Source organism: Phalangium opilio, unplaced genomic scaffold, assembly GCF_054372755.1.
Source record: "Phalangium opilio isolate 3A_F unplaced genomic scaffold, DU_Popi_V2 ptg000052l_1, whole genome shotgun sequence".
Classification (NCBI taxonomy): domain Eukaryota; kingdom Metazoa; phylum Arthropoda; class Arachnida; order Opiliones; family Phalangiidae; genus Phalangium; species Phalangium opilio.
Window position 1 is genome coordinate 1,151,748 of NW_028324171.1, and position 144,179 is coordinate 1,295,926.

Here is a 144,179-nt window from a genome sequence, read left to right on the forward strand (position 1 = left end):
TCATACTTCCCTAGCTCAGTATGTTCCGGTGGTCAATCCTTCACAAACGCCACCCCGAGTGACTCGAGTGATTGGAATCAATACTTCTCCACCGGGGAACCCAAACACCCCGGTACAGGTAGTCGCAACTCCAGCCAGCGGCACAAATTATAACCCCGTCCTGGAAAGGCCTTAATGTTACCCAGCTTTTCGGGTCGGGAGGATCCCAAATTATATTAACGCCAAATGGGAATGTTTATCCGGTATCATAGATATGAGGTCCAGGACCTAGAATTATTTATACCTTTGTCAATAAAAGATGATGCCCTCAGCTGGTGATAAAATCTTAGTCGCTATGCTAATCGTCCCGGGGATTGGGGATATTTCCTTCTACAATTGAAACAAAAATATTTGTCCTCCCGAAGGGACAGAGAAATTAAGGCCGCCTTTTATAGTATAAGACAGGGTGTAGCTGAAGACCTACAGTCATATCGAATACGAGTCGTACAGTTAAATGATGCCTTGGTCGAACCTGTTGCAGAACATGAGTTAGTCGAGATTGTAATCAGCAATGTTTTACCGGAAATCACCTTGCTGTTGCCGGAGGGTCTATGTCGTACAATGGACCAAGTTGAAAGAGAGTTTCCACGTATCCAGAGAGTTTTCGACCGAAAGTATTTTAATTTTTTGGAATAATACGAAAGTCGTAAAAAAAGAGTACGGCTTTTAGCGGTAAATTTTTGTTACCACTTTCGTATGACGTTAATTTAATTTAACAATCTGTATTCCTTTAAAAAGTGCGTACGATGTTGCTATACAGAGTCAATAAACATTGAATTGAATTGAATAAACTATTTAACAACATTTTTATTATTTTTTAATATTAGAAAAAAAAACCATTTAAAGTAGGAAATAAAAGAAAAATATTTTTCGAATTACCGGGGTGATATTAAATAAAAAATAAAACTTTAAAGGATTCCACGATTGAAAAAGTTGTTGTGATAAGTTTATTCTAAATGCCAAAAAAATATAAAATTCTCAAAATAAGTCAAGTTTCTTTCGTTACGTTGAAATATTTATGGTTATTATAATAATACGGTATATTTTTGGAAAAGGAAGAATATAATCCAATCGGTGGGGTATTTTTATATTATTTTTGAATGTTAGAAAAAACCATTAAAAGTGGGACAAAAATATTTTTCGAATCGCCGGGGTGATATTAAATAATAAAACTAAGGATATTCGTTTCGCGAAGTCGGTCGCTTGTAGTGTTCGGGGTGGGGTTATTAGTTTCCTTTAATATTACTTCGTGCGACGTTATATCTGCGGTTTTTTTTGAATTTTCTTATTTATTTTAAAGTTTTTCCAACAGGATGATGGAAGCGTTACCTTGCGAAAATTTTAAAATGGTTGCCTTAATCGACGTCGTAATATTAATCAGTTTATCGTTCTCCATTATGAACCTCTTTAAAAATGTCGAGACTTTCCGTAAATATGATTTTCAAAAATTAAAAACGTCCAAGTTTTTGAAAGGATGCCGTTTCATAAGCGACGTAACAAACGTCTGGAGCCTTAAGTTCTTCGAAGCGGCCGACTTTAATTGCTATCTGTGCTTTTACGGAGAGCCGCTGGAAGAGTTTATTATTTTTAATAGCCTGAGACAAATAGTGCGTGAAACGATGGAATCGACGTTCGAAGATAATATCGATTCAGCCACGTTCTTTCGCAAAAATCAAAGCAAGTATTCCGATCGATACGGTAGAGGAGCCCAGATCGTGATATCGCTTTGCGATTTCGACCGTTTCGGCGATGCTTTCTCTCGAAATTTATCAATAAGAATAGCCCGCGACGATTTAACTCCCCGTAACGTTTCTTTTTTATTCGCCTCGATAACCGCCGGGCAGTAGCAAAACGTAAGTTACTTCTTGGAAAACAAACTGCACATCAAGGAAGCAAGTGCGTGGAATGCATATTTCATTTCGCGTTTGTCTTTTCCAAAATCAACGAAACTTTAGTATGGAGTTACAAAGGTCTCTTAGAGTCAATGGGCGGCTCGCCTACGTCGTCTTATGCTACCGGCGCGTTAAAGGGATTCGGAAATTATTATTATTACAATTTCGTCGTGACTCTGGCGGAAACCCCGATGGCCGTTACGATGGCTAGAATGTACATGAACTTCGCCAAATTTGCGCATTTAAACGATCCGAAAATTTTCGACCAGCCTAGTATCGCCACTTTCCTCATAAACTTTACCAGCGAATTCGTCGGTATCGGAAATTTGAGAGACTCGACCCGTTTTAGGCAAATGTTGGACGATATATTCGATGCAAATAACGTTTTGTGGAATATTTTGGTAAATTTGGTAGAGAACTTTAATGGCATCGCTCGATCGGAGTTAGTAATTTCCAGTTCATCCAAAGTCTCCGTCGCTGATAGCTACGCTTTCGCGGTACAATACTTTTTAGAGAAGCCCATCGCGCGAAAGGCCTTTTCAAAATCCGTAGTCATCTCTTCAGAACTCACGCGCAGAACAACTTGTTAAACGTACACGCACTCATAAATAAACATCGGGATAATTGCCTTCGGAGAATAATTTTAAACGAATCGGACGTTATCGAAACGGAACACTCAATTTTTACCTTTTCCATAAGTGAGTGTTAACTGTTTTTGACTCGATAATTTTTAAAATAAGTAATTGAAATTTTTTTTACGTTTTAGGGGATTTTTGCAACGTTTAAGCCGGCGAAGCCATCGCTTGCTTCTTCATCTCCGGTTATTGTATAAATTATCCGCGATGGTTGATTAACGAACTAGGGCTCAAGTACAACAATTTCCGCCATTACCTGGAACAAGTCTATATTTACTCAAATATCGCCTTTAGACCCGAGTGACACCACGTTTTTCGATCTCGATTTCGAACAAAGTCTATCGAGTTATTTGCCTAGAAACTTTAGCGATAATTACGTAGATTTAGAATCGTTGATAAATTGTTGCGCGAACATCGAGGATGTACCAAACGACTCCAAGTATGTTTGCGACTTCTTATATAAACACCTCAATGACTCCGTTAAATATTTTACGAAGCAACGGGACGAACACGGCGCTCGCGAAACGGCTTTAAATCTCCATACTAGTCGCGTTTTGTTAACGGCCCACGAATTCGCTTCGCGATTGTTAGAATGGCATCCGCGCAACTTCAACGGTATGCGGCAGCTTTCTTGGGCCATTCGCTTAGTTAAAAGTTATTTAGAGAACGGTTACGATAATTCTAAAATCAGTTTCGGGGATTACTTGGACGAAAAATATCACGAAAACAACTATTTTTTCGCGTTTCCCAATAACAAGCGCAAAAAAACTTTCATAGTCGTGCCTTTGATTAGCGCGTCGCGAAGCCTAGTTTCTCCGCCTTTTTCAAAATACATTTTTATAGCTCTCGAGCATCGAGATTTGTATTTGAACAACCGCTTCGTTAGCAAAAGCTTAAAAATTTTAAAAAATTACCTTCGAGGGTTTAGTCGGGAAGATTTAAGGAGAATAGTTGATTTTCACTTACTTATTAGGCGAATCGGAGTGTTATCCCAATTGGAGGAACGAGTCTTGACTCTGTACGAAATTGCCAACTTAATTTTAACCCCGTCCCAAAAAAATTATATTTTAATTTTAAGTATTAAACTAATTACTGTTGAACTTTCAATTACTATTGACCATATAATATGGTTAAAGGTCATTTACAAATTTAAAATGACTGGTTTTTGACCATATTCGTGTCATTCTGCCAGTTGGTTCATTGGTCTGAATCTTTTTTTGCATCGCGAGTCCGGCAGAATGTTTCGTTCCTATTTCGGGTTAGTTTGGCAAACTGCTGCCACATTCTGCAAGATTGACGTCGGTCCTCAATTTGGCTCTTTTCTCCCTGGAAAGGATGTATTTGCAAAATAATAACCTCGTCGAAGAATACGGCGTTTATATCGAGAAAACCGAGGAGGCAATTTTTCAAATTCATTTTGACTTGGAAAACGAACTCGAAAAGTTTTTCGAATCTTTAAAAGATTAAAATAGAAAAAAAACTTGCCGTTTCGGGAAATTATGGTTTTAAAATTTTTCATCCGTTTATTTTAATGGGAGAATGAAATTTATCGCCGTTATAATTTTTAAATCGATAAAGGTGTTTTGTTAAAATTTCATTAAAAACTTGTAGAAAACGTACTAAAGTCGGTATTTTATTATTTTGGAATAATACGAAAGTCGTAAAAAAAGAGTACGGCTTTAGCGGAAAATTTATGTTGCCACTTTCGTATAACTCTAGGAAATTAGCGCGTCGATTTACGTAAGTTTTCTTAACACGATTTTAAATTTTGCCAAACCGAGTTTATTATTAATTCGGCTTAAGATGGGAAATAAGAAAAATAACAAAACAGAAATTCAACGCTCGTCGTACGCTCGGAAAATTTCATTATTTCAATTAACACCTGTTAATTTTGTTATAAATATGACAAAAATAATACAATAAAGACAACGAAAGTTGCAGAACTTTCAATACACTCATCAAAACTTAACATCCTTCGTAAAGTTTTTATTTAATTTAATCCTTAATAACTTCTTATCACATTATACAAGCCGTCGATATTTGTATTTAAATACGGAACTTTGTGTAATAAAATGGTAAGCGCAAAATGACTAGAAACGGTAGTACGTAGACGAAAGCATTTTAATTTACTCGTGGCCAACCGTCCGAGTTAAAATTCACCTTCAAGGAAATGGTTAACACCATACAAGTCATGCACAACATGTACTTTAATGAAATGGTATGCAGGGAGGGAAGGGGTGTCGTGGAGGTACATCTCCCATACTTCCCGAATGTAAGGAAACTGAAGGAAAAATTCTGCAATTGCGGTGGGGTGATGGAGGTGAGTAATATAAGAAACTTTGATTTATAAATAAAGATAATGAAAATGTAATAAATAAGTATGTGCGTGCCGTTAGGTGCAGCTATGGGATCCGAGAACCTCCACTGAGAACCGAGAGCGGGGGGAGATGTTTCTAAACATTTTCGTGGAATCGATGGATGTAACAACACCGTCCCCATCCGGAGTTCCTGTTGCATCTCCCCAACCTCAGGAATTCGCAGTCACCGTATCATCAATGGCACCACCACCAACTCAGCCGCCACCCCTAAGACGGTCTAGGAGTCAAAGGAGACCAAGATTCCAACAACCAACCGAGGACTCTAGACCGTCCCTATTTAAAGTTTATTTTGAAGAAAAATGAAATAAAAAAACAATTTAAGATAATAAAATATTTTCCCAATTGGATAAAAAATTACTACTTGTTTATTTGCAAGAGGCGAAGCATACATTTTCTTCTTATAATAGACCATGAAATAAAACCCTTCAAAATTTTCAACGGTCAAAGCTAGTACTACATTGCATGCTGGGAAATAAGGTTTTTCTTCATATGCCCCAAGCGCATGCGCGAGCGGTATATTTTTTTAAGTCAGAAAGACTGAAGTAAAATGGACGGAGTTGTAATGTAAGGATATAGTTTTTATAGTCCCATTTCAAAATAGCGTTAACCTCCAACAACCCATTGAGAGTGTTATACCGTATTAATTCAACATTCATTACGTCGATTTTGGAAGACTCGTGAAATCTTGCGGCTCCGTTAGAGAGCCTGAAAGCTGGAGTTTTTATTTCTAAATCTGAGATTTTTTATAATATTGAAAGTGATTTATCAAACATCTCAATGAGAATGAGTAAATAAAAGGCAATATTTAAAGCCAAGTATTACGTATTAATCACGGGGATGTAAAAGAGGTCTCTAAACACTATTTTTTGGACTCTTCCGATTTCGTAATGAGTAAGAAGTGAAATTTAAAAACTCTTTTCATATTTAAAAAAAGTTTCATATTTAAAAACAAGGTTACATTTAATAAGAAAGGAAATTTAAAACCAGTTTCATATTGGAAAAAAATTCATATTTAGACACACTTTAAATTTATTTTTTTTATTTTAATAAGAAAATAAATTTAAAAAGTGCGTCATATTTAGAAAAAAATGTTTCTTAAAAAAAGGCTTGATATTTCGAAAAAAAGTTTGATATTTTGAAAAAAATGTTTGTTATTTTAAAAATAATGTTTGATATTTTGAAAATGTTTGTTTTTGAAAAAAAGTTTGATATTTTGAAAAAAAAAATGATTGATATATTGAAAAAAAATGCTTCATATATATCGATTTAAAATAAAAGTATTATTAATTTCAATAATGTTAAAGTTATCTCAAAACTATTTTTCACTTTTACATTTGTCTACACCAAGGTGTTGTTGGATGCGACGCCAAACTGAGCCTGCATAGTAATAATGGTGGTGTTACTCATAGCATAGCATAGGCTAGGTTTGGTTAGGTTTTCTCGTTGGGGATCAGTTTGCCGTCTTCTAGCCAACACCTGTCTTTAAGGTTATTCTGTTGCAGCCAGAAACCTGTTGGCAGAATGGAAGCCTCACGCTGCAAGGAGTTTGACCTCGTTCCCTTGATTGATGCCATTGTTATTATTAGTAACAGATGGTCCATTTTATTGCCATCCAAGAATGTGGACATGTACCTGAAATTATCGTTTGAAAAAATGAAAACGTCGAAATTCGTAAAAGGTAGCCGAATGTTAGCTTCGCAAGAAAATGTATGGAGCGCTAGACTGTTTGAGGCGGCGGACTTCAATTTCTACTTTTGCTTTTACGGGCAAGAGGAGGACGATTTTATTAATTTTGAAAGCCTAAGAACTTTAGTTAAAGAGTGTTTACACTCTTCTCTAGAAGAATGTCGTAAAACTCGTAATACAGCAACTTTCGCTCGCAAGAATCAGAGCCGCAATAACGCAGATTACTCTGGAACGAGTCTTCTAGTCATCTCTTTATCGGACTTCCATCGGTTTGGAGATGTATTTTCTCGAATTTTAACCGTCGTTTATCTCAGGTTGGTGTAGTTTCTCGTCGCACGATGTTTTGTTTCGATTTTATGTGTGCGGGACAGTCGCAGAATGTTGAATATTTTATAACTAATAATTTACCGGTTAACGAAGTTTGGTGCACTACGCGTTCGACTGCAGCGCCCCTGGCCAGACCTTACTTTGGAGTTTTCAAGGACTTAGAAAAGCTTTAGGTCGTTATCCCATTCTGTTTTTCGCCACTGGGGCTCTGAAAGGATTTGGTAATTATTATTATTTGTTTGACGAATCGTTTGAAGAAAATCAAGTTTGCGTAACTATGGCAAGAATGTACATGAATTTTGCCAAATTTATACATTTAAACAAGCCCACCCTTTTCGCCAAACCCGAGATTAGTACATTCTTGATCAATTTCGCGGCCGAATTCATAGGCAGCCGAACGCCAGCCAATTTGGCGAAATTTAACGCACGTAAATTACTAACTTGCATCCGGGTCTTATGGAATTTGCTGCTTAGTTTAGGCCGAAGTTACTCTAACATTGCTCGATTGGAACTCGTTGTTTCTTCGAAATCCAAACTCAATCTCGTTAGTTCTTACTCATATACCGGAAAATTCTTGGCTGAGAAAGCAATTGTACGGTTTGCTTTGTACAAATGTTCGATTATGTTGTTCAAGAATCACATTAGAAACAACTTGTTGAACATCCACACCATGTTTCAACTTCATTTGACCAATTGCCTCAACAACATAAAATTAACACCGGAGGAAGCTATAGAAGGACAACATTTAATTCCAACTTTTACTCTGCGTGAGTATTCAAAATTGGGAGTAAATTTTAGTCTTTTAATTTTATTTTTATTTCTAGGTGATTTTTTCAATGTTTATGCGGCTGAAGCCATTGCTTGCTTCTTTTTCACGGGAATGTGTGTCGGTTATAGAAAATATTTAAGGGACGTACTTGGCCTAAGATTTGGCAAATTTCGCAACTGTGATCAGGACGAATCAATCTTCTCCCAAGTTTCGCCAACTGACTCTCAAAACGAAGACGTTTATAGCGTTAACCTCCAACAACCCATTGAGAGTGTTATACCGCATTAATTCAACATTCATTACGTCGATTTTGGAAGACCCGTGAAATCTTGCGGCTCCGTTAGAGAGCCTGAAAGCTGCGAGTTCTTTTGCAAGTTTTATCTACTCTATTTGAAAGAAACTTAAAATTATTTTCGAAGCAGGGCGAACCACTCGCCATCACACGAGCCATTTTGAACCAGCGTGATCAGCGCGTTATTGTCATGGCTCCCGAATTTGCCTCAATGCTTCTAGAATGGGTACCGCGTAATTTCAACGGTCTCAGGCATCTATGCTGGGCGACAAATTTTCTCAAATTATACCTCGGAGATGATTTACCCTTTTTCAAAATCGCATTCGGCGAGTATTTAAACCAAAAAACGCACGATGAAAATAACGTTATTGTTTACCCAAATTTGAATCGAGTTACGGCGTATTTATAGCTGCCAATTATCAACGCGTTTCGCGTTACGGTCACTCCGACCTATTTCTGGCAAGCCCTTAAATTTGCGGAACTTGACTTGAATGTTGAAAAGGTTGAACGTGTACGACAAAGAAAACAAGTAACCGACTCAACTTTAAATTTAACTAAGTAAAACCATTTATTTAAAATTAGTCACTAATCATCGTATGTGAATATAACAATGTCAAACCAAAAAAGAACCCGTTTACAATCAACTTTCAGGTATTATATAGAGGAATAAAAAATAATTTTAGCACACACATGTTTTTTCATAGTCCCAATAGTTAAATAATAAATTAAAACTTCCAAGATATTTTTTATTCGCCTACTATACGGTCGACGAAATTGATCTACTGAACATCCCGCCTCCCTTGAACGACTAGCTTCAACTATGCAACGGAAGATGACATAGATTTACAATCGGTCGTTTGATTTCCTTGTCCATTGTCTTTACTGTTACCACGCGAACGTGACCATCAGTCCCAGGATGCAATACTGTTATGCGGCCCATCCTCCATTTTGTGGGGGGCATGTTCTCGTCCTTTAGTAATACCAAGTCACCGACCTTCAAATTTGGTTTTGGTAGGGCCCACTTTGGGCGTTGTTGTAGTCGGGATAAATATTCATTACTCCATCGCTTCCAGAAGTGTTGAACAAGTTTCTGGCTCAACTCCCAATGGGATACGCGGTTGAGTTTTTGTGAGGTTAAGTCTGGTTCAGGTATGGCAGTTATCGGGCATCCAATTAAGAAATGTCCTGGAGTTAAAGCCGACAAGTCTTTCGGGTCTGAACTCATGGATGTCAGGGGTCTTGAGTTAAGACAGGCTTCAACCTGGCATAATAGCGTCTGCAATTCTTCGCATATCAATGTTGTGTTGCCGATGACTCGCTTCAGATGAAATTTAACAGATTTCACTCCGGCTTCCCATAAACCACCAAAATGTGGCGCTGCAGGCGGATTGAAATGCCAATTGATGCCTTCTTCGGCTGTCCATTGTGTGATTTCAGAGCTATTTGAATTCGATGAGATAAATCTGATAAAGTCTTTGAGTTCTCGGTCGGCTCCCACGAAGTTTGTGCCACAGTCGCTGTAAATATTTGAGCATCTTCCACGTCGTGAGACGAATCGTTTTAACGCCGCCAGAAAAGCTCCCGTTGACAAATCGCTCACCAACTCTAGATGTATGGCACGTGTAGTAAAACAGGCAAACAGCGCTATGTAGGCTTTGAATGTTTTCTGACTACGACCCTTTAGAACTCGAAGTACAAGAGGACCGGCATAATCAACCCCGCAATTTAGAAACGCTCGTGCTGGATTGACTCTGGGCTCTGGTAACTGTCCCATTAACTGCTTTGCAGCGGTAGTTTGTTGTCGGATACACCTTACGCATCTTCTGACGTGGAAACGAATTGCGTCTCGTATGCCCAGGATCCAAAATCGTCATTGAATCACGGCGGTCAAGAGTTGTGCACCTCCATGCAAATGCTTGATATGTTCGTGGTTAATTATCAGGTCCGTTAGTTTATGTCTTCGTGGAAGTAACATCGGGTGGACCTTATCTGGCGATATGCGTGCGTGTTGAAGCTCCCTCCAACACGAATTATACCCATTTCATCTAAGAACGGGTGTAGTGGTAATAGTTTGCTTTTGGGAGGAGGCTGCCTTAGCCGATCGAAGTCTTCGGCGAAGCTTTCAAGTTGCGCTCGTCGGATCCAATGCAGTAGTGCTGTTTCAAGTTCATCTGGAGTGAAAGGACCGATTTTTCTTTGATCCTTAGGTCTTCTTGAGTTAAAAAGTTTTAAAAGACGAGTAGTTGTTTAGCATGGAGTTGCCCAATTGACATGGTGCTGAGACTAGTGTGACTAGTTTTTCTTCGACACGACATTCTTCTGGTTCCGTTACGTGATGTGAACTTTCTTCAGGTTTGAAAGACGGCAACCATGAAGGTCCATGCCACCATAACGGATGTTGACCCATCTCATTTGCCAGAAGTCCTCGTGATGCACAGTCTGCTGGATTTGTTTCACCTGAAACATGGTGCCATTGAACGTTAGGCAGTGCTTCTTGCACTTCGGCGACTCTATTGGCCACGAATGTTTTCCAACGTTGAGGAGGCGACGTGACCCAGGCCAGGACAATTGTAGAATCTGTCCAGCAGTGAATATTTGAAACAGGTTTTTTGATTGAAGTTCGATATAAAGTAGCCGTTTCGCGCCGACTTCTCGGGCGTTCTGAGCGGGAGTTTGGCCGGTGGCCATTGTTCGCCACGCGGTTAGGGTTAGGTAGGTCCTCCACGTTGTATACATGAGTCGCGTTACGCGTAGGAGTACTTTGTGGACGATCCCCTATGCCGTTATATAGATGTTGTTGCATTTGTCTTTGCAACTCCATCATTTGCTTCATGCTCTCAGCCAGTGTTTTAACCTGACCTTCTAACGATTCCTCCTCATATTGGTCGGCCATCGTTGGGATTTAATTATTAATTTATACTAGGGTTTAAAGCTAGTCTTTCCTTTGGGTTTTAGGAGATATGGATTCTGGCCTACTCGATCACAATACTATAAAGTTTTACAGCAGAAATAGTATTTTAAAAATTATCTAGCGCTAACTTAACCTCTGAATATGTAACAAATGCACTTAATATTTATAAATGTAAATTTGGGTACTTAAGTAAATTTCTTCAGATTCCAGTAGTCTTGAGTTATCCGGATTAATAGTTCAAAAGTTCGTTTTAACGAGAAAAGGTTGATCTTCACTTCACTGGATGAACTTCAGGAAGGGCTTGAAGGCTTCTTTTGTCTTTTGTGTATTGTTCGTCGGATAGTTGCCTTGCCTGGTTCGTTTACGGGATGCGGTCCACGAGGATATTAGGTACAAAACGCTGATCTTCTTGGGGTTAATTCGTCAGGATTGCTGGATTTCCAAGGATGGTTTTTGTCCGTTTTTCGTCTCGATGGTGGCTCGTTCGTAGTTTTGAATTCGGTTAAGCGGCGATAATTTTTTTTAACTATGATTAATTGGGTTCATGGGCAAGCTTTCCTACTGAATCATCAAAAAGCTTAGCCCGGCGCCTCCACCAATTTTGTAGCGCGGGATTGCTAGGCCTTTATTGTTAGGGACGTTTTAGGCCTGTTGCGCACAAAATAATTGTTCTCTCCAGATAACATTAAATAAAAATTGGAAGTTTATTTACATAAAGAAAAACTACGAGATACATCTTCGCGACCTCTCGGTTCCGTGGTCAGAAGTGATCTACCTTTCCTCGGCTCTCTCTTTTGGGGGCTCTAGAAAGGCACGTTTACGTTGAAACGTGGAGCCAATCCCCTACTGGGGTTTATTTACAAAACCCAAAAAAATACTCTTCGCTCTCCTTTGGGTTTATTTTATAAACCCAAAAACTGGCGTTACACTTCTTTGAAATCTTTTTCCAAAACATCTGTGGCCTCGTCGCGCCAAGGATAGAACAAGACAATTTGCTCTCTGTAGAAATCCAATGTATCTTTCTCGATACTGTAATTCCTGTATCGGAGAACTTTTGCCTGTGTACGTTTGCGTACAAACCCATGGCCATGTTTCAAAGCGATCCAAACCGAAGCTACATTAGATTCGGGCTCGCTATCATGTCGTTCATCCTCGTTTAGACTTGAAACTTGCCGACCTCAATTCATATCAAGCTGAAAATTCAGCCAAACAGACTGATTCCATATCATCTGGCCTTAATGGGTAACGATCAATTAGGCCTTCCGAAAAAATATCTGTACTATCTTCTGGCAAATCATCAAGCTGACTCTTTAGCTTGAGAATATGAACTCGTTTCTCTGGTATATTTGTGTTGATAAAGATGGTAGCTCTACTAGACTTAGACACGGTTATCCGCAGGCATAAGTACGCCGCTTCTTGGGCGGAAATTTCATGACCAGTGAGAAACTTGTTGACGATAACTTTAAGCCTTTCTTTAACAGTAGAGCCCGCCTGCCTAGCGGCTCTCATAGCTTCCATAAGTAATTGGGAAATACCACGCTGTGATTTTCCAATGTAAGCGATGACGTACATAATGCACGCGTAAGCATCGAGAACAAATTGAATGTCCATATTGGCTCTCCATAATCTAAGAATGTCTTTGTTGTAGGCGTTCACTCTTACTTCCAAAGGAGATCTCTTCAGGAGAATGGTTTTTCTCTTAAGATTGAACGTAACGCAATCAATATAGACCCGTTCCGTCATTTGAAGAGGCCGCAAAAACTCTTCAAATGTTTTAGGAGAATTTTCAGTCGTCAGAAGCGCTATAGCTTTTTCCACTTTCTTATATTCCAATGCGATATATTCACCGTATTCCTCTGTCCAATTTCTTAAAACAGGATCGTGTACATATGTTCTCGGCATTGGAGGCCAAGGAATTCCAAAACGACAAATCGTTTCTTCTCCCCGTTTCACCTTGCACGTTCTTGTGTGTATGTGCGTTCGAAGAGGAATCAGGTTAACCAAATCTTCATTTTCTGATTTGGCGCAAGAAATGAAGCGCTCAACAAAAGTCTCGACTTCTTCAGTGTTTGAACCATCCGGTTTTAATTTTGGAGCGCCGGAAACCCAAATTACACTGTGCACATGAGGCGACCCACGATGTTGAAACTCAACTCGATAATAATAGTCCACCACTAGCCCCAGAGGTCCAACCTTGCTCCTGAGGTACTTTAATAATGCTTGAAATCTGTAATCAAAATATCTCGCGCATGTAATAGGGTCCCTCCTGAATCAACTTGCCTTTATCTTTGAAAGCCATAGCTTCAATGTCTTGGTTATTCGTTATCCTTTTGAAAGCAGTTACCAACCACGCATTTAATAACTCAGGCCATCGGGTTTCGGCCGCGCTTACAGTCAGGAAAAACGTAGGAATTCCGAGTTGTCTCACCATGGCCAAAAGGTCCCTCGATTTTCGTGTGCCAAAATGCGGGGGAGTTGCGAAGGCGCTCCAGTATTCTGAAACCATCGTCATGGTGAAGTAGCGATTCAATTCCACCTTCCAACCTCAGTGTCCCCGCTGTTAGTCCACGCCCGTCAGCAGATTTAGTTTTGCGTAAACAAATTTGAATTGCTTGACTGACTTTCATAGTCTCAATCTTTAACCATTTAAAAAATAGACTGGTGACGTCACTAGCGCAACTTCTGTCTGAAGACAGGAATTCCCATTTTACAATATCTTGATAGCTGCATTTGACCCTAATATCCCTTTTCTGCCCTCCATAAATTCGAGGAAAGGACAGTTCTTCACAATCTTCATCGTATAGCAAAGACACGGGACGGCTATCTTCTCCTGGTGCAAAGGTTATCGTGATATTAGTGTCCAATAAATCATCAGCTGATAATAGCAACGAATCTCCGGCTCCACAATTGACGCTTTCTTCTTCCTTTTCCTCAACCCATTCTTCGTCACTATCAATTTCCTGCACATTGACACTCTTGCCCTCTTGCCCATCACCTTCGATTGAGGGAGTCTCGTTCACTTGTGCGGCTTCACTTTGAGCAATATTTCTGTCGTTTTCGTTTACGACGAAATCAACCGTTTCTTGCACCAACGTGTTCATGAGGTCCTCCGAAAGAGTGATGGAATGTTTCTTATAAAGAGGTGATTGCATCAAAGCCTTAAGCGCGGCTAAAATAAGCTTAGGGCGCACTGTTTCAAACAAAAATGGGTTATTATACTGCATGCGACGCATTAATTTCACTTGTAATGTATGCGTGTTGTCAGGCAACCTTGGTAAAACGGACCAGGACGTGTCCACGTTACAAGGAACATTAACAACGGTGCCCTTTAACCCTTTTTGCGAATCACAGCCAAGAGATCGTATTTGAATGAAGGGAATTCTAGAGCTAACAAGCCGTTGCTCGAGATTAGATAACCCTGTGATAGTCTCATTTACGACAGGAAAAAAAAAGCCATTAACGGGGCTGTATTTCGGAACCAACCCTTCAGATGACAAGGCATGCATTACTCCACTAAGGGAGTAAAAACACTGCCAATTAATCCGACGCGTGCCTGAAAAGTTTCTAAACTAATTGTGGTCGAGCTGTTCTTAAAACAAAGTCTAGAACATAATTCGCACTTGTGCGTAGGTACAGACTGTTAAAAAAGTCTTTGCGCGTTGCGTTTTTCGCACATATTTTACTATATTTCAAAAACTATTCAAGCTAGCGCTCTGGAATAAAGTGCGTTATAAAAGTTTTGCATTTCTCTTTCATATTTTACCCGTTCCAAAGTTGTCCTTTGCATACTTATACCGGAAACCGGAAATGTCAAAATTATCAACTTTGAAACTATTAGATTCTCGAGGATATAAATGCGATTTTCGGAATCCTTGGGGTCGATTCATATTTGAAAAGTGTTCACCAAATTCAATTCGGATGAATAGGTCACGAGTAATCAGCCTTTATTCAAAATCTGGCAAACTTGGTTAGATTGGCGATAATTCATAATCGAGTATCGAATCTTTGTCGTAATAATGCTTGTTAGATGTTATGACACTTTATGCATATATATATGATTGGTCTTTTGGCGCAATACTTTGAAACAAATCAGACGTTCATTAAAGGGATGGTGAAGTTGAAAATAAAGTAATTTTTTATTAATTCTTCTATAAGACCAATCTGCATCGTGAAACATCCAGGAAATAACACCGAACGATTTTTAAACGACAATTAGTTTGAAATTTCATGGATAATTTTAAATAGGGATCTCCGACCAATCGCGTAGCGCCCCGCCTTTTTATCAACAATTTTCTCTTGGCACGCTCCGTGTTGAATAAATTTATCACGAGACTTGAAAAAATTTGCACGATGTGACAATTGTGGCGCGAGACATGGAGTGTGCCACGAAAATTTTGTTAACGAAAAGGCACGGCGTTACGGGATTGGTCGGAGTTCCTTTTTTGAAATTATTCTTAAAATCTTAACCTAATTTGAATATTAAAATCAATGGGAGTTATTTCCTGAATTCAGGGCCGTCACCAGAGGGGGGTCCAGGTGGGCCCGGCCCACTCTGCACTTGGTTTGGCCCTCCCTATGAAATTCATGGGCGAAAAAATATGGAATAGCTGGCCCTAAATATACTTTTGGTATAAGACAGAATATCTAATTTCTGCGATAAAATGTTAAATGTGATGTGACTGGAAATTTTTAAAGTAATTGCAATTTTCATATAGATGCTTAGAAGATTCTTACCAAAATACCATTTTCACTAGGAGAATGAACTATTTACCTGGAGGGAGGAGGGCACAAAGAAATCTGCTTTTTGTATTTCAGGCAGCTTTTCTTCCTTGTGTGAATGGTATGAATCCTCAATGTGTAAGAGGCAGCAATATCAGGCTGAGTAATAAGTAATTTTTTTAAACTAGAGCTTGTGGCCAGAAGAACCAAAGTAGTTTAATTTAAAAGCTGGTCGCTTACCATCTTTAACCTTTAAAATCAGGCTTTTATATTTAATGGTCAAATTACAATTTCTTGACAATATGTGCTTCGCTTGTGCATATGCACTTTGAAAGGTTAAAATATCAAAACAGACAAAATCAGAGGTAATTTTTAAGCAAGTCTAAAACTCAGAATCGTATTATCGTCGTCATCATCCCTTCGAAAAAGAAATATTCCGAATCCAAAATTCGGCGGATGGAGCTGTTAGCGAATCGTGGCAGCGAGTAAATATCGTGCGGCTGGATAGTGCGGTCAAATTGAATAGTTGCATGAATAGCAGTCAATTTTAAACATGATCCTTAATAGTTGTAAACCCCAATTAAAACCGAAACCCGCTTTAAGATCTAAACAGAAAACAGCCTCTTATACCTCACGGGTCTTAGTCTTGAAAAGTATCTTTCCGCCTAAACCTAAACCCGAAAAAGCATTGAACCATGGTCATGATGAGGAATCCCCTATTTCAAGCTCAATATGTAGTGCAAATGATGGTTAACAGGGTTTGAACACGACCTGGAAATCCTGGAAAAGTCAGGGAAATGGGAAATGTCAGGGAAAAATATATTGGAGGGAAATTGAAAGTCTGGAAAAGAGTATAAGGGTGACCAGAAAAAGTATTGTGTGAGATTTAACCAAATTCGTAGAGCTCGCTTCCGCTCGCTCCGGTTACGTATGATTTACTTAGGTTAAGTTAAATTTAAAGAATTCGTTGGCTTATGCTACCGTTGCGAGTCCTTTAATTTGTTAAGTCCCCCTACTTTTATTGCAATATTGAGTGCAGTATGCCTTTAGTCTCTATAGTAGTGATGCCACGAATATTCGGTTACTATTCGGTATTCGGCCTATTCGGCCATTTTTTTCGTATTCGGTATTCGGCCGAATATTTCGTAATATTCGGCCGAATACCGAATCTCCAATCATGAAGGGAAAAAACGGAAAAATGACTCAAAAACTATTTATTTCAATAACAATTTTTACTTTAATATTTATAATCTAATATTTATAATCATAATATTTCCAAACAGGCGATTTTTTGTTTGCCGATGACATTTTGTAAAGCATATAGTGACACGATCTACTCGCAAATGAACCAAAAACCTAAAGACGCTATAGACGGGTCCTATAGAGTAATGTCAGTTCTACTATGCAAACGTCATACCATAGAGTAGTGTCGGTAGAGGGGGGAGTAGACTGTGTATCCCTCCCTCTAGGCGCGCTTTTGTAAGAGGGGATACTGTACGCGCCTGGTAGGGGGATGACACTTAGCTAAGAGATAGAAGGGTATGACGTTTGCATACGTAGAACTGACATCTAGCTCTAGCTCAATGTCATCCCCCTACCAGGCGCGTAAAGTATCCCCTCTTACAAAAGCGCGCCTAGAGGGAGGGATAAACAGTCTACTCCCCTCTCTACCGACACTACTCTATGGTGTTAAAGAGAGCGCGTTGAAAAATCGTAACTTCCCCCTTTTCATTCCCTCCTTCCCGAGTTTATCACCAACGTTGAAAGCTTCCGCGCAGGCGCGCTGTAGCAGAGGCGGTAGAGAGTGGATCTAAATCTAAACAGTGTATCCCTCTCTCTGCTTGCGCGCAAATATTGCGCAGAGCAGTAATCGCGTTACAGCTAGTGCCGAGAGGAGAGGAGAGTTTCCCACGTGACCCTACATTTCGCGTAGCCGTCTGCCTATTCACCTCACCATTCCATACCCTTCTTCTTCCATGATGAGACCTGTCCCATTGCGGTCCGTGCGGGGGATGTACGTATTTTGCGGAACGGGTTACAGCTCATAACCGGTTTCGCGCGAGTTGCACATATCTCACGCCCGAATATTCGGTGCTTCGGCCGAGAGCATGGCCGAATATTCGGTATTTGGCAAAATCAATATTCGCGGCATCACTACTCTATAGTGGTTAGTACATGAAATTTAAAATCTTCTAAAATTTATTAAATATACTTGCGGCACGCTAGGAATTGTTTCAGTATTTTTTTAGGAACTACCCATGGTCAAATTAGTCAGACACCAGTGTTTGTTGAAGCGGTATCTTAAAGTGAAATCCTACCATATGGACTCTGTTGTCCTACTTTCACAGGGGTTTAACAGAGAAATTAGGGCTTAAATCGGTAAATTACCATGGTAATTTACCTGCTTAACTCAATTTTCGATTTTCTCGGTTAATTAAGAAAAGGTAATTACCGTGGTAATTTACCACCGAATTCTCAATTTTTATGGAAAATGGTTTAAAAGCTCTGGCTGCGCATGCAAATAAAGTCCATTTCTTTGGCCCTCCCGTGGCCCAACCTAAAGTTTTAAGCTGGTGACGGCGCTGCCTGAATTTTTCATTATGCATACTGGTAGAAGAATCAATAAAAAAATCACTTTATTTTCCACTTCCCACTCCCTTTAAAAGAAAACTCGCGTCTTTTGAAGAGGAGAAGCGGTTTGAAAATTTTGTTATTTGGGCCATGATATCATGATATTTAGAACTCATTTTAATTACGTCTAGGTCTTCAGCCCGATTCATTGCAGCCTAGAGAAAATCTCATTCGTAATGGCGTATGTGCTTCACGAGATCCCTTCAAATAGACATATTCGACTATTCCAAATAAGAAACAACTTCAGAGGAGAGGGCTTCTATGCTAGGAATGTTCGCTACGCGATTGAGCTTCGCTAAACGGAGCCTGAGGTTGGCTATAGCCTCCCGCGTTTAGCGCAAATGTGAGGCCAGGGATAGATTTAATTTTAGAAGTGGGAATAGAGAGTAATCTAGGAACGCGTCAAATTCCCGGACCCCCTTCCACGGAAAGGAGGGGTATGAAAGAAGAGGCGTGTCAAAGCGACAAAGGTAAAAAGGAATAACGTATTTTTTGCCGATCCCGTCAGTAACGTCATAAAAACCTAGTTTAAGTGAGCTAATCTGAAATTTTAAACTTTTTATTACGGGTTGGAGGAAGGGGCTCTATACTGGGCTATGAGTCGGACTGAATTAAACGCTAACCGTTCTCGAATCCTGCTTCTAAAAATAAATCTATCTCTATTGAGGCTTAATAATAAAGCCAACCACAACCAAAGCATGGGCAAAGGCGAATTTCACAACTGACGTTCAAAGCTACCGATGGAAAAACCTAAAAATTAAATGAAAAAAATTAATGCCGGTAAGAATGATCAGAACTGAAAATAACAGCTAACAGCTTAAAACGAACCCGAACGGTAAACACTTGAAGTTGGCCTCCCTGCGCTGCTGGTCTGCTACTCCTTTCGTTTATTTTCTATGGCAAAAATACTAACTTTGGGAGGTATTGGGATATTAGGCCATTATGTGTTTTAAGACTTTTATTGTGTAGGAAAGATAACTAGCCTTTTTAAAGAAATTTTGGATAACTATTAATATCATTATTGATAACTAGTTAAAAGTTGAAAAATATTTATAAAATTTGGACGAACATTTAAAAATAACAAGACTTCCTTCGAGTTTCAAATTGAAGAATGCTCGTGTGCTTTATTGAACTATTTTATACAAACAAGACAGTCACTTTCAGCTTGAATTGTTGCGTGATATTTTATTGGACATCCCCCAGCCCTTGAAGGGAGGATGAAGAGGACAATAAAGTGATTTTTTTTTATCGATTCTTCTTCTAATTATAAGACCATTTTGCATAGTGAAACATCCAGGAAATACCGTCTGCGTTCTTGAACTATCTATTACAAACAAGACTGTCACTTTCAGTTTCAATTGTAGCTTAATATTTTACTTAACCTCCCGTAGCCCTTAAACACATTTTAATCTTTTATTAAATGACAGACATAAACGCTAAATCGGGTTCAAGTCGGGCCAATCCAAAGCGTTAATTCCTTCGTTCTCCAAAAATATTGCAACGAGATATTTGCAGCCCAAAAGGGCAGGCACGTTTCATATCCCAGGTATTTGCAGCCCCCAAGGGCAGGCACGTTTTATATCCCAGGTATTTGCAGCCCCCAAGGGCAGGCACGTTTCATTTCCCAGGTATTTGCAGCCCCCAAGGGCAGCCACGTTTCATATCCCAGGTATTTGCAGCCCCCAAGAAACGTTTCATATCCCAGATATTTGCAGCCCAAAAGGGCAGGCACGTTTCATATCCCAGGTATTTGCAGCCCCCAAGGGCAGGCACGTTTCATATCCCACGTATTTGCAGCCCCCAAGGGCAGGCACGTTTCATATCCCACGTATTTGCAGCCCCCAAGGGCAGGCACGTTTCATATCCCAGGTATTTGCAGGCCCCAGGGGCAGGCACGTTTTATATCCCAGGTATTTGCAGCCCCCAAGGGCAGGCACGTTTCAAATCCCAGATATTTGCAGCCCCCAAGGGCAGTCACGTTTCATATCCCAGATATTTGCAGCCCCCAAGGGCTGGCACGTTTCATATCCCAGGTATTTGCGGCCCCCAAGGGCAGGCACGTTTCATATCGCAGATATTTGCAGCCCCCAAGAAACGTTTCAAATCCCAGATATTTGCAGCCCCCAAGAAACGTTTCAAATCCTAGATATTTGCAGCCCCCAAGAAACGTTTCAAATCCCAGATATTTGCAGCAACCAAGGCCAGGCACGTTTCATATCCCAGGTATTTGCAGCCCCCAAGAAACGTTTCAAATCCCAGATATTTGCAGCCCCCAAGAAACGTTTCAAATCCCAGATATTTGCAGTAGTGATGCCGCGAATATTGATTTTGCCGAATACCGAATACCGAATATTCGGCCATGCTCTCGGCCGAAGCACCGAATATTCGGCCACCGAATATTCGGGCGTGAGATATGTGCAACTCGCGCGAAACCGGTTATGAGCTGTAACCCGTTCCGCAAAATACGTACATCCCCCGCACGGACCGCAATGGGACAGGTCTCATCATGGAAGAAGAAGGGTATGGAATGGTGAGGTGAATAGGCAGACGGCTACGCGAAATGTAGGGTCACGTGGGAAACTCTCCTCTCCTCTCGGCACTAGCTGTAACGCGATTACTGCTCTGCGCAATATTTGCGCGCAAGCAGAGAGAGGGATACACTGTTTAGATTTAGATCCACTCTCTACCGCCTCTGCTACAGCGCGCCTGCGCGGAAGCTTTCAACGTTGGTGATAAACTCGGGAAGGAGGGAATGAAAAGGGGGAAGTTACGATTTTTCAACGCGCTCTCTTTAACACCATAGAGTAGTGTCGGTAGAGAGGGGAGTAGACTGTTTATCCCTCCCTCTAGGCGCGCTTTTGTAAGAGGGGATACTTTACGCGCCTGGTAGGGGGATGACATTGAGCTAGAGCTAGATGTCAGTTCTACGTATGCAAACGTCATACCCTTCTATCTCTTAGCTAAGTGTCATCCCCCTACCAGGCGCGTACAGTATCCCCTCTTACAAAAGCGCGCCTAGAGGGAGGGATACACAGTCTACTCCCCCCTCTACCGACACTACTCTATGGTATGACGTTTGCATAGTAGAACTGACATTACTCTATAGGACCCGTCTATAGCGTCTTTAGGTTTTTGGTTCATTTGCGAGTAGATCGTGTCACTATATGCTTTACAAAATGTCATCGGCAAACAAAAAATCGCCTGTTTGGAAATATTATGATTATAAATATTAGATTATAAATATTAAAGTAAAAATTGTTATTGAAATAAATAGTTTTTGAGTCATTTTTCCGTTTTTTCCCTTCATGATTGGAGATTCGGTATTCGGCCGAATATTACGAAATATTCGGCCGAATACCGAATACGAAAAAAATGGCCGAATAGGCCGAATACCGAATAGTAACCGAATATTCGTGGCATCACTAATTTGCAGCCCCCAAGAAACGTTTCAAATGCCAGATATTTGCAGCCCCCATGAAACGTTTCAAATCCCAGATATTTGCAGCCCCCAAGAAACGTTTCAAATCCCAGATATTTGCAGCCCCCAAGGGCAGGCACGTTTTATATCCCAGGTATTTGCAGCCCCCAAGAAACGTTTCAAATCCCAGTTATTTGCAGCCCCCAAGGGCAGGCACGTTTCATATCCAGATATTTGCAGCCCCCAAGAAACGTTTCAAATCCCAAATATTTGCAGCCCCCAAGGGCACGTTTCAAATCCCAGATATTTGCAGCCCCCAAGGGCACGTTTCAAATCCCAGATATTTGCAGCCCCCAAGGCCATGTTTCAAATCCCAGATATTTGCAGCCCCCAAGGGCACGTTTCAAATCCCAGATATTTGCAGCCCCCAAGGGCACGTTTCAAATCCCAGATATTTGCAGCCCCCAAGGGCACGTTTCAAATCCCAGATATTTGCAGCCCCACAGAAACGTTTCAAATCCCAGATATTTGCAGCCCCCAAGGGCACGTTTCAAATCCCAGATATTTGCAGCCCCACAGAAACGTTTCAAATCCCAGATATTTTCAGCCCCCAAGAAACGTTTCAAATCCTAGATATTTGCAGCCCCCAAGAAACGTTTCAAATCCCAGATATTTGCAACCCCCAAGAAACGTTTCAAATCCCGGATATTTGCAACCCCCAAGAAACGTTTCAAATCACAGATATTTGCAGCCCCCAAGAAAAGTTTCATATCCCAAATATTTGCAGCCCCCAAGAAACGTTTCAAATCCCAGATATTTGCAGCCCCCAAGAAACGTTTCAAATCCCAGATATTTGCAGCCCCCAAGAAAAGTTTCAAATCCCAGATATTTGCAGCCCCCAAGAAACGTTTCAAATCCCAGATATTTGCAGCCCCCAAGAAACGTTTCAAATCCCAGATATTTGCAGCCCCCAAGGGCAGGCACGTTTTATATCCCAGGTATTTGCAGCCCCCAAGAAACGTTTCAAATCCCAGGTATTCGCAGCCCCCAAGGGCAGGCACGTTTCATATCCCAGATATTTGCAGCCCCCAAGAAACGTTTCAAATCCCAGATATTTGCAGCCCCCAAGGGCACGTTTCAAATCCCAGATATTTGCAGCCCCCAAGGGCACGTTTCAAATCCCAGATATTTGCAGCCCCCAAGGGCACGTTTCAAATCCCAGATATTTGCAGCCCCCAAGGGCACGTTTCAAATCCCAGATATTTGCAGCCCCCAAGGGCACGTTTCAAATCCCAGATATTTGCAGCCCCCAAGGGCACGTTTCAAATCCCAGATATTTGCAGCCCCCAAGGGCACGTTTCAAATCCCAGATATTTGCAGCCCCCAAGGGCACGTTTCAAATCCCAGATATTTGCAGCCCCCAAGGGCACGTTTCAAATCCCAGATATTTGCAGCCCCCAAGAAACGTTTCAAATCCCAGATATTTGCAGCCCCCAAGGGCAGGCACGTTTCAAATCCCAGATATTTGCAGCCCCCAAGGGCAGTCACGTTTCAAATCCCAGATATTTGCAGGCCCCAAGGGCAGTCACGTTTCATATCCCAGATATTTGCAGCCACCAAGGGCAGTCACGTTTCAAATCCCAGATATTTGCAGCCCCCAAGGGCACGTTTCAAATCCCAGATATTTGCAGCCCCCAAGGGCACGTTTCAAATCCCAGATATTTGCAGCCCCCAAGGGCACGTTTCAAATCCCAGATATTTGCAGCCCCCAAGGGCACGTTTCAAATCCCAGATATTTGCAGCCCCCAAGGGCACGTTTCAAATCCCAGATATTTGCAGCCCCCAAGGAACGTTTCAAATCCCAGATATTTGCAGCCCCCAAGGGCACGTTTCAAATCCCAGATATTTGCAGCCCCCAAGGGCCCGTTTCAAATCCCAGATATTTGCAGCCCCCAAGGGCACGTTTCAAATCCCAGATATTTGCAGCCCCCAAGAAACGTTTCAAATCCCAGGTATTCGCAGCCCCCAAGGGCAGGCACGTTTCATATCCCAGATATTTGCAGCCCCCAAGAAACGTTTCAAATCCCAGATATTTGCAGCCCCCAAGGGCACGTTTCAAATCCCAGATATTTGCAGCCCCCAAGGGCACGTTTCAAATCCCAGATATTTGCAGCCCCCAAGGGCACGTTTCAAATCCCAGATATTTGCAGCCCCCAAGGGCACGTTTCAAATCCCAGATATTTGCAGCCCCCAAGGGCACGTTTCAAATCCCAGATATTTGCAGCCCCCAAGGGCACGTTTCAAATCCCAGATATTTGCAGCCCCCAAGGGCACGTTTCAAATCCCAGATATTTGCAGCCCCCAAGGGCACGTTTCAAATCCCAGATATTTGCAGCCCCCAAGGGCACGTTTCAAATCCCAGATATTTGCAGCCCCCAAGGGCACGTTTCAAATCCCAGATATTTGCAGCCCCCAAGGGCACGTTTCAAATCCCAGATATTTGCAGCCCCCAAGAAACGTTTCAAATCCCAGATATTTGCAGCCCCCAAGGGCAGGCACGTTTCAAATCCCAGATATTTGCAGCCCCCAAGGGCAGTCACGTTTCAAATCCCAGATATTTGCAGCCCCCAAGGGCACGTTTCAAATCCCAGATATTTGCAGCCCCCAAGGGCACGTTTCAAATCCCAGATATTTGCAGCCCCCAAGGGCAGGCACGTTTCAAATCCCAGATATTTGCAGGCCCCAAGGGCAGTCACGTTTCATATCCCAGATATTTGCAGCCACCAAGGGCAGTCACGTTTCAAATCCCAGATATTTGCAGCCCCCAAGGGCACGTTTCAAATCCCAGATATTTGCAGCCCCCAAGGGCACGTTTCAAATCCCAGATATTTGCAGCCCCCAAGGAACGTTTCAAATCCCAGATATTTGCAGCCCCCAAGGGCACGTTTCAAATCCCAGATATTTGCAGCCCCCAAGGGCACGTTTCAAATCCCAGATATTTGCAGCCCCCAAGGGCACGTTTCAAATCCCAGATATTTACTTTTTTCAAAACCGATTTTGAATCAAAGATATTTCTATTATTTCCAATTCGAGATATATCTAAACCAGATTAAATTCCTATTTATTTGCAATATCAAAATCTATTCAAATCCTTTTATCCCAAAAATGTCTACTCATAATAAACATTGCCATGAAACAAAGATTTCAAACCGCTATTTATATTTTTCAAACAAATTGGAATGGAGAAGTTACGTCTGGCGTGGCTTACAAGGCCAAGCCTACCGTACCACGATATTGAAATATTTAAAATACATTGAGCATTAATAGTACAAGTTCTTACGAAAATACTTTGCTTATTTCACTGCCTCCTATTCGTTCTACAGTAGTTAGTTTGTTTACACATAATATTGAATTGTTTAAACTTCCATTGACACCAGCGAGAAACAAAGGTTTCTGTGTTCTTACTAAGAAAGCCGTATTTACGTTCCGAGAGCGCATTAAGGCTTCTCAGAGAAGTCCGCACTTCTCTCGGAACTTCATACTTTTAATTTAATTGAATTTAATCAACTTGAAGTCACTTTCATTACAATATAGTCTAATTTCAACCCGTGTTAAGCGGCCCGGTGACAATGGAGTACCACCGTGCCGCGCGGTCTTCATAGAAATGGAAACGAAGAAATTATTGCTGAGTAACGTAGAGAGACTAGAGAGAGAGAGAGAGAGGCGAGAAGGGAAAATCGAGGAATGGCGATTCGTCAGCATAGATGGGCACTATCATATCATTTGATAGTTTTTCCACTTGATACGATAGAAAACTAAATCTGCCCCAATCAAAGTATCAATTTTGATAGTTATTTTCGAAAAAATTTGAATTATAATGATCGATTGAGTTTGATAGCTTAAAAAGTGCACTCGAAGTTGATATGATTCATTGATTCGTTGAAATCTTCTAGAGAAAAATATCGATTCTCAACGTGATCTGACTACTAACCCCATCTTTTAGAAATCATAAAAAATTATAGGCATTATTCCTTGAGAAATATATTGATTTTTTGAGTGATTTTATTTGGCGACATCTGTTTTCTGATTTCATTTTAAAAGAATTATGAGCTAATCTTTGATAGGCAATTTTGATAGTTATGAAAATTTCTGGAAAGATAAGTCGTTTTTTGAATGATATCGAAGTTTTTAATATATTTGAACGTTAGCAAGTGTAGGTTTATTCTATAAGAAGATTCTGTATTTGGTGGTCGTATAATTATAACCCTCTCAAACAAATAAATAAAAATAAAATAAACGATGGTTCAACAGTTCAAACTGTGAAGACGGAGCTTCTTGTAAATAGAAGCTCCGTGCTGTCACTGATGTGAACGACTTCTCGAGGAGGAAGAACGATTCCACGAAATCATCCAAACGTAGAAGTAGATAAATTAAAGTGTAGATTTTCTGATTTTTATTACCCACAGTTATTAATTGCAATTTTTGCCTTTAATTATTATTAGTTAACCGTTTATAGTAGATGGTTTAGATTAAATCGAGGGCGAATAATTTGAAAAAGTTTGGATAGTAGCTAACTATAGACAGTTAAAAGTCAAACTTGAGAAATGAGATTATGGAAATTATATGAATATATGAAAATATTCGAAATTCTACAAAATCAGGAAATATCAGGAATCGATTAAACAGAGTAAAATTAGGTAGAGACCAAATCAGTTTGATCGAAAACAATCAAATTTAAAGTCCGGAGATTAAATGATCGATTAATTTAGTCGTTCCTAAAGATTTCAATTTGATTTGATAGGCAAAAAATCTATCTAACAATGAGAGCCAATCTAACATATTGAAGGAAGATTTGATAGTTTCACCATCTATGATTTGTTGAGAGGGAAAAAATCTATCTAACAAATAATGCCAGTCTAAAATATAGCTAGAAGAATTGATAGTTTCGCCAAATATGATAGTTTGAGAGGAAAAATATCTATCTAACCAGCAGTGTCAGTCTAAAATATAGTCAGAAGAGTTTATAGTTTCGCTATCTATGATAGTTTGAGAGGAAAAATATCTATCTAACCTAGAGTCCGACGCCGCGAAAAATAAGTCGGCGGCGGCGTTTGCACAGTTTAGGCATATTGGCGACGGCGCGCCGCCGGCGCGCCGTTCTATAAACCGGCGGCGGCGTTGCATACAATTTTATTGGCGGCGGCGGCGTTAGAGGCGTGTAAGTTCACAACGAGTGATTAATGTCGTATGTAGTTCTCAGTTGTGAAGTGGTGGTGTTCACAAGATCAGTCCATGTTCGAAAATACTGGTTGAAATCTCTTGAAACTTTAATGTGATTTGCAAAATAATGTTTGGTATTTTTGTGCGAAGTTTAAAATGTTTCTCTTTCCTGGCTTTTTGTAAGAACATTAGAACGAAAATTAAGCATAATTTAATGGCTTAGTCTCAAACAGTTTAAATTTATTTCCTTCAGCTTCACTGGTTCGAATCTCTTGAAATTTTAGTGAGAGGCATATTGAAAGGTTTTAAATTATCGTGCAAAATTTCAAAGTTTTGAAACGAATAGTTGTTTTCGTAAAATTTTCCTAAGCGACTAAATAGGTTGTAGGATTATGCACAAACAAAATTTTTTGGAAGTGAATTGTTCGTTTAAAAATTTTGAAACTTTGCATCATAATTTAAAACCCTTCAATATGCCTCTCACTAAAATTTCAAGAGATTCGATCAAGTGAAACGGAAGAAACCTTTAAACCGTTCGAAGACCAAGCCCTTTAATTAGGGCTAATTTTCGTTTTAATATTTATTAAAAACTATTAAAGGAAATGATTTGAAAATTTCCAAAAAATAGCAAACGTTGTTTTGCACATCTCTTTAAAATTTCAAGAGATTTGAACCAGTTGTTTCAACATTCTGCCTAAATAACTGTGTTCCTCCCATAGCCGGCCTATGGCTCCTTCGATTTTTCGAGCGATAAAGCCCAAAATTACCAACACGCGCTTTTACATAGGAAAAACATTGGCGTGTGAAGCCAAAGAGTGATCCAATGGGCTGTGGTTGTAGCAAGGAAGGCAGAAATGAGAACCAGTCAAGGATAGGAGTCTAGATCCGTGGAGTACAAATTTATTATGACTAGAATTTTTAAACTGGTCCCTCCTCAACTTTCTTAAAAGTTCTCAATTAATAAACTGATCCCAAGGACCTGTAAACCCCGGATTTAGAATAAAAAAAACTGGTCAGAGCAATTATTAAACTGGTTTTGGACCTGTGGACCTGTGCTATTTCCAAGACTGGTTGGCACGCCCATGGAATACTGAAGGACCGATGGCAGCCCATAGAGCCCCATACTAAGCGACTAAACGACCAACGTTAAGCTTAGTTCCCCCTTTTCAGCCCCAAAATGGAGGGGGGTTATGAAAAATGAAAATACCGAGTCAAATCCCCGAAAAAGCTAGCGCCATCTAGACAAAATGAGACGGTAGATACTTCCCTCTTTAGAACGTTGATTCCCCCATATGTCCCCCACTATCCGGTTTGCTACTATTTGCCGCTAGAAGGCGAATTAACAAGTATTTTTCAACTTTCTCCCCCTGCCATCCGTCCTTCAGTATTGGTTCGACCATGGCACGCCGGCGTACGCCGGTGATATTTCGGCGTCGCGGCGGGGCGGCGCGCTGTTTAAAAGTACGTACGGCGGCGGCGGGGTTAAAAACTGGAAATGTGGCGGCGCGCCGGCGTACTATCGGCGGCGTCGGACTCTAATCTAACCAGCAATGTCAGTCTAAAATATAGTCAGAAGAGTTGATAGTTCCGCCATCTATGATGGTTTGAGAGGAAAAAAATCTATCTAAGAAGGAGTTCCACTCTAAAATATAGCCAGAAGAATTGATAGTTTCGACATCTATGATAGTTTGATAGGAAAAAAAATCTATCTAAGGAGGAGTGCCCAACTCTGTTCGTCAGCTTGCTTGCCAAAGCAGGGGTTTTTTAGAAGGGATAAGACACATTACCTAGAAAAGTATTACACTTCTCGTCTCCCGTGCAGGGTAGGAAATAAGACAGGTTTACAAGTCCAAAACCAGTTTATTTATTCCAAAACTTGGGGTTAGTGGTCCCAGAGACCACTTTATTAATTATGGTTTTTGGAAAAAATAGATGGTGGGACCAGTTTATTAATTCCGGGTTCATTATTAGAATTTTTCTAGCTCAACACATTTTCTCCCAATTCTACTCATAGGTAGTTAGTACTCCTTGGCTACAACTTCCCTACTAAAGTTTTGCAGTCTATTGACTATTGATCTTGTCTAGCGTGTATACTCTAGAATGAGTCTCTTGCAGTCGACAGTCTTGACCATAGTCAGTACTAGTTGTCAGTAGTCGTATTAAGCAGTATTATTAGAGATGTGAGTCGGTAATTTACCGTCCGTAAATTACCGGTAATATACCAAATACCGCGTAAATTACCGTTTATATCTTACCGTAATTTTACAATGGTAATTTACCGGTAAATTACCATTGTAAATTACCAAACATTTTTACTACGCATTAAATTTTCATTTTACTCTTAAATGATCAATTATTTCTGTGTTTACTTCCAAAATGACTCACCAGCAGCCATGGAAATAAGGTTTTTTTCCCAACTAGTCCTCGGGACCAGTGACCCCGACATCAACAATATTCAAACTGGTCCCCAAGACCAGTTACCTCTGTGCAATTTATTTTACTACTGGTCCCACTTCAAAATTATTTATAAATATAAAATTACATGTACCCAAATCATTTTTAACAACTAGCCATCTTTGACTACATTATCGTATAAAAGCCAAAATATTTTCGATTTTCAATCAAAATTATCGTACGCTCCGAACGCCTCCAAAATAGCGGTCAAACATTTGCAAGTGTTCTAATGCAACTTGTATTTATACTAAAATCGGTACATCTTACAAGGGTTCTAAAGGAGATAGACAAATAACGTCTCGAAACGTTTCTCACATCCTGCCTTTGGACTTAAATCATGAATAAATTTTATCATATTTCACCTTTTTCTTCCGCTAGTGAGCTTTTTGTGCCCAGATTAGTTAGATTTCTCGCTAAAATATCGCACGCCGAAGCCGAATTATTTTATTTAGCGTACTATATAGTACAGCGTCATAATTATCGTACGCTTCGAAAAAACTGTTAAAATTATCGCATTGTACTATAATTATCGTACGTCTGGCAACGCTGTACTTATTAGTACTACATGACACTACGACTAGGAGTAGAGATATATATGAAATAAGATTAAGACTCCTTGCAATGAGAAAGGAGTTGAAATTTGAGGATTCCTTGAATTAATAAACTGGTCCCCTTTCAATATTTAGGAAAGTTTACAATTAATAAACAAGTCTGCAGGACTTGTGACCCTCAGTTTTTGAATAAAAAAACTAGTCTGAGTAATTAATAAAGTGGTTTTGGACCTGTAAACCTGTGTTATTTCCATGGCTGCTCACCAGGCGCTATTCGCTAGCCAGTACCAGTGTGGAAAATAAGGCGGGGCCACAGGGCAAATGACCAGTTTAAAAATTAAATCGGAGGGGGGTCAGTGGTCCACGGGAACACTAAGAAAACTCAAGGGTAACCAGAGTTCAGACATTAAAACTCTAACATTTTCATTATCCTCTTCTTTAGTTTAGCAGACGACGTGCCCTGGCCAGTGGTCATGGACCAGTTTATTTATTCCAGATTAGGGGGGTCGCTGGCCTAATGTCCAGTTTAAAAAAATCCTTATTTCCCACCCTGATCTGTGTAACAAGCTGCTAAGAAAGTTTTTAAACGTGTTAAATAAAATACGAGAGTTAAATAATAAAAACTTTAGTCCTTTTTAATCTAATAAATAGAAGAAATAGAAATCATAACGATGTTTCTGATAGCAAATAAGCAAGTAAAAGCCGATTTGAATTGTAACTCTATCTATCTCATTGATTTTACCCCGAAAAGCCGTAGCCGAAGCTCGAAGTCGTTTAGAATATTTTAGCAGACGACGTATAGGATTATTATTACTCCTATTTTAGTTTTGATGTCGAGTTTTGGGGGTAAAATAGTATTCCCCCGTTTGCCGTTAAGGCTTGCGAAGCTGGGTAAACGTAACCCTTGACTTGTAAATGTAAATGATACTCCTGAAGTTTAACCGTAGTTTTTGTGGTTTTAAATAGCGCTGTTATAATTTTGTTACAATTTTTTTTTTATTATTGTTATTCGTACAATTAGGGAGTAATAAAGGTCTTTCAAAGTGAGATATAAATAGCCTATCCACTTACTCCTCATCTTTTCCAATGGGAAAGGAAAAGAACCAAGGCTTAATGATTGTAAGCTTTGTTAATTAATTTATAATTAATAACGCGTCATTCAGGAATCGAGGAACCTCAGGGTAAGTCTTCTTAATTAAAATGTTTATCATTAGAATTTTAATTACACTAATTTGGTTAATAAACTACCATTAGGAGTATAGAGTGGCACTCCATGTTATCTACCCATAGAGCTTGATTCAGTCAAAGGCAAGTAGGTGCAATTACTCTATTTGACCTTTAATTATTTCTACATTAAAGTGATTATGATTGTGAGTGTTCTTTTAAGCGTAACTAAGAGAGGATGAAACGCAAGAAAAGTCCATTGCTGCATCGTAAAAGCGGGGGTGGATCGGGGGGGGCAGGAAGCGATGGTAGTAGAACGCCCAAACAGAGCACACCTCCGACCTCAAGTTCTTCTTTACTTGTAGTTCCCAACAGTTCCGTGGTCTCGTCTTCGGGTACGCCCGCCCAAAGTCACGCCAACGCTGCTCTTCCCGCTGAAGAATATTTTAGTAGCGAGGAATTGACCGATTGGGTAAGAACGTCCCCCCCCCCATTCAATTCAATTCACTCTTAATTTGGTATTAATGACATTATGAACCTTCCTTTGTACTTATTATTACCGAATAATTTGACTGATCCGGAAAATATTGATAAGAATGACATTTTTGACCAATAGAAGTCGCTGTAAGATTTGTGGGTGCGGTCGAAATATAAGCAGACGAAGTTTCTCAATGAAATATAATTACATTGATCCGTTTTTTATATTGGAGCTGGTTTCCATACAAAATTAACCTCCGTTCATTGACAGAGCCGCAATTTGGGCCTAGAAATGATATTTTGGCCCGATTCAGACGTAATTGGTCAATATTTTTGAGAGTGTGTAATCGCGCGCTTCTACTTAGGCCCGAAAACACACGACTACGTAGTTTCAGTTAATTAATAATTTATTTGTATAGAAAACCGTTAATAAAATTAATATATATCTATTACAATCCGATAAATAACATATAAACAAGCAAATAAAGTTAATTAGTCTAATAAATATCATTAACTGGTCTCGATCCCGATACTCCTCCAACTGCCCAGATTCCCGGGCTACCTTTGAATTATATCCCCTCGGGCCTCCTGGGATCAGCCAATCCGAGGGCGAGCAGACGACAGGTCCAAGGTTCAGCTTTCTGGGCCGTCTAGCGGGGAACTCTGGTATAGGTGTAGCTTGCTCCATCTGGTGGTGAACTCCGGTAACGGGCTCCCCGTTACATCCTCCCCCTCTGCAAGAAAGAAGCAGCGGCCCCGGGTGAAAGGGGAAACAGCAGTGTAAGGCCGCTGGGAGTATCTGAAAAGAAAAGAGTGGGGAGGGAAACCCCACCCAAAGCCAGGGAACCAAATTCAGAAACACGGGTGGACCACAGATAGGGAGTTAGAAACAAACATATTTATTGAGTCCGATGGTTATGTGGGAACAGGTCTACTTTGGGGTGAGGGTACAAGAGTAGACATATTCACGTTATTGATATCAGAAAAACAAGAAGCAACCAGAAGGAGCACAAGAAAAAAAATATTTTTTTTTGTTTTTTTTTATCGATAAATGTCCCAGATTTATGGGCAAAAAAAAAATATAAAGTCATGTTGTTAGCCTAGCTAGTCAAAATTAGAATGTGATCGTGAAGAACTCTGGGAAAAGGTGATGTCCGAGATCACTCTTCCCGGTAGGTTAAATGTCCAAAAAATAAGAAAAAAAAAGAGTTCCAACCAGGGGATAATCGAGGAGGTCAATATGACCCACTAAATACAAAAATGAATTAATTGGGAAATCCGGGAAAACAAAACATCCGCCTCATGGCTTAGTTGGCATATCTGAATAATTTCTGGGAAGTAGACCAGAGGGTAGCGGCCACGTCCGCGACCGGTAAACTTTTAGCTTGCGCAATCCGTTGGATCACCGATAAGGCCAGACCAGGGGATGGTACGGCAGAAGAGGCTCGAGTCAGGCCAAACATCGGTGCCCCTGACTTTGCTAACAGGCGCTCCACCGGGAGTCCGTGGAGGAACCTAGCCATATAACGCGGCTCCATAGCCGGGGATATCGCAAGGTATAGTTGTGGGAACCGAGCAAGGAATTTGTCGGCCACGTCACGACCGCCGGAAAAAATTGAGTAGAACAATGGCATGTCCTGGAGGGAGTTCTTCGCTTAACATGCGATAGCACGTTTTAAAGACCTCTTTGTTGTGTTGTCCTTCGCGGCATTGAATTAAAACCGGGTAGTTATAAATTGCGGCAAGGCGTAACTGGCGCCGGAAAGCCCGAATTTGAATTTCCGGGGGGCAAAGATCTATGACCCGGGACGAATCCAGGCCAATGGCTCCGGCCGCGCGGACCTTGGAGAACGCCAGAGCATTAATTAAATGCTGTTCGATCCTGTCATCCTGTAGATAGGCTTTAGCGTACAGGGGGGGAATGCCCACTGCCCCAAGAACCCCGGGATTTGCCAGGGCGGATTGCATGAATTCTATATTAAGTTCATCAGGGATGGCCCCGAAGTGGGAGAGGCACCCTTTAAAACCTTCCGGGAAACGTTCCGGAAGGGCTCGGACGTGTCGGGAGAAATTTTTCAGATCTGTTCCCGTTCTCGATGCGTAACACGGTAGAGAGCAGAAAATGTCCACGTAGCGGAAGTGTGGTACTGCTCCCTCTGGACTGTTCGGTGAAATATCTTCTATATTACGGAGGGCCAGGGCCTGCTCCTCCACGGGTGGGGGTGGTGTGGTTATTATCTCTGACTCTTGAATGTCCTCCACCCTCTCTGTCTCTTCCACCAATGGGGTAGCCGGCGCTTGAGCTATTTCTCCATTTTCAAGTTCTCCGGTAACTGCAACCACTGGGGTAACCGACGCTTGAGCTACTCCCCCATTTTCAAGTTCTCCGGTAATTTCAACCACAGGGGTAACCGACGCTTGAGCTACTCCCCCATTTTCAAGTTCTCCGGTAATTTCAACCACTAGTGGTTGTGTTGGTACGTAGTTAGGGACGTCGTCCTCATCGCTTGATGACGCGTCCATTAGGCCAAAAAGTTGGCTCCAATACGTCTTTGGTCGTGAACTGGCCATGGCCTGAAATAGGTAAAAGGTTGGCTATAGACAGTTAGTCTCATCACACTTGAATCGATAGGTCCATGCAAAATGGAACTAAGATCGTAGTCCGATTGGTTGTGCTTCACCATAGAGCATGGCGAACAATCTCAAACGGGGGATACGCAAACGGCTGGGGCTTCATGCTGAAATTACGCATGCCTAATAAGCGGGCTTGGTTGCGATGGGTACCGAGGAAAGCCGCAATTTGTTTGTATGATCGTAACTTCTCCCTAACTGGTTCCGGAGTATAATAATACACATCCCCAATTCGACCTCCGGTATCCTTCCTCAAAACTATTTCCCTTTTCCACCCATACCGAAAGGGAGCCATCAACACATCGTCCTCATCCTCCTTGTCTATCTCCGACACCGGGTCCTTCTGAATGCCACGTTTCCGTCTTCCCTCCCCAGAAGGACCGGCCACCGCTAAATCTACCCCTTGCTCTTCTTGTTCTTCAACTCGACCCCGGCGTCGAAGATTATATTCCCGCCGTGGTATCTGGGGGGGGGAACCGAGTCGTTTTCTACTGGCATGTTGGGATACGGAACAGGTATCTCTGGTTCTACGTCTATCGAGGTTGACGGCCTATCGACGACTCCTTCTGTCTGGGTTTGACGAGCCCGGAAGTCGTATACTCTAATGGGCACCGTATCCCAGATATTCTCCAGACCGTCCCGGGAATCTGCCTCACTAAACGACCTTTCTTCCTGTGTGACACCCAATTCATGCTCGGGCTCATCTCCGGGGTCTACATTGTTCTCCAGTTCCTGTATTACCGGTGGGATTTCAATCTCCGTGGTTTCCTGGGTTTCAAGGACCACTGAGTTCAACAGTAGTTTCAACTGATTGATATGCCAAGTACCGGCTAAAGCACCTGACTCCAAATCCATGATAACATAGGAAACTGGTGATATCTTTTCGACTACCCTATAGGGACCCTCCCAAGCCGGAGCTAACTTAGCTGAAAACTTAGCCGCAGCGTTGGATAAGCTATGTCCTGCTTTCCATACTAACTGCCCCACTTCTAGTTCCCCATCGGAATAGTTCCGGTCATAAAAGCGTTTTTGTTTGGCACTGGCTTGCTCATTCATTTCCTGGGCAAAGTCAATGGATAACTGCCATTCCCTGAGTGGCCCATCCTCATAACCCCTAATCTCTCCTTCAATGTCCTCGGGTATCCCGGCAAAGGTACGTTCATCCCAGGGTAAGGTAGGCTCATAACCATGATGTAAATAAAAGGGGGATGAACCAGTTGAAGTATGTATGGCACTGTTAATGGCCAATTGAATAAGGGGCAAGCTTTCGTCCCACTTCGTATGGACATTCCCGGTATAAATACTCATGAGTTCTCCTATGACCCTATTTGCTCTTTCTGTCATATTCGCCTGGGGATGATAAGGGGACGTGAATTTTAACTGAATTTTTATCATTCGACATAAGCGCTTCCACAAGACAGATATGAACTGAGGTCCATTGTCCGATAATAAAGCTGTCATCGTACCATGACGTGAAACATACTGTAGTAAGATCTTACATAATATAGGGGCGGTAACACTTCGTGCCGGGAATAACTCTACATACTTGGTAAAATAATCTACCATTACCACTAAGAACCTATTCTGGGATTTCGTTACTGGTAAGGGACCCATAATATCAATCCCAACCAAGTCCCCGGGATGGATTTTATGAGACGGAATCATTAAGCCGGGTTTCTTAGTATTGCGACTCTTATATCTCTGGCAGACGTCGCATCCCCGGACATAATCTTGAACCAGGGAATATAGCTTTGGATGGTAGTATTTAGCTTGCACCCGTTTATACGTTGCGGTGCGACCTCTATGACCCGAGAGCGGATGGTCATGGTAGGCTTGACATACCCGTGGTACTTTCGTGGTTGGAATAAGTACCTTCTCCGGTTGAAAACCCTGCGCTATCCGGTATAACATGTCATCTTTCAGAACATATAATTTTGACGCCTTTCCATTTGCCAAGTCCTGTCTAATAGACCGCCAGTACGGATCATTTGCTTGTGCTAACTTAATGTCGGCCTTAGTTGCTACATCAAGCGGGAGACCTAATGCTACTGGATTACAGGATACCATATTAACCCGGACTTCCTGGTCTTCAGGACCGGGCGACTGATCTGTGTCGTCCGATTCTAAAACCTTTGGACTGACTGTGTCCAAATCTGATACCGGGCATCGAGACAAGGCATCGGCAACCACGTTTTCCCTACCGGATTTATGCAAGATTTCGAATGGCATAAATTCCTGTAGCTCTAAGGCCCACCGCATGAGCCGGCTTTTCTTATCCTTCAGGCGCAGTAACCAGCATAACGCCCTGTGATCCGATAAGACAGCAAATTCCCGACCCTCTATATAGTGGCGAAATTTACGAACGGCTTCTACAACCGCTAAGGCTTCTTGTTCTGGAGTACTATATTTCAATTCCGAAGGTCTTAAGAGACGACTGGTATATGCTAGGGGAACTTCTACTACCCCTTGGATCTGGGTTAACATACCCCCGATACCGATGCCACTAGCATCCGTGGTAACTATAAATTTCCCCTCCGGGGTTGGGGCCTGCAGCATAGGTGCTTCAGCTATTGCCTGTTTTAAAGCCTGGTAAGACCTCTCCTCTTCGTCTCCCCACCGCCATCGCTGGTGTTTACGTTTGAGGCGATTAAGAGGGGCCGTCAGATCCGCGAAATGCGGGACAAACCGGGAGTGAAACCCACACATTCCCAAAAAAGATGAAACCTGTTTCATGGTTCGTGGTCTGGGAAAATTCCTAATAGCTTTCACTTTATCGGGGTCAATCTGTACACCCTGTGCGCTTACTACATAGCCGAGTACTGCTACCTTGGAGACTCCAAAACTTGATTTTCTTAAATTAAGCGTTAAACCGGCGTGTTTTAGCTGTGAAAACACATACCGAAGAGCTTCCAGGTGTTCCTCCCTAGCATTAGCTATGACAATGTCATCCAGGTATACACCAACCCCATATCGTCTAGCATACTTCAGAACCTTATTCATCAACCGAGAAAAAGTTGAAGGGGCGTTCTTTAACCCGAATGACATTACTAGCCATTCAAATTTCCCTTCCCGTGTGACAAATGCCGTTTTCTCGATATCATCCGGATGCATCGCTACCTGCCAGTAACCGGATTTTAGATCAAGCTTAGTAATGTATCTGGGCTTTCCCATAGAATCTATGAGGTCTTCTATACGTGGTACCGGGTAGGGGTCATCTACCGTAACACTATTCAGTCGGGTAACATCTATACACATTCGTTTCTCTGTTGTATTCTTCTTTCCCACCACTATAGTAGGCGACGCCCATGGACTATCTGAAGGCCGGATTAACCCCTGTTGCAATAATTCCCTGACCTGATTATCTATTTCTTCATTAGCCATCCGGCTATGGTTATAAGGCTGTCGGTGAATAGGGACAGTCCCCGGTTTTACCTTAATACGATGTCGTAACAGGTGAGTTCTACCCGAACGACCAGAGAAAAGGAATGAAAACTCTTGACAAATCCTGATTAAGTCCCCCACCTCTTGTTCCGTTAAAGTACCCATATTTAACTGGGACACATCGACTGTCCCCGTGTCGAGTTCTTGGTTTTGGATGAACCCGGTCGCATGATCTTTCAAGTAAATGAGGGGAAGAGTATAGCCACAATACCGGAATTCGTTACGTTCATGGTCGATGCTAGCTCGAAGCTCATCCAAGATGTCCATTCCCAGGATAATTGGGAATTCTATGTCTTTTAGGACGTGGAAGCGTACCGGTATTGTGCCCATTTGCCTCCCTAAATCTATCTCTAACTCAATATAACCTACAGAAGTTGTAGTTATACACTTTTGTACACCCCTAACCATTCTCGGCTGAGGAACCACTAACGAAAGGACTCCTAATTGATGCAAAAAATCCCACGCAACAATACTATGGTCTGCCCCACTATCCAGAAAAGCAACACATGGTTGACATGCAATCTGAATGATTATACCCTTAAGTCGACTATCGTTAATATTATCTTCTTTGACTGTATGAATGAGAATGGGGTCTTGTGGGTTCCGGCGCACATCCTGAGACCCTATCAGGATGCGTCCTAAGCGTTTCCCGCACCTGGTGCCTGACCTTGGGGGGCCACAGGTGGAAGTGCGGGTAAATTTCTCGTGTGCGGCGGGCGAGGAGGTGTACCTGCAGGTCTGGGGCAATCCCGACGAAGATGGTTAAAGCTACCACACCGATAGCAAGCCTGGGATAATGGTGGTCTATTCGGACCACTCGTACTGCTCGTGGGCCCAGTAGGACCGGAAAAACGCACCCTTGGACCAGGACTTGAAAGATATCCCCCTGTTCCACCCTGGGCATACTTTCGGTCTATACCACTCTGGATACGGCTAAATTCTTGCTGTACTTGAGTCAGGGTACGACATAAACCTACCGGCAACAGCAAGGTGATTTCCGGTAAAACATTGGTAATTAAAATCTCGACTAATTCATGTTCTGCAATAGGATCCAACAGGGTCTCGTTCAACTGTATGACTCGTCTACGAAATGAATGTAGGTTCTCACCCATACCCTGTTTTAAACTATAGAGGGCGACCCTGATTTCCCTGTCTCTTCGGGAGGACAAATATTCTTGGGTAAATTGTTGAAGGAAATATCCCCAATCCCCGGGGCGATTAGCATGGCGGCTTATATTTTTCCACCAGCTAAGGGCATCGTCCTTTAAAGACAAGGGTATAAATAATTTTATGTCCTGAACTGTAAACCTATGATATTGAATAAACATTTCCATTTGACATAAATACTCTTTGGGATCCTCTCGACCCGAAAAACTAGGCAACATAATGGCTGGTCCCAGAACCGGGTTATAACGCGTGCCACTGGCTGGGGTGGCCACTATCTGCACTGGGGTAGTGGGATTCACCGGCGGGGGTGTAGTAGTTCCAGACACTCTATGAGTTACTCGGGGTGGCGTTAGTGGCTGATTGGCCACCGGAACTTGCTGAGCTAGGGCAGCAGGGGGTGATGGATTGGTCCCCATCGTTCTATAAGTTACTGGCGGTGGTGTTTGAGGTGGATTGACCACCGGAATATGCTGAATTAGGGCAGCATGGGGTGAGGGATTAGTCCCCATCGTCCTATGAGTCACTGGCGGTGGTGTTTGAGGTGGATTGACCACCGGAACATACGGAGGTCGAAGAACAGGGCCCCTACCCGAGCTATTACCGGATGCTACCATGCGAGGGGCTTCCCCCGGAAGATTACGATTTCTTGACCTAGCCGGAATATTAAATAGGGCCCCGGATTCCTTGGGGTTGCAAAGGGGGGCGGATTGACAGCTCCTGGCTGGACGAAGTGGAGAGGGGGGCAGAGGCTAAAACCTGTCTCTGCTGCAAGGGCGACGAGGTTCTCAGGACCGGGATATTTGGCGGAGGGGGTGCCCTTAAAGGGGATAAAGGGGTAACTCCCCTCGGTGGCTCACCCGTCCCTAGGTCATCACGAAATTGACCCACGCGGGCCCGAATTCTTTCGGCTTCAATCCTAGCCCAGTTTTGCCAGGCTTTACGCTGTTGAACATCGACGGCGTCTAACTCGGAAGGTCGTAAGACACTACCCGACCGGGATAATATACTAGAAGTTGCCCTATAGGGGGGTCCTGAGCCATTAAAGTCCTTATACTGTAAATCACAATCCTTGAGGAACCGGTCCATCAGGTCAGAAGAGCCGGGACGCGCTTGCACCTGACACCCTGTGCCAGGGTTTAAGGTTAAGGGTATGGGAGGCCCAGTCTGTTTAATGTTGCCAATTGGCAGCTGGGGATTAATACTTTGACGAGGTGGAGGTATGTTAAATCCATGTAACGGGGTATGTCGATCATATCCCACGGTCACACCAATTTCCCGGCATATTAAATAGACCACATATCCCAAAGTCACCGTCACCGCAAATGGGATAAAATAAGGGAGAATGATTTGATCCCAAATAAAATAAAGCCCCATGTTGGATACCGAAAGATAAAGGCCAATTAAATGAATTTAATAAAACTTAACGGACAAAAAGTCCAAGGCCCAAGTTGGCGGCCCCTGAAGATAGGCTAAACCTAAGCGCAATGACTCAGCCCGTAATAATAGTGACCGAGGCTTAGGGTAAATAGTTAACGGAATCACTGTCCGTTTATCCAAGCAAGCTATCGTCCCTAGGTAAGAATTAAATCCATCGCCTTACCGGAAAATAGTTGAGCAGTTAATAAGGCAGTCAGGTAGATAATAACGAAAAATTGGTCTTCGTAGTCGGGCGTAAAAAATTTTATGATACGATATAAATCGCTCGGCGGTCAACGTGGAATGGCTTCCGACAGATAAAGTACATTCCGTCACAAGGAGAAATTTAAGCCCCGCCCTATCACGCGGACCCACGAGAGAGAGAGAGAGAGAGAGAGAGAGAGAGAGAGAGAGAGAGAGAGAGAGAGAGAGAGAGAGAGAGAGAGAGAGAGAGAGAGAGACCACTGGGGAAGCCTATACAACCCCTTTGCTCACGCTTACCGGGGCAAACATACGGAGTATACAAAAACCGAGTAAAGAAATACGGAAGATCGACTTATCGTTCGTAGAGTCCTGGTTGGCCGTGCTGGTAGAGTGTTCCCGGCGTCTGCGGAACACCCTCAAAGATCCCCCCCAGGCCGGATCAGGGGCTCACTGTAGGGTGTTCTAATCCCACGTTGTGCAGAAGGAACACACTAAGATGCACATCAGCCCACAAGTCCAGTAGTATACCAACAGTTCACTCGGTGAAAAGATGTCCGTGTAAAACGCAAGTCCGTATTAAACACAAACTCCGGGAGATAAAGGCGCGAAATTCAAAAGTTATGTCCTCACTCGGGGCACCAATTGTAATCGCGCGCTTCTACTTAGGCCCGAAAACACACGACTACGTAGTTTCAGTTAATTAATAATTTATTTGTATAGAAAACCGTTAATAAAATTAATATATATCTATTACAATCCGATAAATAACATATAAACAAGCAAATAAAGTTAATTAGTCTAATAAATATCATTAACTGGTCTCGATCCCGATACTCCTCCAACTGCCCAGATTCCCGGGCTACCTTTGAATTATATCCCCTCGGGCCTCCTGGGATCAGCCAATCCGAGGGCGAGCAGACGACAGGTCCAAGGTTCAGCTTTCTGGGCCGTCTAGCGGGGAACTCTGGTATAGGTGCAGCTTGCTCCATCTGGTGGTGAACTCCGGAAACGGGCTCCCCGTTACAAGTGTTAAGGGCCTTTTTATTCTTCTAAAGTTTCCGTGCTCGTTACCTACGGGTTTGTACTGGCAGTCTGGGATGTTAGAGTATTTTTTAAACTAGCCCTTGGGGACCAGTGACCCCCGCCCTCCCTCTAGTGTTCAAAATAATAAACTGGTCCCTGCTTTGGTTCTGTAGATTTGCAATTGATAATGTTGTCCCAAGGACCAGTAACCCCCACCTCTTGAATATAAAAAGTAGTCCGGCTCGGGCTGGCTCACGAAATTTTCACTTTCTAAAGTAATCTAAACTCAGGCTCAAATTTGATTATTTAAATAACGGGTTTGAGCTCAGGCTGGGGCTCATCGTTATAGTAAGTCTGAGCTCAGCTCGGACTCAAATTTAATAGTTTAAATAACGGGACTCGGCTCGCTTTATAAAGTCCGGGCTCAATATTTAACTTCGATCTCACGTCGGTCTCGGCTCCTAAAACTCGTTGAGGATTCACCTCAGTAACATTATTCTTCTCTTATACATAATTTACACGCAAGGAGGATTCTTACATTTGCACAAGGAGACCGGGCAACTTAGAGTGTAAAATAGCAGACGATTTTACACTCCAAGTCGCTTGGTCTTCTTGTGTTAATGGTAGGAATCCTCCATGCCTGTAAACTATGTATTAGATTACGCTTTTGCATTTAAAAACATCCATCTTAAGTTCTTATATTAACTTCTTACTCAAAACATTTGACACAGTTTTTGTTGAACGAATGAGTACCAAGTACTACCAAAGAGAATATACCAAGAGGAGCAGAAAGTCTAGCTTTTCACAAGGCTTTTGAAAAGCGCAGTCATGGTTTCGGAGTAACTAGATCCGGTTTTTGTTGATTGGCTAAACAGCGACGCCTGTTATGGGTTAAATTATGTCGGCTGCTTATCTTTGGTAGTGGGAAAGGGTTGATCTCTGGTTCGTCCGTTGACGTACAAAAGGTAATTTTTAGCCGACGACGCGGTCATGGGAACAACTGGTCCCCATTTACAAAGTTTCTGCTCCTCTTGGTATATTCTCTTTGGTACTACCACCTCCAACCTACTAAAGAAGTGGAATTTTCCGCCATCTATGGCCGCATATATGGAAAGCTTAATTGTTGTTTCACTCTGTTTATGGATTTCCGTAAAGGAAGAGCCTTCGCTCATTATTTTGTACAGTACATAGGTACAGATAATATAGGTTTAGTGAGCCCGGTCTCAGGATCAACGGTTATGGATAGATTTCTTTACCGGTTTTCAATCCTTTCCCCTGCGTGACTCCATTAACTAGATTAAGACGAATAGAATGTAGAACTGTTCGAAAAGAAATATGAGGGTTACGTTTTTGGGGTCTTTAAAATAGAAGTTTTCTACAAGGTTATACGACGTTAGTTGTCGCGCTGTCTATATTTCTCGATTTATAATTTCAACTTCTAGTATTAAATTACTTATATTTAATAATAAAAAGAAATTAAATAATAAAATTTTCAAAATCCTCAATGAACCAAACCAAACAAATTTACTTTAAATCATGAACCATCAATCTAAAAGGATTAGAAACTTTGAGGGTTTTTTTTCCCCGCTTACAACGTCTGTGCGCAGTTGCTCGCCTATTTCGCAGCGTACGCGCACCGCGGTACAATGTTAACAAACGTGGTCGTTTTGGGAAGGGTACAAAACGTTCGTTTTTCCATTTCAGTTTCCTTGAATCACTTTCACAATTGGCAAAGGCGCAAATCTTTATTTTAACTATTGTTAATTGCTTTATTAAACTTCACTTTTAAATAGATGCAAAAAAATTAACATTAGTCCCAAGGCTTAGAGAAATTAGACTAAGCGGCCATTTTACTTATTTACATTCTACCGTGCAACGTGGGAAATAAGGCGGTGGCACAGGGCAAATGACCAGTTTAAATATTGCCTGGACCAGTTTATAAATTAAATCGGAGGGGCGATGGGTCAGTGGTCCACGGGACCAGTAAAAAAATTCAAGGGTAACCAGAGTCCAGACATTATCTCAACTATTTTAATTATCAACTTCTAAAGTTTAGTAGACACGCGCCCTGGTCAATGGTCATGGACCAGTTTATTTATTCCCGGCCAGTGGGGTCGCTGGCCCAATGTCTAGTTTCAAAAAAATCCTTATTTCCCACCCTGCATTGTACCGTCTCTCTCACCAAGACCTTGTCGTCTGCTAGCTTTTTTTTCTTTATTATTTTGGGAAATTGGGACACTTTAGCGAGAAAACTTTAACATGGGATCCGCCATTTAGATTCTGGTCCATTATATAGAAGGTTCATGCTTTAATGAATGATCCCTTTATAGATGAATAGCAACTAGTGCCATCACGCGACGAAATATATAAGGTAAAGCCCCCCATCTTCAACCAAGCTTCAACTGGTGACCCAGAGATGCCAGATTAAGGGAAATTTTGACTCCTGAAAATCTACAATTTTTAGACTAGGGAACGAGACCCAGCCAACAAATCTTTTGAATTTTAATAACGGTTCAGATCTCGAGCTCGAGTTTTGAGAAGAGAAAGGGATAACATGATGGGTTTGATTTTTGCCATGCGCAGAACCCGTTTTACCCCAAGATTCAGACTCTTAAACCAATCAGAAAAGTAAGAGATTTATTTTCGTCGCTCAACGACAGATGGTGCTACAGTTAACTTTGTTAGTCACGTGATCCTATCCCTTAGATGGAGGCTAGACCAAGCCAACTTGTTTCATTGTTGGTTGGGTTTATTCCATGGGAAGAATTTTTTTTTCAAAGCCAACAATCTCAACATAAAAAATTTAACAATGTTCATCAAATTGACTTGTTACTTAAGTTGAGTTCACATTTTTTGGCAGCACTGCTACTGTTTTTAGTAATTACTAAACATTTAATTATCAAAAGTCTTATGCTAAATAATTGATCTATTGTTGGTAACGACCACAATCGGTCACTTACTTAGCAGACGAGAATACATCGCCAATAACATTCGTCATGCTATAATTCATTCATTTTCTATGCGCCGAATCTGGCAACCCTGAACCAGGGAAATTTTGGCCCACCAAAAAGGGCAATTCCACTTTCCCACCTGGCATCACTGAACTACTTATTTCGTAGGCAACGGAGTGCTTCACGACGAGTGCCTGTTTCTCCACTGTACAGCGCCTTTTCAGTGTTGCCAAACTTAAATATTGGGCCTAAATAGCGACTAGGTATTTCGGCTTAGATGGTCGCCAATGCTATTTAGGCCCAAAATTTTATTTAATTTAATTTTAGGTCATTCGGCGAAGACGCAGGATTTTATAGGTCATTCGGCGAAAACGCAGGATTTTTAGGGCTCGGGGTTTTTTGATCGCTTTTTTCGAAAAATACGGTTAACTACAAATAATCGAAAACTATTCAGAAGTTTATTCATTTAAACAAAACAACAATTTTAGCTGATATTTTTTGAGATTGAATAATCTTAGTAAGAATTTAACCGACAAATTTAATCAATCGGCAAAATTTCCGAAAAACGTTTTGTAGAAAAAAGGTCGTACTCTTTGTTCGGTTAAATTAAAAATATTTTCTATTCTAAAATTCACTTGCTTTGAAGTCTAACTTTTAGCGTAATATTTTGTAATTGAACCTTTTTAAAAAATATTCAAATCATTTTTTTTGTAGTAGACATTCATCTGGAATATTGTCACTACTATTTCTTATTAGAATTTAACATGCATACGCTTTTTTCCGTATCAGTTATTTATGATAAGATCGTCAAACTCACTTATTGTTACAATCATTCGATAAAAACCCAATTCCAAAAAGCCATAATTATTACGTTAGTGGACTATATAGCAAAATACTTTCCTCCAAACACCAAAAAAGCATATCTGTGAAATTTTCGCCATAGGGATCTCGCGACACCACGTTAAACTAGTAGCAAAATTACACAGGTTTTAGTGGGAAAACTGAATTAATTGTGTATGAACTTAACGTCTTTGATTACCGGGCTTGGAAACTACTTTTGCTTACCGTATCGTCGAAATGGCGATAAAAGCAACAACAATTAGTGTTTAACATCAGAAAGGGATAATAGATAATGCTAGTTTTAATTCGAAAATGGATGCCTTCGATTCTTGGTGCATCCATATTATCTCAACATAAACGCCCTAGACTCGAACAAAGAGGGGTTAAGGTAAAAAGGGGAAGTGAAATAATATTTAAGGATCACCAACACAACTATTTACCTAGACATGCAATCATTTCTCTTTATTGATAAACAATTGCAGAAGTTAAAACAAAACACAGACAGACACGTTAGGTACAAAGCCTGTCTACAGGAGAAGTAAAAATGCACTCGTCCCTACCGCCTACTGTATTTCAGAGAGTCACACTTGAAACATCTTTTGATCATTTACTTCAAACGACTTCTCTATTCCGTTTTTACTAACTAACGATATAAATACTCATCCTATATTAACTTTAGAGAGAGTTCCATGATACAGTGGAGTAAAGTCTCAATTTCTCGCCTATACAATTAAATGTATCCAGTCTATCGACTTCATACCCAATCTTCGTTACTCGTCCTTTATAAACTTTGATTACAGAGTTCTCAGTTAAGAGAGGTTTTATCGCATATAATTTATTAAATTTACATGATATTAATTATTTTTATCTGAAGATACTTATACTTCTTCTGAAGTTACTTATACTTCTACTAGTTGTATCGTTTTAAAAGACGTTTTTCCTAGAGTGTTTGAAAGACCTTAAAATGGTGTAGTTAGATTGGTGATGACAGTTAATAGAATAGTGGTCAGTACATTTTTTCAGATATCCGTCGACTGTGAATAAGATGCGGAAATTGTGAACCCTTTTGTTCAGATTAGGAAACTGCGAACGCGTCCCCCTGGGATGTAACAACAGGCAGACAGGCACACAAACACACAGACAGATGGAGACGTCGAGAACAGAACGTTTCCAAATAAATCATCACTCGGTGAAGTAAAAAATCTAGCCTCTATATTGGCTTCATATGATTCCAATATTGTTCGACATTTTTCCAATGTCGGTTAGATATTACACCAATATGGGCTCAATATTAGTCGAATATCGGTTAGAAATTAGTCCAATGTAGGCTTGATTTTAGTCCAATATCCGTTAGCTCTTAGTGCAATATGGGCTTGATATTAGAACGATATAGGTTAGAAATTTGTCCAATAAGGGTTCTATTTATTCTTATATCGGTTAGGACTTTGTCCAAAGTGGGCTTGATTTATGTGTGGATAATTTTCTGACCATTTTTGGGTAATAATCGATCCCTTAATAGATGATTCTGGGTTCAATTTTGGATGAGCCTCCAAATCTGGCTTATCATTCGACCCTCCCTTTTTGGACACTAGTTACGTTATCCAAAAATAGATGAAAAACTGTGCTATCTCAGAGTCAGCCGTTTGGATCCATTTACATCCAATTTAGGCAACATTTTTTAACAGTGCACGCCTTGCGAAATAGTCAATGATGAGGGTACTATTTATCGCGTATGTGATTCGGTATAGTAACCTTGTTTTTTATGTTCTCATGTTACCACGCTATGTGGTACACTTCTCTCGAAGATAAGTATTATATACTTCTGATAATATTTAAAATCACAATTTTTTATTGATAGTTCATACCATTATCACGTTTTTAAATACAATTATTTGTCAATGAATAAAAATTTAAAAATTATCAAAGTTTATCGTAAAAAAATAAAAGTGGCGATTACTCGTCCAAATACTAATCGATAAAAGAAGCCAAAACCACATTTGTATCAAGAAATGTATGGATCATAATTTTTGATCGAAATCGAATAAAACGTATCGCAAAAAAACTTTTTTGAGTAAAATTCTTCTGATTATGTTGAAAATTTTAGTTTTTCGGAAAAAACTTACGAATAATAATTTCATCACTCTACCATTTTCCAAAATAAATCGAGACGAAAGACTTTTATATAATCTTCGTTTAACAAATTTTGGTATGTAAATATGTTTGAATAATAGTTAACCGATCCCCGAGCCCTAAGGATTTTATAGGTCATTCGGAGAAAACGCAGGATTTTATAAGTCATTCGGCGAAAACGCAGAATTTTATTGTTAATTCTGCGGAAATGTAGGATTTTATTGTTTATTCTGCGAAAATGTGGGATTTTATAGGTCATTCTATGAAAATGTAGGATTTTCTCGTTCATTCTGTGAAAATATAGAATTTCACTTCTGATACGTGTGTCTGTTTAAGTTAGAAATCATTTTATTATAAAGTGCCCTCGTCATTAACGAGTGTTTATGACCAGCATTTTATAATCCATTGCAACTTATTTTCAAATAATCACCATCTTTCTTCGGGAGCTATAAATATCACTCTGGTGAACATTAACAAGATGACCCAGTGATATTACACTTTTTACCGCCCTCTAGTGACAATAATTATTATTACTTTACTCATCATAAGATGCCTCCGTCTAATTTCGGGTTTTATTCATGGTTTAATCGATCAAGTAATCAAATTACATTAACCTAATCATTAGGTTCATTATATAGTTTGATGTTTTTATTACGATTAGCCATACTTGCGCGTTAATTAATTTTCTCAACAAATTAAAATTAGTAATTGAATGGTAATTGTTTGAATGGATTGAGCCAGTTTATAAAAATGCGTGGGATCTCGTATCTTTAAACGAAATTTGTTTTCACGCTATAGGATAGGCAACTCCCTATCTCGAACGACAGCTTATTCTGTATATACTCACGTTACAACATCGGTTGTCAGCACGCCCAAACCTAGGTTTCGATGTAACCTAGCCATGTACGTGCTGTCAAGAGACAAAAAACTTCAGGATCTTCAGGATTTAAAATCGTTTAAAATATCCCGAAGTTTTTTAGCCTCTTGTCAGCACGCGCAAGGCTAAATTACATTGAGACCTAGGTTTGCGAGTGCTGACAACCGATCTTGTAATAGAGTATATACGGAATAAGCTGTCGTTCGAGATAGGGAGTTGCTGATCCTATAGCATGATAATAAAATTTCAAGCTCACGCGCATTCTTTATCCAGGGTTTTTCGCTACATCGTTTGGTGAACATCTAACGATGGGTTATTATTTTCACTTGGTCTGAAAGAAAAAGCATCGTTCGCCTTTTTAAAGGGAGAGTGAAAACTGAAAAGAATGATTTTAAAAGCGGTCATGATTTATATAAGAGTGCGGTGCGGATGCGCAATGCCACATATTTTTGAAGAAACTTTTTAAATGACATCCGTTGGGAAATGTCACAATCAATTATAGCATTTCGCTGATATACGTAGGGAAATGCTATAATTGATTTTAAATTTTAGCCTCACTTAAGTAGAGAATGAAAACGAAACCCTAAGCCAAATTCACTTCAATCGCTTACGTATCTGCCATTCGTAACCCTAAGAAAAATTCTCTTTCAAACGCTTACGCGTCAAAGGCAGTCTATTGGCGATTTCAAAAGGGAGTCTAGGGGCTATTCGCTAAATCATTGGCGATTTTTTAAGTCAGTCGAGTTGCTACTCACTTATTCAATGGCGATTTTTATAGGGAGTCGAGGGGCTACTCACTTATTCAATGGCGATTTTTATAGGGAGTCGAGGTGCTACCTACTTAATAATTGGTAATATTTAAAGGGAATCGAGGAGCTATTCACTAATTCATAAGTAATGATTGGCGATTCGAGGGACTAATAACTCAATCATTTTCGATTTTAAAAGAGTCGAGAGGCAACCCACTTATTCATAGCCGATTTATAAAGGGAGTCGAGGGGCTACTAACTTAATCGGCGATTTTTCAATTCAATGGAGTACACTCAATGACGCCAGTTTAGCAGAGTCGAAGGACTACACAATTATTCATAGCCGATTTATAAAGGGAGTCGAGGGGCTACTCACTTAATCATTGCCTGTTTTTAGTGGGAGTCGAGGGCCAACTCACTTAATCTTTGGAGATTTTAAAAGGGAATCGAGGGGCTACTCACATTGCCTGTTTTTAATGGGAGTGAAGGGGCAACTCACTCAATCTTTGTTGACTTATAAAAGGGAGTCCGGGAGGCTACAGAATGATTCCTCTTAAATGTATGGATTCTTGTTACTATACATGGGGTACGATAGTATAGCTACGTAGATGGTTGCCGTTTTTATTATAATGGGGAATACCTTTGGAAAGAGTCGTATGGGTGAAAAGGTAATATATAGGTAATACTATTAGCCATACATTACCAGGGTCAAGTTTGACTCAAATAACATTCTTGATTACCCCAAACCCCTTTGGCCGAGAATGTTATTTGGGTGAAAAAGTAACGCATAGGTAATATGGTTTTAGCCATACCTAACCTTTTAAAACCCCTGATCTATTCAAACACTTACTGTTGTCGCGTTACACCGGCAAACTTAACGCTGTTACTTATACCGCTGATTGGCTTATGTTAAGTACAGGTGACTACTTCTGTTTATTCATTGAATATCCGTTTATCGTTTAGTCTTCAAGATGAACTGCATCACCATTGGGTACGTGAAAGAGGAAATAGCCAAATGCCATAAAGGCCCATGCCGGGATCTTCGAGCAAACTGTTCAACATGGGCCAGTTGGTTGACGCCATGCTCGCTACTTTTGAAAAAAATTTCAACCATGGCGGCTGTGTAAAACTGTTCCCGATTCATCCGCTAGTGACAAATCTAACAACTCTAGCGCTTTCAGAAGATCATTCCGTCAATGGCAACCCCCAATTATTTGGAAAAGGGTGGCCTATAAAGATAAAGATCCAAATGACGTTGAAATGGAAGAGGAAAGCTATACGATGTTCGTTAGAGAGAAAATTAACCTCCTTCCCATACCAAATCCTTTGAAAATGTACCTGAACCATGAACGCAAACTTAAATAACCCTGAAAGATTCAGTCGAAACTCTTTTTTTTTCTTTAGTTCTCTTTACCCCTTTTTCTTATTGTTATTTACAAGAGAAAGTCTCTCTATAAAAAGAAAGATTACTTCATAATTATTGAATTTTTTTCTTTCGAATGTTTTTAGAATGCACGCAAAATTAAAAACATCCTTGTCAAAATTTTCTTTTATAAAAGTTTTAAGGTAGTTTTGATTATATAAATGTAACTATAATTAATTACTAGTTAGTTAATAATTTTAAGCAAATAAAGAATATTTGCTCGAATGTTTAATAATTGATGGGGAATACTTTTTTTTTACCATTTTGTTGTTTCCTTTTAAAACTAAAAACGGGGTTACTTATTTCCCCCACTAACAAGACTAAAGTACTCGATCCTCTTTATAAAGTTGATATTAATCTCAAATCGTTATAATCTTGTAAATATTTCTTGATAAGTAACGGTTATGAAACAGAAATTGCTTTTATTTTAATACGTATGTCGCGAGTAAAGAATTAATAATAAACTAACAACCGAAAAAAAGCATATTTCTTTTCTATAGTTGTAGAAGTTTCTTTTCTATAGTTGTAGAAGTTTCTTTTCTATAGTTGTAGAAGTTTCTTTTCTATAGTTGTAGAAGTTTCTTTTCTATAGTTGTAGAAGTTTCTTTTCTATAGTTGTAGAAGTTTCTTTTCTATAGTTGTAGAAGTTTCTTTTCTATAGTTGTAGAAGTTTCTTTTCTATAGTTGTAGAAGTTTCTTTTCTATAGTTGTAGAAGTTTCTTTTCTATAGTTGTAGAAGTTTCTTTTCTATAGTTGTAGAAGTTTCTTTTCTATAGTTGTAGAAGTTTCTTTTCTATAGTTGTAGAAGTTTCTTTTCTATAGTTGTAGAAGTTTCTTTTCTATAGTTGTAGAAGTTTCTTTTCTATAGTTGTAGAAGTTTCTTTTCTTTAATAAAAACGTGATATCTCCAATCATAATGGTCTTAATGTTTTTAAATTAGACCTAGGCTTAAAAATATTGTTTAGAGCCCATCGAGATTTGAAAACGCCATGCTTCTAATACTCTTAGTGAAAAAAAGTCCGTTATTTGACACCAAATATACCGCCTCTTTGGAGAGAGAGAGAGAGAAAAAGAATTCCTCCCTTAAAGTATACGGGAAGAAGCAGCCAGGGAAGAAGGGGACTTTTTTAATCCTTAGATGTTGTCGAAGAAACCGCAAATATACATCAGAGCGGTTTTTTTTAAAGGTACACGGTGATATTACGAATTTTCTAACGCTTCGTCGCTCATAGTATAAAGGTGTAGTATAGCGTTTCAGGTATAACCACCTGTTTTTGTAGATTTGTTTTGTTTTTTAAAAATATTTGACTCTCCAAAAACCTATTAAAAAACCTCAAGTTATTTAGACCCTAATTTCGAAAGATTAAATGCATTAAACATAACTGAATTATAAAATATATCAAGTTAAAGTTAGGTTGTCAATAAAGAAAACAACACCCCACCGTGTCACGTGATTCAAAACAAAATTTCTCTGTCACAAGGAAAAGCAAAACGCCGCACGAGATTTTGAAAATAAAAATTCTCATGGAATGATTCGAGGATTTCCCATGGCTTTTATTGTTTTTTGTATTGGGATCTCATATTTATTTATGTCGGCTGCCGTTTAAACTGCATATGTGCGTCTTTGTTTCGCGGTCCTCGGGTCTCCTTGGAAGTTTGGTGGTATGTACAGGGTGTTTACGATAAGTCTGACGTAAATTAAAAGGTGTGTTCTTAGGGTCAAACTGAGTCAGTGGCAAGTGTCACCAGAACATGGATGGGGTCTACAACATTTAGTTACGTGCAGAGATATGAGCTCCCAAAACATGGATTGGCCCCTATCGTCGTAAATAAAGTTCTGCTTACACTTTCCACTCAGTTTGACCCTATAAGAACACAATCTCTAATTTATGGCAGACTTATCAGAAACACCCTGTATAGAAGGTACTCTTTCGAAGTGCTCATACCGAGTTTAGGTTATGGATTAGGTTTTCATTGAGAAATCGAGGGATTAAACTGAGATGCGTTTTTTTTCCTTCTCTCTAAACCTTTGGCCGGAGATGGGTTGGATGTTTTAAAACTTCCCGTAAAGAAATGAAAAACGTTTGGCAAACACCTTTTCAGGAGTCTAGAAAAATGGAAGCCTTATTTTTATATGGCGATGCCCAGATCATATTGGGTTTCAAAGATGTTAAAAATAAGCGGGGACCCTTACGTTGGGCCCCCTTTTCAACCATATGCTACCCTAGTCCCGCCTAAAACTACCTTTTTTATCCGCTTCAAGAAACCAAATTCAGTATATATGAGAATGCTTTTAAAATTATATAAAGTTATTGCCTAATTTTTCTTAATACTACTATATGGGGGGGGGGATCAAATAGGAGCTCGGAGTTCGACGAATAACGATTGTTTGTTCGTTTATTCTTGGTTTAGATGTAGTGTTGCCACTGGTTTGGGAAAAATGTGTGGAAAAAACTAGGAATTTTAACGTTGACATCGGAGAATTTTATTTAATGGGGAAGATTTTTTGGGTTTTTGGGATTGTAATAACGAACGTACTTTCCAAATTAAGAGTTGACTCTAGACAAGTGTCGCGAATCATTTGCTCTAGCTCCTTTAGTGCACACATCATTCTTAACAAATATCCCTGTTAACATTGACAACTAATTTTTCTTGTTGTTATTTGGTCTAAAAAATAATTACGGAAAATCAAATGAAGGAAATACAGGTAGTATACCACTGAAAACTATTTCAAATTGTAGCAACCGTATGAAAGGTCAACCCCTATTTTTCCTGACCAATATAACAATGTCGGTATGATCAAAAAGAGTAGTTGAAAATAGGTATGGTTGCACTTTTGTAGAGAGGGGCCCCGTTTATGGTGAATACGGTATAAAAAGGGGCTTCTATTATGACATGTTGGCCATCAGGCTAGCGTCATGACAATCGACAACACACCCCCTACCAGGCTGGGAAATAAGGATATTTTTTAAACTAGTCCTTTGGACCAGTGACCCCCCTAGTGTCTGAAATAATTAACTGGTCTCCGGACTGGTCCCAGCCTTTGCTCTCCAATAGATTTGCAATTAATAAACTGGTCCCGAGAACCAGTAACCCCCACTTCTTGAATTAAAAAACTAGTCCAAGCAATTAATAAACTGGTTTTGGACCAGAGGAAGTGTGCTATTTCCCAGCCTGCCCCCTACCAGCGAGAAAAAACTCAACATCCCTGCATCTCTCCAAAATACCATTGAATACAATAGGTTCTCGAACGATTTCGCTAAATAGGGGCTTAACCCCAAGGTTCGTAAAGAAAGCGCTATACAAGGTTGCCTCGATCGCACCGTTTTCTTTTGATTTTTTCTCGTTATTTGATTGGTCTCTCCCTGACTCTCTCTGTGACGTAGTACGTGGAGATTCTGCAGACGACCATAGCTCAAATATACAGCGTAGAGGCTATAAGTTATGGACAAGGCTTAGATAAAATCAATTAATTTTGATTAGTTAATATTTTTTAACTTGTTTTAATGACCTACATAAAATATTTAACATGCCGTACGGTGGAGCAAAGTGTGCAATAACTGGATGTGATAATAAATTTTCCGTAACTTCTAAAAATGTGGACAAGAATCATATCAGTTACTTTACATTACCAAAGGACTCAAAAATCCGAAGAATATGGATTTCTAAATGTTACAATCCTAAAATTAATACTACTTATGCAAGAATTTGCTCGGAACATTTCAAAGACGAAGATTTTGTAAGAGATTTTGAAGCTGAACTGATGGGAACGAAGCCTAAAAGACGGTTAAATTCAAGCGTAGTTCCTTCTATGAAGTTACCATACCAACAGTCTGTGTGTGTGAAAAGTTCAGAAGCAAGAGAGTCTAGAGCCAGATGTAGAGAAAGAAGAAAACTTATTGATGAGTTAGTAAATTCAGAACTGTTAGAATCTACCAACATTTCTTCCAAATCAAGTATATTATCTAATGAAACTTCCAACGTATTTACTATTGATACGCCCAATATTACTATTGATACGTCCAATGTTACTCTTGTTACGCCCAATACTACTATTGATACGCCCAATGTTCCTATTGATACGCCCAATGTTCCTATTGATACGCCCAATGTTCCTATTGATACGCCCAATGTTCCTATTGATACGTCCAATGTTGCTATTGATACGTCCAATGTTACTATTTCCTCTGGCTCAAGTGTGTCATGTAACAACATTATCAACGTTAGTATTACTACCGAATCGTCAAGTACTAACAACACGACCAATAGCGTATTATTCAATGTTAATACTGAAATTATCAAAGCCTGTGATAATTTACACGATTCTAGTCTACAAAATAATTCAAGTGAGAAAGTATTAAAGCTTTACAATGAAGATATGAATGTTTGTAAGGAAAAATCAAGTTGCTTGAAAATGGTTCCTATTAATGAAGGTCAATGTTTAAAGTGTTCTCGGTGTTACTGCAGTTGTGATGGCATAGAAGAATAAAGAAAAAGTAACATTTTCTGGAAAAACTTTGAACGTTCAGAAAAAGAGAAAAGAACGTTAGCCAAGCACTTCAACAATGCTAAACATCGGCTTTAAAAAAAAAGGGAAAGAATAAGCTTCAATACTATGAAATTGCTCGTCAAAACGCTACTATTCGCAGTTTGAATAAAGAAGTAAAGCGTTTACAGAAAAAAGTTAAAGACAGTGAGAAGTATCACGGAAAATACATGGGGTGTTTAGAGAAAATATTTACACAAAGTCAAATAAAAAACTGTTGGGGAAGAAGAAAGTCAACTGGGACCGTGAAGTCACAGCGAACGCTTTCACACTCCGTTATCTAAGTAAACGAGCGTATGTCTATTTGAGAGACTAAAAAAATATTCCACTACCTGGTATATCAACTCTACAACGCTACGCTTCCCAAATAGATCTAAGAAAAGGCTTAATTGCTGATGTTATTTCATTGATAAAGTCAATAGGTCAAACTCTCTCCAATACAGAGAAACTTACTGTACTATCATTTGACGAAGTTAACGTCAAATCGTTTTATGAGTACGACGTCAAAAATGACCAGATAGGTGCAAACACAAATATCTGCAAGTCATAATGGCTAGGGGTTTGTTTGGAAAATGGAAACAACTCATATATTTAGAGTTTGACCAGAAAATGACCAAGGATATTTTATCAAGCGTTATTACGGAGATGCAAAAAGCTGGATTTACGGTTGTGGCTTGCGTCAATGATATGGGAGGAGGGAATATGGGACTTTGGCGTGAACTTGGTATAAATATAAATAGAGCCTGCTTTGACAACCCAGCCACTGCTTTCTCTAATACTAGGCCTTGCGATAGGAATAGAAGGGGTTGGCAGTTAGGATTTCACAATTGGCGCTAGATGTCGCTTTTCTGAGGTTTTAAACTGGTGCAAATTCAAAACTATGGGAAATTGTTAGCAACGACAAAGTGTAATATGCTAAGTTCGGCTCGAAAAAGAAAGCAAAAAACCGGTAAATAAACCGGTTCATGATACTGAACGGTTTCCGAGTTCGAAAAATATTAGTTTAAATTTGGTGTACGTTTTGACACGTGTCAATGGCGTCTGCATGGAAATTTCAACCTATCACAGCCCTTACGTTTTTCCCAAAAACTTCCACTGCCAATGAAATGCCTTAAGTTTCATTTGGAATGACCAATGAGCGAGCTTAGGAGAGGTAGGAGGAGATTTCTTTGGCAGCTGAATTTGGACACAGACATTATAAACTCCAATATTTTAATTACCCACTTTTCTAGTTTAGCAGACGATGTGCCCGGGTCAATGGTCATGGACCAGGTTATTTAGTAGTTTAGAAAATCCTTATTTCCCACCCTGGTCCGCCATAAGCTAAAGACGTGACGTCATCCGAGACTGCGGAATACGATTTTACTTTCGTCATCCCGAAAATTCGCCTCAGAAAAGAGCCATCTAACGGTTACTAAGCGCAAATTAAAAATGTCACATAAAAAATGCTTTTGTCGTACATTTCAAGGCCTAGTATTAGAGTTGGCAGTGACCCAGCCCTTCCGAATGAGAAAATATACCGTTTCGCTGACGCACCGCATGCATTGAAACTAGTCAGAAATTGGTTTTTGGACACTGGATTTGATTTCGAAGGAGTTACTGTTAAGAAAGATTTTGTTGTGACTATATTTAAGCAAGACAGAGCAGAATTGAAGATGTGCAACAAGCTTACCAAACTTCACCTTGAGTTTGTCAAAACACAGCGGCAAAACGTTCGCCTAGCTGCGGAACTGTTGTCAGGAACTGTAGCTACGGCTGTTAAGAGACTGCCTTCGTTACCCGATGAAGGTGAAGAAGAATCGCGAACAAAAACCGTTGAGTTCCTTGAAACCGTCAACAGTTGGTTCGATGTCATGAATAGTTACAGCCAAAATAATGGTACCAAAAGTGGGTATGGTGTGAATTTCAAAGAGCAGACAGCAGCTTTAGAAAATATGAGCCACCTGATGCAAGCGATAAGATGTTTCAACAAAAAAGGTGTGCCGTTAAATAGTTTGCAGCTTTTTCAAAAAGGAATTATTATATCCAATAAATCACTTCAATCTCTCTGGTATGATCTGAAATATAAGTATGGAATTAATTATATTTTGACACACCGTCTAAATCAGGACTGTTTGGAAAATTTCTTTTCCCAACTGCGAACACGCGGTGGGCTTGTTGATCACCCGACACCATTAAACGCTCTAGCCCGAATTAAAATGATTATTCTGGGTAAAAACCCCGGAATCCTACAATGAAATTCCAACACGCAATCACAGACCAATGATGAGTACTTGGTTACAAAAGTATTTGAACCAACAGATGTAGAAGAAATTGATGATGTTGATGAAATTGACTTTCTTTTCAATGCTGGCTTAGATTCAACTGCAAACTGTGATAGTACAATTCTAACGCCATTCAATTCAACGCCAATCATTCGACCTAAACTAAATAATTTTACCAATTGCATTCAGAATGTAGCGCTTTCACCATCCAAAACAAGTACACCAAAAACGAGTACTTTTGAGCCTTCACTACAAACAACACTAAGAAGAAATAACGAAAATCAGAATCCGGAAAGAAATAAGCTCTTCTATGATTTTAATGAACAAGAAGAAGGGGGTATAGAATATTTAAAGTACGTAAAAATAACATTAATGTTGTAGTCTGAAGGTAGAGATTTAAGTTGTTTTGTCCAAGGGCCACTAGGAAAACCATTCAAATATCCAGCTGCAGTTTTCAATGCTTTACCAACTTTTCTTGGAGGGCTTTTGATACCATTAGCGCTGAGTTCATTATTGGCGAGTTTGAGATTTAGCTTTCGTCTGACTGTTGTTTGATTTCTGGAGACATTTCCGAAACTAGTATTGACAGGGCTTTCCTGCAAAACGTTCTTCCTCGGTGTTAAATCCTTTTTACTTGTGAAAGATTCAAGATTTGCGCATTCACTGTTTTCCTTCCCAACGTTATTGTGAGTTGAACTTCGTTTTTCCCCTCGGGGGGACTTTGTTACTTCCATAGTGCAATGCAAATAAAATTTCTGTGGAAAATTATATCATATAAAAATTAAATACAATATATTTACAATAAAACTACAAAAACATTTGTTACTACATACCTTTTGAACTGTAAATCCATAGGCAGAGCTTAAGTTCTATCCAAGCAGAACTGCTAGCAGACGCTTTGTTGCCAACTTAACCCTAATGATAACACGCCTGCGCAAGCGTTAAGCCGACCAAAAAACGTATTCATACTTTCCTCTCTTTCAAAAGACGGGGGAAGAAGCACGGAGAGAGAGATTTATTTAACCACCTATTCGCTTTTAAATAGTGGAAAAATTTTGACTTCCACTCCCCTTAAAACCGAAGTGCTAAAATGTGTGTAGGAAAATGATAGAGAACATAAATCCGTTACACTTCAAGAAAAGGATTTTTATAACATAGACAAAGTTGTCTCCAGAGAAATAAATTTAATAGAAATGGGAAGAAATTTTCCATTTTGTTGCCTGAGGAATATATCTCAAACTCTAGATTGAACGATTCTATGCTTACATTAATTTGTAAGTTGGATATGAAAGATCTTGTACTAGGTATTAGCAGCGATAATTATATTCGAGCTTTCTACTGAAATGATGATTATAATTTCAATATCTCCTTCAATTTCTGATTGGTAGTGAAGCTGCAAAGAAAGAGGTTTTAGCTCTTTTGATTCCACGAAAACCTGGCGTAGATGACCATTGGATGCTCGGGCTTATTTTCATGAAAGCGAAAGAAATACATATTTTGGATTCGTTAAACACATCAAGCAAGGAACTACTAAAACCTTTCCAACTCTTAATGTTGATTGTATCGTGAAGTCTGGGAGCTAGTGAAGATTGAAATATTTGTCTAATAGATTGGCAATTTATTATTCCGTATGATTTCACTTAGCAAACCAATGACCACGATTGCGGATTACTCACTCAGTTATCGTTGTACTTCTTTCTAAAAGGAGAAAAAGCTAAAATAATAGAGCCCGAACTTGGTAGAAAATTTCTCTAAAAGATTTTAAATGGATCATCTGCGCAAGACAGAGAGGAAAGTATTTCTGACGAGAAAACTGTTAAACCTGATCACTGCCATCTTTAATACTAGGCCTTGAAATGTACAACAGAAGCATTATTTAAGTGACACTTTGAATTTGCGCTTAGTAACCGCTAGATGGCGCTTTTCTGAGGCAAATTTTTGCGATGACGAAAGTAAATTCGTACTGCGCAGTCTCGCATGACGTCACGTCTTTCTCTTATGGCGGACTATTTTAAAATGTCCCATAAATTTTTAAAAGAATGGCTAAAAGTGCACCTCTTTTTAGGGTAGAAAGAAACTAAAATAACAATTTTTTGGAAAAGGTTGCAATAAAGAAGCTAATTAGCAATAAATAAGGGTAAAAATATATCCAATTTAGTAAAATTTTGTAAAATTTGGAAATACAATATATTCAGTTGATAAAACTTGATAATTCCAAAAACAGGTGTACATTTAGCCGCTCATATTTTTTAAGAACTAAGAGGTCCACTGGATAGTTTGACCAATAAATTTTCAGAAGTTTTGATAGCTTGGCTATGGAGAAGCGTCTCTATTTTTGCGCACTCCAGTAGATAATGTCCTATAAATTTACCATTCAAACTGGGGGTCACTGGACACTTGTCCTATAAGACGTTTTTCTTATTTCCGGCCCTTACTATGGGTGCAATTAGTCGCTAAAATGATACTCAGTTATGTATGATTGTATCCTTCGTCAAATTCAGTGAAATCTGTTGTTCATTGATGATACTTGTCATTTCATTCAACCATATTTTCCGAAGGCTTTAAAATGTGACTGTCACACTCATTTGGCATTAACGAAACTACTGTTAACAAAGTTTATAAGACCATTGTTTGACAACTACGCGAAAGCTTTAACAGATCGCAAACAATCGTACAAAAAGTTCAAGAACAAACCTCTCTCTAGAAAAACTCCAAAGATTTAAATACATTTTACCCACGCTGTGATAAATGCCTTCTTATGTTTTAACAAGTTGAAAATAAACTTGTCGTATTAATTTTAATGTGTCAGGTTATTTTAATCAGCTGCTATATTATCCTCAATAGCTTTACTTTAACCGTTGTGTTGCAACCTTTCAACAATTTCCCATAGTTTTGAACTTGCCGCCAGTTTAACACCTCAGAAAAGCGACATCTAGCGCCATTTGTGAAATCCTAACTGCCACCACCCTTTTATTCGTATCGCAAGGCCTAGTATTAGAGAAGGCAGTGACCTGATATATCAAAACGTCTAAAGAATTGAACTCAGAAATAAACCTAAGCTATTGGAAGCAAATCTGAATCGCCACAAAGCGATGGTCCTAGTTCCAAAAAGAGTAGACAGAAGATGAAAATTTAGAGTTTAAGCAAAATATTGTTCAAACCGTTAACGAAGCACCGTCTACCTTTAAGAATGATGCAGTCTGCGAAGGTCGATTGCAAAATCAAAACGATTTAATTATTGATGAAGTGCTTAAAGAATGTAATTACAAAATTGAGACACTTCCTTTTGCCAAAATCAATGGAAAAGTCTTTCGAGAAGACCCTAACCATAAAACTCCGCTTCTGATTCGAGAAATGGTAGAGAAACTGATGAATCTATATCTATATAAATCAAAGTCCTATATAAATCAAAGTCCTGACTGACTGACTGATAATCAACGCCCAGTCCAAACCGCTTGCCATAGAAGGCTGAAAATTTGCAGGAACGTTACTCATAAGTAGTAGGCGCGTATTGAGAAAGATTTTTTCAATCCGCTGCCATCTTAAAAAATGGCGCCCAGAAATGTAAAAAATCTTCTCTATACAACAAAGTCCGCGCGATTCAAGCGATTTCAAAAATATTTAGTACACTGTCTTCCTTTAACCAATAGACAGGCTGAATGGTCTTTCGGGTTCGAATTGTCGCCATCTTTTTAAATGGCGGCCAAAAACTTAAAAATCCTTCTTTATAGAATAATGTGCACGTGAAAAGTAATAAAAATGTCCCGACGGGCTGAATGGCGACGCCGAGTGCCTTCGCTCCTAGGGTGCTACAAAAATATTAGTCAGCAGTAAATCAACCCATTCTTTATATCCTTTTTATGGAAGTTTTTATTACACGCGAGCGACGCCGCGGGTAACAGCTAGTACAGCAATAAATACGAAAACGAGGCCGTGTTTTATACGTGTTTAGGACGGGGGACGGCAGAGACAGCACGGCATATGGGATGGGTTGGAAGGATGGTAGATCTAACGTCAAAATGGTAGGTTGGGTGACCACTGCTAATGGAAGGGCAACTTCAAACCCTAAGAAAATTAGGATGTCCACCATGTCCGTCTCGCCGGCCACCGGGTGCAACGGGATTTTCTCCACCTTAAGAAAAAAAATAAATACAAATAGAAACAGAAATAAAATATAGTAGTTTCGGATAAATTAACTTACCGTAATGTACTCCCGACTCTTTTTCAGTCCATTTTCCCTGATGTTTTCTAAATTAGCGTGGTAAGGAAGATCAACTATTATCCACCCTGCTGGTTCGTCGAGAAAAATTTCATTATGCCATAATTGGCGATATTTTCTAACAATCGTCTCAAATATTTTAAATGTTAATACTAAATTGGGGGCTATTATCCCTAAAGTCGCCGTGTAGGTGATTCTACAGATGGTGGGCTTGCAAGACTCCATGGTCTAATTCCGTATTTACTTCCGGACAGGTCAAGTTAGAAAGATACTCTCCATAAATGTGAAGCGCTATTTATACGGTTGTCGGTAAAAAAAGCCAATGGAAAAAAGCCAAGGTACTAAAAGACAAATTTACGAATACAAAAAAAGCCAAGGTAGAAAAATTCACAAACGCGGTAAAAAAAGCCAATGGATAAAAGTCAAGATTAAAAAACCACAAACGCAGTATAAAAACCCTAACACATACAACAGTTGCGATAAACGTAGAATGGAGTCAAAAATTATAAATAGTGAGAAAGGTACACCGAAGTTTTGCTTCGAAGGCTTTATGTTCGTAATAAAATACAAGGGAAAAACTCAAATATCTTGGAGATGTGAAAAAAGTTCATCCATGAAGTGTCAAGCTGTTCTAAAAACTAATTCAGAAATGAAGGAACCTTTCCATATTCCTGAAATTCACGATCATGCAGCAAGTGAAGCAAAGATTGCTGTTGCTGAAGCTCGCCAATCTATGAAACGAAGGGCCGAGTCAACTCTGGAGAAACCTAATCAAATCCTATCTACCGTTGCAGCTCAGTTGCCTGAAGAAATTAGGGCAATGTTGCCATCTGAAGATATTTGTCGTCGAACCTTGCGTAACGTTAGATCCAAAAAGCGGCCAAAAGATCCACAATCACTTGAACATTTAAGGCTTAGCGAAGAATGGAAAATAACAACCGGTACGAATCCAAAAATGTTTCTACAATACAACGGAACAAAGGCGAAAGAACCCCTTTTTATTTTTACAGCAGATGAATTTCTTGAACAACTGGCAAATTCTACTGCATGGTTCATAGACGGGACATTTAGTGTTGTCCCTAAAATATTCTCCCAGCTTTGTGTCATCCATGGACAAGTCGGTACAGATCATTGTCCATTGCTCTATGCTCTGATGGAACGCCAAACTCTATCCTTATACGACGAACTATTTGAATTCATTACATCGAAATGTCACTCAGATCCATCGAGGATAACTGTAGATTTCGAAAGAGCTGTTCATCAAGCCATTCGTAATGTGTTTGGTGACGAAGTCAAAATTCAGGGATGCTTTTATCATTTAACTCAATCTACTTGGAGAAAGATATCAACCCTTGGCCTCATCAATTGGTATAATACCGATGAACAGTTCAGACTCTTTTGTGGTCAACTCGATGCATTAGCTCTTCCACCACTGGATCAAGTAAAAAATGGCATGTCATACCTTCGAAGTTGCATCCCAAGCGGTGCAGAAGAATTAGTCGATTACTTCGATAACACTTACGTATCCGGTCCATTTCGAAAAACTCGGGTTCACGATAGACGTCTTGGACTCAAATACCGAAGAGGAAACGACGCATCTATGAAGAACTACAAACTCGTTTAAAAAATTTGTGTGATGATTTTAACAGTGGTCGAAAAGATATTCCTCAATTTCTTCGAGGCGTTAGCCACAATATAAGATTTGGACAACCGTACATATAAAATAAAAAGGCTTTTTTTTCCATATTTTTCTCTTTTTTTACCTTGGCTTTTTTTACCTTTGCTTTTTTTACTGTGACTTTTTTCACCTGGATTCATTTATAAAGCAAAACAAGTATGAATTAAATTTTTATTTCAAGTGAAATGTACACATTTTTTTCAACCATAAATTTAATCTGAAAGCTTTAAAAAGACAACAATATTGTGTATTTCTATGGTAAAAACAGTTCGCTGGTGGGGGTTTCCTTTGAAGGACCGCTTAATTTGGGGGAACCCAGAGTCTCGACATTTCCCACGGTGCCACCGATAGATTTCGAAATAAAGAGGTCAAGTTAGAAAGATACTTTCCATAACGCTCTGGTTTAAAACCACTTTGATTTTCGAATCCCGATATTTTGGTTAAAATCTTAATTGGTTGACCATTTACAACAGTATCTCTTGGAAACTACAGAGATACGTACTTACCGGCAGAAATCAATATATCACGTTCATCATTTTCTCTGCGTTTACAAGTTTCGCATGCCAACATTGTTAGTCTCATCCTTTCGACTAATAGTTTACATTCAACAAAACTATATTATTTTGATTACATCACTATAACTATGTTTCTTGCGACTGGTGATAGTCTTAAAAGTATGGCATAATCATTTAGAGTTGGAACAACAACAACAGCACATACTATAATTAAGAACACTTGCTAGATTATTTGAGAGGTTTTATTACCTTTGTATTTACCGGTAATTTGAAACAAACAAACAATTTTCATTGTAGGCCTAGTTATGTGTAACTGTTTGGGATGTTATATAGATGCCATCAATAGAGACATGGCGACTTATAGAAAAGGAGTATCGAGAAAAATGTAACTTCCTCTGTGTTGTGAAGCAGTTGATAGGAAGCACATACAGATCATTCAACCAGCGAAATCAGGCTCCATTTATCACAATTATAAAGTAAGGTTACATATGAGAAAAAAGATGGTGGAATGCATTCACGACTTGACTCGGTTGCATTGCTACACTAAAAGACGTTATATGCAATTTTTAAAACTAAAACTGATATTAAACGGTTTCTAAGGTAAGTAAAATTTTCATTACTATATCGTTAATTAGTATTTTCAATTGAAATTGAAAAGAATATAAACGTGTAAATAATTCATAACAGTGGAAAAGTTAGTCGTTGGTATTGAATTATACACTGTAGTGGATTTAAAATTTAGTGCCACATATTTTAGTAATATAAGGTTTCAAACGTAACTTTATTTATTTGTTTACAGTTGTTAGCATTAAACAACGTTACCGTAGCTTAACTTTGTCGCAAAACTGATCAACATTCCATTCTTGAAGTCATCATTTCAAAGGAGTGGAAAAACACGTCCATGCAAGGCTATAGGCTCATACCTCTTACCTCGGTGGCATCCCCCCTAACGGAAGAATTTCAGTATATAATTTTTAAAATATTTTACACGGCACAATTGTGGCCTACCCGTGTTATTTTTTTTTCTAAGTTTAAATTATGAAGAGAGTTTTTTGGATATTTTAAAATTATTTTACAAGGCACAATTGTGGCCGACCCGTGTTATTTTCATTCTTTTATTAATACTTCCTCCTCCTGGGAAGTCATGTCCCCTTCACTAGAAATTTCTTCATCACTTTTTACCTCCTCTTCACCGCTTAATTTTTGGGTTGTTACATTTTCTACGGGCGTCTTCGGATTAATTGCGCATTTCTAGAGTGAAATTAGAAAATTACTATCTAATATTAATTATAATGAATATTTAATTCACTCGCATTTTAGGTCCCTTCACAATTACAATTATTGCACAAGTTCTTTTAAGATATTACATGGCTTTCTTGTTTCATTTAGTTGAGGCTCATTTCCTAATTCATCATCTATTTTTTGTAAGGGAAGTTTAGAAAATCTTTCTGATAATTACATTTCAGTTTGGTCCTGAAAGAAATTTTTTAAAACAACAACGTTACAAGAGGTTCTTGGAATTGCAGGCCAAAAATACGTGACCAAAATGAACATAAGGAAAACCAAGCCAAAGCAGAGATAAACTAAGAAAGATATTTACTTTCCCCCATCACCAATTAGACTGTCTTGGACATATGCAAAGACCTTTAAAGTAAACCTATACCCGAAGTTCTAATAATTATAAAATTTTCACTCACTACAAAAGGACATTTGAACGTTTTTTCAAACGTTATTAGTTCTTGAAAGATATTTTTTAATGCACTGGTAAGTTCTTCCCAACCTTCTTTAGTCACGCAATAATCCGCCGAAAACGGAAGAGGGAGGCTTCTATAGAAGAGAAAAATCATTGATGATTTAGAAGTTCTAGATCTTCGTTAAATTGCACACTCACTTCTTAAGATGATTTTTAAGGAGAATCTCATTCAATTTAAGATCTGTTACTGAACCTAGTATTCATTTAAAGAAAAAAAATTAAAAAATTAAAGGTAAAGATTCTGCATTCCACATATAACATACAGTTTCTACTGAAAAGGTCTGCGACATCTTTGTCAAGATTCATGGACTCCTTTCTTTGTTTTTTACTTAGGTCCTTTGGTAACAGTGGAGTAAGAAGAACAACGTTTTTCCCTTCCTTCCTAATGGTAAATTCTACCTCCATAAATAGCCTAGTTATATTTCGCCTACAATCTTCGTAGTTGTATTGATTTGAAATCTGAAATATTTATGGTACATTCGCATCATAAGTAACAAATTGGCAATTATAAGCAAGCCTGACAAAAAGTTAGTACCACGTATTTAATATTTTAAAATGAATTACCATTTGAAGTAGGTCATTCGTGCCAACCCACATTGCAAGATATTCATTTTCAATTTTAGGAATGAAACTGACAATTGACTTGATTGTCGCGTCAGACTTCGTAGTAATTGTTGATTGGTAGTATCTATTTTCTATGGTTAAGTATTAAAGAGATGAGACTAAAAAATAAAGCCCTCCCCCAAAAAGTAGGGATGCACCGATATATCGGTTATCGGTATATCGGCCGATATATCGGCCTATTTTTTTCATATCGGTATCGGCCAATATCGGCTTCAAGTAAACCGATATTTCAGGGAAAAATTTGACAAGACATAAGGTACTCAATGAATACTAATTGAAACATATCACAACTAATTTATTCCCCTAATTTAAAATTTCTCTTTAAAAATGCAATGTTTTCCAGAATCTCAGTTTTATCCCGTTGTTCACGACTATGAGTAAATAATTACCCTAGTTTCCCATACCTCCCACAAACAATCGAAGTCGACACTGACGCTCTCTAATGCGTTTGGTACTTGTCACTAATGTACACTCTGAACTTTTCACTTGTGGTCCAAAATTTTGCTTATAACGCTACTTCTTGTTGAACAAAGAACGGAGCTGTATTTTTACTAAAAACCAAATTAGACCACACCACTTTTTAAGGAAGGGGGTTAAGGCTAAAATAATGTAGCGGTACCAGATTAAACGAAAGAGATGTGAAACATGTCTCTAATAAAACAAAGGAAAAACGTAAATGGTCCTAAACAATGTTGATTCTACTCTTGGAAACCATATTCATGGAGAAATATTACTTTTTTATATAATAATATAATATCGGCCGATATATCGGCCACGAATTTCCGATATATCGGCCGGCCGATATATCGGCTGTACCCATATCGGTGCATCCCTACCAAAAAGGAAAGAAAATTACTTGTTAAAAGACTTTAATTCCAAAATTCAACAGGCGGTGAAAGTACTTGAAGGTCTCCAACAATTGTAAACCCGTAAAATTCGGTTACTAATAGGAAGAAAAATAGCTTTGTAAATTTTTCCATGAACCTTAGAGGTTACATAAAATAAGCTAGGCTACACATAAGAGGCAACAATTCCGAATAAAATTAAAATATTTACTCAGGCCTTTTGTTTCATTTTTTTTGTCCCACGTGTGTCATCTAAATTAAGAATTAAATTTCTTTATTGAATAGCGTGAAAAATTTATATATTTGTAGTAAAACTTTTGCCCAGTATTAGTTTTGGTAACGCTAAGGGGCGTAAGTTTACTACTGTGTAGAATTTCACGGTCTTAATGTTTAACCATTATATTTAGGACGCCAATTATGGTCCCTCCCTCTATCCCCTCTTTGAACTTAGTAAGGTTCAGGTCTTCGAAAATCTTTCGAGGTCCTTGTTGGACCACCTTGGCTATATCCTACGGTTAAGAAAGATAATTGTTTGTAATACCTAAATTATTTTATTTTTACTAAATGTGGACCGCGCAAAGGGATAAATATGCGAGTTTAATTTTTTATTAAGAAAATCCCGTCAGGGATTTTCTATTTATACTCAATCCGAAATCATAATGTTAAACTCTATGGAGCTTAACATTATGAGGTGGAAAAATTTTTGCGAGTTAGACCCAAGGTTTCGCGACCAAGGGGGTACACTTTTTTCATAGCCTAACTTTACAGCACTAGCAAAGGCTGAAAAGGTATAGTATCTCATTTCTCTTAGTGTAAGGTTAACTTGGCCTTTTTCAAAAAAATATTTTTAAACCACGCGCTAGCTCAAGCGCCAGCACGCGCTGCATTTCAATAAAAGTTTCAATTCAAATCTCGCGCTTAATTTCACCATTTTGATTCTCTAAGCCTAATGTTAAATGATCACAAAGAAATAGTTGGAGAATTTTTATAATTTTCACATGGTTTCAACGAATATTTAGCATTGTGTGTTTTTATACAGTGCATTGTATTACCCGACCATTCCAATTTCCAAATGTAAGTTACGATTTAGTGAAATAATTAGTCTTAAAAAAATTGGACGATTGAGTTTGACTATTCCAGAACTAATTTATTCCCAAATAACGTTTCTCCCCAAAAAGGGACAGATATTATACCAAAACGAGTTTTGCTTCGCAGTCCTTAAAAAACTGCATTTATACGCAATCCGCGACACTTTTTCAAACCCACAAAGGGCCAGAAACTAGAAATTATTATACTGTATGTATTGCAATTTGAAATGAAGTTTAATCGTTATGAGAAATTTGCTTTTAATTGCGTAGTTCAAACATATGTTCTGATTAGAAATTTTACAACAAAAACCAGTATAAATGCGGCGTTTTGGAACAAAGAGCTAAATCAAGGACGATTATGAGTCCTTATGACTCGAGTTCGAATAAGTATAAGTTTAAAACTTATACAAGATGTAACAACACACATATGAACATCTTTTCTGAATGTATGATAAAGGTCAGAAATACGACAATGCTTTTAAAGCCACAAATCAGAATGCGGGACCTCATTTTAGGAGTAGTAAAGCGAAATTTTAATTGAAATAAGTGCTCTTCTTATCTGTTCCACCCTGAAAAATTAAAATGCTAGAAGCTCATTTTGTATTTTTTCGCCTTAATTATTTGACAGGGATAAGTTTTTACGGGAACAGATTCTATATAATTTCATACGTGAAAATCTAAGCTCCCTTTATCTCGAAACGCCACATTTATACCCGTTTTTGTTGTAAAATTTCTAATCATAACAAATGTTTGAACTACGCAATTAAAACCAAATTTCTCATATCGATTAAACTTCATTTCAAATTGCAATACATACAGTATAATAATTTCTAGTTTCTGGCCCTTTGTGGGTTTGAAAAAGTGTCGCGGATTGCGTATAAATGCAGTTTTTTAAGGACTGCGAAGCAAAACTCGTTTTGGTATATATATATATATATATATATATATATAAAATGAAACTCGCATATTTATCCCTTTGCGCGCCCCTATTTAGTAAAAATAAATTAATTACCATATCCCCTTCGATCTTTCTCCATTTCACAATAATTTTCAACCGCTGCTTAAAATGAAAAGATCATTACATTTATGAGCGACTAGCAGCAAATTGCCTAGTTAAAATTTTGCACGAAGTAGGATTATGTGTATCTACTGTAGAATTGAAAACGCTTTCCAGCACGAAAAGATTTCAGATGGTTGAGTACTACTACGTGGCAACCTCTCCAATCTTACCTCAGTTCAGGGCGGCTTGCGAAAGGGTTTCGTCTTTCCAACGACCACAATGGAGGACGTCTTAAGGTAACTTTTTTTTCCAGAAAAGGCCAGCTGACGAAAAGGGAAATCTACAAAATGGCCACACAAAGCAATTAAAATAATTGATTTAAAACAACACATTAAGTCAAGCTAAAATTTCCTAAATAATTACAATTAAAGACGAATACCTACGAAAAAAGGGCCAAAACTATTGGACCTTCCTACATTTACTAGTTTTCTACACGTTGGGACATGCTACAAAAGAAAAATTCAAACGTCTAAGTTTTACTTTTAGTTTAAACCAAGTGACCTCACTAGGGAAATCTACAAAATGGCCACACAATTAGGTTAGAAATTACGTGACTTTGCGTTGCTTTAATGACTGACTCAAATCGAGTGGTTGGGCCGAAGTACAGCAAATTCAAAGAGCGGTTTTGATTCTAAAATATTCTATGATGTTTTCCCAAGGGCCACCCTAAACAAGTTTTATAACTGGAGTGTTTTAGTTATAACCACTAAATTATATTTTTCCCCAATGAATACTCAAAGGGGTCATTCATATAGCGCTCTAATAATAAGCTATTTATGGGTTTTTCCTTGTGATTTTATGTCGTACAAGTTACATTTTCGACCTAAAATCGCTCATATGTACTTTGCTCCTATCACCCTTTTATAAAGTGCCTGATTTCTTGGCTTCCACTGTTAAAACGTTTGCCCTAAACGATGCCATTCCTCACTAACTCTGGTATGCCTCTTTATACAATTAAAACCTTTGTATGGAAAACAATTATTGAAAAATTGGCCACTACTATATAACCGACTAACTAGCACAACCTGATGATCTTTTTTGTACCTTTAATATTAGGGCAATGACGAGCTATATGGCCCGGCTTCCGACACTCATAACACCGTCTTTCATAGGGTTTTCCCTCATTTCTCCACCACGGATTTCGTCCACCGCGTCAGCGACGCTCACCGTGTCCACCACGACTATAATTGTAAGAGTAACGTTGCGGTTAAAGGTGGCTTCTCTTAAACCTTCCATTTTGCTAAGCCTAGGCCTGTTAACAACAAATTTAATAAACTTAATAAATTAACGTCGATTAGTTGCTCACACTCGATTTCTTAAACTTGGTCATATAATTTAATATCGAGTTTATATATATGCCTTAGTTTAAAAAAGATATGTGAAATTACAAATTATTCTTAAATTGTTCATGAAACTTACTTTTTTCGATCCAAAGTTTGAATTTGAGAGTTGACGGCCAAAGATACGGCCAACTTCAATCAAGTTCTCCCGCGTGCGAACGAAATACAAGCTGGTCGTTCCTAAACCTATACAATATTTTTTACTAACCTATAGCAGTGCTGCTATGATCACAAAATTTCCTGCCAGCCTTTCAGTCTTTCATGTCTATGGTCTTTCAGTTTGGTTTTACTCTTTAAAGGCCTAACGTAATATTTTGACGCCATTTTCTTGAGATTTCGAGAATCCTGATGCCCTCAGGTTACTATTCTACCACAAGACTAATTATTGCTTTCATTTCCAATTAATTTTAATTAACACATTGCTATTTTGTTTTAATTTCGATTTCCTTATTCCTTCTTTAAAAGCACGTTAAGCCTACTTTTTAAAGTATATGTCCTCATTATTCTTTCATTGTTATATATATATTTCAATTTTATTTAACGAAATCTGTGTGCCTTTGCAAATACATAAGGATCTGTGTGTACCTTTTCAAACACAAAAAGGTCTGCGTGTATCTTTGCAAGTACAAAGGCGTTCTGTGTGAACCTATACCAAATACAGTAGAAAAGTTACACTCATTTTTGAATAATTGAAATGTTTTCTCGAGAAAAACGAAAAAAAGCGTTTAGTAATGCAAAAAAGAAGAGCCGAAACCGAGCTAAAATTGCAAGTTCAAAGTAAATCATGAAACATGATCAAACTAACAAACTTAAGTGTAAACGGTACTATCTTAAAAACCAAGGGTTCTCTAAGAGAAATAATGGAGCTTAGGTACGATCTCTTCAATGTCAATCAGATCTATCCATTCAAATAATTTAAGCCTATCTATATTTTCCAAAAACCTTATTCGAAACCAAAACCATTAATGTGTAATTTTATCCGCTCATGATTACGTAGCGTAATTTTGGATTCGTAAAGGAGTTGACATAATCTTTTGCGTATGTTTTAAAAACATTAATTAACAGATAAAATAATTAAATAATAATTTTTAACGTCAATTAAATACGTTTCTTTATTTACAAATAATATTGTTACCGGATAGTTTAATGTGCAATTAAAGTAGGTGTATATAATTTGATAAAAAACCAACAACCTTATCAAATCCGATTTTGCAATACTGTTTTTTAATCAGAGTTAAGTTAGTGCTTTGTAGTTATCCATTTTTAACCGTTTCTTAATCCGTTATCTGCAAGCTGACGGATTTTCAATTGTCAGTTTAAAATGATCTGGCGGGTCACTCGGGTGGTCGTGGACGGTGGTACTAGTGTTTCGGAATATAAGTGCATGTAGACCTTGGTTAATGGCTACAGCTTGTTCTTCAGAACTCGGTTTACCCGAATCGTCGCAACCTGACGTTGCACAAACGTGAAGTGACTGTAGGCGGCATTTCAACATCTCATATCGAGAGCCTCACCATGGCAAAACAATTTGCAAAATGAGTGTACTGTGATAAGTAAGTACCAACATCTTATTTGTTGTATATTACGTGCAAAAATAGTAACTATTTCTTACGAAAGTGCGTCGTATACACGAGGATCCAAGACCAACTTAAGCACAGGGAACTTAAAATACCACGTTGAGAAGAAACATCCCAAATATAATACTGATCGCGATTATCAATGGTGAGTTGCAATAGCTAATACCTATAGATGAATAGAAATCATACTTTTATACACTGTTAAAAAAAATGGAACTGTTTGACACCTTTAGAGGTGTTTCCTAATGCATCCCCAGCAGCACCCCTATTGGTGTTTAAAAGCACCATTCGATAGGATGTCAATACGCACCTTTCAAAACGGTGCGAAATAATACCTTATCTGAAGGTGCTTTTTATATCCTGTGAGGTGTTTTAATCACTTTGAATAGAGGTGTATATTAATACCAGAAAAAGTGTTAATAAACCCTTCAAAAAAAGGTCTTTTTGAGACTAATTTGGTGTTTTTAAATTCCATTGACGTTGGTGCTTTTTAATTCTTGTTAGGTTTAAACCATCATTCTTAATAGAGGATTATAATTATACCAGAAAGGTGTCTATAAACTCTGTAAAAGGTGTTTTTTGAAATTATTTTTTTCAAAACACATGAGTTACCATAGATTAGTCTATCAAAATAGCTGCTCAAAATCTGCTGCTCAAATCCAGTGGATTAAGGGTAAACGTTTTTCTGCTGTAAGCCTTATTCAACCGTGTAAGAATTGATATGCGTGTGAAATGGTTACTTTAACCTTTACTGTATATCCTCAATAGTTCTATTTAATTACCTGATTTACATCATTCAAATGTGTATTTAATTTTCGGCTCACTGTGAACCGTCAAGACCTTCTCAAAGACCCACGAATTCAAGGAACCAATCCGAACAACGCCTACCCTAACATTTCGAAGTAAGATTTAGTGTAACTAGGAAAGTTAAATTTCAAGTTTACACTGTATATAAATGTAGTAAAGCTGAATTAAAAAGTAAACACCAAATTTGATATATTAATATAAAAGATCTTCTTGGAATATTGAAATGAAACAGAACTTTATAGCTACAAAACTACTTAAAGAATCGTAATGCCGAATCATACTTAACATATTTTCATTTAATATTCTACAATAAGAAAATGTTATGGTTTTGTAAGAGATAATTTTATCCTACTCGCTTTATATTAACTTTGATTTGCGTGTAGTGTTTCGACTCAGATGCAATCTTCATTACTCGTTCTATATCAACTTTCACTTGTGTCGTTCCGAAGAAAGAAAATTATCTTAAATATTTAAATAAATATAAATTATATTAATTTTTTTAATCGTCAGTATTTTACCTTAATTCTAGTTAAGTGGTTTTAAGAACGTTATTTTGAAAATGATTTTAAACATAGTTATTGTTGAAGTTTGACTTCTAGCGTAAACCGTTTACACAATTTTTGGAAATTTAGGGTATATAAGGCGATTGATTCACAAATTGTAGGAATAAGCGCTATTGCGTCAACCTTTGGTCAAAGCCCTGCCATTGGGAGGCTGGTCGTTTCTCTTAACTTAAGCCGATCGCGCGTACATCTTAATCCCAACGATGATAATGGAGTAGAAGCCAATGTTTCAGTTTGGCGTGTATGTGGTATACACAGAAGACTATATGATGGTGTTGTCAGAAGACAATAAGTACAGATTAGCGTGTATGTGGTATATACCATTAGAAAAACAAGTGTGGCGATAGAGTAATGAAGTAGAATTTTTACCTCTCTCCGAGTGACTGGACGTGTCTGTGGGTCTGTCTGTCACCGCGTTCGCAGTTGGCAAATCCAAGCAAACGTGTTCGTAATTTCCGGAACGCGTTCGCAGTATAAAGAAATTCGGAAAATGTTACTTCGTTGCTATATCCATCTTATTTAACGTCAATCTTTAACTATCCGTTACACCTTCATCTGCTGTCTAACAACCAATTGTTTCACCCAATGCTAACCGGTATTTAATGGTTTCTAACAACAACACCATGCACAAGTCTTTCGTGTACACCACATACGCCACACGTCCACACGTGAGACATGAGAAACGTCTAGCCTCCTAATGGCAGAGCTTCCACCAAAGGTTCACGCAATTGCGCATTTCTTATCTCTTAGAGTGAATCAATCACCTTATATACCCAAAATTTACAAAAGTTCTGATATAGGTGTTTCCTAGAAGTATAACTCTATAGATAGCTATGTTTAAAATTATTTTAGGAATTAAATTTCTTAAACCTACCTAATAATAATTAACGTAAAATACTGACAATTAAAATAATTCATAGCACTTATATTTAATTAATTTTTTAAGATAAACTTCTTTCTTTGGAATGACAAAAAAGAGAGTTTATATAAAACGAGTAATGAAGATTGCATCTGAATCGAGACACAACACGCATATCAAAGTTAATATAAAGCGAGTAGGATGATAAGATCTCTTCCAAAAGGATAAAATTTTCTTTTTGCAGAATATTAAATGGAAATATTTTAAATATTTTTCGGCATTACGATTCTTTTAGTAGTTGTGTAGCTATAAAGCTTTGTTTCATCTTAGACACACAGATACGTCCAGTGTAATACCTCTCCGTGACGTCATCGTCACTCGGAGAGATAAAAACCTGTGTCAAGGGGAAATTCAAGTGATAACTTTATGAATTACTCTAATTCCAAGACATTCCAGCATATTGAACTCTTCGAGAATTATTTTCCAATGATTGAAAAATATAAATTCCTTCAAATATTAGAATAAGCTAGTCCTAAGAAATGTTAAATAATTTATATTTTTAAAATCTTTGGGTTATTTTTAGGATGCTTATCTGTGCAGGTAGAATTAGTAGATTATTTCCCTCTAAGCTCATATCAATAACCTTTCACTTAAAAAGACACCATATCAGCTTAAAATGTGTAAAGTAAAGCCCAAAAGGTGTTTATTCGCACCATTCGAACAGATTTATATTAAAAACACTATTTCCGTTTAAAAAACAATTTAATAAGGGTCAATTAACACCTAAAGGTGTGTCTATGTACCAGTGAATCACAATTTCCTTAAAAAATACCTTAAAAGAGTCAACTAGCACCTTTTTACGAAGAAAACACCATTTCATTTAAAAAACACTCCAAAAAGAGTGTATAAACACCTCAAGGTATTTCCGAACACCCATGAAACACCTTTTTTTCTAACAGTGTATACAGGAGAAGTCCATGTCCATGTGCATAAACAGATTTAAAAACAAAAGACGTTAGACTTCAAATTTGGCAATTTTTTCAACAGCCCGCATATTATCTTCACCTGTTTTTCTGTTTCCGTGGTATCCGTTTTGAGAGTTGTTTTGTTTGTACCCAACCGCGTTTCTGCAAAAGCGCCTTCAATGTCGCTGTTTATCAGGATCTCATATCTCTTGATCATGCTTCTTGAGCTAATTTTATGGTGTGATCTTTCCCTAGTAGCATTTTCTATCCGTTATGTAGTCCGTCTATTGTCGGTACAGGCGGTTAGTTGTCCGAATCGGTTAATTGTCGGTAAATGTCTTCAAACCACCTTAAGTCGGATACACGACTCAAAACACGACGTGGAATGCACATTGCCTACTAAATGGGTCGGACATCAAGTATTGTAGACCGACAGTTCGATAATTCTTTCGGGCCGATTGATCAGGTTTGGTGTCGGCCCGACTAGTTTTCTACTGGGTTCGTTCAAACTGAGAGCAAAATGTCCTAGAATCTGGCGCCTTCAAATTATTTAATTACAAATATACGGGCACCCAAACATAGGCCCCTAAAACAAGGAAAAAGTTTCAAACTTGCAGTAATACGTACTAGCCTGCCCATCTTGTTTAGAAGAGATGGAAGTCTTTGGAAGATGTTTAAACACTGCAACACTTTCATTTAGCTTCATTTTTACCTACTCAAGCACACTGCAATCCATTTATTACTACAAGATAAAGGTTCAATAACATTGTAGCGAAAGGGGAAAAACGTGACGCTGCTCTTTATAACTACTAGCAAAGGCGCGGTTATAACAAAGACTATTTTACAGTGGCCCGCTGTAGCGCAAAAGGTAATATCGAAGTGCTGTAGTTCTTCTAAATCAGAAGACCAGGATGATGTCTTGCTTCACGTGTGGGACTATTTCCTTATTTTAAGAGTCATTGTTTGGGAGCCCATATATCCGTATCTAAATAGTGTAGACCCCATATTTTGGACAAATTCCACTTACTTTTATCCAGAAAAATGTCCTTTTTATAGCAGACTAATAAGAAACAACATGTATAGGTCCCATTCATTAGAAACTAGACTATTCAACACTCTCAGTTCACACTACAGTAATAGTATGTTTTACAAGTGTTAGCAATTACAGTGGACAATGCCTCTGATAACAAAAGGTTTAAGAAGAAGCTTGACCAGAGAAGGCCACACTTAGGACTTAGATTCCGAACTGGAAATCGAATTAGTTGCCTTGCTCACATGACCACCCTAAATCCCAGCCTTCTTGCAATAGTGAAGAAGAGTGTGGTCCTGAAGACATTGTGATTTCAAACTTGGAGTCAAGCATGGGCAATAATGTAGCTAAAGTAAAATGCAACTATAATCTTCTGGGAGTCCACTCTGTACCAATTGAATTGGTTTTTTGACATTTGACTATAGTGACGTGCACATGAGTTGAGCTTTAGGTTCCCTTGTATCTTTGATTTACCAATGTAGTGGGCTATTAGCATATCATATTCTCTGTCGGTTGCTTAAGTTTTATGTACCCCCCATCTACCTAGCATATTAAGAGACTAACCTTTATCTCCACGAATCGATTGCAGAAGAACATAACCTCTTAAAGTTCGGTTATTCAAGTTATTCTAGGTTGTCGTCTTTAGTTTAAAAAGTTGAGCTAGTGCTTGGATACATATAGAGGCATAATTCTAGGAGAGCGGTCGCTCTCTTAGATAAGACTTGATACCGCCTCTAATGCTAAAGGAGGGTTTTTTGATTGGCCGTAACGTTTTTAGTATTGTGTTTGCTACTTTGAAATTTTGCCAGTGAACTAAAATATGGGCCCTTATTTTGTGGTTAAAATGTCAAAGAGATCCAACTAACTATAATGAAAAAAGTTGTTAAGGGTGGTTTTAGAATCCATAAAATTAATCCGACATTTGGTGAAAGATACAATATTCTTCCATAGACATAACATGGGAATTTTATAAAAAAAGAGCATTTTCTCCGAAGGCATATAAAGAAAACTAATCACTCGTTACGTTTGGGAACCATCTTAAATGAAAGATAACACTTCATTCTACCGACTTTTCAAGTTTCATAAAGATCAATTAAGTTTAAGTATTGATTTTTATCATTATTAACACATACTTTGACTTACGTTGTTTTGGTTATTGGAATTACAGCGTTTTACCACTGTTATTTAGCCCTAATTTTTTAAATTGGACTTACGGCGTTTTTGTCGTGATTCACGCCGTTAGAGGGATATTAAGCAAGAAAAACATGGCGTTTGAGCTCTTGTAGGTGCTTTGCCCGGGTGCTTGTTGTTGCTTGTAGGTGCTTGTGGATACTTGTAGGTGCTTGTGGATACTTGTAGGTGCTTGTGGATACTTGTAGGTGCTTGTGGATACTTGTGGGTGCTTGTGGGTACTTGTGGGTACTTGTGGGTTCTTGTAGGTACTTGTGGGTGCTTGAAGGTACTTGTGGGTGCTTGAAGGTACTTGTGGGTGCTTGAAGGTGCTTTTGGGTGTTTGAAGGTGCTTGTAGGTACTTGTGGGTACTTGTGGGTGCTTGTAGGTAGTTGTGGGTACTTGAAGGTACTTGTGGGTACTTGTAGGTACTTGTGGGTACTTGTAGGTACTTGTAGGTACTTGTGGGTACTTGTAGGTACTTGTGGGTACTTGTAGGTACTTGTGGGTACTTGTAGGTACTTGTGGGTGCTTGTAGGTACTTGTGGGTGCTTGTAGGTACTTGTGGGTGCTTGTAGGTACTTGTGGGTGCTTGTAGGTACTTGTGGGTGCTTGTAGGTACTTGTGGGTGCTTGTAGGTACTTGTGGGTGCTTGTAGGTACTTGTGGGTGCTTGTAGGTACTTGTGGGTGCTTGTAGGTACTTGTGGGTGCTTGTAGGTACTTGTGGGTGCTTGTAGGTACTTGTGGGTGCTTGTAGGTACTTGTGGGTACTTGTAGGTACTTGTGGGTACTTGTAGGTACTTGTAGGTACTTGTGGGTGCTTGAAGGTACTTGTGGGTGCTTTAAGGTGCTTGTGGGTGCTTGTAGGTACTTATGGGTACTTGTAGGTACTTGTGGGATGTTGTGGGTACTTGTGGGTACTTGTGGGTGCTTGTAGGTATTTGTGGGTGCTTGTAGGTATTTGTAGGTGCTTGTAGGTGCTTGTAGGTACTTGTGAGTGCTTGTAGGTACTTGTGGGTGCTTGTAGGTACTTGTGGGTGCTTGTAGGTATTTGTGGGTGCTTGTAGGTATTTGTAGGTGCTTGTAGGTGCTTGTAGGTACTTGTGAGTGCTTGTAGGTACTTGTGGGTGCTTGTAGGTACTTGTGGGTGCTTGTAGGTACTTGTGGGTGCTTGTAGGTACTTGTGGGTGCTTGTAGGTACTTGTGGGTGCTTGTAGGTACTTGTGGGTGCTTGGAGGTACTTGTGGGTGCTTGTAGGTACTTGTGGGTGCTTGTAGGTACTTGTGGGTGCTTGTAGGTACTTGTGGGTGCTTGTAGGTACTTGTGGGTGCTTGTAGGTACTTGTGGGTGCTTGTAAGTACTTGTGGGTGCTTGTAGGTATTTGTGGGTGCTTGTAGGTATTTGTGGGTGCTTGTAGGTGCTTGTGGGTGCTTGTGGGTGCTTGTGGGTGCTTGTAGGTACTTGTGGGTGCTTGGAGGTACTTGTGGGTGCTTGGAGGTACTTGTGGGTGCTTGGAGGTACTTGTGGGTGCTTGTAGGTACTTGTGGGTGCTTGGAGGTACTTGTGGGTGCTTGTAGGTACTTGTGGGTGCTTGTAGGTACTTGTGGGTAGTTGTGGGTAGTTGTGGGTGCTTGTGGGCGCTTGCCCCGTGTACTTGTGGGTGTTTGTAGGTACTTGTGGGGGCTTGTAGGTACTTGTGGGTACTTGCCCCGGGTGTTTGTGGGTACTTGCCCCGGATGTTTGTAGGTACTTGCCCCGGGTGCTCCTGGGTGCTTGCCCCGGGTGCTTGTAGGTACTTGCCCCGGGTGCTTGTAGGTACTTGCTCTGGGTGCTTGTAGGTACTTGCTCCGGGTGCTTGTAGGTACTTTCTCCGGGTGCTTGTAGGTGCTTGTGAGTGCTTGTAGGTACATGCTCCGGGTGCTTGTAGGTGCTTGTGAGTGCTTGTAGGTACATGCTCTGGGTGCTTGTAGGTACTTGTGGGTGCTTGTAGGTACTTGTGGGTGCTTGTAGGTACTTGTGGGTGCTTGTAGGTACTTGTGGGTGCTTGTAGGTATTTGTGGGTGCTTGTAGGTATTTGTGGGTGCTTGTAGGTGCTTGTGGGTGCTTGTAGGTATTTGTGGGTGCTTGTAGGTACATGTGGGTGCTTGTAGGTACTTGTGGGTGCTTGTAGGTACTTGTGGGTGCTTGTAGGTACTTGTGGGTGCTTGTAGGTACTTGTGGGTGCTTGTAGGTACTTGTGGGTGCTTGTAGGTACTTGTGGGTGCTTGTAGGTACTTGTGGGTGCTTGTGGGTGCTTGTAGGTGCTTGTGGGTGCTTGTAGGTACTTGTGGGTGCTTGTAGGTGCTTGTAGGTGCTTGTGGGTGCTTGTAGGTATTTGTGGGTGCTTGTAGGTACTTGTGGGTAGTTGTGGGTAGTTGTGGGTAGTTGTGGGTGCTTGTGGGTAGTTGTGGGTGCTTGTAGGTACTTGAAGGTACTTGTGGGTACTTGCCCCGGGTGCTTGTGGGCGCTTGCCCCGTGTACTTGTGGGTGTTTGTAGGTACTTGTGGGTGTTTGTAGGTACTTGTGGGTGTTTGTAGGTACTTGTAGGTACTTGTGGGTACTTGCCCCGGGTGTTTGTGGGTACTTGCCCCGGGTGTTTGTGGGTACTTGCCCCGGATGTTTGTAGGTACTTGCCCCGGGTGCTCCTGGGTGCTTGCCCCGGGTGCTTGTAGGTACTTGCCCCGGGTGCTTGTAGGTACTTGCTCCGGGTGCTTGTAGGTACTTGCTCCGGGTGCTTGTAGGTACTTGCTCCAGGTGCTTGTAGGTACTTGCTCCGGGTGCTTGTAGGTACTTGCCCCGGGTACTTTTAGGTGCTTGTGAGTGCTTTTAGGTACTTGCCCCGGGTGCTTGTAGGTACTTTGCCTCCTCCTTAGGATTAACATTACACTAAATTTTGGAAGCTCGTAACTCTAGTTATATTAGAGATACGGGGATATCCTTTGATAGTCCAATTTGCCCCTTCCCTCCTTCGTTAACATTTGCTCCATAGGATACTCCATATACGGGAAAAACCTTGAAAACTCAAAGAAGTATATGGGGAAAAGCCTGGAAATCTCATGGAAATTTGTTTTCCAAAAGTTGTATGAACCTTGTTATGGAACATATGTTATTAACTCATGGTTTTAGTTATATAAAGTTTTACCGAGAAGCGATATCTAGTTCACTAGGGAGAAGGTATAAGATGCCTAAGTATTCGCGCGCCATAGTCCCAGTCCCCCTTTCAAAATACATAGTTTTCGTCATTCGCGTCACGTTTACGTGATTTGTCTGGCCCGTGACCAAATAAGCATTTTTTAAACTGGAATTTAGGCCAGTGATTTTCCTGACTTGGAATAAAAAAACTGGTCCGTGACCAGAGCACGTCGTCTGCTAAACTAAAGAAGTGGATAATTAAAATATCAGAATTTTAATGTGTGGAGTCTGGTTACCCTTGAACTTTCTTAGTAGTCTCGTGGACCACTGACCCCCCCCCCCTCCGATTTAATTTTTGAACTGGACTAGGCAATTTTTAAACTGGTCATTTGCCTTGTGTCACCGCCTTCTTTCCCACGCTGGCACGAGTTGCTTTGCGTTGTCGAGTGCGTGATGGAGTCGGCTATGCCTGGAGTCCCAACCTTGAAGGAGAGAGAGAGGATTGGAGTGGAAACCCCCATACCTATAGCGTTGCCTGTGTACCCCCACCTACGGCACCATAGTCCTCCCAGCATCCTCAGCGGTTAGGTAGGATCGTACTGGACGAAATTGTAAAAGGCGCTCCCTCTATCTTCAAAATAGAAGCTAGTTCTCATACAAATAAAATGGCGCTCGCGGCAGCACTTAGCAATCACCTTCCGAAGGGTAGGGTCGTGTGCGAGGTACATTGGGAGAGATACGGTGCCGCAGGTCGCCCATCATCATTTCCAATCCATCTCTACTCCCTTATCCCTGTCCCAACCCACGCGACTTCCAACCACTAGCATAGCCCACTCGATCACGCTCTCTTTTCCCCGGCTACATATTTTGAAGATGGCACTTTTAGGCGTATTAACAATCTTGGATCATCTTTGTGAACTTTTAGGGTAGTCCTGACTATATTTTGTTTAAGGTTTTAAGCTTAATATCAAACAGACGTTAGTTTATGCTACAAAAAAGTTTGAAATTGACAATCTCGGATCGTCTTTGTGAAGTTTTAAGGATATTAGAATTTCATATTGGGCTTATGACAATTTTGAGCTAAATGTTAAACGGACATAAATCAGCATTTTTATAAATTTTGTAAAATTGTCAATTTCGTCCTATTTCTGGAATTTTTAGGGGGGCACCTCGCGTTTCAATAAATGATTGTAAAAATTTGAATTATGTTAATTACAATAAGAATACAAACTTTTATTGTTTTATGTTTTTAATAAAGTATCATTATAAATAAATGTCTGATTGAGCTAAAGTTATGGTCCCCTTTATAGACTAGTGGCGGTGGAGAGGGGTGTAGACTGTGTATCCCTCTCTCTGGGAGCGCTCTTGTAAGAGGCGATACTGTACGATCCCAGTAGGCGGATGACATTGAGCTAAGAGATAGAAGGGTATGACGTTTGCATACGTAGTACTGCAATTACTCTATTTTTGTTTCTGCTTAGTGCAGATTTTGAAAATGTAAAACAGTTTCTTAACATTCTTAATTAAAATGAAGACTGAAGGAACAGATATTAATCAAAAATGTCTTGATTAGAATCAAGACCTAAAAATATCGATAAGACTGAGGTTATCACTTGTCTGAAGGATCAGATATTAATTTTTCTTTTTAATTGAAACTTAAATGCATGCTTAAGAAAAAACAACGTTCCATTACCGTTTTCCGTTGAAATAAATTATTTTACTGGTAATCAATTTCAAAAATTTACTTATCTCGGCTTTTCGACCACAATTCCATTCCCCGAAAACATTGTATCATTACATTAATTACTTTTGGGAGATAACGTGTCAAAATAACCTATAAAACAATAAAAAAACTGTAATAGTGGTCTGTTTAGCCATGACAACAACCTTTTAAAAGTAACAAGGACTATATAACTCTTTCGAGACTAACAGGACCTGAGCAAACTATAGCTTAACCTGCTACTAGCACGAGCAGGGAGAATCGATGTAAACTGGAGTTGAAATTTCATCATGTGCGACCAGCGGCTCTGAAACTCCCATAGTCCCAGTGTGTGTAGAACATAGTTTTTTCGCTGTTATCTGCCAAAATCAATCTTTCTAGGTAGTGCCGCCTCCTCACTTGAATTTTTCCTGATATATTAAGGTTTGAACGAACAAAATTCTAGATAACTATTTTCACTACCATGTCCCTCTGCTAACTTGAAGCAAACTTTCCTCTCTTTTGCTGCTCATTACCGGTGCCATTCCCTTGAATTTCTGTTCGTTATAACTACTATCCTGAGTTTATTTATTTCAAACCAAAATATATAAAATGGATTCTTTTTCTTTTTGTGCTACTTAGAATTTACAAATATATATAACGTTGTGCCGTGACATATCAAATAGTCTCTAACCATTGTTAGAAACTCGAGAGAGAAATTGGGCAGTAACATGATCATGCCCTGAACTATGAGAAAGAACAATACGACGGTTGACTAAAGTACACTTGATATTACATCATTTTTCAAAACCGCGTATAAAAATCTTACTGTCCCTATTGAATTTGGCGCCATCGGTTTTAGAATAATTAAAATGTTCCACTGCGAAGCGTGCCGGTCACGGAAGGGGATGTAACGTCTTTGGGAACCTTTTAAAACGCAAAACCATACACGTACTCTCCCAAAAGTAATTAATGTAATGATAAAATGTTTTCGGGGAATGGAATTTTGGTCGAAAAGCCGAGATAAGTAAATTTTTGAAATTGATTACCAGTAAATAATTTATTTCAACGGAAAACGGTAATGGAACGTTGTTTTTTCTTAAGCATGCCTTTAAGTTTCAATTAAAAAGAAAAATTAATAACTGATCCTTCAGTCAAGTGATAAGCTCAGTCTTATCGATACTTTTTAGGTCTTGATTCTAATCAAGACATTTTTGATTAATGTACTAATTAATATATTTGTTATACACGTCTTAAACGGTGCCGGCTGGCCTGCATTGGGGCACGGGGGCCATGAGATCGACCCTGGAAATACTCCTTGATAAGCTTCCTCTTCATCTCTTCGTTGAGGACGAGGCTGTCATGGGGGCCTACAGGCTCTACAAAAATGGCTGTTGCGGGTACCCAGACTTTGGGATCACAGCCATACCAAGCTCTTTAGGGAGCATGCCGCACTTGAGCCGTCGCGCTCTGACAAAACCGTTACCAGTTTTAATTTTACAAAGCCATTCAGCACCGACTTTCCCAGTCGGGCCGAGTGGACTAACCTGCTGCCTCTTGGTACCGGGGTTCTAAGACTGATTCCGGCGCTGGTGCCGGTTACTACTGCCAAACCACAAAGGTCGGCTTTTCTGAGAGTCTGGGCACCTATGCAAGCGTGTTCCAGGCGGAGATTGCCACGATCTGTTATTTCGCGGATTATTGCGTCAATAAAGGAAGCGCTGAACCAGTTTCAGATCACTTCTCAACTGGTGTGCAGTTGCCTTGATCTGCTTGCGCGACTGGCAGCCCGCAACAGGGTTCAGCTATACTGGGTGCCGGTCACAGCGGTTATCATGGCCATGAGAAAGCCGGTAGGTTTGCTAAAAGGAGAGCAGAGGCCAAGTTCTTGGGACGGGCGCACTTCGTCCACATCCCGTACGGGCACGCTAGACGGAGTCTGCATGACAGGTTGAGCGTCATTAAGAATCAGCTCTGGCATAATTAATAAAAAATGTCTTTGTACACAAAGACGCGAAAAAGTAAGAGATAAGTGTAGAAAATTAATTGTTTGAAGTAACAGATATTCAAATTTTCATTTTTGAAGACTTGATTATAAAACATCAATTATTTGAAAAAATTTCTTATCTTAGTTTTTTTCACAAAAATTTCAGAGAAACTACCTTGATACTACTGTTTATTTTCTAGAAACATTTGCTTCGAGGAAGTTCCAATACTCGGATATCTGAAAAATAGAGCTAAAAGAATTTATTTTTACATTTTAAAATTGAAAATATTGCGAACCGAAAATTACATTCGCCCTTTGACTGTGATGTAGTTATTAGAGTCAAAAGGATATGTAGCTTGATCGTGATCTTTTGAGAAAGATACAACACGTCAATATTTGAAACTTAACTTAACGAACAGGTTTTGTTAAGTTTTCTTGCTTATTTTATTTTGTCTGCTATCAACGATTTTCTGTCCATTTTATTCTCCTTATAGGCCCGAATACTCAAACTATCTCTAAATTTTAAAAATAAAATATATTGCATACGTTTTCTATTTTTAAAATGATGCACATGTTTAACGATAAAATATATTACTTAAGGAATTTTGATGAAAAAAACTAAGATAAGAAATTTTTTCAAATAATTGATGTTTTATAATCACGTCTTCAAAAATGAAAATTTGAATATCTGTTACTTCAAACAATTAATTTTCTACACTTATCTCTTACTTTTTCGTGTCTTTGTGTACAAAGACATTTTTTATTAAAATCTGTCACTTCAGTTTTAATATGAATTAAAACTGTTTAGAAACTAGTATTTTAAAACTTATACTGAAAAGCAGGCGCTTCATTTAAGTCTTGTGGTGTTGCTCGTTTATTAGTTACCGCGTTTGAACTAACAAGGCCCTAACCATCTATTATAGAAGTATTAATCTTGGTTGCTTCAACGCCAAGTCCAATTCAAATTTCCTTCCCGTCGTTTTCACGTGCAAAGCACAGTGGATGCAATAATACAAATAGATTCCGAAGACAAATTTTATAATTTTTTCCTATTTTCGGATGTCTTCCTATTAGTTCCTATAATTTCGATAATTTTCCTATATTTTTCTATTTTTTGAAATTGTAGATATTTTGCGCACTCTCACTTTTGGTTTTGTTACATATCACTCAAAACAGAAATTTGACAGAAAGTAATGCCGATTTCCACTAGCTACTAGCAATCAGCCACCGTGGATTTACAATAAGGCTAACGCTTCTGTGATTAAGATATTCCGATCGTGTTTTAAGATTAAGTTTATCTATGTAAACATGAGTGAATCATATACTAGCTCCCTATAAGTTACTCAATCACACTGGCCTAATGTATCCAGCATTTTCTTCCGAATAGTAGTCGAGAGGAGGGGAGGCGGGTGAAAGTGATAGTAGACGGCGCCCTCTCTTAGGGCTTTGAAATTAATATATCGAGAACTTGAAAGTGACGATAGTTCCAAATGGTATTAACGGTTTTGGAGGTTTGACTTCTTTGCGTCACATTCATTCTTTTGCTTATTGAAAAATAATTTTCGTTTCACAACAGGCTTCGTTAAAAATGGGTTGGGCCTTTCTTTAAGTTTTTCTATTAATTCTTTAGACGCATTATTAAAAAGTTTAGTAAGGTTTTCGAGATGACTATTAAGTTGTTGTTTAGCTCTTATTTTTTGATAAAGTTTGGTTCTCTCACCATAAATAGTTCCTGCCTCTGAATGTTGCCTACGGAATAAAATTTTTTATAAAAATAAAACTTCCTATTGCGCCAACCCTAACCCATTAAAATAATTTCAAAGATAAAATACGACTCTGAACCGTCCGCAAACAATCACAACATTTCTAAAACGTCGTTCGCTTATACTAACTACCTTTCAGTTCAAAGTTTCATTGGTTGATCTCCTTTTCCGGTTTTTTACCGGAAATACGTAAGCGCCGGGAGAAGTGTTATTTTCTCTCACTGTAGGTCACATATAGGTAACACTTTTTTGGCGGGAAGAAAACGCTGGAAACATTAGGCCAGTGTGGCTGAGTAACTTATAGGAAGCTAGTAATATGATTCACTCATGATATAAATCAAAGTCCTGATTGACTGACAGATAATCATCGCCCAGCCCAAACCGCTGGCCCAGAAGGCTGAAAATTTGGAGGAACGTTACTTGTAAGTAGTAGGCGCATACTAAGAAAGACTTTTCCAATCCGCCACCATCTTAATAAATGGCGCCCAGAAATGTAGCAAATCTTCTCTTTGTAAGAAATATTTCACAAATATTTAGTACACTGGATTCCTTTAACCTATAGACGGGCTGAATGGTCTTTCGGGATCGATTTGTTGCCATCATTTTAAATGGCGGCCAGATGTTAAAAAACCCTTTTTTATAGAATGTCTGCGTGTAAATAATAAAAAATGTACCGACGAGCTGATGGGCGACGCCGAGTGCCTTCGCTCCTAGGATGCTACAAAAATATTAGTCGAATGAGTAAAATGTACCCATACTTGATGGAAGTTCTTACTACACTCAAGCGATGCCGCGGGTAACAGCTAGTCTCCTATAATTTCCTGTAAATCAGTTGTAAATTTCCTATTTTCCTATAACTAGTACAAGGCTTTGTTGTGGTCACCCTGCTTGTGCACAAACATATTTCGTAGAGCTGTACACATATAGATACCATAGACTTGTGAGAACACATGTCATATAATTGTGTACAAACAGAGCCCGTAGACTTGTGCACAAACAGATCCCTTAGAATTGAGCACAAACTGATGTCATAGACTTGCGCACAAACTAATGTCAGACTTGCGCACAAACTGATGTCATAGACTAGCGCACAAACAGATGTCATAAACTTGTGCAAAAAGAGATGTTATATACCTGTACACAAAAAGATTCCATGGACCTCTGCACATAAAGATTCCATGGACCTCTGCAAAAAAACATTCCATACCCCTATGCTCGAAAATATGCTCAAGAATATCTCGTACACCAGTGCACAAAATACTGCATATCCATTTGCACAAAAATATCCCGTATCCATTTGCAGAAAAATGTTCTTTAGACCTGTGCACAAACAGATGCAGTGGCCTTTGCAAAAACAGATTCCTTAGGCCTCTGCACAAACCGATTCAGTAGGCCTGTGCACAAAAATATTCCGTAGACCCGTGCACAAATAGATTCCGGAGACTTGTACACAAACGGAAGTCACAGGGTTGTGCACAAACAGATGTCATAGACTTGCGCAAAAAATACATCATTGACTTGCGCAAAAAGAGATGTCATGGATATGTGCACATCAGATTCCATGGACTAGTGCAAAAACAGAAGGCTTAGACTTGTTTACAAACAGAAGTCATAGACCTGTTTACATAAAGATTCCATAGACCTGTTTACAAAAAGATTCCATACCCATTTGCACAAAACAATTCCATACCCATTTGCACAAAACGATTCCATAGACCTGTGCACAAAAATATTCCATAGACCTGTGTCCAAAGAGATTCCATAAAACTGTGCACAAAAAGATTCCCTGGACCTGTGCTCAAAAAATATGCAGTAGGCCTGTGCACAAACAGATGCCGTAGACCTGTAATGAAACAGATTCCGTAAACCTGTGCACAAACAGATGCCGTAGGCCTGTGTACAAACAGATTTTGGAGATCTGTGCACAGATTCCGTAGCCATGTGCACAAACAAATTCCGTAGACTTGTACACAAGTGGAAGTCACAGGCTTGTGCACAAGTGGAAGTCACAGGCTTGTGCACAACAGATGTCATAGACATGTTCAAACCAGATTCCATAGTTTTGTGCACAAACAGAAGTCATAGACCTGTGCACAAAAAACATTCTATAGACTTGTTCACATCAAGTTTTCATAGACCTGTGCACAAAAGATCTCATGGAGATGTGCATAAAAGATTTCATGGAACTGTGCACAAAACATTATATAGGCTTGTGCACATAAAGATTCCTTAGACCTGTGTACATAAAGATTTCAAACCCATAGCACAAAACTATTCCATAACCATTTGCACAGAAATATTCCCTAGACCTGCGCACAAAAATATTTCATAAAACTGTGCACAAAAAGATTTTGTATAAACATGTGACATAGACCTGTGTACAAAAATATTCCATGGACCTGTGCACAAAAACATGCCTTGGACCTGTTCAGAAACATTCCATACCCCTATATGCTGAAAAATATTCCACACCCATTTGCACAAACATTTTCCGTAGACCCGTGCGCAAACAGATGCCGTAGACTAGCGCATAAACAGATTCCATAGATTTGCGCACAAATATATTACGTAGACTCGTGCACAAATAGATTCCACAGACTTGTACACAAACAGAAGTCACACGGTTTTGCACAATCCGATGTTATAGACTTGTGCACAAACAGATGTTATATGCTTGTGTAAAAACTGATTTCATAGACTTGCTCAAAAAGAGATGTCATCGACATTTGCACAAGAGATTCCGTAGACTTGTGCACATAAAGATTCTTCAGACTTGTGCACAAACATATTTTGTAGACCTGTACACACACAAATACCATAGACTTGTGCAAAAATAGATGTCAAATATTTGTGCAAAAATAGATGTCAAATATTTGTGCAAAAACACATCCCTTAGACTTTTGCACAAACTGATGCCATGGACTTGTGCAGAATCATATGTCCTAGACCAGTGTACAAAACATTCTATAGATTTGTGCACAAACATGAGTCATATACCTGTACACAAAAAATATTTCACGGACTTCTGCACAAAAACATTCCATATACCTGTACACAAAAATATTCCATTGACCTCTGCACAAAAACATTCCATAATCCTATGCTCAAAAATTTTCCTTACCCATTTGCACAAAAATATCACGTACATCTGTGCACAAAAATATTTGGTATCCATTTTCACAAAAACAGTTCGTTCACCTGTGCAAAAAAATATTCCAAATCCATTTTCACCTATAAGATTCCGTACACCTGTGAACAAAAACAGTTCGTACACCTGTGCACAAAAATATTCCGTACACCTACGCATAAAAATATTTCGTACAAATAGAAATCACAGGCTTGTGCACAAAGAAATGTCGTAGACTCGCGCAATATGAGATGTTATAGACATGTGCACATCAGATTCCATAGAGTTATGCACAAACATTTTCAATACCCCTATGATCAAACAGATTTCAAACCCTTATGCTCAAAAAGATTCCTTACCCATTTGCACAAAAATAATCCGTAGACCCGTGCTCAAACATAATCCGTAGACCCGTGCTCAAACATAATCCGTAGACCCGTGCTCAAAAATATTCCGTAGACCCTTGCTCAGACAGAAGTCACTCGCGTGTGCACAAACAGATGTCATAGACTTGTGCACAAACAGAAGTCATAGACTTGTGAATAAACAGAAGTCATAGACTTGTGAATAAACAGATGTTATAGACTTGTGCACAAAGAGATGTTATAGACTTGTGCACAAAGAGATGTTATAGACTTGTTCACACACCGGTGTTATAGACTTGTTCACACACAGGTGTTATAGACTTGTTCTCACACAGGTGTTATAGACTTGTTCACACACAGGTGTTATAGACTTGATCACAAGCAGGTGTTATAGACTTGATCACAAGCAGGTGTTATAGACTTGATCACAAGCAGGTGTTATAGACTTGTTCACACACAGGTGTTATAGACTTGTTCTCAAGCAGATGTTATAGAATTGCTCACAAACAGATGATTTAGACTTGTGCACAAACAGATGATTTAGACTTGTGCACAAACAGATGTTTTTAGTCTTGTGTACAAACAGATGTTTTAGACTACTGAACAAACAGATGTTTTAGTCTTGTGTACAAACAGATGTTTTAGACTTGTGCACAAACAGATGTTTTAATTTTGTGTACAAACAGATGTTTTAGACTTGTGCATAAACAAATGTTATTGACTTGCGAAAAAGAGATGTCATAGAAATGAGCAAATCAGATTCCAAAGACCTGTGCACAAACAGAAGTCGTAGACCTGTGCACAAACAGAAGTCGTAGACCTGTGCAAATAAAGATTTTTTACTTGGGCACATAAAGATTCTTCAGACTTGTGTGCACATAAAGATTCTTCAGACTTGTGTGCACATAAAGATTCTTCAGACTTGTGTGCACATAAAGATTCTTCAATTTTGTGCACATAAAGATTCTTCAAACTTGTGCACATAAATATACCATAGACTCATGAACAAAAAATTCCATAGACCTGTGCACAGAAGATTCCATACTCCTATACTCAAAAGGATTCCATGCAGATTTGCACAAAAACATTCCGTAGACCTGTGTAAAACAATATTCCATAGGCCTGTGCATTAAAAGATTCCATAGACCTGGAAACAAAAATATTCCACTGACCTGTGCACAAAAAGATTGCTTAGGCCTCTGCACAAAGAGATTTTATACCCCTTTGCACAAAAATATTCTGTAGGTCTGCGCTTAAACAGATTCCGTAGACTTGTACACAAACAGATATTCTGAGAGAGCGGTAGCTCTCTTAGATAAGACTTCATACTGCTCTTAATGTATAAGGAAGGTTTTTGTTTGGATGTAGTTTTTTTGTATTGCATTAATTGTTCTGAATAAATTCCACAGAACTACAATTCGGGCCCTCAATATGTGGTTAAAATTTCAAAGAGATTCATTAATTAGTCTAAGGGTGGTTTTCATTTCCATAAAATTAATCACACCTTTTGATGAAAAACAGGAATTTTTCCCATAGAAATAACATGGGAAAAAAACAAATCGGTTATTCGTGATTTAGAAAAACTATACGTTGGTTAGTTTTGGGAACGATCTTAAATGAAACTTTACACTATAATCTAGGACCATTTTTCTTGTTATTAAGAAAAATTAGTTTTAAGTATGTTTAATTTAAATTTTAAAAATTGCCCGAATCTGCGATATTTTAGCATTTATACACTGTTTTATTGGGAAATATCAGCGTGACCAATATTGGCCTTTTTTAACGTATAGTTGCCTCATAATAATCCGATTGTTTCTTCTTATTGCCTTTTGGTTGGAATGGCCTATCGATAGTGTGATAAGACGGTTTTAATATTGCCGCCGTGACGTTGATGCGGCCGCTGCGACGACTGGTAATTAAGGTAGATTACCGACGACTGGTAATTAAGGTAGATTACCGACGACTGGTAATTAAGGTAGATTACCGACGACTGGTAATTAAGGTAGATTACCGACGACTGGTAATTAAGGTAGATTACCGACGACTGGTAATTAAGGTAGATTACCGACGACTGGTAATTAAGGTAGATTACCGACGGCTGTCAATTAAGCTGGATTACAGACGGCTGGTAATTAAGCCAGATTACCGACGACTGGTCATTAGCCAGATTACCGACGACTGGTCATTAGCCAGATTACCGACGACTGGTCATTAGCCAGATTACCGACGACTGGTCATTAGCCAGATTACCGACTTGTGGGTGTTTGTAGGTACTTGTGGGTGCTTGTAGGTACTTGTGGGTGCTTGTAGGTACTTGTGGGTGATCCTTCAGTCAAGTGATAAGCTCAGTCTTATCGATACTTTTTAGGACTTGATTCTAATCAAGACATTTTTGATTAATTATAGTTTAGACTCGTGTAAAAATTTAATTACCTATAATTGGTAATTATCTTTAATTGCTTACTTTGTTTAATCTGTACTTCGCAACTAAATTAAGACGCGCAAAAGTTATAATGACAATTAAGCTAGCTAATTGCCCTACCAATTTGATAATTCGCAGTAAAACGACGTAAGTCCTAGATTGACTTTCTTTACTACTTAACCCAAGCAAAAAAGTCTTAAGTTCCACAGTTTAAAGGTAAACCATGTAATTCGGAGCAGGTACTTAAAACTATTAAAAACAATACTTAAACTTTGTTTTTCTTAATGAAACAAAAATTGGCGCCCACTTTAAAAATGGGGCTTTCATTTAAGACCGTTTTCAAATCTATCAAACGTATAGTTATTTTTGTAAGGGTAGTTACAAAATGGGTAAGTTTTGAAAATTTCCCATGATATTTCTATGGAGATTCTCTAGTTTTTCGCCAAAATCTGTGATTAATTTTATGGAAATGAAAACCACCCTTAGCAACTTTATGCTTTATAAAATAAACTATTGGATGGATCATCTTGAAATGTTTACCACATATTAAGGTTCCGGATTTTAGTTCAACAGAAAAATTTCAAAACAATAAACTTAATACGAAAAAAGTTAAAACCAATCCAAAAACCTTCCTTATACATTAGAGCCGTCATCAGGCCTTATCTAAGGGAGCTACCGCTCCCTTAGAATATGGAGGGCCAGAGACAGACGAAACGGTTCGCTAATGGTCCCTGTGGGTCTCGGGCTAGAAACCTTATTGCGCTCAGCAAATGGGATATTAGGCTGGCCACCTGTCTCTTAAGTTAAGAAATTCAAAATTTCATACTCTGAACGATTTTAACGAATAGTATGATTGCAGTGAAGAGTCGACAATGGATATTCACGGAGCTTTCGCTGACAAGCGAATTTTTTTCACTAAAAGGTCGTCAGTTGCTTTTGAGGGACATTTTTCTGGTGACACTTATCGAATTACAGAGAAGCGTTTTACTATGACACCAGACAGAATTTAATATTTCATTTGTATATAATAGTGGTGGAAACGGAGTATTTTTATTAATACATTACTAGTGTGAACAACCAACAATGTTTTTTCGAAATAAATATGTATAAATTCACTGGATGTTTAAGCAAATACATTGCTAATTAGCAATGAAGAGCAACCAGAAAAGTAACTAACGAGGCATTGTTTGCACAATTGTGACTTCGAGGGACATGTACAAGTATCTTAAGATGACTTTTAAGTACGTCTGTAATTGAGAATAGTACTTTACTCGTCCTTTATAACTTCAGATTCTAACAAAGTTCAAATATCATAAAGTTATGACTGTACTGTATACTTATTTTAACATAAGATGTTGCAACCAGGTTCATAATTGTTTAATAGGCAAACAGACGTATCTGAATTATATTAATGCTTTGCAGTGTTTTAGTTTAAACGAACGCTATACATTAACTAGTTTTGATGTTCAGTTAAGAAAAATTACCCTATTACGTAATATGTAAGCTTATCTATACGTAATGTAACTTACTCAACGTTTATCCGAATGGATACAGTTGATTGATATGGACTTGCAAACAGTACATTTTTCAACCTTCAACCGCATAGGCCAACCTATAAAATAGAATCTACTATATTTTATATCTGGGTAAATTAACCGCGAATAATTTGTAGACATAAACGTGAATAACAAACGATAATGGATATCCGATTCCGACCTCTATTCACATTTTTCTCTTTTATCGCTTTTTCTAATTTTTCATTTAATGTGTTTAATATTGTTTGCGATGATTTTATTTTCTCATTGAAAAATGCCTGTTCTGCACGCAATTCCTCTTCTTTTTCCTGCATGTCATTTGTTTCCTTTTGAACTTGTTCAAGCTTCCTTTTCTTTTCCATTAATTCCTCTTCTTGTGCTTCTATAATTTTTGATTTCTCCATATTTTTATTCTTTTCTTTCTCAATTCTAAGTTCATAACTTTTAAATGAGCCCGAAACGGCTTTGATCAATCCTTTCGATATGGGTACTTGAGAAGGTGTACCATAAACTTTTACCACATCTTTAACTAAACGTAGTGATGAAATCGTTAGTTCAGATAATGGAATGCGAGTGTCAGTAACGATGTAAGAATTCTCCGAAAAAAAAAGCATCCGCATTTCCATGTGGTAAAACCTGAATTATCTTGAAGAGCTCTTCTAAACCCTCGTACTTTTTGCTTCCGGTGCAGGTTGTTTGATCAAAAACGATTTTACAGTAATGATCTGGCCTATCTGTACTTGATTTTGCGGCTGAACTTCTATGGTTTCTAATGAAAGGATCTAAATCATATAGTTTCCATTCGTCTCTAATCTGTTCTGAATGTTTGAGTCTTGCATCCCCTAAAATTGTTATCAATTTCTGAATATTGCTTTCTTGTTTTTGGTTCATTGTGCGGATTTACGAGACTAGTGCACTTTAGCACTTTGTTGGAGAGTGGCAATGTTTTCAGCAAATGTTCAATGACACGTAAATAAAATTCATTCATTTAGGCCAAAAAAACTATAAATAATATAAATGTTAATAATACCAGTAAAAATAAATAGATTTTAAAATATTATATAATTCAGCTGTCATTAGGTGATCCCCGTGGCTCAAAAACAAAAAAGGCATAAATTTCCACTCCTCTCGACAAGTGCTAGGCCCCGAGTGAAAAATATTTTTGTCACTCTCGAGAGAGTTAGGCCTATAATAGACCCTCCACTGCCAAGACAATGAACAACCCCCCTTTCCTTAATAGGCCCGATCCACAATGCGGATAAAGTAGCTTTTACTTGCTTTTTCTCAAAATCTCACTAGGGGCTATTCACAAATGTTCTAAGGCAAAAATCTTCCAATTTTGACACTTCTCTCAATTTGAGCAAAGAGAATATACCAAGAGGAGCAGAAACATTGTAAATAGGGACCGGCTCTGAATTTGGAGAAACTAGTTCCGGTTGTTCACGTGACCGTGTTGTCTACTTAAAAATTACCTTTTGTACGTCAACGGCCAACCCAGAGATCAACCCTTTGCCACCACCAAAAATTAGCAGCCGACATAACATTGTCCAAAATGTCAAAAAACAAAATCTGTTCTTGAGTGGTTAACGAAACGAACTGATTTAACAAATATTTCAAGTAATAAAGACAACCATAGTATTGAATTATTATTATTGGGGAGAGGGGGGGCTCACGTCCTTGCACCGATGCCAGAGGCATATTGTGCACCCTCATATTCAGGCCTTGAAGAGACCTGTGGCCGCGGTGTAGCGTAGAATTCGTTCCACCGTTATGGAAGAGACCCGCGAGGGTTCCACAGTATGTGAATCGAAGTGTTCTAATCTGAGTGAGGCGAAGTAATCGCACTCGCACAGTATGTGAGAAGGAGTTTCTTCCTTCTCCCGGCACGACCGACAGAGAGTGTTGTCAGCAAGACCTATCAGATGGAGGTGTCTATTTTGCCGACAGTGTCCGGTCAAATATTCCATCTGCTGAGCGCAATAAGGTCCCTAGCCCTAGACCTGCAGGGGCCATTGACAAACTGTTTCGTCTGTCTCTGGCCCTCACCCTCCATATTATGCCAGAACTTATTTTGAACGACAGTCAACCTGTCATGCAGTCTCCGTCTAGCGTATGGGGACGACCGGTGCCGGTCCCAAGAACTTGGCCTTCGCCCCCTTTTAGCAAACCTATCGGCTTGCTCATTTCCATGATGTCCGCTATGCCCCGGCACCCAGTACAACTGGACCGCAAGCAGATCAAGGCAACTGCGCACCAGTTGAGAAGTTTTCTGACACTGGTTCAGCGCTTTCAAGGCGGCCTGACTGTCAGAGTAAATTCTCACAGTCCCCCCTCCCCTGAAAGAAAGGCTGCATATAGTGCTTGCTCAAAGTGAATTTTCATTTATTCGATATTAACTGCAAATAATTTTTTACGTTGTAACGGATTATAATTACCGTGCGTAATACTTGACTATGCTTATAAGTTTCTCTTTTTTAAAATGACTAATGGGTCAATAAGTGAAACTTAAAACCAGTAGAATTTACCCAGCTTACATCAAAACAAAATTTATAATTGCATTTTGTTTGATTGTGTACGTGAATAAGGACATCCCTGATTTCATGTCCACCTTTGTTTCAAACTTTCCCATTATTCAAGGATTTTTCTCAAACACACATAAGGGCAGCTAAAATTCTCAGCCCCCCCCAGGTTCAAAAACGTTCCGACGCCCCTGGACTGTTACTAGTTCTTGTAATCGTTTGTAAAGTACATGTATTTTCGGTGTTTTGGCTTGAAATATTTTCAAAAACCCTTCAAACAAAGGTATCACATACCGTAGGAAAAGGAGTTCAAGTTTCATCTCAATAGGTTTTTGTACTAGGCTCACCAAGATTCTAGAATAGGCTCCGCTCTTTGGTTGATCTTTCTCTGGCTTCTTCATCACATCTTTGAAATACTTCAAATAAACATCAAATTGGTCTAGTAAACATGAAACAGCTGGGCCCATGCTAAGCCACCGTGATGAACAATGCTTCTGTGGAAGCAAATTTGGCATATTAAGCTGATTTTGAACTTCAATGAGATCTTCTCTTCTAGATGCCGAGTCATGGAAAAACGCGTGTATGTCAATAATTAATTGCTCCGCTTTGCAAATGAGACCATACTGTAGGCCTTTTCTAAATGAATTGTGAACAAAGTGTATGTTGCATGTCCCAATGTCTAATAGGCCAGGGTAGCCACTCTCCTTTAATATTCCTTGAATTGTACGCCAGATGGTTTTGTTCACATAAGGGTCATCGCTTCCTAATGCAACAAGTAAACAAAGGTCAAAGCCATCAGATTCGAGACTGGATATTATGGAATTAGCGATATCAACTCCCTTCGCATGTCCAAACATTATTGACTTGTAAAACTGGCAAACTACTTCAACTCTAATTGTACTCCAATATCTTATGTGCAAGTCCAATTGCTTCTTCACTTGGCATTGAGTAGTTTCATCATAATGTATTACAAATGGGCTTTTGGAGTTATTAACTTCATTAACAAGCTCAGCCAAAAAATAAAGTAATAATGTAAGCACACTTGGTACGTGCCATTGAAAAATCTTTAACAATTTGGCTATCAGGGAACATAGCGCGGAATAGCGTTGAATTGTCATCACAAGATCGAAAGGTTTGATTCGTGTAAGCCAAATGCAAAGCCCAGTAGATTTCGGCTCGTATTACAGCATCACTATGAATGTATAATCCAAGACTAGGTTTACCTTTTGTCCCCTCAGTCACATCTATTAATTCTTGGCAGTTTTTTAAGTCTTTCATTGCCGCTATATGACTTTTCCCTTTGGCGTGTTGCAAAACTTGATCAATACCGGAGTTCGAACATGAGAATGATTTTCTACACGCTACACAATAGGCCGAATATACGTCGGTCACAATCTTTTTGCACCATTTCCCTAGATTATCACCATTTCTGTCAGTTTCAAGCAGCCAACTATCATTAAATTTTGTACGTCCTCCAGGCATCTTTAGAATATTTTAGAAATAATATTTTGATTGATTATCCATTATACAAGTAACAATTCCGTTCGTAAATCCGAAAATTTTAACTCATACCTTCAGTTTTGACGCGGTTCAAGATTGTAGTTTGTCAAGAGAGACTAGGCCCGAAGCTGAAATTTTAGCAAACAACGTAAACTACGATTCCACGAATCACCAAATGACTAAGGCGGAATAGGTATGTCAGTTTGCAGATACAACTAAAGTCTATTAGATTTACTGGAAATATCAGCTTTAACTCAAGCTGATGGTGCCACCTCGTGACTTATTTTATTTTGGAACAATATAAATAATTTTTTTGCGAGTTTGAAACTTAATAACCTGATAAACCTAACAAAGTGAAAAAATAGGAAAATATAGAAGAAAACCTTCGATTATAGGAATTTATAAGGCATTGGAAAAATAGGAAAAAATAGGAAATATAGGAAGTCTGGTCACCCTGAGACCCGTTTGGTCATTTGAAGTGGCCGCAAAAACTCCACTATACAGTACAAATCGTCTCTTTTAAACTGCTGCATCCTTTTGATGCTTCGTTCTTTTTCTCTGATCTCAATGCATCTCTAGCAGTTACGAATTCGTTCGAGAGAGCGTTGGTAAATTTCCTTTGCCATTCAACAAGAAAGATCTTTGCCTTTTCTTCCGGCAATATTTCGTTGGTACAGTTTAAAAAACATGATTCAAGTTCGACTTTGTGAGTTCTGACTCTGTCAAAAACAACCTAAAATGAGGAGTAAGACCTAATTATTAATTAATACTTTGAGTATTAAAGATTCACAAGTCTGTTTACCTTTAAAATATTATGCCCATGGGCTTTCACACCTTCGGGACATAAAATATCTCGGCATAACTCATTTAGTTTATTGAGATAAGGGTTTAGGACGTCTTTCGGGATAAAATAACCTCCAGTGTCTCTCATCCCTATCCCTGAAAATTCTATTGCTGCTTTCTCTTGTGAAGTCTGTCTTATTTTTAAACTGCAATCCCATAAAATTTGGGAGGTTTTTCGCTGTTCGCTGCTTAATTCCATTGTCTTCCCAAACAAGGTTCTTTTTTGGCCACTTTCCATATTTCACCAATACATCCTCCTCCAATGGTCATCGGAGATCTTTCATACATTTGGCTCGTCTTGAAAATATCACAAATTTATTCATTTAATTTGAGATACCTTACCACATCACATATTATCTCTTTGACAGTACAGACTGTTAAAAAAGACTTTGCGCTTTGCGTTTTTTGCACATATTTTACTATATTTCAAAAACTATTCAAGCTAGCGCTCTGGAATAAAGTGCGTTATAAAAGTTTTGCATTTCTCTTTCATATTTTACCCGTTCCAAAGTTGTCCTTTGCATACTTATACCGGAAACCGGAAATGTCAAAATTATCAACTTTGAAAATATTGGATTCTCGAGGATATAAATGCGATTTTCGGAATCCTTGGGGTCGATTCATATTTGAAAAGTGTTCACCAAATTCAATTCGGATGAATAGGTCACGAGTAATCAGCCTTTATTCAAAATCTGGCAAACTTTTTTAGATTGGCGATAATTCATAATCGAGTATCGAATCTTTGTCGTAATAATGCTCGTTAGATGTTATGACACTTTATGCATATATATATGATTGGTCTTTTGGCGCAATACTTTGAAACAAATCAGACGTTCATTAAAGGGATGGTGAAGTGGAAAATAAAGTAATTTTTTATTAATTCTTCTATAAGACCAATCTGCATCGTGAAACATCCAGGAAATAACACCGAACGATTTTTAAACGACAATTAGTTAATTGGATAATTTTAAATAGGGATCTCCGACCAATCGCGTAGCGCCCCGCCTTTTTATCAACAATTTTCTCTTGGCACGCTCCGTGTTGAATAAATTTATCGCGAGACTTGAAAAAATTTGCACGATGTGACAATTGTGGCGCGAGACATGGAGTGTGCCACGAAAATTTTGTTAACGAAAAGGCACGGCGTTACGGGATTGGTCGGAGTTCCTTTTTTGAAATTATTCTTAAAATCTTAACCTAATTTGAATATTAAAATCAATTGGAGGTATTTCCTGAATTTTTCATTATGCATACTGGTAGAAGAATCAATAAAAAAATCACTTTATTTTCCACTTCCCACTCCCTTTAAGAGAAAACTCGCGTCTTTTGAAGAGGAGAGGCGGTTTGAAAATTTTGTTATTTGCGCCATGATATCATAATATTTAGAACTCATATTAATTACGTCTAGGTCTTCAGCCCGATTCATTGCAGCCTAGAGAAAATCTCATTCATGATGGCGTATGCGCTTCACGAGATCCCTTCAAATATTCGACTATTCCAAATAAGAAACAACTTCAGAGGAGAGGGCTTCTATGCTAGGAATGTTCGCTACGCGATTGAGCTTCGCTAAACGGAGCCTGAGGTTGGCTATAGCCTCCCGCGTTTAGCGCAAATGTGAGGCCAGGGATAGATTTAATTTTAGAAGTGGGAATAGAGAATAGAGTAATCTAGGAACGCGTCAAATTCCCGGACCCCCTTCCACGGAAAGGAGGGGTATGAAAGAAGAGGCGTGTCAAAGCGACAAAGGTTAAAAGGAATAACGTATTTTTTGCCGATCCCGTCAGTAACGTCAGCAAAACGTAGTTTAATTGAGCAATACGAAAATTTAAACTTTTCATCACGCGTTAGAGGGAGGGCTCGATACTGGGCAATGAGTCGGACTGAATTAAACACTAACCCTTCTCGAATCCTGCTTCTAAAATTAAATCTATCTCTATTGAGGCTTAATAATAAAGCCGACCACAACCAAAGCATGGGCAAAGGCGTATTTCACAACTGACGTTCAAAGCTACCGATGGAAAAACCTAAAAATTAAATGAAAAAGAAAATGAATGCCGGTAAGAATGATCACAACTGAAAATAACAGCTTACAGCTAAAACGAACCCGAACGGTAACTCTTGAAGTTGGCCTCTCTGCGCTGCTGGTTTGCTACTCCTTTCGTTTATTTTCTATGGCAAAAATACTAACTTTGGGAGGTATCGGGATATTAGGCTATTTTGTGTTTTAAGACTTTTATTGTGTAGGAAAGATAACTAGCCTTTTTAAAGAAATTTTGGATAACTATTAATATCATTATTGATAACTAGTTAAAAGTTGAAAAATATTTATAAAATTTGGACGAAAATTTTCAAATAACAAGACTTCCTTCGAGTTTCAAATTGAAGAATGCTCGTGTGCTTTATTGAACTATTTTATACAAACAAGACAGTCACTTTCAGCTTGAATTGTTGCTTGATATTTTATTGGACATCCCCTAGCCCTTAAAGGGAGGATGAAGAGGACAATAAAGTGATTTTTTTTATCGATTCTTCTTCTAATTATAAGACCATTTTGCATAGTGAAACATCCAGGAAATACCGTCTGCGTTCTTGAACTATCTATTACAAACAGTTCAATTGTAGCTTAATATTTTACTTAACCTCCCGTAGCCCTTAAACACATTTTTAATCTTTTATTAAATGACAGACATAAACGCTAAATCGGGTTCAAGTCGGGCCAATCCAAAGCGTTAATTCCTTCGTTGTCCAAAAATCTTGCAACGAGTCGGGACGTATGGGTTGGACAATTGTCCTGCTGAGCCTGAAACCATACACTAAAACAATGTTTTAAGTTAGTCAAGAATAACTATCAGGTTATTAATATTAATACCGGTCACGACTTGGGCTGGTTACTCATACGGAGAAAAAAATACCAGCGAACAGGGCGCATCTCTATTTTTAATATTACAATGCTTTACCTCCTAATTTCATTAGAGTTTATATCTGTCTTTTAGAATACGATTAAGAATGTGTTTAATGGGAGGGTGAAATGAAAAATCAAATAATTTTTTATCGATTCTTCTACTAATTATAACCATGAGTGAATAATATGCTAGCTCCCTATAAGTTACTCAGGCTCTATAGGCGTAATATATCCAGCGATTTCTTCTCATTTCGCCCGCGCGGGAAAAAATCCGAATTTAGCGCTCTCTTGTCGAAAAAAAAATCCCGCTCGTACGGCTCCTCGACCTCGAGTCGTCGGCTGCTTTTTCACCAAGGGAGTGTTTTAGGCCTGAATGTTTATGTTTTAACAATTTAACATTAAATCATGGCGTTTGTGTCAGTCCTGAGACAAAAAAATGCAGGATCTCAATGTAATTTACCGATATTGATAAAGAATTCTAAAGATAAGAGTTGTTATTATGATTTGAAACCAGAAAATTATACAACTGAGCTAAATAGAATACACTTAATTGTTTTCTTAACCGAGGCTACTGAGCGAAATATTCGGCTAGTTAAATAGCTCCGATATCATTGGCTAGCTTCCACTACACGCGCTTCCGGGGAAAAACCGGAAAGAAGAGTAAATAAGATTTTCGTTCACGTGGCGGCCGCAGAGCGTCGCATATAATTGGGAAGCCGGCGGCGCGGGAGAAAACGCCTGAGTATAAAAATGAATTGCCTGAGTAACTTATAGGGAGCTAACATATTATTAACTCATGTTATAACACCATTCTGCATAGTGAAACATCCAGAAAATATCTCCCAATGGTTTTGAAACTCCAATTAGGTTCAGATTTTACAGAAAATTTGAAATAATGACCTCCGACCCATCGCGTAACGCCCTGCCTTCCTATTGACAAAATTCTCGTGGCACGCTCCATGCCGAATGAAATTTATCGCGAGATTTAATAAATGTTGCTTGCGATGTGACTATCGTGGCGCGAGATATAGAGCGTGCAACGGAAATTTTGTTAACAGGAAGGCAGGGCGTTAAGCTATTAGTCGGTGGTGCTTACTTCAAATTATCTTTAAAATCTGAACCTAATTTGAATTTTAAAATCATTCGGAGACTGTGTTTCCTGGATGTTTCACTGTGCATATAATGGTCTTATAATAAGAACAATCGATCAAAAAATCACTTTATTTTTCCTCTTCATCCTTCCTTTAACGACTAGGGGATGCCCAATAAAAGCAACAATTTAAACTGAAAGTGACTGTCTTTTTTGTAAAAAAAATAGTTCAATAAAGCACAGGAACATTCTTCAATTTGAATTTCAAAGGAAGTCTTGTTATTTAAATATTTTCGTCCAAATTTTATAAAAAAATTTCAACTTTTAACTAAATATTAAAATTTATCCAAAGTTTCTTTAAACAGGGTCGTTTTTTCTTTCCTACATAATAAGTCTTAAAAAGTTAAAACACAAATGGCCTAATATCCCAATACATCCCAAAGTTAGTATTTTTGCCATAGAAAATAAACGAAAGGAGTAGCAGACCAGCAGCGCAGAGAGGCCAACTTCAAGTGTTTACCGTTCGGGTTCGTTTTAGCTGTTAGCTGCTATTTTCAGTTGTGATCATTCTTACCGGCATTCATTTTTTTTTCATTCATTTTTAGGTTTTTCCATCGGTAGCTTTGAACGTCAGTTGTGAAATTCGCCTTTGCCCATGCTTTGGTTGCAGTCGGCTTTATTATTAAGCCTCAATAGAGATAGATTTAATTTTAGAAGCAGGATTCGAGAACGGTTAGCGTTTAATTCAGTCCGACTCATAGCCCAGTATAGAGCCCCTCCCTCCAAACCGTAATAAAAAGTTTAAAATGTCAGATTAGCTCACTTAAACTAGGTTTTTATGACGTTACTGACGGGATCGGCAAAAAAATACGTTATTCCTTTTTACCTTGGTCGCTTTGACACGCCTCTTCTTTCATACCCCTCCTTTCCGTGGAAGGGGGTCCCGGAATTTGACGCGTTCCTAGATTACTCTATTCTCTATTCCCACTTCTAAAATTAAATCTATCCCTGGCCTCACATTTGCGCTAAACGCGGGAGGCTATAGCCAACCTCAGGCTCCGTTTAGCGAAGCTCAATCGCGTAGCGAACATTCCTAGCATAGAAGCCCTCTCCTCTGAAGTTGTTTCTTATTTGGAATAGTCGAATATTTGAAGGGATCTCGTGAAGCGCATACGCCATCATGATTGAGATTTTCTCTAGGCTGCAATGAATCGGGCTGAAGACCTAGACGTAATTAATATGAGTTCTAAATATTATGATATCATGGCGCAAATAACAAAATTTTCAAACCGCCTCTCCTCTTCAAAAGACGCGAGTTTTCTCTTAAAGGGAGTGGGAAGTGGAAAATAAAGTGATTTTTTTTATTGATTCTTCTACCAGTATGCATAATGAAAAATTCTGGAAATACCTCCAATTGATTTTAATATTCAAATTAGGTTAAGATTTTAAGAATAATTTCAAAAAAGGAACTCCGACCAATCCCGTAACGCCGTGCCTTTTCGTTAACAAAATTTTCGTGGCACACTCCATGTCTCGCGCCACAATTGTCACATCGTGCAAATTTTTTCAAGTCTCGCGATAAATTTATTCAACACGGAGCGTGCCAAGAGAAAATTGTTGATAAAAAAGCGGGGCGCTACGCGATTGGTCGGAGATCCCTATTTAAAATTATCCAATTAACTAATTGTCGTTTAAAAATCGTTCGGTGTTATTTCCTGGATAATTCACTATGCACTGTATGCAGATTGGTCTTATAGAAGAATCAATAAAAAAATTACTTTATTTTCCACTTCACCCACTCTTTAATGAACGTCTGATTTGTTTCAAAGTATTGCAACACAAGACCAATCATATATATATGCATAAAGTGTCATAACATCTAACGAGCATTATTACGACAAAGATTCGATACTCGATTATGAATTATCGCCAATCTAAAAAAGTTTGCCAGATTTTGAATAAAGGCTGATTACTCGTGACCTATTCATCCGAATTGAATTTGGTGAACACTTTTCAAATATGAATCGACCCCAAGGATTCCGAAAATCGCGTTTATATCCTCGAGAATCCAATATTTTCAAAGTTGATAATTTTGACATTTCCGGTTTCCGGTATAAGTATGCAAAGGACAGCTGTGGAACGGGTAAAATATGAAAGAGAAATGCAAAACTTTTATAACGCACTTTATTCCAGAGCGCTAGCTTGAATAGTTTTTGAAATATAGTAAAATATGTGCAAAAAACGCAACGCGCAAAGATTTTTTTAACAGTCTGTACTTACTGTGGTTGATGAACTTGATGTGTTTTTGGAATTGTTTTGGGCTTCCAAATCTTTCCTTCGGTTTTTACACCACGTGAAAAATACTTCCTCAGAGCAGCAAGAGAGAAGGAGTAAATAGGCGTTTTGAACGTTTGCAGAATGACTTCCCAATCCCAGTTTCTCTTTGAGATCATTGAAGTTCTTAGGAACCACTAACGTCCAAGCTAAACGCGCCTGTAAGCCGTTTTGTTGTGAGGAACATTTTTTAACTTTTGACTTTGTTTTAGGTTTATGGTTATCTAATGTTATCAAAAACAATGTTATCAAAAACAATGTTATTAAATATTCTATAAGAGGTTTCAATTTATCAGAGTTTTTCAGTTCTTCGAAAATATTTTTGATAGCTTTGGATTGGAAATTTTGGTTTACAGCTAACTCTAAGTTTTGAAGAACGTATTCCACTTAAATGCTCATTTTCTGTTAAAATACGAGTTAATAATAATAACAAATTATGTCTTCTTCATTGAAATGTACTTCAAGTAAAGGGAATTAACTTAATACCGCATCCGTCACTGCTTAAAAACGGACGTTTCCAAATATTCGCGACAGTTCGTCTGCTCAACTGGTGGCTGGGCTATTTTGGTCGGCGATTTTGGTGGCTGGGCTACTTTGGTCGGCGATTTTGGTGGCTGGGGTATTTTGGTCGGTGATTTTGGTGGCTGGGGTATTTTGGTCGAAGATTTTGGTGGCTGGGGTATTTCGGTCCAAGATTTTGGTGGCTGGGGTATTTCGGTCGGAGATTTTGGTGGCTGGGGTATTTCGGTCGGTGATTTTGGTGGCTGGGGTATTTCGGTCCGAGATTTTGGTGGCTGGGGTATTTCGGTCCGAGATTTTGGTGGCTGGGGTATTTCGGTCCGAGATTTTGGTGGCTGGGGTATTTCGGTTGGTGATTTTGGTGGCTGGGGTATTTCGGTTGGTGATTTTGGTGATTGGGGCATTTTGGTCGGTGATTTTGGTGGCTGGGATATTTCGGTCCGAGATTTTGGTGGCTGGGGTATTTTTGTTGGCGATCTCTTCATAGGTGATGTTGGTCGTCGCTTTGAATTTGATGGAGCATTGGTATTAATGGAAGAGTAATATTTCCCACAGAGTTCTGGTAATACTGCCCGTTTAAAAAACAGTTCAGCCTTTCGGTTTTTATCTTCCCAAAATATGTGGTCAGCGTAGATCCTTTCTATGTAATGGTCAATTGGAGTCCAAATACAAAAATCGCAATATTGCCTCTCCGTCAGAAAAATTTGAGCCTGAACTTGCTAATAATATGCGTGGTCCTTCTTTAGCCGAATGCCATCCGTTGTTTCTTCCAAGCAGGATTTTGGGCTAATCCTTCTAGCAGTTTTTTCTTTTAGTGAGAAAGGACATTTTATCTCCAGCAAGCCTTTTCCACAAGAATTACATTCTATGAGTCCATCAGGGGATGCCCCAAGATGGGGGAAACGTGGGTTTAAAAAGAGGCCAGCTCTTTCAAACTTAAACTTTACATGTTTTTCCGCAGAGATATTACAGAAAATTTTAACCATTTTCTTTTCCTTTGCAATTCCCCATTTTGTTGCGGGAGTTTCAAAAATGTTACTCGCGGGGTTGCATATGTTCGATATTAAAGAAATCGAAGGTTGCACGGGATTTGAATGGCAGGGTTTTCGCAAATTGGAAGCTGTTATTCCTCCAGCTCTGTATATTTGCCATAGTTTACATTTTGACTGCTCCTTGGTATGTAATTCTAATTGTTTTGCTTCTTCATTTGTGAAAATTATTTCAACACTATCACAATGCTCCAATAGTTCATTAAAAGGAAGATTCTGGTTGTTGAAAAGTTCCGTTAAAATTGGGGGATAATTTACTTTCTTTGGTTTAAACTGATCCTGCAATACAGGCAGAACTTTAAAAAGCGCAGCATTTGGATTTATCTCATGTAGAGTCTGAGTAAAGCTAAACCATTCTCCATCGCTCAGTGGTGGCACATCAATTGTCTTCTTAATATTGGATTTCTGGGTAGGAGTGGGTTTGCCATCCGCTATAACAGCATCAAAGTTACCTTTTCTTTTATTTGCGGAAGTCTAATTGAGTAGGCAAACTGGGGCATAGGTCACCTTTTTGACTGTTGACACGGACCAATAGGCTTTTACCCCAGTTACGGTGACACTTTCCCGATACCTTACTCCACATTCAACGTAAAATAATAACGCTGCAATGTGAGTGCAACATTCATCTAGGCCCGCCATAAAATCACAATGGCTTGAAAAAATAGTTCCTTTTGCAGAAGCAACAGTCCAAACATTCAGACACTTTTCGTTACGACGCTGAGAGTGCTTTACCTAATTTATAAATTCAAGTTCATTAAACTAAGTAGCTTGACTTTTAAAAAACAGTTAACTTACCAAGCATTTATTATCACATTGGATGATTTCTCGAGTTCCGTAACTTTAACATCCCTAAATTGGTCGTACGCCAGCAAGCTTTTATAATTTTTTAAATCTTCATTGGTGTAAGCCGACTTTTGTTGAATTAAGGGTGCCCTCCCATTGGATCGAATCCCATTCGACCGAATTCCCAATCGACAGATTTTATCTGAAATATGATTCTAAATCCCGCCGTTTGTGCGGTTTCTGCCTATTGGGATTTTTTTATTAAGAATATTGTTATTACTTATAAGGCTATATAAGTTAATTTAGCGATAGGAACTTTCGTCTCACCGTGGCGCAGTGGAAGAGTCAGACTACCGTGCGACAGTCCTTGGATCGATTCCCCGAAAGAAAATGTAAACTACCTAATAGTAGTTTTATGCAATTGATTATTAATTTCATTTGAACTTAATTGCAGTTACGTTAGACAGTGTGGGAAACTATAAAGTAATGAAAAATACTGTTGCAATAATGGCCTTTGAGTATTTGAAATATTTTGTGTAAATTTTATTAAAATTACGGTAATATTTTAGAGGGTTAAGGTTAGGTCAAATCAGGTTAGGTTAGGTTTGGTTTGGTTGGGTTAGGTTAGGTTAGGTAAGGTTTGGATGGGTTAGGTTAGGTTAGGTAAGGTTTGGTTAGGTTTGGTTAGGTAAGGTTAGGTTAGGTTTGGTTTGGTTGGGTTAGGTTAGGTTAGGTAAGGTTTGGTTAGGTTAGGTTAGGTTTAGGTTAGGTTAGGTTGGGTTAGGTTAGGTTAGGTTGGGATAGGTTAGGTTAGGTTAGGTAAGGTTTGGTTAGGTTTAGGTTAGGTTAGGTTGGGTTAGGTTAGGTTAGGTTGGGATAGGTTAGGTTAGGTTAGGTAAGGTTTGGTTAGATTAGGTTTTGGTTAGGTTAGGTTAGGTTAGGTTAGGTTTGGTTAGGTAAGGTTTAGGTAAGGTTAGGTTTTGTTAGGTTAGGTTAGGTAAGGTTTAGGTAAGGTTAGGTTTTGTTAGGTTAGGTTAGGTTAGGTTAGGTTAGGTTTGGTTAGGTAAGGTTTAGGTAAGGTCAGGTTTTGTTAGGTTAGGTTTTGTTAGGTTAGGTAAGGTAAGGTTAGGTTAGGTTAGGTTAGGTTAGGTTAGGTAGGGTAGGGTAGGGTAGGGTTTGGTAGGGTTTGGTTGGGTTTGGTAGGGTTTGGTTGGGTTTGGTAGGGTTTGGTTGGGTTAGGTACGGTTAGGTTAGGTTGGGATAGGTAGGGTTAGGTAAGGTTAGGTTAGGGTTAGGTTTGGTTAGGTTAGGTTTGGAAGTGGTAGGATAACCGATTTTCCAAAATATTTTTATTTTCATTGAGGTCCTTGCATAATAAAAGCGGGCCTTTTCCAACAAATTATTTTTATAAAGATTCTGGAACAATTATTTATTTTGGCATTTATTAACTTCCTTTAACAATAAATATATGCCTTTTCCAAAATATTGATTCTTTTACGGGTCATTTCAGGTTGGCTTTGATTCGGCTCGGTTACAATAGAGGCATCCTTTTAAACTTGGGATTTGACCATCACAGTATCATTTTTTATATAGGAAAGTGTATTGATAGACGCAAGCTTAAGGACAAGGGTATTTTCTTTCAACCAAAAGAGGTATTTTTAAATTTGGTTTTAAAATACGGCGTTAAAAATATCTCGTTTAATAGCAATGAAAATTTTAGGATAATAAACCCGCACATTTTGGCTATATTCGGTCCAACGGGATTCGGTTCATTGGGACATTCGGTCTAATGGGATTCGGCCCAATGGGCCAGCAGCGAATTAAGTACATGTATAAATTGGGAAACATAATCGGAGGGACGACTTTAGATCCCTCCCCTAAGCCTTGCTTATCATGTACTGGAAGAAATAATTGTTCGGATATTTGGTAGGGATCCTCACCAACGCAAAATTGGGTAAATTTTTCGAAATATCGTTTCTTTACATGAGGCTTTAAAGTTGAAAAGTATTCTGAACCAGACGAAACCTTTCGCGTTTTTATGGGGTTGTGGGGATCCATTTTTACCGCGACTAATTCGAATCAAAATCGGTAACACTAATGGCCGCCATGGTATCCATTTTGGCGCATATTAAGAAATTTTAAAATAGAGATGGCGCTGCAAACCGTGGCAAAACAATGTTGCTCTAACGTGACGTATTATCAATTCAAAACCAAGGCTATTGACAGCACTCTATACCCCATAATCCTTATCGAGACATTTTAGTAATGATGGATGTATCTGGGATTTGATACCTGCCGTTGGGGGCCGGGTATATCTGGGATTTGATACCTGCCGTTGGGGGCCGGGTATATCTGGGATTTGATACCTGCCGTTGGGGGCCGGGTGTATCTGGGATTTGATACCTGCCGTTGGGGGCCGGGTGTATCTGGGATTTGATACCTGCCGTTGGGGGCCGGGTGTATCTGGGATTTGATACCTGCCGTTGGGGGCCGGGTGAATCTGGGATTTGATACCTGCCGTTGGGGGCCGGGTGTATCTGGGATTTGATACCTGCCGTTGGGGGCCGGGTATATACTCTTTAGCTTTGATGAAACAGAGACGAACAACAAATCTATAAGTAACAAAATCAAGACTGAAGAAACTTATTATACCTTTAAAGTTAAAACTAAAGATCTCAAAATATTAATTTTGGAACTCTACGTTAGAAAACAACTTAACGCTTTGTATATTAAAGAAAAAGCTAATGGCTTACGTAAGATTTAAAAATAATACTAAAAGGACCATCTTCATAAGTGAATAAATTTATCGATAAATTATTTTTCACTTCAAAATCTTTAAGCCTCCACGTGTTGAAAACAAATGGAAATGAAATGTTGGAACAATCTAGTTCATTTTCAAATGGTTTTTAATTTGTGACACGATGGGGATTATCTTCGGTGGGGTGTAGGTGGACTGAGACACTCCATAGGAAACACTTTCCATCGGTTAGATTTTACATTAATTACCGCTTTCGTACGAGAATTTTATTTAGGTAGTTCAATATAGGTACCACCGACAAAAGGAAAATATTTAATTATGTGAACTTGAAAGAGTTCATTATTTTGAAACCGCTCCCCATTTATTGAAATTCCTCCATCGCTTTAGTGATTTGTTCTTCTCCCATGTTGATTTGAATGGGTGATAGTGTTCTAAAGGTTTTACTTCTAAAATAAGGGTACACTTCAACGGTCTGCCCGTCGGAGGTGTCACGTATATAGCAAGCTTGGATAAGGAAATACCACTTGCTCCCACTTTTTTCCCCTCGATTTTCCAAATATTCAATGAGATATTTACTTATTTTACGTACAAGGATGCCTGGATCCATTTCAGTTGTTGGTAGGGTATATCGTGAACTAACCACATCATTATCAAATACCATCATTTCTTCAACATCTGGAGTTTCATCGTAATTTTCTAAATCATCAAAGTTAATAACTCCCGCGTCTTCCGTAGGTTTTTTGGTATGGTAGTATATACCACTTAATGTTGATGGTTGAGCATCATCCGAAATACGTGTGATGCTCGGAAAACTACTCGAAGCTCCCAAGTCTTCCGTACCTTTTAGCGGAGCATGGTGGTAAATACCGCTTGATGTTGATGGTTGAGCTTCATCCGATGTAGGTGTGATGGTTTCGAAATTTACTCGACGTTGTTGAAACGTCGCTTTGAGTCACCTTTCCTTGGTCCTTCTTTTGGTGTAGAAGATGTTTTTTTAAACTATCTTTACGTGCGAATGTTCCAACTGTCACAACAAAATTTTTTATTCTCATGTTTGCTCAACATGTGACGTTTCAAGGCGTCTGTCTTTACGACTAAATTCCGTGAAACATGTGGTGTAGGGAAACATTTTCACGTTCTAACTAAATTGAATATTTTGTTGGGGCTTTATATACCCTAGTTGGTGGATTATTGTGGTGTGGTTATATATATATATTGAAGTGGTATATATTCTAACTGATAAAATAAAGGTATGATATTGTGGTGGAATGATAGTTGGAGTGTGTTTAGAAAGAAAATTGCATTCAAATATTTATTTTTATTGATTTAAGTTATTTATTAAATTTTGTGATATTATTATATTTTCCAAATCATTATTAAAAATTATATTTTTAATTTTTTGGTTTTTTTTCCGTTATTTTCGGGTCGTCTTCTCTTCTCCCTTAGTTTAATGTCGCCTCCATTGTTAGTTGTTGGGTGCAGGACAGGGGTTGGAGCAACATCATCGTTGACTTGTGTTGGATGTTGGGTAGGGGTGGAAACTAAGTCCCCATTTTTGAAAAATGAGAGCATTTTTTTACATTCTTCCTCCTCCGCATCCTCAACACCTGGGACTATTTTCTCGATCTGTGAAGAATGATTTATGATTTTTACTAACCCAATTTATAATTAAAATAATTATAGAAAAATATCCTACTTTAATAAAATATTTGGATTGAGACAAAGTTCTATCAAATATTTTTTCTATGGATACGTGTGTCGCCAAATGAACGTCGATGTACCCCCTTTTTTTCAACTACAAGCGCGCGACAGTACCAATTACTGTACTTTTTGACAATTATTTCTACCATCCTTAAGAAAAACGGTGGTATTTTTGGGCTCCTCAAGAGTTCTGGTACTTATCAGTGAAAACGGAGTACAACTGCTGTCACACTCATATCAACTTTATTAGTTTCCGTCATGATACTCGTTGAGTGGTGTAGAATATGAAATAAAACTCTTTATAGTAAATCAAAAACCCTTTAGAAAAATTAAGAACGTATTAATTACTCACGTCATTCAAATTCCTTTTCACATGAATATATCATTTTTCTGATAGTGGAAGCTTAAGTACCACTTATTTTGAATTAATTTATCTTGCAAACAAGAAAAGCTAGTGTCATTTCCACCGTATTTTGGTTTGAGTTGAGAAACTTACCCCACCTCCCTTCGGTCTATACTGGCAGAAGTGGATCATATTACAGCTCCCTAGAAGTACAGGACGATATAACATCGCTGTGCATCAGCATTGTCTCCCAGCACTGAAGGGAAGAGGGTAAATGCGAAACGCAGCGGCGAATTTGTGAACTAAACCAGAGGAATGATTTTGGCGCGAAAGAAATTTTTAAAAAGTGGGGAAGCAAACGGAAGTAAGTGGTAGCGAATGAAAAAAGGTTTGAGAGAGAAGAGCGCTGAAGGAAACAAGTTGTTCCATACATAGTGTTGGGTTGTGAATATAATAGTAGAAGTCCACTTTATGTTTCCGATTTTAAAAAATAACTGAATTCAAATGATCAAAATAGCCTTCATCATGCTAGAACATTTTTCATGCATTCCTAATACAGCACTGAGTTTCCACCGATTTAAAGGTTTTTAGTTGGACAGATTTATTACTAATTATAGGTTAGAAAATTTTTGTCCTTTTTTAAGTCTGACAATTTTTTTCAATGCTTTAACGTTTTCCGTTTGCGAAAGATGCTGGTCAATATTGTTCAGTTTTACAAAATGTTTTAGTCGCTTACGGTTAAGTGTTTTTAATATCACATAAATCGTGTTCAATGTGTCTTTCATTTGGGCATTGTAATTAAATACATTGATCCCAGGCCTTTTTCCTGATTAGCAAAAGAAAAATAAGCCATTCTAAATCAAAATTATAACGCGATAACAAGTTTCACACTAATCACGCCACTGACAGCCATTCCCATCAACCGGAACTTCTGTAGGCTAACGTAACTCCAGATCCGGGTTAATGCGCAAACTAAACTTGTGAAACTGAGCTATAGATGGCGGGCTTGGATGTCCTGGAAGAAAACGCTGTAAATAAAAGCATAACCTACGTCCAGTACTTATAGGGAGCTGTAATATGATCCACTTATGATACTGGGAATGAATCACTTTAAAGTTAGAGTTAATTTTATTTACAGATATTCATTACTGGGAAAGAATCACTTTTCTGAGAAAAATCACTTTTCAAGTACCAAGTTATTTTATTTACAAAAATTGTTGTTGAGCATTAAAAACTATTTGCTCAATCATACACTTACAATATGCGTCACTTAAAAAAGTTCTAATTGTAAATATCTTATTTCTTGTTACATAGCGCAGTGTCAAAGTTCATTGAAACACGCACTTCCCAGTCATTTAAACAATCGTGTTGATGACGCCCGCCCGCGCGTGCTACCACGAAGCCACGCTTGCTTGTATTATAAAGCGAGTTAAATTATAGTGAAGAGAAGAGAGAGAGGTAGAAGCGAGGGTAGAAAGATATGGACCCCCTCCCACCTCCCCGACGCCCGCCACTCGTGGCTCTAGCGGGAGACGAGAGAGAGCTGTTTGGCGTAGCGCCCCCCAATTTTTTAATTTAGCGATATAATTTAAATCTATGAAACATACTCATTTAAAGTTAAATAATTCTAATTAGCTAATATGATTATTATAATTAAAAAAAATTATATTATTTAAGTAATAAATTTAACGATAGTTGTTGAGAGATAATCAATAGAGGGCAACATGAGATGTCATAAATAGACTCACTGCAAACTTCGTCTAGTTTGTTGTCTGCCTATTGCAAGGTCTGATGATTGATGATTAGATAGTTTAATCAGGTGTTTAAATGTAACTTAATTCCGGCGATACCATTAATGACAAACGCAATCAACATACTCATGGTTTAATTAAAGTTAATTAAATTGAATTGCTCAAAGATAATTATAAAATTAAATCAACAACTCGACTATCTATTCAACGATAATTTGGCTAGTTTTTTTCAGTTTTGCTGTTTATTTAAACGTAATAAACAATGGTTAATTACTGCAGCGTGTATGGGTGTAAAAATAATGCCACAATGAGTGGTGTCCGCTTTCACCAAAATCCGCGCGACGTTAAATTGTCGAAACAATGGGATATAGCTTTAAAAATGGGTAAGCCACACACCAAGTCCATGGTTGTCTGCTCCCTTCATTTTAAATTAGAGGATTACCGCCTTCAACCGAAATATGAACATTCAGGTATGTTTTAAGCGTATAATATTAATTTAAAACCAATCATATTAAGAGTTATTATTGTAGATAAGTTAAGTTACCCTCCCAGACTTAGACCCTTGGCTGTTCCTTCCAAAAAACTCCCGTTAAGGAAACATGATCAACAAAAGTTCAAGGCTAATGGGAGATTGGAAAGACTGAAAAAAAAAGGAATCAGCTCTCACAATCTCCAACTTTGCATGCAAGTGAAACAGCTGAAATATATGGACCAGCAGACGCAGAGATTCTAGCTGAAAGATTGGGGATTGATGCTGTTCAACAAACTACCGAGGAAACTACGACCGACAAATGCACCACTCCAAACCCCAATGATAAATCAGGGTTCCCACGGGTCAGGGAGAACCTGGAAAACCTGGAAAAGTCAGGGAATTTGAAAAAGAGCCAAAAAGGTCAGGGAAAAGTCAGGGAATTTTATTTTAGTAGGTAAAATTTCTGGGGATAAGTCTTTATTGAAAGAGTAATGAAAGTTTCTCATCCTCTCTTAACACAGAAAACTCTAGAGCAATCCTAAAAAATGTCCAGAATTGTTTTTGTAAAGTTAATGCTCTCTAAAGAAATCTACCAGACTGTTATTTATAGTTAAAATGTTTCTTAATAATTTGGTGAAAAATGTTTCTTAATCGTTTTGGTGTGAAAAATACATTGGAAAACTTAAATGTAGAGACTTTATTTAATTATAAGCACTTTAAACATTTACACTTTCGGCCTAAAAGGTCAGGAAAAATCTCAGAAAAAGGTCAGGAAAAACCTGGAAAAGTCAGGGAATTTGGTTTTGAATATTCCGTGGCAACCCTGTAAATGCATTATGGTCAACACCTTGGAAAATCATACATGTTATGTTAATGCTTCTAATGGAATATTGAAAGCCACCTCTATAATTTCATTAACAGGATTACAAAGTACTGGTCTATTTGATGCGATCATTAAAAATACTAACAGTAAATTCATACCCCTTTTTCATGGACAAATAAGGTAGAGAGGGCCAAGAATGGGGGAAACTACGAGTCTCGAGATAGGGCATTTTTGATACTCATGGCATTTGATTTCATTCACCGCTCTATCAGATTTGTTTGGAATAAGTAAAGTTCAGACCTCAAATAATTTTAAATTAACTCTTACGCAGTTCCCAAGCTTGTTAAAACCCGTGAAAAAAAGCAAATAAATAATGAACCCAAGACTCCTGAAATTTTGTAAAACAATTTTGTTTAATGAATTTGTAAGATTCTATCACATTTTAAGGATCTTAAAAATATCACTTCAGCCTTATTTGCGACATTACATTCCGTCCTTTTTATTCCATTTCAAATAATTTGGAATGTAGTAGTTAAAATAAGCAAAAAAACCTTTTAAAATAAGTAATTTATAATATTGGTAAAAGATTGTTAATAAATTTTTGGTCTTTAGGCACATCAATAACAAAACAGTCATCTTCCAGTTTAGAATAAATTACATAATGACAACTTTGAAGTCCTAAAAGGGCCAAACTATCAGTAACATCTTTTGCCAAGTTGTACAACAGAGGTCTTACATACTTTGTTAACAATATGTCAGCTAACTCGCGATAATTACTGCAAGTGCATTTCAAAGCACTGCAAAAATAGGGATAAATGGCTTGCTTAAGAATGCTAAGTGTGTCTTTCCGAGGTAGATATGGTATGGCTGATTTAACGAAATCTGTAACTGCTGACAAGACTTTTATTAAATATCGAGTAGGATATCTATTTCTAATCTAGATGCTACCATTTTTTGATGGAACAGTACCGTAAGTGGTTTGAAATACACGATGTATGCAATTTAAAACATGGATACTTTTACCGAAACACCAACAAATTGCCCTTTATTGATGTCAATGATGAGCGACAGGACTGGCTGACAGAAGGATTTTTATCCATTTTAAAAACAATTCTAGAAAATGCAACACAAAAGATGGAAAAATTTAGTGAAGAGACTTATCAAGCAACAATCTTAACAACCCATTCCACCATTCTTCTTATCAGATATTTGCTTAAATCTGGGTTCTTTTATGTGTTAACGAGCAAAACCACTAGCGACGCTATTGAAAGGTTTTTTAGTCATGTCAGACAAATGGGTGGATATAACGATTCAATGGATGCTCGCTCCTGCATAATGGCTATTGAAAACACAATTAAAATTGGAATGATTAAACCATCAAAGTTTGGCAATGCTGTAACAGAAACACATGCAGAAAATTTAATCGATAACCGTTTCAGCAGCGAAACATTTTTAGTAATGCAATGGCCAAATGTCGCAGATGTGATTTCCAAACCGATTGAGGGGAATTAAATATTGAAAAGGATCCCACAAAATGTGTTTGATATATTTCGTCGTATGACTTTTTTGGATCCAAACAGTATGTACCAGTTAATACATTTCAAATGATATACAGTGTGGAAAAGATCAGAGTGCCCACATTTTTCGGACATTTTATAACAAAAAAAACTCGAGATCAATGAGGAAATTAATTGTAGTACATTTTCCAGACTCATGGAAATTTAATTAAAGAATTCACTGGCATCTACTAAACAAATCGTTCATTTCAAATTACCACAAAAATGAGAATTTGTAAGAAATCAATACAATAATGTTAATGAAAAAATAGTTTTTGTAAGATATCATAAATTTTGCAAGATTAATCCTGTAACAAACAGGAAATTAATGTCCTTTAGCGCAAATGTTCGATGTGTCTACCATCTTGATGTAGACATTCGTCAAGTCTACTGGCCATTGATTCGCGGGCGTGGCAAAGCATTCCTGGGGTGATGTTGGCAATGGCGATTCTTATTTTGGCTTTAAGGTCGTCGGGTGAAACTGGTTCAGTTGCCCCAGAGGAAGAAATCTAACGGAGTTAGGTAAGGAGACCTTGGAGGCCAAGGCGTTGGTCCACCCCTACAAATCCATCGGTTAGGGAACTCGTTATTCAGCCACTCTCTTACGGGTACGGCGAAGCGCGGTGGCGCCATCCTGTTGAAACCACATATCCTTCACTACTGCCAAGGGTAAATTATTAATGGCATCTGTAAATTCTTGACGCAAAAACTTCAATTAACGTTGCCGGTGATGTTCTCGTCAAAAAAGAATGGCCCAATGATTCTGTCGCCAATGAAGCCAACCCACACATTGGTTTTCAAACGCACCTGATAATAATGCTCCCGAAGCCAGTGAGGATTTTGCTGCGACCAATAGTGAAGGTTATGTCTGTTGACTGTTCCATCTTGATGGACTGTAGCCTTGCTAAGGAAACCTGGAATTTCTTCATCGAGGAACCGCATTGGCATACAAAAGTCCTAACGCCTAAGATAGTCATCCCTGTTAAAGCTTGGTGTAGGTGATTTCGATAAGGATGGAATCGGTTCCGATGCAAAATCGACAGAAATGTACGATGGCTAATGCCACACTCGTCTCGTACCGCTCTACTCCTGGTGTGAGGGTCGGCTTCGAACCTTGCCACAATGTCCATCTCTCGGGCTTTGTTTCCAACTATCCGGTGAACCCTACGTTGACGTTTTTTGAACCGTAACTAGTAGGTTAGCTTCTAGCTTACCAAACGTCCTTCGAGCAGGTGGCCTTCGGTTCGGAAAGCGTTCGGTGTACAAAATAACTGCCAGGCGAGACTTTCCTCGGCATTCACCCATAACGTAAATCATATCCAACTTTTCGCGATTAGTAAAACGCGCCATCATAACGAAGTACCAAGCTAATTTAATTCGTACGTGGGGCACACTTCCGAAGTAAACTACCGTGAGATAACCACGTATTTACGGCCTAGAGGTCACAAACATAAAAAATAACCCTTAATGCACATTGACCATTGTTAACAGCCGCAATAGTTCTGCCTACATGGCAGTAGGTGTTTTTTTGTTGTCGTTAGAAGGACATTAATTTCCTGTTTGTTGCAGGATTAATCTTGCAACATTTATGATAAAAAGCAAATTTTTCATTAACATTTTTGTATTGATTTATTAAAATTTTGCATTTTTGTGATTATTTGAAACTACATGAACGATTTGTTTAGTGGATGCCAGAGAATTCTTTAACCGATTCCATCATTTTCGAAATCACCTACACCAAGCGTTAACAGGTGATGACTATCTTAGGCGTCAGGACTTTTGTATGCCAATGCGGTTCCTCGATGAAGAAATTTCAGGTTTCCTTAGCAAGGTTATGTTCTCTGACGAAGCTACAGTCCATCAAGATGGAACAGTCAACAGACATAACCTTCACTATTGGTCGCAGCAAAATCCTCACTGGCTTCGGGAGCATTATTATCAGGTGCGTTTGAAAACTAATGTGTGGGTTGGCATCATTGGCGACAAAATCATTGGGCCATTGTTTTTTGACGAGAACATCACCGGGCAACGTTAATTGAAGTTTTTGCGTCAAGAATTTACTGATGCCATTAATAATTTACCCAAGGCAGTAGTGAGGGATATGTGGTTTCAACAGGATGGCGCCACCGCACTTCGCCGTACCCGTAAGAGAGTGGCTGAATAACGAGTTCCCTAACCGATGGATTGGTAGGGGTGGACCAACGCCCTGGCCTCCAAGGTCTCCTGACCTAAGTCCGTTAGATTTCTTCCTCAAGGGAAAGGTATACGCAACTGAACCAGATTCACCCGACGACCTTAAAGCCAGAATAAGAATCGCCATTGCCAACATCACCCCAGGAATGCTTTGCCACGCCCGCGAATCAATGGCCAGTAGACTTGACGAATGTCTACATCAAGATGGTAGACACATCGAACATTTGCGCTAAAGGACATTAATTTCCTGTTTGTTACAGGATTAATCTTGCAAAATTTATGATATCTTACAAAACTAATTTTTCATTAACATTATTGTATTGATTTCTTACAAATTCTCATTTTTGTGATAATTTGAAACTACATGAACGATTTGTTTAGTGTATGCCAGAGAATTCTTAAATTAAATTTCCATGAGTCTGGAAAATGTACTATAATTAATTTCCTCATTGATCTCGAGTTTTTTTTTTTAAATGTCCGAAAAATTTGGGCACTCTGATCTTTTCCACCCTGTATATCTAAAGTTTTATATAGTTTCTTTTTCAGCCTCTTGTTTCAACTCCCTTAACAATAGTGTTGTAGCTTTTGTAGCCGGATATACAGGGTGTATCTGAAATGGACGTAGGAGCGGAAGTATTTGGGTTCCTGGGGCCAATATAAGGCGAAACTGTTCTATGACATTTTGTCGTACGCCAACCCATTTGGAAGTTACTTGAACCTAGCCCTTGCTAGTTTGCATAAATCACAGCATGTTGACTTCGTCTAAAACAGTAGGAATTAAGTTCAAGATAGGATGATTATTGCAAATTAGTGGTTGCCAGCTAAAACAAAAATAGCCTCATAGCCATAGAGTAAATTTTTAAGGAGTAGAAAGTTGTACAGTTGGTGACTCATAACGAACATCATTGTAAAACAACATGTTACGATTAGTTTGTTGAAACAACTGACCGATACTAACGGGAAACTGACAGCGATAACTAGCAGAAACTAATAAGGAACACCGACATTTTGCTTCATTCTTCAAACAATCGAAAGGTTGTAAAAGCGTTCATTTTGGTTTGTGTACAAGACTACATATCCGGCGACGTCTTGCTTCCATCAAATTAGTAAATTATTTTTTACATGCTTTAAAACACTTTGAACCTTTAAAAGAAGTAGCTTTTTTACCGTTTTTAATGGCAATTTTCATAGAAAAATTCTAATTAGTAAGAATGTACATTTTCTTATGGGTACATTACATTGCATCTCGCATTGCACGTATGTCTCCTGTCATTCTCAACGCTGGCAGATTGCTACCAGTTAGTAAACGTCATAAGTCTAAAGTTTTAGGGTGGTCTGCAAATTTGCTAAGGTTTAATCGTTTATTAATTTATTTGCGAAGTTTTTTCTTAGTTTTAAGTCAACCCTCCACTTTTGGTTTTTTCTCAAATTTTCTTTAGCTTTATTTGCGGTCATCCGTTCAGTTCCGAGGTGAAGAGCGAAAATTTCTTCTTAAAATTTTTTCTCTGCTATTACTTTTGGTGGTACCTCGTAAAAAGTGTAGGCCCATCACGAGCCTTTCAACCCTTTCTTGAACAAGTTAGTTGGGTGTGACCTTGAGAAGGAATGCTAGGTTTTATGAAACCCACTCCTAAGTACGCTATTCAACATGGCGCACCTAATTTGTTACGGGTGAGGCACCAAGAAAAATGCCATTACTCCTCATTGTAATTTTTTGGAGAAAGGAATGTTCCCTTTTTTGGTCACTTTGAACCATAAAAAGTTTTAATTAATTTTCAACATTTAGGTTTCATCAGTATTTGTTGATTTTTATAAGGGTTTAATTCATTTTCAACATTTAGGTTTCATCATTATTTGTTGATTTTTATAAGGGTTAAATTTTGCAAATTATGCATTTTACTGCTCAGTTTCAACAGGCGTTGCCCAACATCCCATCCCAAACATTCGCCCACTAACATTTATTCACGAATACCGATTTCGACAAGTTGCAACATTAACCTAATCTTTAAACTAAATGCAACCTTTCGATTGTTTGAAGAATGAAGCAAAATGTCGGTGTTCCTTATTAGTTTGCGCTACTTATCGCTGTCAGTTTACCGTTAGTATCGGTCAGTTGTTTCAACACACTAAATCGTAACATGTTGTTTTACATTGATGTTCCTTTATGAGTCACCAACTGTACAACTTTCTACTCCTTAAAAATTTACGATAAACTCTATGGCTATGAGGCTTTTTTTCTTTTAGCTGGCAACCACTAATTTGCAATAATCATCATATCTTGAACTTAATTCCTACTGTTTTAGACGAAGTCAACATGCTGTGATTTATGCAAACTAGCAAGTGTTAGGTTCAAATAACTTCCAAATGGCTTGGCGTACGACAAAATTCCATAGAACTGTTTCGTCTTATATTGGCCCCAGGAACCCAAATACTTACGCTCCTACGTCCATTTCAGATACACCCTGTATTAATAATAATAATAATAATAATAATGTTTATTGCGTGCAAATAAACGGTACATGGGTTTGACCTGCAAGTATTTGCAGACACTCCCGAAAGTGGCATACTCTAGGAAAAACATCTCTTAAAACGATACAACTAGAATTATGATAAGTAACTTCAGATAAAAATAATTCATATCATATAATTTTATAAATTATTTGAGAAAAACCTCTCTTAAACGAAAAATCTGTAGTGAAAGTTTATAAAGGACCAGTAACGAAGATTGGGTATGAAGTCGATAGACTAGATAAATTTAATAGTTTGTATAAAGCTTAGCTCCCCCTTGACCGAAAACAGGACGGAAACACTGCGTAAGTACCTCTGCGGTACAACATCTTCCGCAGAACGCGACCGAAACAGCTTTCGGTCGGACAGAATTGGTGGTCTATTTTTGACGCAGAGGCCGACGTAAAATTATTTTCATAACCAATCAAAATTCGTTTCGAGATGAAACTTCTGTTGACGTTATATTAGGGGAGATTTTTCAACTCGCCAGTCGCCATAGCCACACTTGAATGTTATGAACTTTTGAGTCAAAATTCTCTAATCGGATTTGATCGTAAGTCGCTAATGCCGTGTTTGTATGTAATAAACATTCGATTTGAATCTCTGACCTTCATTTGGTAGAAGTAAGCTCCCTAATTAAAATACCATCGAGGGAAAATCAAAGGCCAAGGCTCAAGTTCTTCTGGCTCCTAGTCCCAATTCTAACTCGTGCCACGTGACTAACGGTCGACCGCCCTTTTTGTTCTAAATTCTGTCGTATGTGTTAACCGAACAAAAATCTTGCCGTCGAAGGGCTGCGTAAAACTCAATTTTTTGACGCAGCGCTAAAGTTTTCGGTCGTCATTTTCGATCAAGTGGGAACCTAGCTTAAAGCGAAAAATTGAGGCTTTACTACACTGTAGCATGAAACTCTTTCCAAAGTTAATATAGGATGAGTATTGATATTGTAATTTGTTGGTTAATAAAAACAGAATAGAGAAGTCGTTTTCAAGTAAATGATCAAAAGGTGTTTCAAGTGTGACTCTCTGAAATATAGTAGGCGCTAGGGAAGAGTGGATTTTTACTTCTCCTGAGAGACAGACTTTGTACCTGACGTGTCTGTCTGTGTGTTTTGTTTTAACTTCTGCAATTGTTTATCAGTAAAGAGAAATGATTGTATGTCTAGGTAAATAGGTATGCTGGTGATCCTCAAATATTATTTCACTTCCACTTTTTACCTTGACCCTTTTATAATACACTAACCCCTCTTTGTTCGAGTCTAGGGCGTTTATGTTAAGATAATATGAATGGGTTTCGCACCAAGAATCGAAGGCATCCATTTACGAATTAAAGCTAGCATTATTTATTGGCCCCTTACACATTAATTTTTGTTGCTTTTATCGCCATTTCGACGATACGGTGAGCAAAAGTAGTTTTCAAGCCCGGTAATCAAAGACGTTAAGTTCTTACACACTAAATTCAGTTTCCCACTAAAACCGGTGTAATTTTGCTACTAGTTTAAGGTGGTATCGCGAGATCCCTATGGCGAAGATATCACAGATATACGTTTTTGGTGTTTGGAGGAAAGTATTTTGCTATATAGTCCACTAACGTAATAACTATGGCTTTTTGGAATTGGCTTTTTACGAAAAGATTGTAACAATAAGTGAGTTTGGCGATCTGATCATAAATAACTGATACGGAGAAAAGCGTATACATGTAAAATTCTAATAAAACATAATAGTGACAAAATTTAAGATTAATGTCTACTACAAAAAAATGATTAGGATATTTTTTTACAAAGCTTAGATTATAAAATATTACGCTAAAAGTTAGACTTTGAAGCAAGTGAATTTTAGAATAGAAAATATTTTTAATTTAACCCAACAGAGAGTACGACCTTTTTTTCTACATAAATTTTTTCGGAAAATTTTGCCGATTAGTTAAATTTGTCGGTTAAATTCTTACTAAGATTTCTCAATCTCAAAAAATATCAGCTAAAATTGTTGTTTTGTTTAAGTGAATAAACTTCTGAATAGTTTTCGATTATTTGTAGTTAACCGTATTTTTCGAAAAAAGCGATCAAAAAACCCCGAGCCCTACATTTGGTGACATATTTCCTGTTTCAATACTTCCTTCGTTGAAGGGTGGCATGACTGTATGCAAAAGGGAGTTTAGTGAAGAAATACTGAAACCGAAAAGTATCACGTTGCAATTGGAATTCAAACTATATTAAATCAAAGAGGGTAAAAAGAACGGAAGCGGAACTAGCAGCTTTGGCAAAGCATTTTAGGACCACATAGGAAGTTCAGAGAGAATATTTCAAAGCCATAACACTTCAGTCAAGCCTTCTACTACTCGTTTTTTACCTTCTTTAATTAAATCAGAAGATGAAAATTACTGTTTGTTCCTTCAAATAGATAAACATATTTCTTAAACTACACCGTTTCCTAAAGTCGTCACTTGAAACAGCACAAACTTGTTATATACTACTACTTTTAAAGTTATTATGTGGTTTTGATTATTTCCTGTAGTAAAGTTGCTATTTGAGAAAAAAAATAAAGAACTATATTGTTCTTTCCTTTAAAAGCACGGAAAAGTCTATTAATGAAGAAATAGGTTTGCTTTCTTTTAAATCTCTTATGGTAAGAGCTGTGGGGGTAAACTTCAGGTAATAGAAAATTTTACAAACGGGTATAGGGTTCAATTTTCAGTTACCCGTCAGGTCCTAGGGTCCGTCAAAATCCCCAAAATTAGCTTGCGCGTGTCCAATTCAGACAAGTCTTTGTTTTTTCTTACAGTCCAATTGAAACCTAGATTTCAAAGCTGAGCCATTTTCCCATAACAATATTAATTAATAACTTGTTACTAAATAAATTGTTAAATTATGAAAGACAGAAATATTGAAACATGCGCGTCATGAACTGGACCCATAGGGATTTTGTCAGACTCATAAAAAAATATGTTTCAGATATCGAGTCGGGTACCCGCGATACCTGCACACCCCTGATTATTCAATTATAAGAAATTTGAAAATTTTAACCAATAAGCCTCGAAATAATTAAAATAATTATGGAAAATGTGATCTCAATAATTTTGACGTTTATTTGAAATAACGTACACAGAATGAAATCACAAAAATGGATTAAATTAAGAAAAAATAAGCGAGGCTATTTTTCAAAACTGCCATTGATGTTATTTAAATTTATGAAAATTAGGCAAACATTTATTTTGATGCAATTCTATAGTCATTGATTTTTAATGACAAAATGTTCAGTAAAAATTACTCTTGCATTTAGTTCCTTTCACAATTTCTAGACTTCATCTTCCGTCGCATGTTGTTTGCAAATGTTGCAGTTAAGCTTGGAAGGAATTTAAAAGGTATTCTTTACAAATATCTCTGGCATCTGTTTAAAATATTAAAGTGTTTTCCATTTCTTCTTTCAAACTATTCTTCATACTATATTCTTCATTTGTGGTTAGTTTTGATACTGTTTCTAATCAATCATTTCGGAATGTTTTCTCTTCTAGCAGCAATACCCGAATAACTTCTTTCGATTGAAACCAAGCATTGTTTATGTTAAGTGTCTGAGTACCTTTTGTAGCCATTGTAATGACTGTTTGCGTAGCTTTACATTCGGTGCCAATTTTCGCTGTTTCAATACTAATTCTATCCATGCAGGGTGTCATGACTTTATCTACAAGCGCAGGGCTACCTTCAGTTGGTTTTGATTTAATTGCTGTTTCTCTTTCATTATCATCAGAAGCTTGAACATGTACTAGATTTATATCGTCATGTACTGTTAGTAGAATTTTAGAATTTGAGCTCTCTCCAAGCTCGTTATGTAAAATTGTTCCAAGAATTGGTACTGAATGTGGTTTAAGTAACATCCTTTTTCTCCCTTTGGTAACAATAACATCGTCTTCACTAAAATGTTTTGAACAAATAACGGAAACTTTGTTCGGTTTCCACTTTTCACCACGATTTGTAGCCAGAATCCACTTTTCAGTAAGATTACCATTACCTTTATGTTGGGAAAAACTTAGCCAAATACCCCAGTCGCCCAAAAAGGCACTTTTTGTTAAGGTTTACAATACCTTTCGGGAATAAATGTAAACTGTAAGAACCATCTTGGGCTAGATTGTCACTACAACTTGAACATCCAAGAATGACGCATCGTTTATTGTATGGCATTGTAAATAGATTCTGAACACTTGCTTATTACTTTCAACAGGTACTTTAGTAAAGAAATTACTCAAAACGACTAAACTTATATTAAGATCAAGAAAAAGGTTACAAACAGAACATTAATGCCGAAATTATACTGTTTGCCACCCCTTCTAAGAGAGAGCCTGAACATATTTTTCCTAGAGATGTCGCTTGAAACAGTACAAACTTGCTATACCGCGACTTTTAAAATTATTATGTGATTGTTTCCTGCAATTCTAGGAGAGCGATAGCTCTCTTAGATAAGACCTCAAACCGACTTTAATGTATAAGGATGGTTTTTTGATTGGTTATAACTTTTTTTGTATCGTATTAACTGCTTTGAAAAAATTCCACAGAACTACAATTCGGGCCCTCAATATGTGGTTAAAATTTCAAGAAGATCCACCCATTAGTTTATTGTATAAAAAATAAAGTTGCTAAGGGTGGTTTTCATTTCCATAAAATTAATCAGCCCTTTTGGTGAAAAAGTTAAATTTTCCCATAGAAATAACATGGAGTTTTTTTCAAATTTAGCCATTTTGTCGCCACCTTTTTGACATGAAATATTCGTTTGTTACGTTTGGGAACGGTTTTATATCAAAATTTAAACCTTTTTCTAGGACCATTTTTAAGGTTTTTGAGAAAAATTAATTTTAAGTATGTTTAATTTTAAATTTTAAAAACTACCCCAATCTGCGATATTTTAGCATTTATACACTGTTTTATTAGGAAATATCAGCGAGACCAATGTTGGCATTTTTTAACGTATAGTTGCCTCATAATAATCCGATTGTTTCTTCTTAATGCCTTTTGGTTGGAATGGCCTATCGATAGTGAGATAAGACGGCTTTAATATTGCTGCAGTGACGTTGACGCGGGCGCTACAGCGACGCCTTCAAAACACTCGGGTCTAAATTGTCGCGGATATAGTCAAATTCAGACTAGCTTAATGAACATTTTAATTTTCCCTGCTAATTATTCTGGATTACCAATAAAGGATAATTAAACTAGACTCCCAATTAAAGATAAATAAGCTAGATTACGAATTTAAGTAATTATAGTAGTTTACCAATTAAACGTTCTTAAAATAAATTATCAATTAGAGGTTATTAAACTAGACTACCAATTAGAGGTTATTAAACTAGATTACGAATTAAGGGTTACTAATTAAATTACCAATTAAGGGTAATTAAACTAGATTTCCGACGACTGGTAATTAAACTAGATTTCCGACGACTGGTAATTAAACTAGATTTCCGACGACTGGTAATTAAACCAGATTACCGACGACTGGTAATTAAACCAGATTACCGACGACTGGTAATTAAACCAGATTACCGACGACTGGTAATTAAACCAGATTACCGACGACTGGTAATTAAACCAGATTACCGACGACTGGTAATTAAACCAGATTACCGACGACTGGTAATTAAACCAGATTACCGACGACTGGTAATTAAACCAGATTACCGACGACTGGTAATTAAACCAGATTACCGACGACTGGTAATTAAACCAGATTACCGACGACTGGTAATTAAACCAGATTACCGACGACTGGTAATTAAACCAGATTACCGACGACTGGTAATTAAACCAGATTACCGACGACTGGTAATTAAACCAGATTACCGACGACTGGTAATTAAGCCAGATTACCGACGATTGGTAATTAAGCCAGATTACCGACGATTGGTAATTAAGCCAGATTACCGACGACTGGTAATTAAACCAGATTACCGACGACTGGTAATTAAACCAGATTACCGACGACTGGTAATTAAACCAGATTACCGACGACTGGTAATTAAACCAGATTACCGACGACTGGTAATTAAACCAGATTACCGACGACTGGTAATTAAACCAGATTACCGACGACTGGTAATTAAACCAGATTACCGACGACTGGTAATTAAACCAGATTACCGACGACTGGTAATTAAACCAGATTACCGACGACTGGTAATTAAACCAGATTACCGACGACTGGTAATTAAGCCAGATTACCGACGATTGGTAATTAAGCCAGATTACCGACGATTGGTAATTAAGCCAGATTACCGACGACTGGTAATTAAGCCAGATTACCGACGATTGGTAATTAAGCCAGATTACCGACGGCTGGTAATTAAGCCAGATTACCGACGATTGGTAATTAAGCCAGATTACCGACGGCTGGTAATTAAGCCAGATTACCGACGGCTGGTAATTAAGCTAGATTACCGACGACTGGTAATTAAGCCAGATTACCGACGACTGGTAATTAAGCCAGATTACCGACGACTGGTAATTAAGCCAGATTACCGACGACCGGAAATTAAGCCAGATTACCGACGACCGGAAATTAAGCTAGATTACCGACGACCGGTAATTAAGCCAGATTACCGACGACCGGTAATTAAGCTAGATTACCGACGACCAATAATTAAGCTAGATTGCCGACGACCGGTAATTAAGCCAGATTACCGACGACCAATAATTAAGCTAGATTACCGACGACCGGTAATTAAGCCAGATTACCGACGACCGGTAATTAAGCCAGATTACCGACGACCGGTAATTAAGCCAGATTACCGACGACCGGTAATTAAGCCAGATTACCGACGACCGGTAATTAAGCTAGGTTACCGACGACCGGTAATTAAGCTAGATTACCGACGACCGGTAATTAAGCTAGATTACCGACGACCGGTAATTAAGCTAGATTACCGACGACCGGTAATTAAGCTAGATTACCGACGACCGGTAATTAAGCTAGATTACCGACGACCGGTAATTAAGCTAGATTACCGACGACCGGTAATTAAGCTAGATTACCGACGACCGGTAATTAAGCTAGATTACCGACGACCGGTAATTAAGCTAGATTACCGACGACCGGTAATTAAGCTAGATTACCGACGACCGGTAATTAAGCTAGATTACCGACGACCGGTAATTAAGCTAGATTACCGACGACCGGTAATTAAGCTAGACGGCTTAGGACTTTTTCTCCCATATTTTCTAAAGAATTTTAATTAATATGAAGACTGAAGTGACAGATATTAATAAAATCTGTCATTGTAGACAAAGACTTGAAAGTGTAAAAGATAAGGTTTGAAAATGAACTGCCTGAAGTACAGATATTAAAATTTTCACTTTTGAAGACATCATTATAAAACATCAATTATTTTAAAAAATTCTTATCGTACTTTTTTTCACCAAAATTTCATTTTCCCAAAATATTTTTCAGCAATATTTACCAAGTATTTTGTCCTCAATAGTAGTTGTCACCTAGAAGGGTTTAAGGGATACTAGCTTGGTACTGGTTTTACTTTCAACTAACATTTGATTCTAGGAGATTCAAATGCTTCGATATCTGAAAAGATTTCTCTTGAAGAGTTTAAATTTTTATATTTTAAAATTGAAAATATTGCGAAGCGGAAAATAATATAGGCCTTTTCTTTGTGATTTAGTTATTAGTGTCGAAAAGATCTGTAGATTGATCGTGATCTTTGAGAGCAACACAGCACGTTAATATTTAATACTTTGAAAGCTTTACAATTTAAGAATACGTTTTGTAAAGTTTTAATACGGTTTATATTTTGTAATCTCTCAACGATTTTCTCACGTTATAGGGTCAATTTTCTACCTAATTTTAAATTTTTGATAAAAAATAAAATGTAAAGCCGTAGTATTTTTAAAATAACGCGTATGTTCCTTTTTAAAATACTTTCCCGAAGTAATTTTGGTGAAAAAAAGTAAGATAAGAATTTTTTAAAATAATTGATGTTTTATAATGATGTCTTCAAAAGTGAAAATTTTAATATCTGTTACTTCAGGCAGTTCATTTTCAAACCTTATCTTTTACACTTTCCAGTCTTTGTCTACAATGACAGATTTTATTAATTTAAGTCGTTATCCGAGAAAAAAAATAAAGAAATATTGCAAATGTATCTGTTATTATTTGAATTTTCTTATTTTATCTTTAAAACCACGGAAAAAAGGTCTATAAATGTAGAAACTAAGTTTACCGTATTGCCCGGTTTCATTAGCAACGTTCAGCTAGGTGTACCATAAAGGCGCATTGGGTTACGGTTCCGTATAAAAATTACAATTCGGCATTAAACCGAGAACTTGGTAGTGATTGCTGAACGCACACTTTTAAAACATTGAGACGAGAAGAAGTAAGCGAATTTAGCCTTATACTTATTGTCATGGAATATGGTTTCAAATGGAAAATTTATTAACAAATAGAATTTATTTTGCCTTTAATTACATTATTAGTAGCCTTTCAAGCACCAACAGCTTATATTTTCACTTTGAAATCTTTTTTAACGTCTTTTTCAAAATATAGACCTTAAGCCTCGGTTCATGAACGCTGCTTTCTTTCATAGCTGCAGCTAAGGCTTAGGGGAAGTAGAAAGAAGGCAGAATATTAAAATTACCGTACAGGCCCGTAATTAAGATAAACAGGGTTTCAAGACTCTTAAAATTAATGTCTTAAGATTATTCCAGTGCAACCTTTTTCTTCAGAATGTTTTTCAATCCCGTTAATATTTTTTACGATTAAAATCAGCTTCCATGAATATGAAAATAGTCCGTGAGTGAAAGAAAGATCAGTACCATAACAATAAATGTCTTTATTTCAAATTGTAGTTAAGAAAATGGATAGACTATTCTATATTTCCGAAAACTGTAATGTTACGGTGCACCATGTGCACCTTAACACTAATGGACGTGAGGAAGGCGGAGGAGGGGTCCGTATTTCAACGGGGGCAATGGGGTCCCCTCGAAGTCGTGGAGGCCGTGGAGGTCGCGGAGGAGGCCGTGGAGGTCGCGGAGGAGGTCGTGTTGGCCATAGCGGTCGCAACGCCAGGGGCCGGCGTTGCAATAATTGCGATCGCTATGGCCACTTGGCACGCGACTGCTGGAGCCGCGTTCGTGGTATAAAACTCGTTTGATACTTAAATGTCAAAATGTACAAAGTATTATTGAATTCTGTTGAAAGGGGTCCAAGATGGCCAACAAACACCGGTGGCGGAGGTTCCGCGTGGGGAGGCGCCTACCCCTCCTCAGGGCGCTGAAGTGCAGCCCCCCAGCCTCAAGGCGCTGGGGAGGAGCCGGTGGAGGAGGAGGGCTCCGGGGACGACATGTCCCTGGATGAACTGGAGGCCAAGATAAATTCGTAAGCTTTATGTCCCAAAAATAGTGGTAGGACCAAATAACAGTGGGTTGGTTTGCTCCAGATGCAATTTTGAGAAGAAATAATTCTTCGAGATTTTGCTGTCCAGGTCACTTTTTACAAATTATAATTTAAAATTAATATTAATTAAAAAGTAATGTAACCGAAATTTCTAAACTCGCCCCACGTGGCCATAAAAACCTTGGTAAATACTTAAACTACTCTAGTACCTTAGGTTCATTCATACTTAATTATAATAACTGAATAAATAACTAAAGACTAAACTAAATATCGACTTGTATTTAGTACAAATTAAAGAAATTAATAATTACTTGCGAAGATGAAGTCCAATTTCAGGGTCAAAGCCCTACGCTCGAGCGAACTACAACATCTTTGTAGTGGAGAATAACTGACTTATTATCTACCCTTTTATAGTTAGGGAAAGGTCAAAGGTAACACAGGGTGTTAATCCTCTATATAAATCCTACACCCCTGGAGTAGAAACTCGGGAGGTCCTTAAACTATTACGGGAGGTTACAATAAATTAGTATTTATTAAATTCAGTCATAAACGGCGGCAAAAATGTGATAAAACATGTTCGACTCAAAATCGTCAATAGAGCCAACTGTACTTTGGTTCTCTCACCCTTTTTGGTATACCCTGTATAGCAGGTTTCCTGTTTTCTCTTCTGGGAGGGGGGTTCAATTCTTTAAAAATATTTTGGATGTGATAACAATTAACTAATGGGCTAGTGTCTATCTCAAAGAATAAAATTTGCAGCTATTTATATCTCTTGCTGCTATAAAATTGCCTGCTGACTCGCGACATTGACATTAACCATTTAGAAATACTTATCACAACTAAAAAAATTACACAATTGGACCCTCATCATTATAATTTAAGTCACAATTTTGATCCATTTCCTTACAGGATTGGCATTAACAATAAAGTTTAATTTTTTTGTAAATAATTTCTTTATTTTTTCAAGTGTTATTTTTTTAAATGAAAATTTTTATTTTAAACTATAATTTTTTTTAATATTATAAATTATTTTATACTATATTTTTTCCTAATTACAATTGTTTAAAATTATAATTTTTTTATTAGAAAAATGTTCTTCTTTGATTTTTACCTAATTTTTTCTTCAATAATTTTTTAAAATAAAACAGTTATTTAAATAAAGATTCGATGTTTTTTCTCGCATAATTACTGTGTATTTTATATGGTAATGTTGAAAGAACTGCGCTAATGTAAACAGCTGCAGTGTTCAAAACACAATGAACTTTCTGGCAGTTCTCCCTCAGATTTCCGTTGTTCAAATTTTGATATGGTGAGAATATCATCCTTGATTTTTCACATTTAACTTTCTTTGAGCTTTACCGTAGGATTTCGATTTCAATTTTTCACACGGTGAATACACTATCGTTGATTAAATACCAATAATTAAATCAAGTACCTAAACAATTCATAGCAATTTAGACGAATTAACAAACGGCAATCTGTAGCGTGGAATATCAAACAACGTAACCCTCCGTTTCTAACGTGGTTACATCGAGAGAATCTGTGATGTAAACATGAAAATTATTTGACTAATTAAATTACATAACGACCCTGTCATGAATTAAGTATAATCACTGTTGGTAACAAATAGTTTATGAAATGATAACGTAACATCACTCCGACTGGTTCAAACCAAATGATGTGGTCCTCTACGTTGGTTTAAAATTCAGAAATTATGTCACACGCCTTCACAATTTGTAAAGTTTTAGTTAGATTAACAAATATTGAAACCCTCATGTGGGCATGTTGAATTAACTACAGTAACGTAAACAACACTGTTTTAACTGTGGCAGCGAAAACACATTGTCATCTTTCCTCTGGCATTTTCAAGTTGCATTCTTCCCAAGGTGAAAACACTACTGTTGATTGTTCTATGCCTTAATAATTTTGACAAATATGCCATTTTTTACTTCAAATTTGAAGCGCCATTGAACATAACTACAATGTAAAATCTAGGGTTAGGATATGTTTCTAGTATGAAACGAAGCAGACTATAGAGAATTTCCCAAAACAGTGCTGGAAAGAGGAAAGACATTGTTAAGACCATATAAAGACTATATTACAGCGACTAACTAAAATACAACTTAAGCCTTGGCCGTAAAGAACGTCGAAAAACTTACTTTAAATGATATTAAAACCTCTATTAACTGTAATTATTTACCTGAATTACTTTTCTAGACTAAAATTCGACCTGAGAACGAAGTAATTCTTATTAAGGATGCTAAAGTTAATTAGAAAATACGTATAAAGGTGTTCAAGCTCGGATGAAATACCAAAGTAATTTGTTAGTGTCTACTGCTAAGAAATTAGGAAAATCAGCGAGAAAATCAACATTTGAAATTTATCAACGTAACTTGTTAGTACGCACAAACTTAAGCCCTTCTAGTTGTCAACGAGAACGAAATCAAGAAATAGGTTTAAGCGCGCTTTAAGGTACGTCCGCACTAGGCGTAAATTTTCGCTCGCCACGCACGCCGGGAAAAACCACTGTCCGCACTTGGAAAATTTTCGCGCCAACCGCGCTGGGCGAAGCAGGCGAAGAGCGAAAAAATGTTCGCCAAGCTGAACTTTTTACGTCGGTCTCGCCGGCGTTGGTGGCGTTCATCCAATCGGCGAGCGTCTCTGGCTCACGTGAGAATGTTGTCTGCCTTCTATATAAAAATAGCGCCTGTTTGTAGCAAAGTAGAACGATTAGCTCACGCAGTTAATTAAATAGTTTCACTGCTTTTAATTCCGAAACGTAAACAAACCGTAAATAAACGAAGAATACGGATTAGAGAAGTTTTTAAGGATAGGGAAATAGATGGCGATTTTAAAAACCTAATTTCCAAAGGTACAGGGATTATCTTTTTGTGGAATACTGTCGATATACACCAACCCAATTTGACTATTTGTCATTAATATCGAGGGTAATTAAGGACATGGCCATATTTAAGTCACTCACGACGATAGACTATTCAAATAAACACCGTATATATTTTTTCAAGCAGACGACATTCGCACGTGAGCCAGAGACGCTCGCTGATTGGATGTACGCCACCAACGCCGGCGAGACCGACGTAAAAAGTTCAACTTGGCGAACATTTTTTCTCTCTACGCCTCCTTCGCCCAGCGCGGTTGGCGCGAAAATTTGCCAAGTGCGGACAGTGGTTTTTCTCGGCGTGCGTGGCGAGCGTAGCGTGGCGAGCGAAAATTTACGCCTAGTGCGGACGTACCTTAAAGGCTAGGCTGACTTCTGACCCAAAAGTACTCTTTTGATGTACTTTGTTAATTAGTTAAAGTACAATACTTAGACTTCATTAATTAAAAATCGAAACAGGTAAGTTTCCGATTTAATAAATGCTTGTTAATTTAGAAGTATCTCGAAAACTAACTTCGCTGTAGTTTTTTTCAGTGTGGCTTGTCACAATTTCGTTAAAAAACTGAAATTTTTTTAATGCTTTTTCTATGGGACGCTAACCCTAAAAACTGTGAATTTTCCTTTAACATTACGGAAGGGTGTCATGTCATATCTACAAGGGCCTACCGGCTGCTGGCTATTTTTGAAAAATCTATAATATATCTTCTATAATAGGACGCCATACCAAGAAATCTACAGAAATATTTTAGAGGGTCGGATAATTGCTTATCGAATCCGTTTTCTCACTGTCTACTTTAATACCATCATAACTATCTACATGGTCTAATACCCGACATTCCTGTCTACAAAATTGGGTCTTGTATGCTTTAACTGTTAAACCAGAACTTAAAATACGTTCAAAAACTTTTCCGAGAGTGTTTTTATGAGTCTCGAAGTCGGATGAAGCGATGATCAAATCATCTAGATACGCGCATACGCCGGAATTAAACAAATCACCGAAAATATTGTTAACCATACGTTGGAAAGTGGCAGGGGCGTTGGACAGTCGAAACATTAACACTTTTAAATTCGGTGCACGGGAAAATAGATGTTACTTGTCTCGGTGTAGAGAAATATATTTCTTCGGTGTGTGTTGGTCCCGCTAAAGCATCATTCGTCTATTATAACCTAGCAAAGAGCATGCGCGTTATTTAGGAACGAAGTTACGATTACGAAGGGAGAGGTTTGTATAGAAATGCAGTGTGCCTGGTGGTGCCAAGGCCAATGAGACTCGTTTTGGTGAATGAATGAAAAAAAAGGTAAATGCAGACGACAGTATTATTCCCGCCTTTTTTGGGAGCAAGACAACAAAATAGCAGCTCAAGCACATAAATACTATAGGAAGCTTTTGAGCTTAATAAGTATGTATGATTAACTATAACTTTGAATACAATTTCAGTATCGAAACAGATTTATTTATTTCATTTTATTGTCAGATAATAATGGCAAGAAGCTCTTCAACTCGTTATAAAACTGCTTTTAACTCCGATTGGACAAACCCAGAGCTGCATCCAGACTGGTGTAGATGGATCAGACCGGATACCAAGGATCCTTTTGTAGCGCAATGCAAATTGTGTTGCAAAACCTTTTCTCTCAGTAATATGGGATGTCAAGCTGTAAAAAGTCATGCCAAAGGTCCAACACATCTGAAAAAACTACATTCTTCGGAGTCTCAATTAAGTGTTTCAAGTGTATTTCATCTAAAACTTGAAAGTAAAAAAAATGCATGGACTCAAAGACATCAATAGGAGATACAACTGTATGCCCCTCAACTTCTACCATTCAAGCAACTGATAATGAAATTAGAAAACATTCTAGTCAAGCTCCTGATAAACGCAGTTCTCAGTGTGCAATTGATAAAAGTACTGTCTCTTCTAGTCAAACTCCTGATAAACGCAGTTCTCAGTGTGCAATTGATAAAAGTACTGTCTCTTCTAGTCAAGCAAGTGCTGGTAGCAATTACCTATTTTCAATTGAAAAACACGCCACAGTTTTTAAACCGGATGTCACGAGAGCTGAGATAATTTGGGCTTTGAGGCTTGTCATGAATAGAGAAACGTTCAACTCAACTAAAAATGACAACCAATGTTTCGCAAAGATGTTTCCAGACAGTAACATAGCAAAAAGCTACGCAATGGGTCCGCAAAAATGCGCTTACTTTATCACTTATGGATTAGCTCCTTACTTCCATAAGCAGTTGTTAACTAACAAAGTAAATAATGCCAATCATCTTGTTGTTTGTTTCGATGAATCTCTAAATAAAGTCGTACAAAAATGTCAAATGGATATGCATCTACGTTTTTGGGACACTGAGAAACAGCAAGTAACTACCAGATTCCTCAAGTCTGTTTTCATGGGACATTCAACAGCCAAAGAACTTCTTAAACATTTCAAGATGGCTCTTGGTGATATTCCCCTGAAAAAGGTATTGCAAATCAGCATGGATGGACCAAACGTGAATTGGCGATTTTTTTCTGATCTAAAACAAGAAATGAATTTTGAAGACCCAAACACACCAGAGATTCTTGATATTGGTTCTTGCGGGCTTCATGTAGTCCATGGAGCCTTTCAAGCAGGGCACAAGGAAGCCAAGTGGAATGTGAATTCGTATCTAAGATCAATTTATTATTTGATGAAAGATTCACTAGCAAGACGGGCTGATTTCGTAGCTAAAACTAATGTTGAAGTATTTCCGCTAAGGTTTTGCCAAGTTCGCTGGCTGGAAAGCCTGCCATCCGTTGAAAGGGGTCAAGAACTTCTTCCACATCTTAAAAAATTTGTCAATGCGTCTAAACTGCAAAATTCCAACAGTCTCGAAATCATAAAATCTTGCTTAAATGACCCCTTGTTTGATGCTAAGTGGTCATTTTTTAAGATGTTATCTTTTGAGCTACAACCATTTTTGAGGCGATTTCAGTCTGCCAAGCCAATGGCGCCATTTCTCTACAGCAGTTTGACAGATATTTAAAAAAACCTGCTAAGTCGAATTGTCAAGAGCAACGTCCTTGCTGGCAAGACCTCTTATGATTTGACGCTCATAGATTTGAAAAAGGAAGATAACCTTTTACCTCACATGAAAATTGACGTTGGATTTGCCGCTAGTAGGGGCTATTAACCTAAGCAAAGCCTCGGAAAAGGAAAAACTTAGTTTCCGTTTGTCCTGCCAGAAATTTATCATCAAAATGGTACAGAAACTTATTGAAAGAAGCCCTCTTAAATACCGATTGGTCAAGGGTATTTCGTCACTGGATCCCCTCCTCGAAACCAAGATCGCAGCTGCACGTTTTAAGATGTGCTTGGATGAAATGAACGAAAGGAAAATCATCTCTGATGATATTGCTGAGAAAGCCAAGAAGCAATTTAACACTTTTAGGGAACTTTCTAAAACCACCCTAAAAAAGGATTTTGAGAGTTTTTCTGAAAATGATGATAGGCTAGAAACATTCTACTTTAATCTCCTACATGGCAAAGCGAATTACAATCATTTGTTTGACGTAATTAAAATTTTGCTTATTTTCTCTCATGGAAATGCGAAAGTGGAAGGTGGTTTTTCAATAAACAAAGGTATTCTAGTTGAAAATCTGAAAGAAGAAACAGTCGTTCGCATGCGCCAAGTGCACGATCATGTTAAATCAGTAAATTGCATACTAAATGTGGAAATAACTCCTTTAATACAAAGTGCTCATTCAGCGAGACGCATGTATGAAATGGCGTTAGAAGACAAGCGAAAGGAGGACAAAGAACGTGAAAAAGTTTTAGGGGTGTGCGAATACCACTTTTTGTGCATCGAACCGGTTATCGAATACTAAAAACGTTTCCGTATCAAATACCGAATCGAATAGTTTATTCCAAATCGAATACCGAATAGTTAGGCCTTGGTCAATTTTTTACTAACCGATTAATCGCGAATAGTTAAGCCTAGTATTCGCGAATAGTTAACCCTAATACTTGCGAATACAAGGCTTAACTCTTCGCGATTAATCGGGTGGTAAACTGGTAACCCAAATATTCGCGAATACTTAATGCAAAGCAAGGAGAAAAACATTTAGAAGCTCCTAAATTTCAAAATACCTCTCCTCATTGGTGGTCAAGTGTTTCTTAAAATTTTCTTAGACACTTGCTGGTAGTTTTTGATGAAGGACAAATAAAATAGGGATGATATTTTTTTAAAATAAGGTGGTCTCTCTAGTGCCAAGAATCTAAATTTATGGTAGTCGAACTTTAACCGAATAGTCAGTTCAGTATTCGATATTCGTATCGAATAGTGAAAATGGGCTTATCGAATACCGGATCGAATAATTTGGTTCGGTATTCGTTCGAATTATTCGATGGAAACGGTTAACCGCACACCTCTAAAAAGTTTCTTTGGAAAAGAAAAGAAAATGTGCCGAATTAAAGTTGTTAAAAGAAAAAAAGACCAAGCTGGAAAGGGCTCATACTTCTGAGAAAGATTTATTGGATTCTCAAATTAAAGCGATTGAAGATTCTATTTGAAAATAATATAGTTCCTATTTTCCAATGTTAACCAAATTTATATGTGATAAAACAACCGGCTTTGATAATTAAAATTGTGATATATTTGAGGAATGAAAACCAAATAAAACACTTGAATTGACTACAATGTTTTTAATATATTTTTCGTGGTAAACGTATGCTAATGTAGGTATAGTCTGGTAACCCTATTTCAAATTATAACACTCCTTCAATGTAAAAAATACACCTGGAAATTTATCATAAGCACTCTGGAAATATCAGGGAAATTGGCTTTGGAAATTTCGTATGAACCCTGGAATTAAAGTGTGAGTAGAACAATTATGAATTAAAGCTAGGCACGAGACAGAGCCTAAAAATATGTGTAAGAAATTTCGGTTTTCTGGCAAATCATTTGTTTTACCAGAAGGGGTCATTCCCCGTGCTAGTTTGTTTAGATTTTACATTTGTTGAGAGAGTTTCTTAAAATTTAATAGCTACGAAAACTAGTCAATGTAACAAAACAGCGAGGCTCCGACGAGAATCGAACTCATGATCTCCAGTCTACAACACATGCACTTTAACCACTAAGCCACGGAGCCCTTGTTGTGAAGCGATATGAATGCAGATATTTCAGTAATTTAAATAAAAACACTCATTTTCACATCAACACTATTAAATACATATATGCATATCTCAAGCAACTAATATTTTTGGAGTTTTTCCAAATTTAATAGCAATGAAAACTAGTTCAAAAACTTAACAGCGAGGCTCCGACGAGAATCGAACTCATAATCTCATCTTTACCAGACAGGCCCTTTAACGACTAAGCCACGGGGTCCTTGTAAAGTGAGATGAAAGCTGCATATTTGAGTAATTTAATTAAATTGACTCATTTGCAATTTTACCCTATTGTTTGCATATTTCCATGTCTCATTTGACTATTATTTTTAGAGTGTCTCAAAATTTAATAGCTACGAAAAGTAGATCAAGTAACATAAGGACGAGGCTCCGACGAGAATCGAACTCATGATCTCATGTCTACTAGACAGGCGCTTTACCCACTAAACCACGGAGCCCTTGCTATGAAGCGATATGAATGCTGAATATTTCAGTCATTTAAATACACTTAATCCATTGCACTTCAACCCTATTGTTTGCATATATGCATATCAAAAGCAACTCATATTTTTTGAGTTTCTCACAATTTTATAGCTACGAAAACTAGTTCAAATATCATAACAACGAGCCTCTGACGACAATCGAACTCATGATCTTCTGTTTACGAGACAGGCGCTTTAACCACTAAACCACGGAGCCCTTGTTTGAAGTGAGATGAATGTTACATATTTTAGTAATTTAACTAAATTAAATCATTTGCACTTCAATCCTATTGTTTGCTTATATGCAAAGGGGGGTCTCTCTCTATACCCAATGGTGGCATACAGTTAAAGGGAAGAGGAAATTCCCCCCACAAGCCTTTCCACTCTGTAAAGTTTGTCCGCCATTTTGGTGGAAAGGGGGGAGCCATATTAAACTACGCCCCTCTGGTGTCTCTCTATACCCAATGGTGGCATACAGTTATGGGGAAGAGGAAATCCCCCACAAGCCTTTCCACTCTGTAAAGCTGGTCCGCCATTTTGGTGGAAAGGGGGGAGCCATGATTAAACTACGCCCCTCTGGTGTCTCTCTATACCCAATGGTGGCATACAGTTAGAGGGAAGAGGAAATTCCCCCCTTAAGCCTTTCCACTCTGTAAAGTTTGTCCGCTATTTTGGTGGAAAGGGGTGGAAAGCCATATTAAACTACGCCACTCTGGCCTCTCTCTATACTTAATGGTTGCATAGGAAATTCCCCCCCCACAAGCCTTTCCACTCTGTAAAGTTTGTCCGCCATTTTGGTGGTAAGGGGGGGAGCCATAATTAAACTACGCCCCTCTGGTGTCTCTCTATTCCGAATGGTGGCATACAGTTATAGGGAAGAGGAAATCCCCCACACAAGCCTTTCCACTCTGTAAAGTTTGTCCGCCATTTTGGTGGAAAGGGGGGAGCCATATTTAACTACGCCCCTCTCTATACTTAATGGTTGCATAGGAAATTCACCCCCCACAAGCCTTTACACTCTGTAAAGTTTGTCCCCATCTTGGTGGAAAGGGGGGGAGCCATATTAAACTACGCCCATGTGGCCTCTCTTTATACTTAATGGTGGCATAGGAAATTCCCCCCCCCACAAGCCTTTCCACTCTGTAAAGTTTGTCCGCCATTTTGGTGGAAAGGGGGGAGCCATATTAAACTACGCCCCTCTGGTCTCTCTCTATACCCAATGGTGGCATACAGTTATAGGGAAGAGGAAATTCCCCCCACAAGCCTTTCCACTCTGTAAAGTTTGTCCGCCATTTAGGTGGAAAGGGGAGGGGGAGCTTGTGGGTACTTGTGGGTACTTGTGGGTGCTTGTGGGTGCTTGTAGGTACTTGTGGTTGCTTGTGGGTACTTGTGGTTGCTTGTGGGTGCTTGTAGGTACTTGTGGGTGCTTGTAGGTACTTTTGCTACATAAAAGTTTGAAATTGACAATCACGGATCGTCTTTGTGAAGTTTTAAGGATATCCGAATTTCATATTGGCCTTATGACAATTTTGAGCTAAATGTTAAACGGACATAAATCAGAATTTTTAAAAATTTTGTAAAATTGTCCATTTGGTCCAATTTCTGGGGTAAAAAAATGTTAATTACAATAAGAATTGATTTACGTTTTTTTTAAGTATCATTATAAATAAATGTCTGATTGAGCTAAATTTATGGTCCCCTTTATATAAGTTTCTGCTTAGTGCAGATTTTGAAAATGTAAAACAGTTTCTTAACATTCTTAATTAAAATGAAGACTGAAGGAACAGATTTTAATCAAAAATGTCTTGATTAGAATCAAGACCTAAAAAGTATCGATAAGACTGAGGTTATCACTTGTCTGAAGGATCAGATATTAATTTTTCTTTTTAATTGAAACTTAAATGCATGCTTAAGAAAAAACAACGTTCCATTACCGTTTTCCGTTGAAATAAATTATTTTACTGGTAATCAATTTCAAAAATTTACTTATCTCGGCTTTTCGACCACAATTCCATTCCCCGAAAACATTTTATCATTACATTAATTACTTTTGGGAGATAACGTGTCAAAATAACCTATAAAACAATAAAAAACTGTAATAGCGGTCTGTTTAGCCATGACAAGAACCTTTTAAAAGTTTCAAGCACTATATAACCCCTTCGAGACTAACAGGACCTGAGAAAACTATAGCTTAACCTGCTACTAGTATGACCAGGGAGAATTGATGTAAACTGGAGTTGAAATTTCATCATGTGCGACCTCGGCCTTGAAACTCTCCCATAGTCCCAGTGTGTGTAGAACATAATTTTTTCGCTGTTATCTGCCAAAACCAATCTTTCTTGGTAGTGCCGCCTCCTCACTTGAATTTTTCATGATATATTAAGGTTTGAACGAACAAAATTCTAGATTACCATTTTCACTACCATGTCCCTCTGCTAACTTGAAGCAAACTTTCCTCTCTTTTTGCTGCTCATTACCGGTGCCATTCCCTTGACTTTCTGTTCGTTATAACTACAATCATGAGTTTATTTAATTCAAGCCAAATGTAAAAAAAATTGGATTTTTTTCCTTTTGTGCTACTTAGAATTTACAAATGTATATAACGTTGTCCGTGCCATATCAAATAGTCTCTAACCATTGCTAGAAACTATAGAGAGAAATTGAGCAGTAACACTGATCATGCCCTGAACTATGAGAAAGAACAATACGACGGTTGACTAAAGTACACTTGATATTTTATCATTTTGCAAAACCGCGAGTAAAAATCTTACTGTCCCTATTGAATTTAGCGCCATTGGTTTTAGAATAATTAAAATGTTCCACTGCGAAGCGTGCCGGTCACGAATGGGGATGTAACGTCTTTAGGAACCTTTTAAAATGCAAAACCATACACGTACTCTCCCAAAAGTAATTAATGTAATGATAAAATGTTTTCGGGGAATGGAATTGTGGTCGAAAAGCCGAGATAAGTAAATTTTTGAAATTGATTACCAGTAAAATAATTTATTTCAACAGAAAACGGTAATGGAACGTTGTTTTTTCTTAAGCATGCATTTAAGTTTCAATTAAAAAGAAAAATTAATATCTGATCCTTCAGACAAGTGATAACCTCAGTCTTATCGATAGTTTTTAGGTCTTGATTCTAATCAAGACATTTTTGATTAATATAGTAAAGATTTGACACGAACCATTTTGAAAAGAATGGAAAATTCATGATTCAAAATTTTTGGGCAAATGTAATTTTGGTGGAAAAAACGAAGATAAGAAATTTTTTTTAAATAATTGGTGTTTTATAATCATGTCTTTAAACTGAAAAAATTTAATATCTGTACTTCGGTCATTCCATTTTGTTCTCTTATCATTTACTTTTTCTAGTCTTTGTCCACGAAGACATTTTTTATTAATATCTGTTCCTTCAGTCTTCATTTCAATTAAGATTGTTAAGAAACTGTTGCATTTTTAAAATCTGCACTAAGCACAAACATAAATATAGGGGAGCTTAAGCATAAGGGACCTAATGTTGCTAGTTAGTGACTAATGCTTTCAGGTACCAGTTAATCAGTTATCACCAATGAGATTAATTTATCACTGAAAACATCAAATTTTAATACTAAAATTATTTTGGCCTTTCTTTATCCCTTGGCTTTGAGTATTAAAATATTTAAAATAACTCTGAGAATTATCTAGAATCATTTCTACTGATATTTCAAATTCAGAAGAATCAGAGTCATCGTTTTGAGTCTTTCAGATGATGGCTTGGACTTATGTTACTGGTTTTCGGTTTTCGTTGTAGCAGTCTAACTAAGACAAAGTTTCTGCCTGACAGCATAGCCCACTCGATCCGCGCTCATGGACGCAAGCTGCTCGCGCTATAGAGAGCTTTCAGTTGGAGAAGGAGATGAGCCTCGTGACATCATTTACGCTGCCATATTGGTGGGTTTAAAACAGGAATGAAGCTGAGACCACCCAATATGGCTACACGAACAGCGGTAAGACTTGGGAGGGTGTGACGTACTACAATCCCATCTGAAAGCTCTCTATTTTATAATAATTGACCAGGTCACGTCGTCTGCTAAACTTAGGGATTGGACAATTATACTTTTTGAGTTAATGTCTGGACTCTGGTTACCCTTGAATTTTCTTAGTGGTCCCGTGGTTTAATTTTTAAACTGGTCATTTGCCCTGTGCCACCGCCTTATTTCCCCCACTGGACAAGGAAGCATTTCTCATAAAGGATAATGGCCATCACTGTTGTGTAAGAGACAGCCTGGCAGCCCCGTATTTGTTTACCCTGCCCATAGCCCACTCGATCACGCGTAACACGCCGCAAGATGTAGATGGGCAGAGCAGCGTCCGTGAGCATGGATCGAGTGGGCTATGCCCTGCCTGGCCAAGTCAGCTGACTTAGGTGAAGTATTCATTACTTCTATGCGACTTAATTCTAGACATTATTGAACGAATCATCTTGTGAACATTTTATAAGACAGGCTTCTGCCGCTGGGTTTTTTTCTGAGCCAAATTTGCTTTTTAAATTTAAAAAAAATAATTTCAACCTTTTTTTCCTCTCTTCAGAAATTTAATAATGATAGTGTGTTACATATTTATCCAAAATTTATATTAATTAATTAACACACTGTACATCGCCTTAATTTGTAATTTCGCGCTTGGAAGAGGCTGAACTAAAAATATTGATTTGGAGACAGGGATTAGTGATAGTGTGATTGAATTTGAATCTATCATTTATTTTACCAGCAAAAAACGTATCTTCGTAGCGGTAACCGTTGGCTGCTGGCACCAGTCTAGAAACCAGGGAATGAACCCTTCTGCGTAGTTTGAATTAATCTACTTTAAACATCAAAAATGTATCTAATTTAAACAAAAAGGTTTATTCTAAATAGCGGTTATAAATAGTAATTAAAAACGCAACTGTTACCTAATAAAAATGATTGCAAGAGCCGGGATAAAAAAAAATTGGTTGGTTTGTTGACAGGTTTAGTGATCGTGTGATTTAATTATTCATTTATATTACCATTAATTTAAACCAATAAAATGATCTAGATAGTGGTTATCGGTGGCACCAAATATAATCTGCACAGTTATCGTTGGAAAAATGGCCATTGCTTACTGTTTTGAGGTTATGTTAGAATAAGCACTAAATAATTAAAATTTAAATTGTTAACCTATAAGAATTATTGGAAAACCCTCATTTAAAAATATTGTATGATTTGGTGACAGGGTTTAGTGATAGTGTGATT

At 38.3% G+C, this 144,179-nt stretch overlaps 3 protein-coding genes and 3 long non-coding RNA genes across 6 annotated transcripts; 2 read left to right on the forward strand and 4 right to left on the reverse strand.

The window, feature by feature from the left end:
• Positions 1-8,832: 8,832 nt before the first annotated feature.
• Positions 8,833-9,792, reverse strand: LOC149673397 (uncharacterized). Its single transcript, XM_089840083.1, has one exon. It carries the CDS (start codon positions 9,790-9,792, stop codon positions 8,833-8,835), a length of 960 nt encoding a protein of 319 aa, XP_089696209.1.
• Positions 9,793-30,805: 21,013 nt separating this feature from the next.
• On the forward strand, positions 30,806-50,650 carry LOC149673398 (uncharacterized). The gene is made up of 4 exons (XR_016367078.1): positions 30,806-31,103; positions 31,177-31,234; positions 31,310-31,558; positions 49,956-50,650. It is a non-coding gene; the product is annotated as an uncharacterized LOC149673398 (long non-coding RNA).
• A 6,818-nt stretch (positions 50,651-57,468) lies between these two features.
• LOC149673399 (uncharacterized) lies at positions 57,469-58,755 on the reverse strand. Its single transcript, XR_016367091.1, has 3 exons — positions 58,492-58,755; positions 58,059-58,310; positions 57,469-57,980 (listed from the first exon to the last, which is right to left on the reverse strand). It is a non-coding gene; the product is annotated as an uncharacterized LOC149673399 (long non-coding RNA).
• A 12,903-nt stretch (positions 58,756-71,658) lies between these two features.
• On the reverse strand, positions 71,659-76,961 carry LOC149673400 (uncharacterized). Its single transcript, XR_016367092.1, has 3 exons — positions 75,219-76,961; positions 71,960-72,090; positions 71,659-71,891 (listed from the first exon to the last, which is right to left on the reverse strand). It is a non-coding gene; the product is annotated as an uncharacterized LOC149673400 (long non-coding RNA).
• A 6,608-nt stretch (positions 76,962-83,569) lies between these two features.
• Positions 83,570-94,084, reverse strand: LOC149673401 (uncharacterized). Its single transcript, XM_089840084.1, has 4 exons — positions 93,511-94,084; positions 84,009-84,164; positions 83,738-83,873; positions 83,570-83,660 (listed from the first exon to the last, which is right to left on the reverse strand). The coding sequence occupies exons 1-4, from the start codon at positions 94,013-94,015 to the stop codon at positions 83,570-83,572; spliced, it is 888 nt and encodes a 295-aa protein (XP_089696210.1). The 5' UTR covers positions 94,016-94,084.
• A 19,681-nt stretch (positions 94,085-113,765) lies between these two features.
• Positions 113,766-114,510, forward strand: LOC149673402 (uncharacterized). The gene is made up of 2 exons (XM_089840094.1): positions 113,766-113,951; positions 114,012-114,510. Exons 1-2 carry the CDS (start codon positions 113,789-113,791, stop codon positions 114,212-114,214), a joined length of 366 nt encoding a protein of 121 aa, XP_089696220.1. The 5' UTR covers positions 113,766-113,788; the 3' UTR covers positions 114,215-114,510.
• The last annotated feature ends 29,669 nt before the right edge of the window (positions 114,511-144,179 follow it).

Excerpts from the sequence above, each read along its gene's own strand:
- LOC149673397 (XM_089840083.1), bottom strand. The coding sequence starts at position 9,792 with ATGGGACAGTTACCAGAGCCCAGAGTCAATCCAGCACGAGCGTTTCTA.
- LOC149673401 (XM_089840084.1), bottom strand. The coding sequence starts at position 94,015 with ATGGAAATGCGGATGCTTTTTTTTTCGGAGAATTCTTACATCGTTACT. Across the intron at positions 84,165-93,510 it reads ATGTCTACAAATTATTCGCG|AGCTGATTCTTAATGACGCT; the intron begins GTTAATTTACCC and ends TAATTATGCCAG. Across the intron at positions 83,661-83,737 it reads CCGGTACCAAGAGGCAGCAG|AGCGCGACGGCTCAAGTGCG; the intron begins GTTAGTCCACTC and ends CGGTTTTGTCAG.
- LOC149673402 (XM_089840094.1), top strand. The coding sequence starts at position 113,789 with ATGAGTGGTGTCCGCTTTCACCAAAATCCGCGCGACGTTAAATTGTCG. Across the intron at positions 113,952-114,011 it reads ACCGAAATATGAACATTCAG|ATAAGTTAAGTTACCCTCCC; the intron begins GTATGTTTTAAG and ends TTATTATTGTAG.